Here is a 144,179-nt window from a genome sequence, read left to right as displayed (position 1 = left end):
ATCTCTCAAGGGACATGGTTTGAGGGTCATGCTAGGGCAATCTTTCCAAATAGGCAAGATTGGATCGAGGCGAAAATCTGCACCGATGCTTAGAATAGGGATTCGGAGCAGGGGTTTTCTCTAAATCAGCCAATTTATAAATCCCCTTTAAACTGCCGAATACTTTTAGTGTTTTTCAAGCAGAAGTCTTCGCGATCCTGCAGGCATGCGAAATGCTTAGGGAACGCGGGAGCGAGGGAGATATTAACATTTTCTCTGATAATCAAGCCGCGATCAAGGCTCTAACGACACCATGGTGCAGAACGAAATTACATAGTAAACTCTGTAAGGAGTAGATCAAATATTTTGGGTGTGCAGGTAATTTTTCTGATCTGGGTTCCAAGACATAGAAACATAGAGGGAAATGAAATTGCTGATGAGCTTGCCAGGAAAGGTTTACCGGTCACTGGACGATCCCAATTGCAGAAGCTGGGAGGAGACTGTTGAGCACTTTCTCTCTAAATGTCCGGGTTTGGCAGCTAGACGATTAGGTTCACTGGGTGATCCTTTCTTCGACAGCTTGGGGCAGTGCGCCAACCTAAATCCCATCAATCTTATTCATTATATCAACAGCTCTGGCTGGCTGAAGATATCTGCCTGGTGGAGGTCTCATAATGGTATCAAAACGGCGCTTTAGTGCTACTTGTGGAGTGCCAGACTGGTACTTCAACCATTTCACCTACCTACCTACCTTTCGGTAGTGCTCTTGTTCAAAATTCGCTGTAACTGCGAATCACCAATTTTTTTTTCTAATAGCAGTCGCCCTCCAGCAGACAATGACAAACCTCCGATTGTATTTCTGCCATGTCAAACCTCTTCAATAAAACAAAAATCGTCTGCCATTAGAAAGCGGCGTAAAACTGTAGGTTCCTTCATTTGTGGTGCAACATTAAGTCGCAAATATGTGGGCGATTATTGAGAAAGTGGTGCGCCACTCCTCTTCAAACGACAACCTTCACCCTCGAGCTAGACTTCTTGCCTTGGACTTGGGACCCCCAGCCAGTAAGTTGTAGTCACCGGTCGTCATCGTCTTTCTCATCTAAGGGTAAGCCCAAAAAATATGTCGTTTCGCTGAGTTGAACTCAAAGGGAGACATGGGTTAGGTAACTGGTTTTACAGGGGCGGAGTATCACCATACGCCTGACATTAGTTGAATATGTGGGGGTCAATTCTAGATAGGTAGATATTTAGTGCCAATTGTGCCAAGATAAGGCGGGTTTTATGGGGCAGCTGAAGCCCTTCGCCATCGTTCGATGGGTGGTGTTTGGGCTCCGGCGACGGCATTCGGGAGTTTAAGAAGGTGGTCACAGAATTCCGATGAATGGGTTATAAGGCAAGATTGCCGCCTTGCCATTACTTGGTTGGTCGAAAATGGCACCCATTCCGAGGGAAAAGCGTCTGCTCTGCCGGCAAGTTTTGTTATTTACAAGTAATACCGACCTTAAAATCGATATGGACCGTGCCGTCCTAAATTATTCTAATTATTAGTAAACCTGAGTATAATTAAAAATATGTTCTAATAATAATAATAATATTGTAATAATAATAATTTTCTAAAAAAATTCTAAAAAGTTTTCTAACTTTTTCTTTTTATTCAAAATTTTTGGAACAAAAATTTTTCTTTTTAACTTTTTTATATATTACATTTTTGCGTAATTTTTTAATACAAAATATACTTCTCTTTTCCAAAATTTTGGAAAAAAACATTTTTTTATAGAAATTTGTATTAAAAAATGTTTATAAAAAAATGTTTATTAAAAAAAAATTTTTTTTTTTTTTAATTTTTTTTTTTTTATAAAATTTTTTTTATAAATTTTTGGAAAAAAAAATTCTTTTTAACATTTTTATAAATTTTTTTGTAATTTTTCAATACAAAATATACTTTTTGTTTTTTTATAAATTTTTGGAAAAAAAATTTTTCTGGAACATTTTTATACATTTTTTTGTAATTTTTTAATACAAAATATACTTTTTGTTTTTCAAAAATTTTACAATTTTTTTATAAATTTTTTTTAATAAATTTTTTTATAATTTTTTTGTAATTTTTCAATACAAAATATACTTTTGAAAAAAAATTCTAAAAAATTTTTTTTTCCAAAATTTAAAAAAAAAAAAACCTATCTCAATTTTCTTATATTTTTTCATTAATGTCTGTGACTATTCTCAGTAATTTCTGCAAATTTTACAACGAGATCCCCAGAAGTTTTCGAGTTATATAATATTCAAATACGTGACCTAAATCGGTTTAAAATACCGCTGATGCGAAGCGTTAGCTCCCGATGTTATAATTTCAGTCTTTTCAGAGATGCAGACATATACCAGAGGAATGTATTATTAAGAGAAAAGTGTGGTTAGATAAGATGCGTGGCTTATGTTACACACTTAGGCAGTTAAGCAGAAAGTATGGTATGGCAATCCAAAAAGTTTCTCAGGAGTGTGGGAAGTGAGAACCTCCTTCTTCTTATTTGGCGCGATAACCACTTACGCGATTTTGAACGAGTTGAACAAAGCGCGGCAGTCGTTTCTTTCTCGTGCTGATCGGCAACAGTTGGACACACCAAGCGAAGCCAAGTTCTTCTTCGCCTGATCTTTCTAAAGCAGAGGAGGGATTCCTCTTCCTCTGCTACCGCCTGCTGATACCGCATCGAATACTTTTAGAGCTGGAGCATTTGTGACCATTCGGACGACATGACCCAGCCAATGTAGCCGCTGGATCTTTATTCGCTGCGCTATGTCCATGTCGCCGCAAAGCTCATACAGCTCATTGTTTCATCGCCCACGATACTCGCCGTCTCCAACGGAAAGTGAGAACCAGGATATAGAAATCTTAGCTTGTCAAAAACAAGGCAGCTCAGAAGAAGGCGAGGTGATGCTTAAGCACTTGCAGCTATCAATATAACCGCATAGTTTTTCTAAGAGACAGTATCTGGGACCTTAACTGGGTGGTGTCCCTCTTAATGATAAGTGCTGATTTGTTAGCTCCAGATGCTCCCTCGAGCTCTACCGATACACCAGTGACCTGAAGAACTTTGCAACTCCTCAAGTCAGCCAGTTAATTAAAGAAACTCCCATCCTGTCTTTGCATGAAGCGAACACCTCAAGGGTGCCCCGTCAAACGTATTTGTCAGTCTTGCAGTTTACTGCAAAAGCCCCTGGGATCGGGAACTTATTTTAATTTAATATTTAAATGCGCCTCAAAGGAAAATTTTTAGTTTACCAATTACAATTGGGTTCGAATCTCCGTAGATGAAACACCAAAATGATGTTTATGTTTTTTCTAATAGCGGTTTCCCCAAGGCAGGCAATGGCAATAGGCCGAGTGCATTTCTATCATGAAAGAGCTTCTCATAAAAAGTTTCTTATAAGCTATTTGCCATTCGGAGTCGTCTGAAAACTGTAGCTCGCTCCATTTGTGGGACAACATCAAGACGCACGCCACAAATAGGAGGAGGAGCTCAGCCAAACTCTTTACAGAAGTGCGTGCCTCAATTATTTATTGTTTATTATAACTTGGCTATCAGCAGAAATACTTACGAATTTTCAGAATATTACACTAGTCTACAGCCAATCTACTGCCTATTCGATGACAACCACGTGAGAAGTGCGACTCCTTTAAATAATATTTTCCATATGATTATGCGAAATGAAAATACCCTTTAATATGATGATGATCCCAAGGCTTTTCGGTAAATCTTCCTGCTGCCTTGCCGCCTAGCCACGATATTTCTCTTTTCGTAAACGCGTTTGATCATTCTTGTCGAATCTGCCACATCATCAATGCCAGCGTCAAAATGACTTTGCATAAACGTCATTCTTCGGCGGCAATGACATTGATGTCAATTTAAGAAACTTCCGCCATATTTTAATATATCATAAAATATTTGTCATGTGACATGGCAAAACATGCGAAACACCTACACCAAAGGGGCTTTCCCACAGCCAGCAAATATGATTACCACAAGAATTTTCAGCCACTGCCAATAGAACTTAGTGGCAGTCAGGGAGGCAGGCAGCCGTGAACCGACTCAGTCAGCAGCAGTCAGTGTGCCATTGCACTGCATTGAATGCTTGGGGAGGGGAGAGGTATTGTTGTCAACTCTTTATCTTGTAAATACTCACTTACGCGGGCTTGCATACATACATACATACATACATACATACACACATATAAATCTAAGCAATGTGATAAGCGAATGACGAACACCGAGGGTTCGTAGAATTGCAGGCGCGCCGCATATCATCAACGTAGCCATCAATTGCAGTGACAACGCCAACTTGAACAGCGATGATGATGATGCTGACGCTGATGGCAAGCGCAACAAACTATTCGATTTTCCTTAATAACATTAACAGCAACAACAACAACAACAACTACAATCACAATAACATTCACCTTGGTGCACTTACCAGAACTCTGCTGATTTCACTTCGACTTCTTCCGACTGGCTGCTGGCAGAAGGCATTCGCGAAGCAAGTGGCATCAACAAAAACTCCTCCAAATATGCACGCACACATACACATTCCCATTTATCTCTTCATAGTTCATAACCGCATTTGCTTGGGAGTTTGCTTCGGAGGGATCCCTTGGGAGCAACTAAGACTGATGAGGTGCTTATTGCTGGTGCTGATGAGGTGGCTGGGGATGATGGCTCTGGTGGATGAGGTGATTGTGCACCTCGTGGCATTTGCCAATGACAAGCGCGAACTTTATAGATACATGCACACATACATACATACATATCTTCAAAAAGGAATTCAGAAAGGAGGCTGCTGGTGATGTTCATGATGATTTGGTAGATTTTGTTGATTTGTTTGGCACACTCACACTGCACTACAACGCCATGCGGCTGTTTCTCTAGTATTTCGAATTCCTACTTTAGCGTTAATTGAGAGGGTGAAATGTGCGTTGTGTAGTCGGCTGTGGAAAGTGAAAATGAAAGCTTTAACTTATTTCACAATTACTTGCGCTTATGCAAATGCGTATGGGAGTTGTTTAAATTGACGACAGTTGTCGGGTAGTTAACACAACATTTGGTTAAATTTTATGACTTTAATAAACTGACAACAGAATTCGGTGGGAAGTTGACATATAACCAGTTGGATAGCTTATCAGAAACCGAAGAAAATTTTTTTAGTTTGTCGATTTGACCTTCTATTATTAGTTCATTTTTTTCTAATTGTTAGGGAATTAAATGGCCGTAGAAAAATGGATTTGAAAAACTTGAAGCAACTAATTTCTTTTTTAAGGCTAAGCTCCTTGGTGAATCTCGGTCGTTCGGAAGTGCCGAAACTCTGTTCGCCGTTCCAATGTTCGATATATAATTCCTAACCTATTTTGGCAAAGTTAGACTGATAATTTAAGGCCTGGTAACTTCCTCTTCTTCTTGATTGGCGCAATAACCGTTTACCCGATTTTGGCCGAGTTTAACAAAGCGCGCCAGTCGTTTCTGTCTCGCGCTAACCTCCGATAGTTGAAGCCAAGTCCCTCCCCACCTGATCTTTCCAACGCAGAAGAGGCCTTCCTCTTCCTCTGCTACCACCAGCTGGTACCGCATCGAATACTTTCAAAGCCGGAGCGTTTGTATACATTCGAAGGACATGACTTAGCGACCTAAGCCGTTGGGTCTTTATTCGCTGTGCGATGTCTATATCGTCATGAAGCTTATATAGCTCATTGTTACATCTCCTACATTGCTCTACATGAAACTCCAGTTTGCTGATAGAGAGATCTGAGAATTCAGAGAAATACGGTGTTCACTGCCCAAAAATACTGCCGTGTCCCTTAAGAGATTGCCTTCAGAGACTAACCTCCTTCAACCTGACTGCATTTTGAGCAGCTATGGAAATAACGTAAAAGTCGATGGAAAGTAAATGCAAAACGACATTCAGGGCAGCACTGGGACAAGTTTTACATGGTTCTGTTGGTGCCAATGCAAGCAGTCTTTTGCAGCTTCATCATTTTAGTGATATTTCAGCGCTTCCGAAGAATTGCCCACTAAACCAGGCATCCGCACGACCTGTGGCTTGAGTCCCCATGTCTTGCCGAACGTAGATGTGCAGGAGTAGAAAAGCTAAACTGGCCTTCTTTACCCGATTTTCAAAGTGTAGCTTCCAATGAAGTTTGGAGTCAAGTAGGACTCCATGATACCTAACTCCGATGAAAGCGGAAAAACGTGATTATTTACTCTGTTAAGTCTAAAGTGTGGAGGTTTATATTTTCTAGTAAATAGCAGCAGCTCCGTTTTGTCAGAGTTGCCTCTGAGGAGGCGTCTGAGAGCTCTGCGACTGAGTACAGTGACCTTTCCAAAATCTCGGTCCCGATGCCATTAGGACCACGTCAACTACCTTAACCCCACCCTTATTTAAAGATTATCAGAGCTTCGTGAATAGCAATTGAGCAAAGGGAGACGAAAGAACACCACTCTGCGGCATCTCCTCCTGCTTATCCCTACAGCTGCGGCAAAAGTCATCTCTTGAGGTATGTGAACCGCAGATATTTATCAAAAGTGGCCAAGCAAAAAATTTGTTAAAATATAATTTAAATTTTTTATTTTTCATACGGCACTTCTGTATCTACCAAGTAAAATATTAACCCGTTATTTATTATTATTTTTTTTTGTGTGTAAATTTCTGCAAAAAAGATTGGGTTTCTGCTATGCTAAGATGTTTTGCACGATTTAGAAGTTTTTCTTTGAGTTGTACTCACCCGCTTAACACCTGCAGCCTTACGATGTGATGAGTGTGAACTTGCAACATGCCGATGTTATGCTCAACACCTTTTGGCATTTATTTAGCGCATCATCCGGTAGCGCTCCGCCAGCCAAATAAAGCAACTTGCAACAAACGCTTGATGTAACATAAAAAACAAAAAAAAACATAAAAATCAAACAACAATTTGCCCACGCAGTCAAGCGCAAGAGGTATTACCATGTGCCCACAGATGTTGCAGCAACACTGTTGGCGCCGCTTACAATGCAAAAGAAGCCACATCAACTCCTCAAGTCCGGATTGGCGAAGCCTAACAAATGTGGCGCTAATGTGGCATATTCCAAGATTTTCCACCTAGTCGTATGCGATTTGTAGCACAGCTGGAAGCGCGTGCCGCATGCCACATATGCTTTTATGCATTTGTACAAAAGTTGCCACACATCCAACAAGCACATGTGTACGCCATACTTTAGTTGCAAGCGCTTGTGGCAAGTGTCTTGTTTGTATGAGTAGTGAAAATTGTGGCGTGTTAGACGCGCTTCTGCTTTGCCAACTTTTCTGCCTCGGGCGGTTGGCGCATTGAAGTAGCAACAAAGCCAAATAACAGCGTGTGGCAAGATGTCTTGTCCCTTAACTGCCTACCTAAGCATGCATATGTGTGTGGGTGCATGTGTTACGCTTGTCTTTTTGGCACTTCTAGTGCGTAGAAAGTTTGTCCGTGGCAAGTGGAAAACTTCAAACGCGGAAGCAGGAAAATGCGATTTGTCAGTCGGCGTGAAAGCCAAGATGCATGACACACGCCATATTCGATTATGTACCTACATAAGCGCACACAAATGTACGTACAAATTTTGTTTGCGTTGCTTATGCCTTTTGGCTTTTGTGGAGTGGCGGCGCGACTCTGTGGCAACATTGTAAAAAAGTGTTTAAAGAGCTACAGGAAAATTGATATTTGTTGACAAATGTGGCAACATTAACTATTATGAGTTCAAGGGTTGTCATTGCTGTGAAACTTTTGGCAAATATACATGCATTTGTGTGTGTGTTGTGTGTGATGCGGTACATATGTTTGTTGACATTTGAGACATTTAAAAATTGTAAAATATTACAAAGTCAATACGGCGTGTGATGCTGTGCAGCTGTTCTGCCGCGTTGGCCTTCTTGCAGTCATTGCTTAGCTGATGGGTATATTTTTTATACCCAGCGTGCGCGGTTGGTGTGCGGGCGTATTATTGCCTTGTTCACAGAAAGCTTGCTTTTAATAGATTTGCCCAAATGTGTTATATTAAAAGATCGAGTAACTTGGCATACTTGCAGAGAGTTGAGCTCTTTGATGGTAATCTGTAAAAAATGAGCGATAATTAATTGATTTTCAAAACCAAAGCAATTAAATATTAACCAAAATTAGGGTAGCTCAGGATTAATTCTTTCCCGAAACTGTACACTTTTCTCATTTCGTGGTGTAAAATCTCTTAAATTTTAAACCGATATTGCCCCACTAGAACCCCTACAGTGGATGGATTAGGTTAGATTAGATTTGTGTGGGGTTGGACAAATCCAAGCACTCAGCCAGGAAGACCATTGCACTACACCCGGATGGATTACAGTAGAAAAAATAGAGAGACAGGAAGATACAATATAGATGGCAAGGCTGATCTTAAAGATTCATGGATGAATCTTAAGAGGTCCTGAAGAGAAGGAGTATGAACCTTACCCACACTCAGTACATCGCAACTCAACAGTCTACTTGGTCATAGCGGGAAACTGCGAATCGGACGAGCTGGCCAGATAAGGTACCTGTGATGTAGTTTCCCCGCGAAAGGAGAGGATTGGGATCTCTTGATATCCTGCGCTCTACTCTTGCAATGATGGGATTTGCGTCAACTCAGCGTGTGCTGGGCAAGCACACAAACTTATAAGGCCGCGAAATTCTACTGGCCACGTGTGAATCGAAGACGTTAGAGGGATATTCTGAGGATGACAAAACATCAGCTCTCAAACCTCGTGGGTGTCTTCACGAGGCAATATCCGTGCGGTATGCATGCCGTGAGACATTGAACTACTTCGAGTCCGTTTTTGCATCAGCTATATGAAGGATGAAGTGAACTTATTTCAGCACCTTCTTCTTAGCTGTCCTGCCTTCGCGGGACTAAAATTTAAACATCGTGGTTCTCACTTCTTTCTTACGCCTGCAGATTGCAGGCCTTGATATCAAAAATCTGATGAACTTCAACTGCAGCATAAAGCGGTTAACATAACTGCAAATCTGTTACATTTCGTAATTCATAAATTCTCAAGTTTCTCCTCTTCCTTGCCCACCCGCTCTTCTCTCTCCTTTCGTCCTATCCGTTTCCTCCACCTCCTTCCCTTTCCAATGGTATCACAATAGATGAACTTGAATTCTTGGTCAAAGTGGGCTCATTTTCTGGGCAACTATTATAACCTAACCTAACTCAAGAGCCTAAGCCTGATTCTAGAAAACGCCGGACAGCTAAAGAGAAAATGCTCTGCAGTGTCCTGATTCTCACTATAGAATAGGCATATTGGGTCGTTGGTCCCCTTGGCCAATATGCTGACCACAGGCATTGTGACCTATGAAAGCACCCACCAGTACTCTCAGATCCTTCCTACTAAGTTTTAGGAAAAACGTCGCTAAATTCCTGCTTAGTTCTTTCTCAAAGCACTTGACTACTCTGCAGGAGTCCAACTCAGGTCAACGCCTTCTATGGGTAGACCTCTTTAAGTCGTCAATCCATAGTTGAATCGATGCATAATTGACACCTAGAAAGGGTTCAGTGCTTAGTGGCATGCTTACAGAGCCTTCATTAGCCAGTTTATTTGCAGGAAGCGAGCAAAACCGCAGTGTCGAGGCACACAAATAAGGCAAACTTTGTTGTGTATTGCAACACTGTTCAGTTTTGTCTTACATTCACCGACTAGGATCGAAGAGCAACGTGGGCTAACAAGGGCTTTTAATGCAGCTTGACTATCACTAAAAATTCCAATACTGTTGCCCCGCCATTTTTTCTCAATTAGCCAGTATGCCACGTTCAAGATGGCAAAGACTTCCGTTAAGAAACTGTAGCCAATTATCCTGTAGTGAATGAGTACTTAGTATCTTCGTCTAAGTACCATCCAGATCCGCTACCATTACTGGTTTTAGATCCATCGGTGTAGAAAGTGTGCTAAAATATTGTTAATGAGTTCCCCATTGATATCTATCTGGGGTGGAACTTGTGAGTCAGTGTGTCCCATTCAGTCATCATTTGACCAGAAGCTCTTCGAAACATATCGACATATATCGCTGTGGGTAGGTTACTGAGCTGATCTGAAGCTCATCTGTCTTGCCACCAGAAACACCCCAACCAGGTCCTTCTTTTGAAAAGCACTTTGAAGGCACATTTCCGCCACTCTTTAACACAAACCGACCGAACAATGCGAATTTTGCTTTCTTCAGTTCCATTACTGAATATTCGCTTCTTAACTTTCTGATCCTGTAAAGGTATTGGTTAAGAACTTTACACAAATCCAAATCTTTACTTCCATGACGTAAATTCATTTACTTTCATTATGTAAATTTTCATAATGTGGATTGAAAACTTCCTAACCGCGGAAAATTGCCTGATTTGGCAATCCTTTGGCCGAACTTCGTTTCATCTGTTAATAAATTAATTATTTATCTCAGCATGAACGATCGAAAGGCCATCATCCCTTCGAGGCATCCCTAATAATGCAATCTTACAGAATCAATTGGAGGAAAGATGTAAAAAGGCTTTGATCAAAATTCTAATTGCATACAAATCTGAACAAAACCTGATGCGCATACTACCCATGGCAAGTGTATACGGCAGGTTGGGCAGATTTAGTAAAGTTCACTCGTTCTAATTTTGAAGAGTACACAACTAGAAGGGGCTTGAAACTACCAGTAGTGGATGCCATTAATAGTGGCCGATAGATGTGTTAGCCTAGCTGATAGCCGGCCTTCGCTCGGCACTCATGGAAATATCAAAAGCTGAAGAGCAAAGGGAAACTAAGATTTGGAGGAATGTTGAAGAACATGGAATTAGGATTTGGACATTCATCAAAAGATGCTCAGCATATTTTCCGCCCATGGATGCACAGCATCTTCACTTACCTCTTTAAAACCAGCTCATCTAACAACCTTTCACCATTGGTGTAACCCTTTCAAAACAACTTTCTGGTAACTGAGCCTATCCAACATAGAAAACAACCAGATTAAGCAAGGTTTTGGTGTGCTGCTACAACAACAAATCATTTTACTGCTTTACATAAAGTTTTGTAGCAACGTAAAACACTGCTCACTAATTTTTAACATAATAAAGGGTGATAAATTTAGAGGTATCAGATTTTAAATTGAAATAAAACAACGGAAATTCAAATTGATTGGGCAATCATTATTATTTTTAGGTAGAACCATACATGGCCTTTGGTTTTTTAAAGATAATCCCAAGTGCTGGCCGCAACTGCGCCGTAATTTGGTCATCCTTAAACATCAAATTTGAATGACTCGCCGGAGGAATGTAGGACTTCGGTCGGTATCTCGTGAATAACTTTAGTAATGTTGGCTTTCAATATCTCGATTGAAGCTGGTTTATCCACAAGCATTTAGACTTTACGTACTCCCCCAAACAAAAATCGAAAGGTTTGATATCTAACGCGATCTTGGTGGTCAATCCACTGGTCCACAAGAGATAAATTGCTTACCGAAACGACGACGTAGTATGGTATTTGATGGAGCCAAATGTTGCTAAAAGTCAACGAAGTTTATCGTGGCGCGTTAGCATTCACCATTCCCTGTTACTCTGGTGCCAGCCATGTTTTTGAAGAAATATGGGTCGATGATTCCTCCAGCCCATAGGTCGCATCAAACGTTTGTTTTCAATGGATGTTATCTCTTTTCTTGAATGGCTTCGAGTTGCGAGTTTCAGCCCTAATATGGCAATTGACGTTCCCATCAAGCCAAAAAAGGGCCTCTTCGCTGAGCCCTATAAGTTGGCCTGTGCGCGTGATGAATAATTTTCACAAAGCTTCGATTTTCGTAATGCAATTGTATTGATTTGTAAACATTGTTGAGACGTAAGTCTTCCCATGATGAAATGTTAATGAATACAGAAAAAAAATTATGTATTTAGTTTGGCGGTAATCATGCGAGGTCTGTCAAAAAAAGCCTATTGGAAAAAGTACCTTCAATTCCTTTACTACTGGGGTAGGAGTTCTTGACCGGATATAGTCATAAATCTGTGTTGTTCCAGTAAAATTTAGAGCAACCGACTGTTATGTGACTGTTCTATATTCAAAGAACAGCAAGGCTATGTATAAGTGGAGCTCTTAGAACCACTCCCACAGAAACACTAAACTTATTGCCAATTAACTTACGAATAATATATGGTAAGCAACTAGCTGCCAAGTCAGCACTGAGGCTCAGGGAACTCGGCCTCGTAAAAACATTCAATAAAGGTCATGGGACTATACTAGAAAAGATTTTCAACTACTACAAATTCTTTACCACAATATTCCCTTCTAAAGAGGGCTGAGACAGTGATACGGTAGATGATCTAAGTGGAGGGATCTAAGCTTGATGAACAGGTAGGTGGAGGAGTTTACTTTGAAAGCCTGGGCATCATTGCAACATTTCGGGTGCTTGATAATGTATTAATACTGATTCCCTTAGCTGCATGCAAATTATTAATAGATAGACACTATAGCAATGCCCGTTGCTAATGTCCATTGGAGACAATCACCTTTTTGCCAAATAAGCAGGCAAACCTGACTAAAATGGAACCTCGACCGCACAAAATAGCGAATGAATCTTAGGATATGAGAAATACGATAGGGGCGCTAACAGGGCAGGAGTATCACATAATGATTTTTGTTGAAGCTGTCAAGATATTGAAGAAGAGAAAACCGTGGAACACCTCCTGCGCACATGCATTGCTCTATACAGAAAAAGGCTTTCCATGACCGGGATTCGCTTTTCTTGACACCATTGAAGAGGTCTCTCAAATAGAGTTGCTAAAATCAACAATAAATTCATTAAACCCACAGTTTGGTTCACAGAATACCCAAGAGTATAAAGGGGAGTTCCAGTGGTATCATAATGGGACTATTCAGACCTAAGTGTGTCTTTTTTTAATTTTTTTGGTGGCTGAGGTAGGGTTCGAAATGCCTTCATACTTACTGCGACCGTCGAATGGTGTAGCCATTCCTCTTCTGGGGTGACTCCCTTCGCGGAACTACCTTGCATTACTTCGAGGAGGCCCAGAACGGTGTTCATTAAATGGACCAATACTATTCACCCACATTTGGGTCCAGCATATTTATAGCCAGCTTCATTCTATAGGCTCGTCTTCTAATGTCTCTGTGCCGCGTCATACTAGTAGTATGTGTGGCATGCTCCCAGGTTCCTCTCACATGAGCGTATGGATGTTATACGCTATCGAGGTTTCTTTGCATCTGTAGCAGAGAAGATGTTGCGATGTGATTAGTCGTCAGTTCGTAGACAGTCCATCTCATATCGAGGGCTGATTTGTTTTTCTCTGCGTTTTGCGCTGCCACTCTGCGCGTTGCAGATGCAGCTTTACCTTCTTTGAAAAACTTTTAGCTGCGTTCCAAGAGTAATTTGATGCACACATGTTATTGATTAAGCTGTCTGGGCTCAGCTGTTCACCCAAGACTAACTCAAGCATTCGGCGTTCTTCGTTGAAACGATCACAGAAGAAAAAAACGAGCTCCGCGATTTCTATTGCATTGTTGCAACTTGGACAGAACGTAGTGTCCTCCATGTGAAAACGATGGAGGTATTCCAAGAAACATCCGTGACAGCTCCATATTTGTGTTAAATAGTGATCTACGTCCCCGTGTCTTCTGGTCACCCATTGGCTACTTTTGGGGAGAGGTCTATAGGTCCAACGTCTATTAACAGACGAGTCCTATCTGCTTTGCCACTTTTCCAATGAATGCCGACGTTCTGTAGCTTTCACTTCAGTTGTAGGCCTTACTCCTTGTCTCTCATAAAGTTGTCCCATTTTCTGCACAAGTATATCCATTGGGAGCTTTCCAGCGATAACGCAAACCGCGTCGTCTGATACGGTCCTGTATGCGCACGCGACTCTTAGTGCATTCCGTCGGTGCACATGAGCTATGGGTCTAACATTCGATGGGTTAGCTGGAGGAGCATATAAAATAACTGAATCCACCCCCCTTGCCAGGAGGTGCCCTCCGGCGCCTTGCACTCCGCCTATGCTTGGAAGAATTCTTGTAAGCGCACCGTTGAATGTCGCTGCTTTGGAAACCACTGTTGCTAAGTGCTGCTTAAAGCAGAGCCGTGCGTCATTACGCCTAAATACTTTAGCGCTCTTGCGACAGTATTTCATGGCCACCTATTCGCAATTTCATGCACTGTTTTTTTCTTCGCGCAGTTACGAGGATCCCTTCGGTTTTTATACTGCCAACTTAAGCCCCTCCGCTGCAGAGAGCCATAAGTGGACTCTAGCTGCTGCATCATTACACTTCTCCTGCAGGTGGCCGAGCTTCTTGTCCGTGACCACGAGCGCGATGACATCGGCTTAACCTACTAGTGTTGCTTTATCGGGAAATTTTGAGCTAAGTACTCCGTTGTACATGGCATTCCATAGTGAGTGCCAAGACCTAAGTGTGTCGGATAACAGCCACTCAACCTAACCTATGTGACTGCTCTCTTTGCTCGTTGGATATTCGACTCGAGTTTTTATATTTGTATTATTTTTTTTTTTTCATTTTTCATTTGGTTTGCTGGCATCACTTGCCTCTACTCGTTCCTTGGATATTCAAAGTGCTATTTTTTATTTTTTTATTTACTCCTTAATTTACTTAACTTGCCTCTGCTTCGATATTTATTTAATTTTTCTCCTTTTTTTGGCAACAAAGCACTTTAAAATTTTATTTACACAAGCGTTACTATTTGCGCTGGCTCATGTTGCAAGTTTGCTATACAATGAAGTTGAGGGTTGCTGCAAACGACCTTCCACTTAGCGGCTGTGTTTCGAATTTTTAAAGAGTTTCAAATTTTCAAACCCACTAACGCATTTGATGCCCAAACTCCTCGGTTTGGCATTCCTTGAAGTTTTCTATATTTCGCTTTGTTTTATTTGATTTTTATTTTTTATTTATTATTTTAATTTCTTTTTGTTGCCTTGAAGTGTTGCAATTCCTTCACGCTCAACGCGCGCGCTATGAGCACTCTTGTAGCCTTTCACTCTCTCTCTCTCTCTTTCGCTCTCCCTCTCTCTTTTTTCATTATATTTTGATAGAGTGAGGCAAACAATTTCAGTATTTTTATATGTGTTTTTTCTAATGTTGCAAAGTAACTTTTCGCCACTCGCACCTCGTCACTGAAGTCTGTGTCCCGCCGAGCCTGCACCTCCCACACACACGCCGCTTTAACGCCTTCATCAACGCCAACATCGCCATGCGCTGCATATGCGCTGAGGCGTATGTGTCTTGAGTGTCCTTCAGTCCTTCAAAAATTGTTCAGCATTCACGCTCACTAGCTTGGCACACTCTTTCCGGCTACCAGCTGCGCTTTATTACAAATTCAACTCGCTCGCGACCATACAAAAAAAGCTCACCGCGCAACATATCCACTTCAGCGCCCAACATCTCGGCGTTAATTTACAGCAATCGCACCGAAATCGAAATCATAGCTCAAAATCCAACTCAACTCAACTTAGCTCTGCTGAGTTTGAGTTAGGCGACAGCGGCAAATAAGAAGAGTTTTCATGGCCTCTTGAATGTTTGGTTACGAAGCGAGGACGTTTTAATTGCGTGCCTCATGCCACTCCGGCCAACCAACCAACCAACCAACCAACTCAACCAACTGTACCAAGGGGCACTCTAGATCACGCGCGCCCGCGAAAGACGGACCACCTACAGTTGCAACGTGTGGCCGCCGCCGCGGCGTCACTTGTCGAGCGAGCGCGACACTTCTGCGGCCAGTGTGGCGTGGCGAGAAAAGTGGATCCTTGTGACGCGCTTGCATGTGTGTGAGGCGGTGTACGCTTTTTTTTTGTGTAATTTGCACCAAGTAGTCAACCAGCCTTTCCCAAATTCAGAGCACGGACGAACGCGTCGTATGTATAGAGGCGCTTTGTGACAGCAAAAGAAGAAAAATGGAAATTTGTATATATTTTTCTTAGTGTTAAGTAATTTTATTTATTTTGCGATTTAGGTTTTCGAAGCAGTGGAAGGGGACTTGTGAGTTGCCTGAAAGCCTGGACGGCCAACAGCGGCAGTTTCTTCAGCATAGCGCACTTGTAGTGTGCCGTTAAGTGCCTAGCACCTAATTTAATTTTTACTGCTGCTGCTTCTTCTTTTTTACTTTCATATCTCAAAGTGTACCTCTGTGTGAACCCTTTTAGTGCGCACCACATACAAAGTAGCTTTAAGTGTTGCACCTTTATAAGCAATGCTTCTAGCAGCTCCCCAACAGCGAATGATTTTTTTTTTTTAATTTTTTATATGAGTATTTGCGCTCGTGTTTGTGCGTGTGTGTGTGTGATGCTAATGCACGTTAATGGCCTTAATAAAATGTTACATTTATTTTATTTTAATTCAATTTAATTTAATTTACATTGCACGCCACTCGAGCAACTCCATTAGGCAGAAACGTGTCCATGGACATGTCAGCCAACGAAGGTAGGCAGCATCAGCATCAGCCACTCACTCACTACCTTTCTCGGCTTGTAGCATCCTTAGTCAAGCGTCACAGCAGCGTGTCACACGTTTTTCAAATCAAATTACCGACCATCACCCCGCCTTCTTGCCCACCACTCCTCTTGACTTGACGCGCGCGCACGTAAGTGTTGCAAGCTAAAACGCGTCTTGTCTCAATTGCCTTGCATGCATGCGTGCCGCACTGATTCTATTTATATTTGCAAAAGTTCTATTCGATAACTTCATTCAATCATGTGCGTGTGTGTGTTTGTGCCACAACACTGTTGTCACAACACTTCGTCAAATCGTTAAACAAAGCCCGCCACAAAGTGTCAAAAAAGTTCGAGCAGTCATAGTGTCGAAAAGTGTAGAAATATTTTTGTATGTTTGTATGTATATTTTTATGGAGCGCATGGCGTGGGTTACTTGTCGACTGGTGGTTGCTGGGGGCGTTCAATTTGCCTCACCTCTACTATGCATCCTGCATCTATGCCACTCCACTCCACTCCACTCCACTCCCACCTTACGCTGTGCAAATCAATTTGATTAGATTTAAATTTAAAGTGGGTTGATCGTACGAGATTTCCATGTGGCGGTCACGTGCCGCCCTCATCGAACGTATGCTAGCGCGTACGTAAGGTTGCACGCGTCTCTGTGCCACAGCGTGTGACCACTGCATTGCGACGCGCTGTACGTTTATGTATTTGTAAGTAGACTACCGTGTTTTTGCGCGACCTCTGCGTTGTGGGTTCTGCGCTCTGGGGTCTATCATCGCCAAGTCCCGTTAACAGTTGGAGGTTGTGGCAGCCTGTTTCAACTATTTGCCTTACTTATTAAGTTGTCCACAGCAGACGGCCGGAGAGAGTTTATAGTGTTTAGGGCAGCTTCGACACGATGTAAGTGGTAATGTGGCGATAACGGAAATAATGTTTGTAGCTGTCAACACAGATTGGAAGCAAAGCAAAGAGCGCGGCGAATCGAAAGGGGTGTCTTTAATGCGAATTGATGGGTTTTTTACGAGGCGAGTTCGAGAATTTCGCGGTGCAGAGGGGTTGGAGAGTTGAGGGGGTACATTTTTTTTTTAACACAACTTAGCACCTTAGGGCAACTATAAATACCTAGGTTTGATAAGATCTGTTCATTAATCTTTGAAATATCACCGTTTAAATAAGTCATCCAAGAAAAGTTGGATTCCGAAGAAAATTATGTTTCGCGCCGTGTTTCAGTTCCTCACAAGCAACAAGAAACATCACCAATAATTTTAAAGAGATACGAACTTCAACAATAAAGGGTACAAAACAATAGGATATGGGGATGACATTTCTGTAACAATATAAGGGAACGACGAAAGGACCATTAAGGACTTAAGACGCGTTAATTTTTTTTCATTGTTCACTCCTCTCGGGAGCATAGGGCCTCGACAAGACTCTTCCATCGTACACGGTTCTGTGCTGTTGTTTTCGCACCGTCCCATGAGATGTCGGCATCTGCTAGTTCGCGCAGCGCTGACCTTCTCCAAGTGTTTTTGGTCGCCCGCGACTTCTGCTCCCTTGCGGGTTCCAGTGGAGTGCCATTCTCGTGATCCTATCCGGTAGTTTTCTCAACGTGTGACCTATCCATCGCCACTTTCTACATTTGATTTGCCTACGGATGGGTTCCTCATTCCGTAATCTCCGCAGTGCGTCGTTACTGATGGTGTTTGGCCAGAATATTCTGCAGATGATGCGGAGGCATTTGTTAAAGAAAGATTGTAGCCTCTGTGTAATGGTGTTAGAGATCAGCCATGTTTCCATACGGACGTGCAACAATACGGACTTTACGCATGAGGCGAATATTCGTAGTTTAGTGCGCCTGGAGATTTGTGAACACCCCCATACTGTATGCATTCGCCCGAATACCACCCTTGCTTTGTTTAGCCTGCAGTTGGCATCTTCATCTGCTCCACCATCTGCCATGATGATGGAGCCGAGGTAGCAGAAGCTTTCGACGAATTCGATTGGACAACCGTCAACAAATATCTGCCTTGCGGTATTGTGATTAACTCTCATAGCCTTCGTCTTGGCGATGTTGACCTCCAGTCCGACTGTGCGTGCCAGCGCGACTAGTCTGTCCGCGTTCGCTTGCATGTCAGAGAGTTTGTGAGAGATGAGGCGGATGTCTGGTGAAACTCGAAACGATGCCTTTTTTGTGCAGGGTCAGTTGGCTCGTGACGCCATCAAGGACTTTGGCGAAGAGAAGGGGTGACAGGCGACAACCTTGCCTTATGCCTCCGTTGGTAGTGAATGGATCGCTGATATCGCCTTTGTGAAGCACTGCCAGTTCGGAGTTCTCGTAGCGGGCTTTGATGAGGCGGATATATCTAGGGAGTTCCCCCTTTCTACCCAGTGCCAGCCATATTGCGACTCGTTTGATAGTGTCGAACGTAGAGCGGAGAGCACTGATTGTTCTACTATAATCCGAAGTATGTTGGCTTGGTCAACACAGCTTCGGTGGGGCCGAAAATCAGCGCGCTCGTCTCTCAAGGAGCGTTCGATATCTTTGAGCCTGCTTTGTATGATGACGGCTACAATTTTGTAGATGCTGTTAAGTAAGGTTATTCCTCGCCAGTAGCCGTAGTCACGCAGGTCACCTTTCTTGAGCAGCTTCTCGATGATGCCTTTTGTCCAGGACAGAAGCTGCTTTTCATTGCTTCAGACGGCGGTGATGTGGGGATGAAGAATTTCCGCTGATATTTGCGGGTCGGTCATTAGTTCAGGCTGTATGCCATCTTCGCTCGCAGCTTTGTTGTGATTCAGCTTCTTAAATACAACATGAGAATTTGGTAGGAAAGAGAGACTATCAACAAACCCTTTAAAAACCACTATTGTCCCCTTTACCAGGAAAGGGGTTTTAAATATTCCCGCCCTGAAAATAAATGAAATAGGGAGAAGTTAAATATCTAGGAATTATTGTGGATAAAGAACTGACTTAGGAGGCCCACCTCAACTAAGTAATAAAAAAGAAGGGTAGGAGCAGAATTGATGGGGCCTAGTGCACACAAATCTTTAGCACTGAGTACAGATACCATAATTTTCCATAAGGAGCTTTTAGCCATTATGGAAATAGTGGAAATCGTATCCAAAGAAGGTTCGAAAAAGTAAAAAATTAAAATGCTTTCGGACAGTCAATCAGTCCTCAAGCCCTTAAATAGCTTTACGATTAATTCAAAAGTCCTTATAGAGTGCAACAATGCACTCAATAAACTGGCGGCTCTAATTTGGATACCAGGACATGAGGGACACGAAAGAAACGGGAAGGCAGGCTTTTATGCCAAAAAAGAGGCGGAAGAGCCTTTTATTGGACCAACGCCATTTTTTGGCTTTAACAAATCCAACCTAAAAGAGGAAACTAAAAAATGGATCCAAACTAAAATCAGGGAACACTGGAACGGCTCAAATGGCCTTCATCACTCCAAAAAGTTCCTGTACTTTAATAACAACAGAGCAAAATCTGCGCTAACAAAAAGGCCCTCAGATTACCCTGTGCAGCACTTACAGCCCACTTTTCCTGCAGTAAACATTTCAATACAATAGGCCTCTCTAGCACTATTTTATGCAAGTGCTGCTGTGCTGAAGAGGAGTCCATGGAACACCTAATAACCAACTGTGAAGCATAAGGTCACAGGAGACACAACATCCTGCGCTCATGCCTACTACAGGATGAAGACTTGCAAATTCTCTCTCCTAAGGAACTGGTTCGATCACTCACAATACTAAATAATTAAAATTAAACACTTAGGGGCGCACAACAGAGCAGTCTGGCTGCAGTGCATACAGGCCTTAGCCTAACCCATGAAATCATTAACACCACCAAGGGATACGATGCATTGAAGAGAGAAGCTTATGCAGAGAAAACCTTGAAAAAAAGTTTTTATAATCTATTCATATAAATTACAGAGTCCACTGGACACAATTAGAGCTCTGAGCAACCAATTGAGTTCCCATTCGCAGCCATTAATGGAAAAAAAATCAAAACATTTTTTTTGCAGTATTTGATTTGAATGGCTCAAAAAATATTTTAGTTCAGTTTAATTTAATTTTAATTAATTATTTAATTTTATTTGCCTTTTTTATTTAAATTTATTTTAGTTAAAACCAATTAATGAGACAGATATCGCACCCTAAATACAAAAGGGTCACAACTCAAAATTTTACACACTCGAGCTTGACTTGTTTACAGTAGCACAGAAAACAAACTATGTGACATATCACGCTGAAATTTGCCATGTAAGCTTATAACAGTTCTACCAAAAAACAAAAAATTTATTTTTGCCATATGTCATCCGCGGACCGTTTTATTGATAACGTCTCGTTCATATTTGAGCAGAAGGTACATTTTGAGTTGTGACCCTTTTGTATTTAGGGTGCGATATCTGTAAAATTTCGAAAAAATTTTTTTTTGTTTTTTCATAAAATGTTAATATAATCCTTTAAGAATATGTCACAAAAATTTTAGAACGTAAATTTGAGTATTTCTTATATTATAGATGGTCAACCCTGACGACTCTATTCTTTGCATTCGAGCGCTGGGAGAGGTATAGTTACGTTGTATTCAAACTTTAGACGCGTTTTTCTCAAAACTATATATCTCGAGTTGGCGTACACGATAACTCGAAAAGTTATTGACCGATCTCCTTGAAATTTTGCACATATCTTGCTTATGATATTGCTTTCTATGTGAATTTACAATTTCGAAAATTTTGCAAAATAATAATTTTTTCGAAGCAAAAATAGTACGAAAACTAGCCCCAAAATTAATTTTTTATTAAGCATTTTATTCCGCGAATTTTTTTTTTCATTTTTTTTAATTCATATTAAAATTACGACATTAATAAACAAAACAATTTTTGGTTTTTTGTACTCAGGTCACTGACGCCGATGCTACAATCCCCGTCAATTGAGAAGCCCCGCTGCGAACTTCCTGGAAGAATTGAGTGTACATCCGCCATTTTAAATGATTAAAATGAAAAAAATTTATATTATTTTAATGTATAAATAAACTGTATGCCAATTTTTAAAAAAAATTGTTGACTTCTTCATTTTAAATAATTTTAATGAAAGTCAGAGAAAATATGGCCGTTTACAGGTATCTGCCCACTTAATTCGATTATATATATATACTATACTTCGTTTTTATGATATTTTATTTTATTGATATGTATTGTTTTTTTTTTTTGTATTCATATATTTTTATTTTTTATTATTAACTAACCAAAACCTAAAATAAATTTAAGAAAAATAACTTAAAAAAAAATCAGTACACAAATATTTAATTTATTCTAAACCATTTTAATGATTTTGTTTATTTCGAAAAAATTGTGACATTACAAAGTTTAATTTCAATTCGATGTTCATTGAAGTGCTGTGGGATACACAATATTTCTTGCTTTTCCATTTGGTGCGTAGACGAATAAATCAGAAGGTTTTCCGACTCGTGAGCAAGCCACATAGAGCTGTCCATGTGAAAAGCATGGATTCTCCAAATTTAATCCACACACTTGTAACGATTGTCCTTGTGCTTTGTAGTCATTGCGAAAGCGAGTCGCACCCGGAACTGTAAACGTTTGAATTCGAATGGCATATCTGTCGGGATCATTGGGATACGTGGCAAGAGTACGTCTTCAATTTTGAATTTTCCAATCAAAATTGTTGCCTCGTTAACATTGTTCATCATTTTCTTGACTGAAAGTCTGGTTCCGTTGCAAAGTCGAGGTGGATTTATGTTTCGAAGAAGAATGATGGGTACGCCAATTTTCAATGTAAGAACGTGCGGCGGCATGCCTGGCAAATCAAGCGATTTCAAGAATTCAGTTGGATAGTTGACAACCTCGTCTTGATTCTCCACAGTATCGATGGACTTATATGTTGTCGTTTCACTGGGTATTCCATGCTAAATGGTGAAGTTGATGGTATTGACATCGATGTTTTTGGCTGCTAACATAGCACGCGTACTGAACCACTTATGGTTTTTGTAGTTTTGTGCAATGTTTGGGAAAACTTTTTGCACCAATTCGTCGATGGTTTCTGTGTTCTTACAGAAGTTTGCTGGCAGTTTAGTTAGTTTTCAAAGACAATTTCTGTAAATGACGCCATAGTACTGATGATTTAAGACATGTATTAAGTTCATCAGTGGGTGTTGAACGTGGTATAATGGCCAGTGTTGTCGAAAATGACCAGACACTAAAATGAGTGCGCCACGAAGATCCGTCTGTTTTCTCTCACGTCTCGCAGTGTACGATCAAGCGCTTCCAATGCTTTCTTGTGAGACATTGTTCATTCGTCTCATATGATAATTTGACTCGTTTGGAGTACTTTTTCCATTCCAGAGTTTTTGATGATGTTGCAAGTTGGTGCCTCAGTGTTTTGCAAATTCACCGGCAGTTTCAATGCTGAATGCGCTGTTCGGCCGCCATCCAAAAGAGTTACCGCAACTATGAACATGTCATATTCGTTTTCTCTGTGTAAAAATACATGGTCATACTAATTTTTATGACAATCGGTTGGACGGGGCAGAAGTTGCTACTCTGCAGCGCCACCTGGTGGCGAGTGGGATCAATGAGCATATTCTACAAACCCTTTCCAGGGGAAAAAACATATATTTACCAATTTTTATAATGGCATACAGACAAACATTCATTTTTATAAAGGGTGGTTAAGTTTCAAGGGCCGGTGTTGATTTTGAATAAAATACAATTTTTTTAGGAAATTATTATCATTTCTCTTTAATATGATAATATTGGTATGGCTCAATTACGCAGAAAACAAAATTCGGGTTACATAGCCGCCGCGGCCTCGGCGGAACACCTCCATCCGATGGTCCAAATTTTCGATGACGCTGAGGCATAATTGAGGTTCTATGCCGTTAATGTGCCAAATTATCTCATCCTTTAGCTCTTGAATTGTTGCTGGTTTATCAATGTACACCTTTTCTTTCAAATAACCCCAAAGAAAGAAGTCCAACGGTGTCAAATCACATGATCTTGGCGGCCAATTGACATCGCCGCGACGTGAGATTATTCGGCCATCAAATTTTTCGCGCAAAAGAGCCATTGTTTCGTTAGTTGTTTCACAAGTGGCACCGTCCTGTTGAAACCACATATCGTCCACATCCATATCTTCCAATTCGAGCCATAAAAAGTTCCTTATCATCTCACGATAGAGAACACCAATCACAGTAACTGCCTGATCGGCCTCATTTTGGAAAAAATACGGCCCAATGATGCCGCCGGCCCATAAACCGCACCAAACAGTCACTCTTTGTGGCTGCATTGGTTTTTCGGCAATCACTCTTGAATTATCATTCGCCCAAATGCGGCAAACGGCAATTCTGCTTATTGACGAGTCCACTGAGGTGAAAATGTGCCTCATGACTGAAGATGATTTTCTTTGATATGCATTTTGATTTTAACGCCCGTTTTCATAATAAGCCTGAACAACTTTAACGCATTGCTGGGTTTTGTATATTTCCAGAGTACAAATTGAGTTAGTTTGAAGTTGAAAAATATTACATGAAATGCAGAAAAAAGCTTGACGTTTAGGTGTGGTTTATATGCAACATCGGCCCTTAAAATTGAACCATCCTTTATATAAAGAAGATTTTAGATTTTTTTTTGTATTTGTTCATTCGTTTTTTTTTTAATTCATTTAATTTAACTGAATACAATTTTTAATTTTGTTTTATCTATTACTCTCTATTGAATTTTATTTCATTTGATTTAAATTATTTTAGTTAAATTTAATTTAATTTAAAATATTTATGTAACCATTAAATTAAGCCATTTATATTTTGTTTTACCTTGTTTAATTTTAGTGGCATGCATTTTTTTGTATATTTTAATTGTCCATATATTTTGTTTATTCTATTTTTGTTTTTTTTTGTATACATTTATTTAAGTTTTTATTACAAATATTATTTTTAATATCAGTTGAGTTATTTTAATTTTACTTAAATTTTTTCTGTATTAAATTTTATTTAAATTATTTCAGCTCTATTTAATTTAGGTTAATTTAGTGATTTAAAATCATTCAACCTTTTTTCCATTTAATTTAATTATATTTAGTCATATTTCATTTAATTTTTTTATTTGTATATATTTTCTTATAAATACATGTTTCTTTTATTTTTTTATTTTACCTCATTTTATTTTATTTCACTTTATGTAATTTAATTAAATTTTTTTTCTTTTTCTCGTTTTTTATTTAAATTCATTTAATTTTTTTTTAGTTAAAATTATTTTAATTACTTATTTTTATATTCTTTCATCTTATTTTTTTAATTTTCTTTCACTTCATTTAATATAATTTAAACTTTTTCTGTTTCCGTTTTTATTTCATTTGATTTAATTTATTTAATTTTTATTATTAATTTTACTTAATTTTTTATTTTAAGTTTTTAATTTAATCATATTTTTATTAATTTTTGTTTCTGATTATTCCCATCTATTATTTCCCGAACCTTTCCCCCATTTAAATGTCTAAAAAATTGTATTACTATTTTTTTCTTTCATTTTCAGCAAGCCCAATTAGTGGCATGTTCGTGCGTGAAATGACCATCCATGCAACCACCATCCCCAACCTCTGCGATCCTTGACTGTTTGCTCTTCAGGTATTCACTCCTAAACGCTGCTTAGACTTAACAACTCAGGTTTTCTGCTTCGATGCCAACTTAGCCAACAGCACTTCCAGCTATTAACCGGCAGGTCAGTCCAACGGTCACTTTGGCAAATGTGGTCAGCACAATATCAAATTAAGAACATGAAAGTGAAATCCTCAAGTGCCGAACTTCATTCTTTTGCACCACACCAAGCGCTTCTCGCTTGCCATTATTACTACTTGGTATTATTGCTGAAGAAGCTCGACGAACAAAACGCAAACAAAAGGCTCTAAAAGGGAGGCCAACAATCAAAAAAATACGCGAAGCTTTTAAGCAAAACCCCAGCACAAAGTAAGTACAAAGGCTGCGTGGTCAACGCGCCGTATAAGCAACTTCCACTGACCAGCGGCCAGCGAGTGGCGGCTCTTGCGCCTTTTGCATTCAAATTTCCATTGTAGCAAACATCAAAAATCTTTCCGCCACTGCAGCTGACTTAATGTAATTTATTGTTGTTTACTGCGGTTGTGCCGTGTGTTGAACGTGCAAGAAGTCGAAGGTGTGTGTGCGCCGGTTGTGTAGCCAAAAGTAGTCAGTTGGCAGACACCCTCAGCGCCAATGCGACCTCGGGTTATGACTTGTTGTTGTGTATCGTTAGGTTGCAAATTGAATTACTCAAGTATATTTATTTATGTATTTATGTTTGATTGTTGTTTGTTATGTAGCTGTTAGCAGCCTTTGCACGCACACCTCTCCAACCCTCCTGGTCTGCTGCCGCTGCTGCTGCTGCACTACTTTCCCGCACTGACGCTTGGGGGAGGAAATCAGTATCTGTTTTAAATTCTCTTGTGGTTTCGGCCGCTTGTTGTTGTTGTAATTGCATTACGCACAACTATGCCGAGGGTGCGTTGTCTGTGTGTGTTGTTGTTGTATTTTGTCTATTGCACGCATATGCTTCATGTCCAATTAAATTTTAAGCATCGCTGGTTTAATGCCTTCGCTCGCAGCTACTCCAAATCTTGTCTGTCCAACTGAACAGCTCGTCTGCATCTTAGCGCCCAAACACATTTTATTTGTTTATCTGTTAGGTTTGCGCGTTGATTTGATTTAAATTATGAAATTATGAAAAATCAGTGAAGTGCAGCACCGACGCCGTCAATTCTATTTTGGTCGCCCAGTGGTGATGAGCAGGAGTTTGTAAGAAGGATTTCGGTTGCATGGTGCGAAAAAGGATCGCACAATAAAAATATGGTTTGATTTGATTTAGAATTCGTGGTTTAGCCTGCACTCTAAGCGCACATACATACACACATACATTCAAGGGATGGTTGGTTGATTCCTATTCAAGGGGAAAATATATAAAATAAGTTTATGAGGTGTTAAATGTTTGGGCCACACAGCTCAGGGAATGCCGATTTATGAGCCGATGGTGTAGAGAGGGGTAAACTGTTGAAGCAAACTACAAGAACAACTACAAAAATAGTTCGGGAAGTGCAAAAGTACTGTTTTTTTACAGAGTTTAATGAAGAAAGAATAAAATTCAAATACTGAGGAAAGGAAAAGTGAAACAAAAATTGGATCTGAGTGGTCCGTCCAAAATCTGACGGTGCTGCTGGTATTGGGTAGTGTCATTTTGCATAGCCATATTAGTTTTGAGGGGATACCAAATTCAGACATCGCGGCATACAGGCAACTCCTTTTTGTGCTCTTGAACGCAGCTTTGATGTCGATAGAAAGATGGTGAGCGTCGGTTTTCTTTTCAAGGGTATTTTTCAAGACTTGTGAATATCCGGTCGATTGTGGATTTGCCAGGTCTAAAGCCACTCAACAGAGTAGTAAAGTACACTCTACAAGGCTCTCATCATGCCCGTCCTAACGTATGGCGCAGTGGCGTGGACGATGACAACATCCGATGAAGCGACGCTGGGAGTGTTTGAGAGAAAGATTCTGCGCAAGATTTTTGGACCTTTGCACGTTGGCAGCGGCGAATATAGCAGGCGATGGAACGATGAGCTGTATGAGCTTTACGACGACATAGACATAGCGCAGAGAATGAAGATCCAGCGGCTACGTTGGCTGGGTCAGGTCGTCCGAATGGATAAAAATGCTCCAGATCTGAAAGTATTCGATGCGATACCAGCTGGTGGTAGCAGAGGAAGAGGAAGATCTCCTCTGCGTTGGAAAGATCAGGACTTGGTATGTCCAACTGGCGCCGGTTAGCATGAGAAAGAATCGACTGGCGCGCTTTGTTAAGCTGCGCCAAAATCGAATCGCGTAAGCCGTTATCGCGCCAATTAAGAAGAAGAAGAAAGCCACACCAATGAGAGCCTATCAGTTGGTTGATGGGGGGCTTCCGCCTTTCACCCAATACGCCCGCTAAAACCTTATAGGTGATATTTAGAAGACTAATCTCGCGATAATTGGCACAGATTGCAGGATCACCCTTCTTATGGATTGGGCAGAGCACACTTAAACTCCCATCGGCAGGCATGCATTCATCCGACCATATTTTGCGTAGAAGCTGATGCATGCACCTTACCAGCTCCTCGCCGCCATCTTTGAATAGCTTAGCCGGCAGTCCGTCGGCTCCCATGGTTTTTTTGTTCTTCAGCCGCGTTATCGCTAATGCTCACCTCGTCGTGTGGAACGACAGTCCCGTCGTCAACAAATGGACTATCGGGATCTTCACATTCTCTGTAAGACGCGCAGCTAGCACTATTTAACAGGTTCGAGAAGTGTTCCCTCCATAATTTATGATTGCTCTGGATGTCAGTCACCAGATCGCCGTCTTTGTTCTCACAGGAAAACGCCCTGGTCTTGAAACTTTCTGTAAGCCGCCGAACTTTCTCGTAGAATTTTCGGGCGTTGTTCCTATTGGCCAGCATCTCAAGCTCCTCGAACTCACGTATTTCGGTCTCTCGTTTCTTCTTTCGGATAATACGTCTCTCTTCCTTTGTTAGCTCTCTGCAGCGATCCCACATAGCTGGCGTTGCAACCGGTGCACTGTGGCACTATAGGCAGCACCTTTTCTTTCTGCAGTAGCATGACATTCCTCGTTGTACCAACTGTTTTTTCGGGTTCTCCGAAATCTGATTTCTTCTTCGGCGGCGGTACGTAGAGAACGAGAAATGTTGCTCCATTGCTCGTACATGCCGGTTTGTTGGGCAGCACTCTCCGAGAGCAGGAGTAAGAGTCGAGTGGCATGGATTTCTGTTGTGATTGCAGCTTTTCGATGTCGAACATTCTTTGCGTAGGTAGATGCACGTTTTTTGCTGCACAGAGGCGTGTGCTTATTTTGGCTGCAACAAGGTAATAATCCGAGTCGATGTTGAGACCTCGGATCGTACGTACCTCTAAATCACTAGAAGCGAGTCCTAAATCTATTACAACATCGATCGATCTGGTTTCGCGTGTTTCGATCAGGAGACAGCCAGGTGGCTTGGTGAATCTTCCTATGCTGGAAACTAGTGCTGCAGACTACCATGTTTCGAGCCCTGTCGAAGTCGATCAGCCCCTATTCGTTGCCGGATGTTTCGTTGTGCAGACTGAATTTTTCGACTGTGAGACCAAACATTTTTTTATGTCTTGGCGGGGACAGCGCTCATAGGAACGTTTCGGGCGCCCATAGAAGAAATCGTTGGTCGCATCATTCTTCTCTTCCGTCGCGCGTGGGCAAGAGCAAGAGCCAATGCCCTTCTGGCAAAGGGTAAATCGGGGGCGCTTGAAGGAACTTCTAAGGCTAACAAAGCCGCAACTCTCGCATTTGGTAGGTGTCCTTATAGAGCATTGTCCTTTAGGTGTCCATGCGGTGAGACTTGCGATTGCTTCAAGTTCTTTCTGTAGAAGCTGTCTGGAGGTTGAAGTGGAATCATCTCAGCATTTTCTTCTCAACTGCCCTACTCCCGTCGGGCAAAATTTCAGGCATCTGGGCGCTCACTATTTTGCTACACCTGCGGATATTTCAGGCTTAAATATCACGCACCTGGTAAATTTTATCAGCTGCTGTTATTGTTGTAGCAGCATAAATATGCCCCATATACATATGTACAGGGAATGCTGCTGAAGTGACAGTCCTTGACCGGAAATAAATCCAGGTCGTTCCGGTAACGTAGAACCGACTGTCGTAGGAATGTATTTCGTAATTTCATCAGTAGCTTGAAGCGGTTAATACGAACGATTGGTCGTCAACCCTCCAATCCAAAACTCCTTCTCCCTTTTCCAACAGTTTGATGCTTTCCCCATTGTTTTCCTCTGTTTGGATAAATTTTGATTCTTTGTCCAACTGGGCCCCTTGCGTGGGTAGCCATTTATCCTAACCTAACTTACCCACACGGCATAAAAGAGCTATTTGGTGATGATTTTTTAAGAGTTTTAAAATTTATTTATTAGGATAGTTGTCATTTTTCCAAAAACCATTAAAATTGTAGGTAATTTAATGTAGTTTTGAAAAAAAAAACAGGTTTCAAATCGACTTATATTAAATTTAAGTAAAGCCATGACGTCTGTCACACATACTTTAAAGTTTATTGAGATTCCTAGTGGCCTCAGGGCCTCACAAACACATTATAATTTGAATTATTTGAAACTAGAAATTTTATTTGTCTCCATGAATAGCCTGCTTTCTGCATCCACCTGTCGCCTGCAGGGGTTCGCTGTCCTCCCGCGTCTGCGATTCCTTGGGGATTCCAATTCAACGCAACTCTTTGAACATTTCTGCCTTAATTTACCCCATTACTAGAACCTCTTTTTTATATACATATAGTTATAACCAGGGGATTTGATTTGATGATGACACACTGTAGTACACAAATAAAAAAATTAACTGTGGAACTGAGAAAATTAAAAAGCAATCCCGCAAGTATCACCATTTCCACGTTAATTGCCATTAAGGAAATTTACGACACTTCACGCTTGTTCTCCTCACATTATAGCCCACATACCCCTTCCTCTCTCTACCCCTCTCACAGCTTTTAAGTCAATGCCTCCTCAATCCAGCAAGAGTTGTTGGTTGAGCAATTCACAACTGTAATTAAGAAATTGCAAAAATGACAATGAAATCGTCGAAGAGGAAATGCAACCACTTATCGAAACAAGTGCAATTTCACACTTACCATACATACACACTCATACAGTTATAAATGTATGTATGTATGCACGTAATATTCTCACATTCACACACTACCGCACATCAGCCCACCAGAGCAGTCTCTCAAGTGAGATACCGCTTTGTGCGCGTTCAAAACCACTGAGAATGCGCTGTCACACCGCCATTTTTATTTGCGCACATTTTTATTGTTTTGTTGATGGAAATTTCTGTACAAATTGTTAAGTTAAAAAATGTGCTAAATATCATAGGTGCGTCTCGGTAGAATCGCTGCAGCAACCAATGCACATCTTTATGCGCAATCAACCAACTGTGTGCAGGCAATCCCTTTTGGCGCCGCTTAATCTAGCCAAATTAGCCTTTCCGCGTATTCTCCAATGATAGCGATGCGCATGGACTGGTTGGTGGGAAGTGGTTGGGCAAAAAGCCAACCAACTAACGCTCACTCACCAACTAATTTAGCTAATAGCAGTGCCGTCTGGGAATGCTTGTGAAATTGTACATTTTTACACTTCGGTTGCAAATGAAAGTATGCGTCCTTCCAGTGGGATAAGTTCAAAGAAATTATTTGTTAAAATTTTGACAAGTAAAATAAATGTAGGAATAAATGCCTATAGTTTTGAGTGCACTGTACACACCGCTGTATTTCGTGTGCCTACCCCTCAAACAGTTTGAGTGCTCCGTTTATTGACGCGTTTGCGTCTCTGCACGGTTATTTGCTTGGCTGGTTTTCCACGCAGTGACATCTGAAGGTGGAATAGAAAATGATTGGGAGCCAATATGAAGGGTTGCCGTATATGGAAAAATAACAACAGATAAATAACATAAATCGACTGGGTACATTTGTGTGTAAAAAAATTAAATGAATGGAGGAGCTTCATATGATCATATTTTATTGCTTAGTATTTGTAATTTCCCTAAAACCTATTAGCATATTGAGCCAAATAATATTTTTATTTAATTACTACTGTAGCAGTAATAAATATTACATTTATACAAGGTGAAGTCCAAAATAAACAAGATTGAGCTAAAATAGAAACAACAGGATCTTTGTTCTGATAACTTCGAGTTTATTCAAGGTAGTCTCCTATGGCCTCGATACACTGTTTTGCGCGATCTAAAAGCTTTTCGAAAGAGTGTTTCAGGTCATTGAACGGAATGTCCTTAAGGATGTCGGTAAAAGCCTTTTGAATGGCCTCTACGGACGCAAAACGTTTTCGTTTCATGGCCAAATGTAATTTTTCGAATAGACAGAAGTCATAGGAAACCATATCAGGCGAATACGGTGAGTGATTAATGGTTAAAATGCAATTTCTCGTCAAAAAATCAGTCACATGAGTGGATCGATGAGATGGTGCATTATCATGCAATAAGCGTCAGTTTCCTTCTTCGCAGTATTTAGCACCAATTCTACGAATGTAATGCAACAAACGCTTCAGAACGTCAAGACAGAAAATTTCACTGACTGTTTGACCCGTTGGCACGAACTCCTTGTGGACAATTCCCTTAGAATCTTAAAAACAAATGAGCATCGACTTGATTTTTGATTTCTTCATACGCGATTTTTTGGGTGGTGGCTCGTCTGGGGCCTTCCATGCGGCACTTTGACGCTTTGTTTCAGGTTCATGTTGGAAACACCACGCTTCATCACCAGTTACATTGTTGTAAAAGAAGTTTTCGGCTTTTCTCGCCTCTTTAATGAGGTCTTTCGAGTGTTGAATTCTGAGCAATTTTTGGTCCTCAATTAACTTGTGTGGAATGAAACGTGCACAGACCTTCCGTAAGCCCAAATGATCAGTTAAAATGAGATAAATCGATATTTTGGAGATATTGAACTCCGATTCCATGAATTTCAACGATGGTTTCGGTTCATTTTTGATAAATTTACGAACAATTTCGATGGAGTTTTCGGTGATTACTGATTTTAGGCTGGGCGTATGTTCATTGTAATTTTTGTTCTCACAACCATCTCTGAAATGTGTAAACCAATCATGAATAGACAATAATTGGCATAAACTTTTTCCTTAATGCAAATGTTTCGGTAAAAGTTTTACCGATTTTAAAACAAAATTTGGCATTAGTTTTTGTTCGAAACTCATTTTTGTACCGATGTCACAAACATACTGACACTTTAGACGCAATAACGTTGCTTCTACTGAACCGAATGTCACCAAGCATTCACTGGAAGTTAGCTAGGAATGTAATTTCCAATGCACTAACTAACAAAAATGATGGCGACATCAAAAACGTTTTTATGACGCCAGACTTGTTTATTTTAGACTTCACCTTGTATAAAAATTATGGTAAGCATGCGGGTATATTTTAGTCAAAAACACCTCTACCTACCGTGAGCAAATTGCAAGTTAGTTATACCATATTTATGAATTTTTAATATTTATATCTTCTTCCAAATCTATATCATCACTATCAAAGTATACCTCATCTGCGAGACTGAACATGCAATAATTTTTTTTCCAATTCTCGAAACAGTAATGAAATTCGGCAACCACAACGGCCTTCAATTCTAGCTGCGATTCATGTTAAATATCTTCTAAGAACTTGGAGTTGGGATTTCAGTTTATTGAATAGTCTGAAACCACTAAATCAGAATATGGACCCTGTTTTTGCTCATTTAGGAATGATCAATGAATACAATGTGACATGACTCATTTCGAGGTGCAGAAATTAAAAATGCTTTCTAGCCACAAGTTTTGTCCTTTTTGTAAAAATAGCTTCACGCAATCGACGCACAACAACTAAAAAATATTCCTTGTTGACCGGGTGCAAGTAATTCATGATCGGCAACACCACAGCAAATTAGGAAATCCGTTAAAATTTTTTTTTGATTTTTATGCAATTTTGGCAGGATTTCATTTTCACCTTTGTTCAATTGTTTGAGGGCCCTATGCATAGTCCAAACTCTCAAATACAGTTGAAATGCATTTTGTCGTCATCTCGTAGTCTGGAATTATTTGTTTCCTATTTTGGCACTTTTTCCAAAAAATGTGAGGGCTTTTAGAAGCAAAAGAGATAAAAAGTGTATGGTATCCAAATAGTTTTCCAATATTGTTTGAATCGATCCATTTTACGCCAAATATGAAGTTAAAAAGGCCACCAGTGAACAATCGCTGACTTTACAGTTCTAAATTTTAGATTTTATTGACCTGTTATCCATAAATTGAGGTATTTGACCTATTGGAAACCAAATATTCCTCATCGTCCCTATGCCCTATCAAAATTGTTAGTACATTTTCTTCGGAAAAGATGTCTGCAATATCTTCAACTATTCTGAAGTGATAGTTTCATGCTTTCAATTAAAATGGAATGCGTATTATTTGCTGAATTATTATTACTTATTCCTTGGAACATCTTGAAAGCATACAAACAGTAAAAATTCAAAAATTCATGTATAAAGATGCCCTCCTTAATTGGGGTATAGGGCTGAATACTTTTTCTAAAAATCATAAAAATCCACTTTCAGTTTTCCATAAAGCATTCGTAACATAAAATTGGGCATAAATGTTAGTGATAGTATTCTTCTTCTTGATTGTCACGATAATCGTTTAAGCGCTTTTTACCGAGTTTTCTAAAGGGCGAGAGTTGGATACAATGAATGAAGCCAAGTCGTTCTCCACCTGCTCTTTTCAACGCAGAGGAGGCCTTCCTCTTTCTATGCTACCACCTGTTCGTACCGCATCGAATACTTTCACAGCCGGGGCGTTTATATCTATGAATTCGGACGACATGACCCAGTCAACGAAGCCGATCTATTAGAAAATTATTAAATTAAATTATTAAAAATTATTTTCAGAATCGATATAGCCAGGATATAATCATAGAAACATAGATTACTCTTCTCAATTGGCGTTTTGATCGTCAGCACCAACAATTTCCGTCGTAAATATCATGTGCGCTTAATCATCACCATTTTTATGCGGCCTATTTCCTTATCGAATTTTGAAATAGCATAGATGACGTCATCAAATATCTCATACATGATATTATCTGAGTGACTCAGTTCTATAGCTTAAATTATCTTCCTTTAAATAAGATAAGAAGTATCACAATAAGGATCACTCTTTCGAAAACGAAGATATAAATAAAAGATTAGAAGTCAGTATAGGCATAGTTATCTTTTCTTTGTTTTTGTTCTCCCAGGAAAATGTTAAAGTGAAAACAGGGGAACGAATTACTGTGAAATTTCAAATGAAATTTGTAAAAAGTGCTATAGAAACTTATGATTTATCGAAAGAAATTATCTCCATGGCTTGTTTATCCAAAATTCTTGCATATTTTTTTCTCATTCTGTGATGCAGTTCGACAAAGGTTTGAAGGTGCATAACTTTCAGTACACAAATATGTAGTACCAACTTCTTTATTCCTTTCATTCGTTTTTGACGCGACAGGGGAAGATGTCATATTGAAACGATGAAGGAATATAATTATGATCTTATGAATGCAATTTTTAAAATCAGTTTAATACTTCCTTAAGTGAAGTTAAGAAATCTGGTTACTTCGGAAAAAGTATTCTTTACTACTCTTTTTTTTTTTTTTTGGCGGTGAGGTTGGGTTAAAAATGCCTTCGCACCATATAGTAACCATCGCTACTACGTGTGTGGTGATTCCACTAAAAATATCCCTCCTCTTCTCTTGGATTTTTCCCTCCACCCCGGGACTGCTTCCGCATTGCTTCGAGGTGGAGGGCCAAGATGGCGTCCTAAGAAGGAAAACTACTTACTCACCCTGTGTCCAGGGTCGCCTGTTTTGAGAAACCTATGCTCAATGCTCTTCAGCATAACTTTCCATTTCGCGCTTCTTTTTTATAATAATATCCTCTACAAAATTTGTGACGGCATTCCATTTTTCTTCGTCTATCAACATTTTGTCGATAATTTCTTCAGGTGTAAATACACCAATAGCTCGTTGCAGACCTGTTCTCTCTACGTTCTACCTCTCGCATTTAAAGAAGGTGTGCTCCGCATCATCATACTCAGTATCTCCATATATGCAGTTTGGTTGGCTCACTTTACCCATTCACCACAAATACTTGCGAAAGGACTCATGTCCGAAAAAAAACTGTCTGAGGTAATAGTTAACCTCACCGTGCTTTCTTTCTACCCACTTTTTTAGATCGGGTATTAGTCTCGCTGACCATCTACCATAACGTGAGCGTTTGAACTCTAATATCGGAGAAACGTGGTACTAGGATTCCAGTGTTTTTTGACTCCCATCTCCGTTTGCGCTCTTGTGCTAGAATATCTATACGGATGGTTCCGCTGATAACTAACACCGCTGCTTCAGAAACTGTTCTATATGACGTTACTACATTTAAGGGGTTAGGGGTAGTCAGAGGTCCGAAAAAAGTATGATTTTCAATAATTTTTTTTGCTAGTCAAATGTTTTTCAAAAGCGGTATACATTTTTTTGAAATCTACCAAGCGGTTTTTAAGTAACAGTGATCACCAGTTCAAAAAACGTAGTTTTGAGAAAAACGCAGTTTTGCTATCGGCTCCGGAGCGCCCGAGAGCTCTTTGTTAATTGTTGAATAACTCAAAAAGTATTTGTCGGATTCACTTCAAATTTTCACACAATGTGTCTAAGATGTTTTACTTTGAGAAAATGCAAAAACAACAAAAATCTATTTTTTTGAAAATTCTGACTACCCCTGACCCCTTAAGGTATAATATTAGTTTAGGGGAAAAGGAAATCCATTACTTGTACGTACAATTTTTGTGCAAATGGTTTAAAACTGCTTTATGGTCGATCTTTAGCTCGTGGGCTATGCCGCGACTACTAACAAGCCGGTCAACTTCAATTATTTCTGTGATTTTAACGACGTTTTCAACACTTTCTTTGATATCAAAACTGCCTGAGCGGCTATTAGCTATTCCAGTATCGCCACCATAAACGCCATTCACAATTTCAGCGGCCTGGCTGGCATTTCCACCTTTTTTTCAAAAAAAAAAAAGAACTGTAAAATATGCCCAATTTTAATTTTCTCTTTGCTGACATCCAATATTAACACTCTGTATCTCACAATTCAATGATACAAACAAAAAACAGCAAAATTATGTTTTTAGTGCGAATGAGGTTAACAACGAGGATAAACTTTAAATGTTTCGATCGATACTTTACGAGATATTTATCACTGCAGCCATCTATCTAGAAAATAATCAATTTCTTTTTACCCAGACTATTATGTAGTAATACCAATTTAGATTTCATTAGTCTATTGTTGTGAAAATATGCTAGATTTCAAAAATATAAAAATAAATAAAATATCTTATAATTTTTTAACGATATTGCTCCTTCGTGGCATTCCTAACGCCGTTCAATTTATATATCTGTGCAGCGCCATACTCTTATTTATTCTCGCAGCGCACTCTTCTGGCAACTTCGTCAATTCATTTTTGCTTTCGCTTTTTCGTCGTCGCTGAACAATTTGTCAACGTTTTTTTTTGTTCTCGTATTCTGGTTATCCGTCAATAGAAAAATATTTCCGTAAAAACTGCGTCAGCAAAACCACCATGAAATGATTTACTATTTACATATTCCGTAATATAATTGTTTAATTGTCATAGAAATTTGTAATTCTTTAAAGTGAAATTCGGATAGTGATCTCTCGTTATGTGCTGAACACAACGTTGTGTGAATTCTGTGTGAGAGTGTGTGCGTGTGCGCTGGTGTGTCCGCGTCTGTTGGTTCAATCGGTGTGTCTATTGTCGTTGTCGTCGTCGTAGTCGTTGTCGGTGCCGTCGCACAACCCTCATCATCGTTCCAGGTGCGATGAATCATACCGTTCGGAGCGAGTAATTGTAAAAATACTAAAGCAATAGCAACAGAAATAACTCTGGCGGTCGTTACACAAACAACAATAGAGCAACCAATTAGTGCAAACCAGGAAAAGAAAATGCATTCACATCCATTTACACAAGGTAAACTGTGAATAGAATGTTCAACATCCACAGCAATTGTAGATGTAGCATTAACGCCCGTTGTAACAAGTGCATTTGTGTGAAGCTGAAGTGACAACGGCGAAGCAAAGTGCAACAAACCACATTTACAAATATTAGCAGCCGTGTGAAAGTTTGCTATAGTACAAAGAGAGAGAGAGAGCAGTCAACTTAAAAGACCAACATAAATAGTGGGCAGCAAATTTGCTTTCTTGCCACGAGGAAACATGAAGATGGTCAAATTGTTCTTCAGGTAAGTGAACTTCACTTTGATTAGCATTTTCAAAACTCTATTTGGTTACGTTTATCGCTCCTCATTTGCTTCAGCTGTGAAGAAATCGTTAAATTTGTTATGAATGAAAACTACCGCTGCGTTGTAGCTGCGTAAAAATAACCGCAAACAGCGCTGAAAAATAAAATATGTAGAACAATTTGGCTTTGGAAACTAACAACAACGTCGAACATGCGCGCTTTCCATACTCATAATGCCGTAGCTGGTAACTGCTTTCCGCCTATACCATACCGGTGCTGAAGCATTACTCTCTGTTTTTTGTTCTCCTCGAGTCTTCACCGTGCTGCGTTGTGCTGTGGTTGTGCGTGCCTGCGCGCTACTCCGTGCGATGGTTTATTTTTGTGAATGACGTAATGCCGTTGTCAGCTAGCAGCGAGCCAAGCAGTCGAACAACAAGCAAGCAAACAGCCAACCAGCAAGTCAACTTAACAGACCCAACAGCAGCAGCAACAACCAACAAACTGGCGCACTGAGCAGCCAACTAGCAAGCAAATCCATATACTTACATATATTTTGAATATAAATGTTATAAATGTACACAAAGAATACAAAAACAACAAAGACAACAAGAAAAGCAACACGCGCAAGAGGCTAAAAAGCGGTCGTCGTCGTTTGACGCTGGACGCTTGGCGTTTGTATGATTTTGTTTATTGTATCGAAGCTGGTTTCTTGCTTTGTTGCGTTCATTCCTTTTGTTGTTTTTGGTTTTTTTTTTTCCTACATCATAGCGGAGGCGCTGCAACGGTTGTTGGCTGTGTGGGTTGTCCATAATTTTTGGCTTTGCTCTTTCCCAACAACGTTTTTCTTACTTTTATTTTTACGACTCTTGTTGCAAGTTTCTTTCAAGCTAGCTAGTGGCAGTAGAAAATCACTTCAACGTTGTCTGATGTCTGAAATTTGGTCAATGACCGACCACGCTGGCACTTCCTGACGTGTTATGATGATGCTTATTTTTACGACGATGACGTCGCCAATGCACCGACATTCATATTTACATAGTTATTGATTAGCGGTGTTGTTGGTAAATCGGTTACGGTGCGTTGTAATTTAGGATTTCACAATTTAATAGCCCCAAATTTTTTTTTATTATTATTTATGTGAAGTAGGATCCAATTATCAGCCGACACTCGTGATGGTAATTCATTTACTGATTAGTGGCAATATTGTCAACTGCAATTAATGGTGAGCCATTGCGATCATGGTTTAAAAATAAATGCTTACTGATTTGGTTCTTAAAGAACAGTTCGAAAAGACTTTCTACATCGCAAAATTGGCAGTATGCATATAAACTTCTTGTAATGCGGTGGGACAGAATAGTTTCTAGCGGCTACCTCATGTGATTGGTACATTGACAAGAAGTATGCAAGAGTGCGAGTTAAGTGTACCAAGTAATTTTGCGGTTTTGTGCTTAAACATTTGAAAGTTAAATACGCTACGGGTTGCTCCAGTGTTCAGAGTCTCAACAGGACATTGATTGATTTAACGCTGGGTTAGTTGATTTCTTTTTGAAGACTTTTCACTGTTCATTTTTATATTTCCTTGATGTCGTGTTTTAATTTAAGGGGTTAGGGGTAGTCAGAGGCCCAAAAACTGATGATTTTCAATAGTTTATTTGCGAGTCAATTGCTTACTTTTACAAAAATAAAAACATAGTATTAATGCATCATGTTTCGGCTAGACTTAAGCAAAATTTCAAAAACGTTTATAATTGACGAAGTTATTCCGTTTGTGTGAAGTCCGTTCCTCCGGAAGTCACTTGAGGCGATCATCTCAAGTCCTTGGAGATTCATCTAAAATCAATCGGACAAGAGAAATTAGTTTTATTAACAGATAATCTTGTGCCTGAACGAAGTTTTTTTTTTTTTCAAAATTAAAAATATGGCGGCCTCAGTAAATATTTTTCAGATTTTCGAGAAAAAAACCGGCAATTTATTATTTAAAAAATTCGAAATTTTTGAAAAAAAATTCTTTCGATCAGGCACAAGTTTTTTATGTTTTTCAAAAGCAGTATACATTTTATTGAAATCTACCAAACGGTTTTTAAGTTACAGTGATCACCAATTCAAAAAATATAGTTTTGAGAAAAACGCATATAAAGTTTGTGAACGCTCCGGAGCGCCTGAGCGCCCTTTAAAACTTTCAGGTTTTATTGTTATATATTTCAACAGTTTTCTCAAATTTTTTCATTAAAATATATGTCATGTTATGCCTGGTACAAGCATTTTGCCGAGGCGTCTCGATTGTGCATGTGTCGTGCGGCAGGTCGCAATTTTCATCTGAAACCAAAAACCCAAAAAAAATTTTATTTTAGTATATTTTAGCTTCTAGTTAAACCAAGAAAATTAAACAAAAAGTGAGAAATTCAACAACTTTCGCTAATTAAAAAAAAATTCATTTTTTTGCAAAAACAAATTCATTGTTTTAAAGTTGATTGTTTAAAAAGTGGGTTAATCATAACTTTCTTGAGGTTTTTTAGGTTCAACTAGAAGATAATTTAATTCCAAATACAATCAATGTTATCTCGTTTCGATAGGACGTTTAACTTTTCCCTATCTTTTCCGCCAATTAGGAAAAATCGTAAAAATAAAATACCGAGAAATCGCACTTCGAGCGATCCGGCCGCTCGTATACCTGCTCGACGCTTGCTCACAATTTCTTCTGTAACTCCGAAAATATTTGAATTTGCTTCTGAAATTTCGAGGACACATTCTTGGATAGTTTGGGAAGACATTTATGCAAAAAAAAAAAATCGATTTTTTTAAGCCTCTAAAGCAGGCTCCCCCCTTAAGAATTGCGTGTTTAGCAATTGCAGCTTATTTTCTATCAAGGAGAATAAAATGAAACTAATGGGTGAGTGCGTCAAGGTACGTATTCTTGCTTTATCCAGAGCACTGGATAATTTGGTTAGTCCCGATTTACACACAAAGTCATCTGGAAGGGACACTGAACATTCTTTTTTGCTGTTTCATTTGGGGTCACACGCACAAAATGTTTCCTTGTGTAAATCGGGACTTATTTCATAAACTTTCGTCGACGTTGGCAGGCTTAGCAGAGTAGCAGCTTCAATCAGGTCTGTCTGAAATGTAATTCGTGTTGCATATTTTCGCTTGAGGGTGCAAGTGAAGCGATTTTTAAGGTAGTTTAAGGACTGAAAACGCGCCACTTTCTGTGGGCGAAGCACATGGAAAGGTTGGTCATCTTAGACAGTACTCTGCTTAATATGTGAAGCGGAGGATGAGACGGTGGACCACTTTCTGTGCGTCTGCCCCGCCTTCGCTCGAATCAGGTTTGAGGTCTTTGGCACTGATGTGTTAAGAAGCGACCATCTTGGCTCCTTGGCACCACAAGATCTACTCAGATTTCTTCGGGGATCGGGTAGATTTAAAGAAAATTAAAAGGGAATCCAAGTGTAGTACAATGGACTTAATTAATGTCTGAGTGCTGTACTTGCTAGTTGTCCCGACAAAAAAAAAAAAAAAAAAAAAAAGCAAAGGTAGTTACGGGTTCCTTCATTAGAGGGTTTTATATTAATTATGCCAATTTTTGGCAGGTATGAAATTTAATATGCAGACTGTAGTTGTGCTATTGTTACCTTGGCCTTCACTTAGTCTCTGCATCTTCAATACGGAGAGCCTGGTGCCAAAAAGCTTCACTATGTAGTTGAATCTCTTCGTATGTATCCTACGATATGGACTGCAGCCAATAAGATTCGAGGTTTTCACATCCAAAGACAGTTTTTTCAGGAAACTAAATTAATTCACATCGGTGAACGCCATTTTTTTGTTGTTGTTGTCTACTTACACCTAATACATAGTACAAACAAAATCCTTGACTCCCAGTACTTAGCACTGGTAACACAATGGACCCTTGAGGTCTAAGTGAAGTCTTTTTACAGACCAGCCAGCACTACCTAACGTAACCTATAGCATAGTTGCTCCGCAATATAATCTTCAAGGCCGAACCTTAAATTTATTTCTGCTGCGTATGAAAAAAACCTGTATTTGAGTTCTACTTTAAGCGCATCGGGCGTCGGCAACACGGTTTGTGGAGCAGTGCAGGTGTCAGCGGCATTTCTAGTCTCATACATAATGAGTAAATTACTTGCCCTGTAGACTCGGCTTACTTAAATATGTAGAAAAGCTACTATCAACATATTGTACTATAGAAATTCGTCTTAGAGACCCCACTGATCATAACTCCGTTGTCCATCAAATAAGTTCAACCCTGCGTTGGATATCTTTTTTAAAACCTTCGGTTGGGCACCTGGGTTTGGTCTTTATTCGCCCTGTTCGAGGATCCTTTTTAAAAGGTTACATCAATAAATCGAAAGAAAATAAAAATTTAGGAAGCTCAGGTCGTTAGCTGTAATGGAAATGTGTTAAATTCACTTCAAAAGTGAAAAAGTCTGGCCAGGCCCGGCTGCACAACGGAGTGTTAAAGTTGGAATAGAATTTAGGCAAGTCGCTCTTTGTGCTTCTGCTGCCTATTCTGCAAGGAGCATTCGTTGGACGCTTTTCTCCCCAAAGACCAATAACTGTGATAGAAAAATTAAAAAAAAAAAAATAAAAAAAAAATAAAAATAAAAAAATTAAAAAAAAAATTAAAATAAAAAAAAAAAAAAACACGCTTATTTTTTTATTTTTATTTTTTATTATTATTTTTTTATTATTATTAAAATACCTATGCTGTTAATTTATGAACGTTTATTGTATCCGAAAGTTGGGTAATCCACCGATAGGTGTATATCGCCATAAAAGCAGCAACTAAGACTTGACTGGCGTTTCTTGCCCAACTCAGCCACAATCGTCTACTATCGCCATTACTGCGATAATTAAAAAGAAGAAAAAAGCTTGTCGAAGATAACAGCAAACCAACAAAAAAATAATGTGTTCAATTTTCTTTTGCAGCAGAGCCCATTATCCGAATGACGTCAGGTTCCACAAAAATGTCAATGTTTATAAAACCTCATAATCAATTTAGATAAGCGAAACATTGTTGCTGTTTTTATAAGTGCTTTTCAGATTTTCTGTTGTACTTTGTGTCTGCTATCTTAATATGCCCACTTGGTATGTTATCGCATGCAAGAAATGCAGGAACAGCCATCCAATATTTGCCTTTGCCAATACATCGTGGGAGATAAAGTTGTCAAGCAACAAATAGCATCTTGCAGTGGTTTAATAAATATTTAAATGTTTTTTTTTTGTTATCTGCTCCCTTTTTATTCTTTGAATTTGCGAGTTGCTTGTCAGAGGAAATACTTCGAAGAAAAATTCAGTTCTTTTTTATCTCTTCCGCTTTCGCCAGTGTCAGGGGAGGAGCGCGAATTTTTTTTAATGGGAGTGTAAAAAGCTGGTTGGTGCCATGCTGAATTTCTCTACATTCAGAGCTTCCAATAAGGATGAGCCGATGTTTAAATGGACAAAAACAAGTTCTGAGTGAGGTATAATTTCGTTTTTTTTTTTTTTTATTTGAAAGGCCCAAGTATACCATTATGTATGGAATATGATGTCGCTCAAGTGTCTGCTGCAGCTTCGCACGGATGCGAGCTGTAAAATTTCCAACGACTGCTGCATAGATCCCGCTGAATTGGGTGTCGGCCGATTGGAGGTTATGGGCATAGAGACCCACGTTCACCAATCCACCTACTTACTAAGTATAAAAAACTCTATAAGAAAAAGGGCCTTCGGACCAAATAGTACGATTATGGTGGCCAATTCACGTCACCTCCTGGAACCATAACCAAATCCTCAAATCGTTCGTGCAGAATGCTATGGTAACAATCGCTTTACGGCTCCTAATGCTGTCCTGATGAAACTGTTTTCTCACAAGATCTGGCTTTCTTTGAAGCATATTGTTTACCGAACCGGACGGGCCAGTGCTTCAACCGATCGACAGACATCGCCAAAAAAAATTATTTTGTAATTTCTACATATCGTTTAATTGCGGGACGAATGTCATAACTAAAAAAAAACTTATTTAACAAAAGAAAAAAATTAAAAAACAAAAAAAAATTATTTAACAGAAAAAAAAATTATTTAACAAAAAACAAAAATTATTTAACTAAAAAAAATTATTTAACAGAAAAAAATTATTTAACAGATAAAAAAATTATTTAACAAAAAAAAAATTATTTAACAAAAAAAAAAATTATAAAACAAAAAAAAAATATTTAAAACCGAAAAAAATTATAAAACAAAAATAAATTATTTAACAGAAAAAAAAATTATTTATCAAAAGAAAAAAATTATGAAACAAAAAAATAAATTATTTAACAGAAGAAAATTATTTAACAAAAGAAACAAATTAAAAAACAAAAAAAAATTTATTTAACAGAAAAAAATTATTTAACAGAAAACAAAAATTATTTAACAGAAAAAAAAATTATTTTACAGAAAAAAAAATTATTTAACAAAAGAAATAAATTATAAAACACAAAAAAAATTATTTAACAGAAAAAAAATATTTAACAAAAGAAAAAAATTATAAAACAAAAATAAATTATCTAACAGAAAAAAAATTATTTAACCAAAGAAAAGAATTATAAAACAAAAAAAATTATTTAACAGAAAAAAAATTATTTAACAAAAGGAAAAAATATGAAACCCAAAATAATTATTTAACAGAAAAAGAAATTATTTAACAAAAGAAAAAAATTATAAAACCAAAATAAATTATTTAACAGAAAAAAAAAAATTATTTAACAGAAGAAAAAAATTATAAAACAGAAAAAAAATTATTTAACTGAAAAAAAATTTAACAAAATAAAAAAATTATAAAAAAAATAAATTATTTAACAGAAAAAAATAAATTATTTAACAAAAGAAAAAAATTATAAAACAAAAAAAATATTTAACAGAAAAAAAAAATTTAACAAAAGAAAAAATATAAAACAAAAAAAAATTATAGCAAAAAAATTTGTAATTTCTATAATTTCAACCGTCATAACTCAAAAAATCAAAAATTCGAGAAAAATTTTTCAAAATTTTCTGAGGCATCTTCAAAATTCACTATGGCTCCTTTATTAACAAACAAAAAAAATTATTAAACAAACAAATATATTTTGCAGCTTAAAAATATCGCTTAATTGCTGGACGAGCGCCATAACTAAAAAAAAACAAAAATTCGAAAAAAAATTCTTCAAAATTTTCAATTTGTTATGCCCTTCTTATTAACAACAAAAAAATATATTTAACTAAAAAAAATTATTTTGTAATTTCTCCATCGGGACGAATGCCATAACTAAAAAAAAAAATATTTAACAGAAAAAAAAATTTAACAAAAAAAAAAATTAAAGAAATAAAAAAATTTATTTGAACAAAAAAAAATATTTAACGAAAAAGAAAAAAATTTTAATTTCTAAATATCGCTTAATTGCTGGACGAGCATCATAACTCAAAAAATCAAAAATTCGAGAAAAATTCTTCAAAATTTGAAATTTACTCTGCCTCCCTTATTAAGAATAAAAAATTATTTAACAATAAAAAATTATTTAACAATAAAAAATTATTTAACAAAAAAAAAAACAAAATTGTAATTTAAATTTGTAAATTTTTAAATGTAAATTTCCCATATCGCTTATTGCTCGACGAACGTCATAACTCAAAAAATCAAAAATTATCTACACAACTATCAATTGTCATAAAAATATTTGCGATGCACATTCATTGCCCAAAAATGTGAAATTTTTTTGTTTTTCTGTTATTTTCGTTGCTTCGCTGAAAGTAGATTTTAACTGCTCTGTTCACCTGTTGCCTGCAAATACACAGTAATTAACGCTTCAATGAAAATATTTCCATAAACAATGACTTAATCCTCAAAAATAATTAAAATTCGCTGAATCCCACCAACGAACAACTGACTACTACTATTCCACCATACTTTTGTAGGATAATTAAAATGATTCATAAATATTTCGATGCAAATCAGTGCGAGAGATTCGTTGGAACACACCGCTAATACACCGCTGCCTAAATTACGCCAATAATTCCAGTGTCACCAACTTCGAGTGAAAGGGGTTAAATCGTGCAAATTATGCTAATCAATATTGTGCGATAATAAATCGATATTTATCAATTGGCTGCTTTGATTTACTGGACCGTTAATTAATATGACTTCTGTTGCTATCTGAGTGGCATATTCTTTGTTTACATACATACATACATACATCCGTCCGTATTTATCTCAGCATGCTAGTGCATTGTTCTGTGGATTGCACAATGGCTGACTCAGCCAACGCCGGGACACTCATGCTTGTCGACTGTTCAATAAACGCATGGACAGTTGATTAGTCGCTCGTACGGCCGTTCGGTCGCCAACATCATTCGGACATGTAAACTGCGCTAATTGTTGTTTAGCAAGTTCGCAGGTGATTCTGGAAGCGTACCGACATTCCAGCGTTCCTACTCACCACTCGAAGCGGCGCCATTCCGACAGCCAAAACAATCAAGCATAGATATCGACACTAGTGGTGTTTGGCGGCGTCTGCTGTATTGGCATATACATACATACATATGTACACACACATATACATACATATGTATATTTACTTTGTATTTGCCATGTGGCGCTCTTCCTAATCAGTTTTATTAGCTGTGTGTGGTTGCGTTTTGTTTACGTTAAGCTTCAAAATTTTATGACGCGCAGCTACCGGGAAATATAAATTACGCACATACACCCATATGTATGCATGCACGTATGTATGTATTTGTGTATGTAGCTTACAATGAGACTTGAGCACACTTTAGTGCTCAGGTCCTGCCCACTTTTTTAATTTCTATAAATTTTTTTAATAATCGTAATTAAAATGCTGCCACTTGACTGAGGTTGGGTAGGTTGAGGTTTCTTTTTTATGGAAATAAAAATTTTAATGTGGTTTCGTTTGTGTAAGTCCCTAAGCAAGCAAATTAGTTTGTATGCAAATAATGATAAGCAAAATTTTAAATCGACTATTTAACCAATTTGAACGGAAATAAAAGTTCGCAGTGGAAATATTAAAATATATTTATTACTAAATTGAACATAAAATTTATTTAAATGAAGACAAAAAAGAAGATTACTTTATTACATTTCATTACAAAAAATGTATGGGCTGCAAAACAATCTTCTTCGGGGCGCAATATAATTAATTTGATAGTATTTCAATATATTCTTGAAGAAGAGCTTTAGGGGGTACCTGTGGTCTAGAGCTCCAAAATTTAGGGTATTTTCAGGAATTTTTTTTACAATAAAAAAAAAAATGAAAAACGATATTTAAAATTTTTGGGCTTTTTATTTAACTTCTTTTACATACAAAAATGAAAAAAACTAATTTTAATAATTTTAAAAATGGCGCTGAAATTGACGCTCTCGAAAATTTGGACCTGGACGATGTTGTCCATTTTGGCTCTTCTATTTATTTGAAACACAAAAGCAGAAAAAATTAGTAATCAGTATGACTGTAGCTATGCCCCGTACTAGAATACAAAAAAGAAAAAAATTCGACAAAATGGCACGGTTTTGCATTTGACACTCTAAAAGTCGGGTTTTCAGTTTTTTAATAAAAAAAAATACGAAATAATTAAAATAATAGTATGATTGTAGTACGGGCGATAGCCATTGATGTTGTGAACAACATATTGAAATTTCAGACGATTCGGTTGAATAGTTTTTTTGTTTTTTTTTTACTACACCAGGCCGAAGATGGTCCTTTCGAGATAAACGAGTTTAAGCGGTTAGGGGTAGTCAAAATTAAAAAAAAAAAATTAATTTGTTTTTTGCATTTTCTACTGACTAGCAAAAAAAATTATTGAAAATCATCACTGACTACCCCTAACCCATTAAAGTTTGAGGAACAGGAGCGCGCGGATCGCTCTCTACCTAGATAATGGGCTGTATAAGCTATAATATTGGGAATTCCCGCATGGAAATTTCACAGTATATTATTAAGATACTATACTTTCGAAATATCGAAAAAAAAACAAAAAATCGAAATTTTGATATTTCTAGACCACCGGGTCCCCATAAGGCCATTGCTGCATATTCTTTATTTAGTTGTTGAAAAATCTGTAAGCAAATAATGAAAATATTCTGAACTTTAAATATAAATGAAGAACTAATCTATTTTATTCATGAGTTTCATAGTTTCATGTAAGATAATAAGCACAAAATGCAAGTTAAAGAAATATTTTTGGTTATTGTTTTTTCTCTGGAGCATCAGTCGCCCTTCGTCAAAGAAAAATTGCCGCGCATTCTTAATTGCAAGTTCTCTCGTGTTTTTATGTTGTTGTTGTTGTAGCATAAACATTCCCCATACATATTCGGGGAATGCTGCTGACAGCCCTGGCCGAATATAAATCCGGGTCGTTCCGGTTACTTAGAACCAACTGCCGTCTTTTCATCGTTAGCTTTACTCTGACCTTCAAGTTACCACTTTGATGAAAAAGTTCCTGTAATATATTCATCAAATACAAAATACAAGTTTATTTCTTAAAAGTAGTACTGTATTAACACCTTTAGAATATTCGCCATCAACTGCCACGCACTTATGCCAGTGCTTAATCCAGCTCCCGAAAAATTTCTGGAGCTCTATTTCTGGTGTAGCCATCAAAGGCGTATTCCATTTTTCCATTACTTTCTTTCAGCTGTTGCGGCTGTTAAAACGCGTTCCCCGTAGTGTTTTTTTTTTTACTAGATTAAACAGAAAAAAATCGCCCAGGTGTAAATATTTATAAAAAATTATGAGTACTTTTATAAGTACTCACGTTTGGGCACAGTGTGCGCTGATCGGTAAAACTTAGCTGAATTGAATTGTAGGAGTGCCAAACATTTATAAAATTTGAAGGTGACAAATCGGTTTAAAAGAAATATAATTTTATGAAGCACTTATTTTATATTTTCACACCTGCGGAAGTAAGCATTCAGGTGCCAAAAATCGCAATTATTAATTACTCCCTTCTCTGTTTAATAGCTATAACTTATTAAAATCGTTGGCTTGAAATAATATTCTCTATTTTTTAGTTGGCGAAAAGAAGACTTCCAGAACTTCTTTTTGACAAAACAAAGATTTCCGTACATACTATTTTCCTCATTAGCCCGTTTCAGAAACCTACTGATGCAGTGAGTTTAGATGGAACAGGTCTTTGAGGCATCTGTGAATCACTTTGTTGTGCACTGTATTTGTTTTGAAAGTTGTTCTTTAAAGTCATAACTTTGATACTACTGAAATCCATCCTAGCGAGCTGAACAATTATCTGCTACGTCTCCATGCTCTCCATATATTTCTAATGAGAATGTCTTATAAATTTTATTATACTACAAAGTGTTCACTTATTGCGTTTTTAAAGCAATCGGAGCTCCCCAATGTTAAACTAGTTTTTAATTAGAAAAAGCGCAATATCGAACTTTCTTATGATTCTAGAAAATCCTAAGTAGTTTTCCCATGAAACCTAATAAATCAAATGAAACTACAGAAAATACACGAAACAAATGCAAACAGAATTCTTTCTTTCGGTAAATCCAAAACTCTTATCAATACCAGGAAATTACTTTCAATTCGTTTTTACTATTTTTTAATTAAAATATTATACAAAAATGTGCATATTGAAGAGCTTACACAAATTCGAGGGAAACAAAGTAACTTTGAACGCAAAAAATAAAAGCAAACATTCATTCACACATACAAAAACATCCTTTGTTCCTAATATGACAGCCAGCTAAAGCGATTGCTTCCAGCCAGCACAGTTTGAGATACACTGGCATTCGAAAGATGCGCTTCCGCATTGCCAAATATGTACATACATACATATCCACTCAATATTTCTTGCTCTTTGCGATCGTGCATGTGTGTGTGTGTTTTGTTTTACGCTCACAAGCAAAGTAAACAGAAAAATTGTGCTGTCTGCGCGCCGAGATTGATAATATAATTTGCCTCGATTAACGTTGAGTGGCAATACAATTGAAAATATTGAATGCGAGCAATTGCCTTTAACGCGCCTGATTCCGTACAACGCTTCGTATGCGTAATGCAAGCAGTTATGTGGTTTGTGTGTTTGTCAACGCGATTGACCTTCACAGGAATTTTGCGTATACACAACGGAAGTTATTCAATGGAAATGCGAAGATAAATTTTAAAGTAAGGAAGGAATAAAAATTTACGTATGGAAAGAAAAAATTAAAATAAAAACGAAAAAAAAAATTTCAAAATTGGTTGTTGAAAAAAATGAAATTAAAAACGATGGATCAAGAAATGAATAATTATGAAAAACAAATAAATATGAATAATAATAATATTGAATAAGAATAGCGAATAAAATATATTTAATTAAAAAAAGTTTAAATTAATTAAACGAAATAAAGACAAAAGTAAAGATAAAATAAAATAAAAAATTAAAGAAAAATAAATAAAAAATTAAAGAAAAAATAAATAAAAAATTAAAGAAAAAAAAAATTTTTTTCAATGAAGGAAAAAAAAATTCTATCAAAAAGAAAGTCAACAAAAAGTTTTAAAAGTCAAGTAAACTAAAAAGTCCAATTTAAAAAATATAAATAAAAAGCCAATAAAAGAAAATTTTAATAAGCACTTATACAATTAAGTAAATACAAAATTATGCAAGAAATATCTACAATTATAAAACGAAAACAAAAAAATAAAAAAAAAATAAATAAATAATTTTGTTAAAAATATTAAAGACAAATAAAACGAAATAATCAAAATTAATATGAAATGTAATAAAATAAAATAAATGACGGACATTAAAAAAAAACTAAATATATAATAAAATTTAGTAGAAGAACTAATTGGAAAAAACAAAGTAAAAAAAATTAAAAAAAAGTAAAAAAAACTATATATAAAAAGAATATAAAAAAATAAAAAAAATAACCCTTTGCACTCGGATACCATTTTCACATTTCCTTCCAACAACTCGATAATGATATATATATTTTATCATCAAAAAAGTTGTTGTTGTTGTTGTGTGTTATCATCAAATGCGTTTTTAGTTAAAAAAATAAAACATTAAAATATATAATTTTTACATGAATTTATTGAGAAAATTTATAAAATTTCACATCTTATACAATAGTTTTCTAGAGTCTGCATTTCGAATTACCGAAATAAATGCTCACGCCAGCAGTGCTGGCATTCCGAGTGCAAAGAGTTAAAAAAAAACATTAAAAAATTAAAGAAAAATTAAAAAAAAATTTAAATAAACAAAAAAAAAATTCAAAAAAAAAATTTAAGAATAAAACTAAAACAAAATTAAAAAAAAATTAAAAAAGAATTAAAAAAAATTACAAAAAAAAAAAAAAATAAAAATAAAAAAATTAAAAACAAAAAATAAAAAAAAAAAATTTTTAAAACATGTAACTAGAAACTAAAAATAAATTATTGTAAATAATAATAAAAAACAAAAATAACCATAAAAAAATATTGAAAAAAGAATCGAAAAAAATAAAAAAGTGTGCAAAAGAGTAACCAACATTCGAAAAAATTACAAAAAAATTTTCAAAAATATGTTGTATAAAATTACATAAAAATATAAAAATATATACACAGAAACAGTGCAAAAAAGTACAAAAAACAAAAAATGATGAAAACTATTGGAACCAAAAAAAAGTAATAATAAAAAACAAAAAAAAAATAAAAAAATTGCAAAAAAAATAAAGAATGAAAAACACAGATAAGAAGAAAAATTAAAAAAATAAATAAATAGATAGAAAAGAAAAAAAAAATAAAAACAACGAGAATTAAAAAATACGAAAATACAATAAATGAGAAGAAATTATTATTTTACACAAAACTAAAGCAATTTAAAAAAATGTTAAAATTACTCAGAAAATTTTCTAAATAGTTAATGAAAATCAAGCAAACATGAAAGAAAACATGGAAAAATAAAACAAAATAAATTTAACTAAAGTAAAATAATATGTAATTAAATGAAGTAATTGGGAAAAAACGAAAAAATAGAAATAAAACAAGTTTCAATAAATCATAAAAGATGAATTTAATAATTAAAACGAATTTAATTTAATAATTAAAACAAATTGAATGAATGAAAACCCCAAAAAAATATATAATTTCGATATTTAAATAAAAAAGCAAGCAATAAACTAAGGGAGAAATAAAAAAAATCGTTATTGGCAAATTTAAGTAATTAAATGTATGACTTGGAAAATAAAATAAATGACAAATAAAATAAAATAAAATTAATAAAAAACTTTTTTTTTTTCTTAAACAAGGAAAGTAAAAAATAATGTAATGAAAAATTAAAATCAATTAAAAAATATGTAATAAATTAAAAACTGAAAAAATGAGAAAAATCGGCAATAAAAACTGAACAAATGTCAAAAGTAAAAAAACCTTGAAGAAATGTGAAATTTAATTTAATAAAAAATTAAGGAGCCTCAAAAATAAAAAACTGAAAAAATTTATATTAATAAAATGTAATAAATAATAAATAATAAATTTTGGAAAATCAAATTAATGGGGAAATCAGAAATAAAAAACGAGCAAATTTAAAAAGTATCAGGAATGGAAGAAATGCAAAAAATAAATCAATGAGAAATTAAAAAGTTTCAAAAATAAAAAAACTGAAAAAATGTCGTAAAATGGAGTAAATGAAAACATTTTGAAAATAAAATGAATGGGAAAAATCGGAAATAAAAAACGAGCAAATTTAAAAGTAAAAGCAATGGAAGAAATCCAAAAATTAAATCAATGAGAAATTAAAGAATATCAAAAATAAAATAAATAATTATAATTAAATTGAGAAAATAAATTTGAAATGAATGCAATGCAAAATTTCAATAAAAATAACAAAATTTCAATGAATAAAATTCCAACTAAGATAAATAAAGAATTTCCATAATAAAGTAAACAAACGATTTCAATGATCAAATAAATGAATGATTTGAAAAACAAAATATGTAAAAATTTTGAATAAATGAAAAAAGTATTGATAAAAGAAAAGTTTACGTATTATTTTCGCAAAAAAAACACAAAAAAACGTAAATATGTATTCGCTTCTACACTTCAATAAATTTGCGCAATTTTCACTGTATATACAATACTTTTTTTACTTTTATTTTTTTAGTTTGTTTACGATTGAGTTCCGTAGGAGCGGAGAAGAGAAAGAGAGCTAGTGTGGGTAAAAGTGAGAGTATGTGAGTGGGGCCAGAGAGTGTTGTTGCACTTTGCTCTGTAGAATGAGCATTTAGCAGGCGCTTATAGGACTCGTATGGTATAGTTGGTAGGCAAGGTGATAAAGGAGGGCAAAAGGGGCAGTAGGTCTGGGTGAAACGCGCGCAAAAAAGCTATGCGCTATATGGCTGGCAAGAGTTCTTGGAAAGCTTTTGCTTGCCGCTGGCAGCCAGTACTTTGCGAATCTGACTGCAGCGCGCACACGCTTTTTCCCTTCGTATGAGAAGCGGCGCGTGAAGAACTAAAAAACTAAAAAAAGAAAACTAGTAGCGTTTGAATATGAAAAAGGTTGAAAAAAGTTGGCGAAAGCCAGAATTGAAATAGAAATTTTTGTGAAATAGTGCAGAGAAATTACAGTAATTTATAGAAAGTGGCAAACAACTGCAAACAAGCAAACGCAAATGTTTATAACAAACTGAGTGAAAATTGTGAATGAAGTGAACTGGAATTTTTTTTTAAATCTCATTTCTGCACAAGAAAAGAAAGATAAACAATAAAGAATTCACAGTGCTAGCATTTTTTTACATAAACATTGTGTTGTTGTGTTGGAATTAATAAAAAATAAATCTCACTTGCAGCCGCAGCAGCGCCTTTGGCATAGTGTTTATGCGCTTTCTGTGTATGTAAGCAAATTTTTTTCTGTTAATAATTTTATTGTTATCTAAATAAGCTATAAGTAGGCATATAAACTTATTTAATAAACATTTGCATTGTCGTCGAATGATACTGCAAATGGAGCAGATAAATCAAAAGAACAAATTAAAAAAAAAAAATTATAATAAATACGCGCATGTGTGTGTCCGGAAAAAGGGGTACAAGAAAAGCGGAAATCGAAATCGCAAAGCAAATATATTTAGTTAGATTTATGTGCAATTGTTGGTATTCTGCAGCTGCTGTGGGCATTAACTCGCATATCTGTGCTTCGTTATTGTGTTAGAAGACTCAAAACCATTCAAAAAAGGGGACAAATATATGGTGGAGGAGAGTGGAGCGGAGTGGGGGCTGAGCATACCTTAAACGTTCAAAGGCGCACACGTTTTTTTTGTTTTGTTATTTGTACAGTTGGTTGCCTTTACTTGTACACGCACACACACAAGTGCGTACGACACACTTGTGAAGGCACTAACTAATACGCAACCACATTTGTTAGCGGGCTGATCATACTAATTTAAGTGTATAAACATACATCTGGCCATACATATATCTGTTTACTGATCAAATCCCACTAGTAGTTAGCTTTTTGCGTGATATTTTTTTTTCGTCAAATTTCATTGATTTCAAACACGATTTGTAGGCTAGATAACGGATCGCAAGCGAGTGGATGTGTGCTGCATTATTTAATTTATCCAGCTCGCAATAATCGAGACACACGCGCTAAACGCTCACCTGTATGCATAATACATACTTACATATAGAATATGTATGAGAGTGTGTCTTTAGATACTGGAATGCTTCTGTCAGCTGTCTGGGGAAATTTGTCATCTGTCAAAGTTTGAAAAATTTGATTTACTTAACTGAAGTTTGAGAAACTATGAACTAAAGTAGTGTTCTCGTATGCGATAGTTCGTATTAATTTGTACTAACTGTCACGTTTTGCTGTTCTTGTACCCAAAAAACACCTTATAAGAAGGGGAAATTGAGAGTGCAAAGTGATAGTTCAGTTTGAGGGGAAGTTTGTTTTGCTAGTTTTTACTTGATAAATTTGTACTTGTGAGGATTAGCCAGTAAGAAAAATAGTTCTTCACAAGCATATCTATGCCCATACAAGAAATATGCCACACGAATTGCCACGAAAGCTGAATTTTGAAAATTTGCAGTGAAAAAGCTTAAATCGGAAGAAGTTAACATTAGAAAAGTTTTCCGTTTTCGCAATTTTCCGTTTTTTTTTTAATCTTTTTGAATTGCGCGCCAAGAAAACTTGTTTGGTCTCACAAGTTTGCGTTCTTGTAATTTTTCTGATATTTGCCGCTCTCAGGCTGAATGTTGGTAAATCTTCAGTTGAATATTGACAGAGAAGCAAGATAAAATGGGAATGGAAAGAGAAGGACAGAGAGGAAGTAAATAATTACAAGTCATTGTACAAAAGTACAAGTAAAACTCTCTTTTTATTACTATTTTTTGACAGGCACCCTTTGTGTGAGTTTGACAGGCAGTCAAGTGTGTGATGGTGTGAGTCTTGGTCTGTTTGCTTGAGCGTATTGGCGGGGTTGCTATGCCAAATTAGAATTTTTACGGTAACATTAGAAATAATAGAATATCTCACAAAAAAAAAAAAAAAAATACTAAATAATATCTTTGACTTGGAAAATGTAAAATAACAAATATTTTAAATGTATTTATTAGCTATAATAATACTTTTCATTGAGAAATATCTGAATTTTTACGTAATTTTTTAGACTTTTTGTTACGATTTTTTATGTAATTCAATCATTTTTATGCAATCATGTTAAAAAAAAGAGCCTTTTGGCATCAAGCGATCTCAGTTGAGGGCATTTTTTGACAACCAGTTGATAGTGCTTTTACTTAAGGGTTTGTGCAATGCTACAAGCAGATAATAGCGTGAGAAATATAGAGATGAGAGGAAAAGAATATACTTATATTCTCACGCAAGCAGAATTTATTGATCTCAAAGTCAAACCCCTAAAATCACATAAGTTGTTTGTTAAGGGGGAACGCCACTGTGGGGGTAAAAAAATAGTCGATTTTTGGCAATTTTTTTTTGTAAGTAGGAATGATTATTCTAGGATCGGACAAAAGGCAATTTATGATTAAAAAAAAACGACGTCATCTGGTGGCAGCGATACAGCAATGAATAATCGACTGAAAACAAAAAAACCAAACATTTTGTAAATTTTTTTGACAAAATGGTGGTCATTTGAATTTCGATGTGTGTTTTTCACCATTTTCTTTTTATTTTCAACAGGCCCAAAATAATAGTTATTTTCGAAATTTTAAAAATCGGCTACGTACAACGATAGCCAATGCGATAACAAAAATTTTGAAAAAAAGATAATTAAAATCGGTTCATTATTCTTCGAGAAATCGTTGCCACCGTATCAAAAAAGTCGTTTCGAGAAAAAACGCGTTTGAAATAACGCATCGTATTGCAAGCGCTGCGGGGCCGAACCGACGGGCGCTCACTTAAGTACACATAGAATCGGAAATAAAATGAATTTCGCTTTAAAATTTTTACCACATTTTCTTGAGTAGTTATACTAACAATTTATGCAAAAAAAATCGATTTTTTTGAACTTTCACTGTGGCGTTCCCCCTTAAAAGTTTACAGTTACTTATTTAAGATTGTTTTTTTTTACTTTTTTATTTTTATTTATTTTTTTTAATATTTTATTTTTTATTTATTTTTTTTAATATTTTATTTTTTATTTATTTTTATTTGTTTTTTATTTGTTTTTATTTTTTTATTTTTATATATTTCTTATTTTTCTTTTTATTTATTTATATTTTTTTAAGTATTTTTATATTTTTTATTGTTTTTTATTTTTTATTATATTTTTAATTTTATTTGTTTTCTAGTTTTTTATTTTTATATATTTCTTATGTTTTTAATTTTGTTTTTATTTTAAATATTTTATCTGTTTTTTATTATATATTTTTTAATTTTTTGTTACTTTTTTGTAATTTTCGTTATTTTTTTATATTTTTTATTTTAAATTTTTCTGTATTATAGTTAAAATGTTTGTTTTTATTCTATTTTTAATTGTTTTTGGTTTTTTTAATTTTTTTTTGGTTTTTTAAATTTTTTTTGGTTTTTTTAATTTTTTTTTGTTTTTTTTTTTATGTAATAGTCATCATTATATTCAGTAATAAAATAGCCATCAGCTGCATTTAAAAATCAAATCAATATATTTTTTGATCCCAAACCCGCTTTTTTAATCTCACTCTTCTTTATATACTCCATCCCCAGCCCAAAGTTGGGTTAATTTTCCGCTACTTCGTGTTATTGTAACCGCCACTGTACATATTTTTTTGTTATTAGACGGTTACCCTCGTAAAAATAAAATGCTCACATGTCACTCAACGTGTTAAACGACTTATAATCTTGCATTCAAAAATCAACAGCTCTTTTGTTTCACCCTACTCTGTAAACTGTATGAATTTCTAATGAAGACTTACATCAACAATTAGCATTTATTATTTTGTTATTGTTGCAATCGCATGCAGCACGCAAACATCTTCCGGAATCGAGCGAGAAAATCGCGTCGTTGTGCTCTCGAAGCGCTCTCGCACGCTTTCGCACTTTTGCAATGAGATAACAGCAAATGTTTATGCGTGCAATAATCACACTAAGTTTTCACAAGATTGTCGTCACCCAACCTTATCTTAACACAAATAATACACTCAATAACAATAACATTTGTAGAACAATAAATGAGTATGAGATAATCAGGAAAAAAATTAAACGCTAATCAAAGCAACAGCAGCAGCAGCTCGAACAAGTGTCAGTTCTGCCTGATTTGAGCAAGTAGATATGTGCGTATGTATGTAGTATGTAAAAATTTATGCACACCTGCATGAGAGCATAATTCCATACATACATACATACATGCATACCTACACACTTCTTTCGAATTCTATGTTTTGTTCATTTCAACTGTGTGATTTCGTCACCACACCACAAAGTTGTTCGCAATTCGCTATTGACACTTTTGTTCGAAAATTTGCAACTCCATTTTTGTATAGTTGCCCATTAGCAGTTAGAATGCTACAATTGCTCATGAGCCTTTGTGTGTCTGTGTACCTATGCATGTGTGCATGTGTGTACATATGTGCAAAAAATTTCCTATGGCCCCACGCTTATTTTGTGTTTCGTATTTTATTTTATTTGATTTATTTTTGTAGCGGAGAATGTGTGAAGAAATATTACCTCATCGCTCGTTCGATCGCACGCTTTGCCCGCCGCCCAGTCACACACAATTGGATTACAATCGGATTACGTGTTGGGGGTTAATAGTTTACACATTAGCGGTAACTAGGCGCAATAATAAATTTGAAATGAATTGAAAAATGGCTTGTAGTCAAAGCGAGAAATTACAGAAATAGTTGAGTTGAGAGTTGAATGAAAAAGTTTTGTATGTACGTAGATCAGTAAGTAAAGCGTGACAAGAAAAAAACTAAAAAGCGGGCGCGTGGAATAAATTAAAATCAGCAAAAAATTGTTTTCTTAATTCTATAAAAACGTGCGTCTTTTGTGAGAATTAGAATGACGCGTTTTGTCAATCTTCGTTTTAATTTCTCTAAAAAACTGGCATCAATTAGAAATATCAAGTGAAGTCAAATTTCTCTCTGGGTTATGGCGGCGCCGGTGTTGTGATGTACTATAGCACGTACACACATAGACGATCAGCAAGGGCGCTTAGAGAGCGGTATGCTTCACTGATTTACTGTACGTATCTAAGTACCACAGGTACGAACTCCACCAAGTTGGCTAGTATGTCCATTCCACTCTACCATTTCGCACCGTAAATGTTTTATGGTTTTGGGGCGCTGATCAGTGCAATAATTTGACGCGCTGTGCTTTTGAGCACCGCGGGGTAAGGTCGATGTCGGCATGCATCCACGTAAATCATACCGGAGACTGTACGTATTTAAATGTTTCCCAAAAAGTTATGGAAATCCCATTATGAAATTTACAGAAATTACAGAGTATAGCCTAGGGCAGTATTGAAGAAAATAAGACAATTATTTGAGGGTTTTACTAAAAAAACAATCCAGGAATTTTGAATAAATTATGTAAAAATTTTATCAAGTATTATTTAAAAAGTATATTGCCCTCAATTTTTTTTTTTTTATTTCGAAAGGAATTAAGAAATTTTAATTTACAAATGCCTATCTATACTATATTCAATAATTTAATAAAAAAAAAAAAATCTGGTGTTTTTCAGAAATAAGCAAACAGAAATTTTTTCTCCAGAAATTTTGAACAAATCAGATAAAATTTTTACTAATAACTTATTTGTAAACAATATTTTTCCCCGAAAGCTATTTGTCTTCTTAAATTTTGAAAAGAACCTAAGAGTTTCGCTTCAAAAATATCTATACCATAGTTTTCAATAAAAAATAAATCGATACAGAAATTGTAAAAGGTTGTTTTTAAAAAAATGACAAAACAAAAAGAAAAGGTTTTTTTTTTGGTTTTTGTTTTTTAATTAAATTAAGAAAGAAACAACCTCAAATATTTTGATTTCAAAAATAGATTTTTTCTTGAAATATAATTTTTTTGTTTTGAAAAAAAAAAAACTCAGAATTTGCTGCGAAAAATATATAGTAAGTGTACCATAATTTTTAATAGAAAATAAATAAAAAAAGATCTCTGAGAAACATTTTTCAAAAATGACAACAAATTTTTTTGAGCAAATTAAATAAAATTGTTTCTCTGTTGTTTTTTTTTATAAAAACAGATACTTTCTTCAAAGACTACTCTTACTACTTTTAAATAAATATTTTTCTCAAATATTGTATTATATAAGAAATATACTTTTCCTGAAAAAATGTCTAAAAGTTACTTGGTGTTTTTCAAAAACGACAAAAAAAAAAATTTTTTAACAAATCAAATAAAATTGTTTTTCTTATATTTTTATTTCAAAAATAGATATTTTCTTGTGAAAGACTGTTTTTAGTTGCTGTGTGTATGTATACCATAACTTTAAATAAAAAATAAAAAGAGTTCTGCGGGGTTTTTATAAAAATGGCAAAAAAAAAATTCGAAAAATTTTGAATAAAAAAAATAATTTTTTTAATTAAAAACATTTTTTTTCCATTAAATTATAAAAAAGAATCTAAGTTTTCAATTGAAAAATGTTTTTGTTTCAAAATTTTTTTTATATAAAAATTGAATAAAAAAATAATAAAAAATAAATAAAATTGTTTCAGAAATATTTTTATTTAAAAATTATGTTTTTGCTGGGAAAAAAAGAAAAGATTGATGCCAAAAAAAAAAAATTATTTGTAAAAGTACCTAAGAGGTTTCCCTTAAATGTCTTCATACATAAATTTAAAAAAAAAAAATTAAAAAAAGATCTTGGGGGTGTTTATCAAAAATGGCAAAAAAATTTCCAAAAATTTTAATTAAATTTTTTTTTTATTTAAAAATCATGTTCTTACCGTGAAAAATTAGAGCTCTTAAATTATAAAATGGGCTTAAGAGATTTCAATTCAAAACTATCTGTGCACATCACAACTTCCCATCAAACTTAGAAGAAGAAAATCTAAGGGAGTGTTTTTCAAAAATTACAAAAAATTCCAAACAAATGTTTGCACACATTTTTTTAATAAATAAATAAAATTGTTTCAGAAATATATGTCTTTTTAATTGGTTTTGGGAAAAAATTAAAAAATATTTATGTTTTATAAATTTTATTTTATTTATTTAAATTTTATTTTATTTATTTAAATTTTATTTTATTTATTTAAATTTTATTTATTTCTTTATTACTTTGAATAATTGCATTACATTTCATTACGACACTCACTGATAGCTAAGACTAACGACTATTGAGAAGAAACTAGGAGATATCTCTTAATGCATTAATTTTAAATTTTGGTGAAATCTAAAAATTAATAATATTTATAAAATTCTTTTAAATTTCAGTAGTAAGGCAACTAACATCTGGGGCTATCGGCCTTGAAAGATTTTATATATTTCGCATAACTTCGCCTTTGGTATCACCACAAAAATTATATCGCATTATAAATTAGATATTTATTATGCCTTATCATGAATTCTATTTGAACAAATAATTCCTGTATATTCCAATGCGAAATAAAAGCGGATTGTGGGAGAATTCCAACTTTTATTATTTTTTTTTTTTGCACTGGAATTTATGGTAATGATTTGCTTACACATGGAATTTACGGTAAGTTTGATTCCATAAAAAGTTGTACTAATATTTTATTGAGCCTCATTTGGTTTTAACAGAATTTTGTATGTGTCGCAGTATACATTTTCAACAAATTTTGCAGTATTTCTTCCGCAATCCCTTTAAATCAAAGTTCGTCAAGTTTCTCATTCGATTCAGTAGGTTAGCGGTGTCTGTTGCCATAAAAGATGAATTCTTTTGATAAAGAATATATTTTTGGGCATTTCAGACATTATTACTTCATTATCTAAAATATTACTTTGTATATTTCGCCTTTTCAAATGGCAGCTCTTAACAGCGTAAGGCTCTATGACTGTCTAGCCCTACTCTTTCAACGCAATTCCTGCTTGACAGCAAATCCTGTTTTTTTTACCGCACCATTAACCAGCCAGGCTTGACGGATCACATTAAGGTGTACTGAGTATACCAAATTTATATTTTCCATGGAAATTTTTGCCATAGCAAATATATATTTGTATATATTTATGTGTAATAAATCGTCTATAGAACTTTTTATTTTCGCTCCCTGAAAATTCATATTATAACATCATCCCACGTGCTTGGTAAAATATGTGAGTGTACATTTGTACATACATAAATGAGTATAATACATTTTTTTTTTTGTCATTTTAAGTTCCTTAGCAAACTTCGCAGAAGCACTTTTTTAAAGCGATTATCAGTGTCCACGCGAGTTTGTTGCTAAAATTTATTAGCATCATATTTTTTTGTGTTCGCGATTTTTTTTTTTTTTGTTTTTGTTTTTTGAGAATTTATGTATGGACGTACGTATTTTTTTAATTAAAAGTTCGATTGTTTGGCATAACATTTTTTTCAGTTTTATTTACCCTTCTTTTTAACAGGTGTTGTCATGCGAAATTATCATTTTACAGTAAATTATGTTGAATTATCCAGTTGAGTTGGAGATATTTTTTATGTATTAGGAGGCACAAAACTAATCATCCAGATTTGCTTTGAAATTTTTTTTCACTAAATACAAAAAAATTATTGTTCTGAGTGAAGGAGAAAATAAAATAAAAAAATGTTTTTAAAAGAACAATAAAAAACACAAAAGTAAAAAAAATTAAATAAAAAAATAACATAAAAATAAAAAATTAAAACTAGAAAAAATTAGAATAAAAAAAGATTAAAATAAAAAAAAAATAAAAAAAAAAAATTTTAAATTAAAAAATATATTAAAAAAAAAATTAACAAAAAATATTTTAAAAAAATTAAAAAAAAATTAAACAAAAATATTAAAAAAATGTAAAAAACAAATAAAAAAAAAAATAAAATACAATTATTCCAGTGTTACTTAAAAAAATGTTTAACAAAATAGTTTAATAAAAAAATTTCTTTTCATTTTGGTTTCCCAAGGGCTTTTAATAGTAATCAAATAAAATAATAAAAACTAAATAAAAAAAAAAATATAACAGAAAGAAAACAACTGAAAAAAGTAAAAGAAAAAAAAAAGTATAAAATAAAAACAAAAATTTAAAACTAAAAACTAAAATTAAAAAATAAAATTAAACAGTAAACAATAAAATTAAAAATTAGAATCTAAAAAACAAATCTAAAAATTAAAAAATAAAATTAAAAATAATAAATAAAATTAAAAATAAATTAAAAATAAGATAATACAAATAAAAACCATAAATAAAAAACTATATAAAAATTTAAAAAGAAAGAATTAAAAAAAAATAAATAAATAAAAATAAAAAATTAAAAAAGAAAATTAAAAAAAAAAATAAAACAAAAAATAAAAATAAAAACAAATTATTTTATTGTTACTTAAAAAATGTTTAACATAGTTTGATAAAAAATTTTGTTTTCATTTTGGTTTCTTATTGGTTTTTAGTAGTAATCAAATAAAATAATAAAAAATAAATAAAAAAAAATTTAACAAAAAGAAAACAACCAAAAACATCTACAAAAAACAAAAAATAAAATAAAAACAAAAATTAAAAAATAAAATTAAGAATTAAAAAAATAAAATTAAAATTTAAAATTAAATTAAAAATAAGATAAAAAAATAAAACCAATAAATAAAAACAGAATATAAAAAAATAAAAAAAAAAATTAAAGAAAAAGCAAAATTTAAAATATAATAAAAAAATTAAAAAAAAAATTAGTAAAATAAAATAATAACTTTTACTTAAAACTTTTTTTTATTCCCTTTGGCTTTTAATAGTCATTTTTTAAATTTACTGAGAAAAGTACAAATTTGTATCGCCAGCGTTAAAAGCAAAATCCGCCTTCCGCAGTTTAAATATTCTTAAATATTTGGCTTCTTAGATCACCGTCTAGATATCCGTCTGATACATATGTGTGTGTGTGTGTGTATACCATTCTATCCACTTTTACAAATAATCGTTAAAATTAATATCATTTAAATATACAAAATTCTTCCAACGAATTATATTAACTAAGTTTTGTAATGAATTTTAATATAATTGCTTTGGTACAGTTTTTTTAAATATATTTAAAAAACTAAAAAATTACCTCAACCCTATCTTTCAACTTAAAAAACAAGTTTTTAATCCCAAGAACATTGCACTATTCACCTAAAAAACCACATTCGACTTCCTAATTCACCTACGGTCTAAGTGTTTAAACCTTGGAGTTGAACTTGACCCAAAGCTTGTTAGCCACTTGTTTTCGTAAGCTTTTGTTTACCTAATTGGATATTAGAATTAATTGAACATAATCCCTTCCACTAAGCCTGATAAATATGTTATTAGCCGTTACTAATACATATTATTTTAATAAATAAAAACGCAACAACAAGTAACCCTCTTCTGACCGAGTCAATAGCAGCAAATTGACAACGAAAACAATTCCGGCTGAGCTGAGCACACGCTGTGCCTTAGAATGTTGATTGATTACAGTCAATTAGCCAGCACCAGCACCAACACACGTAAGCTTAGTGAATGTGTTGGAAAATATACCCAATTGGAAGTGTTATTCCGTAGTCAATTTATCTATAAAGACTTGCAGATGCCTTTTTTTGTTTTGTTATTCGTACGCTTTTGTTTTATTGGTTGTTGGTAGCTAATATGTAATTTCTCTTCGGTGATAAACCACATGACCTGTAAACAGGAATACCTTTATAGACGTGTGTATGTACACAAGTATATCCCTTTTGAATCTCCACACGGATCAACACATAGTAACGGCATATTTCATGTATTGAATCCTGTATGACGGATAGCTATTGTGTGACCTAAAATATACACCACACGACGAGGTAGCACATTAATATTTTGGACAGGGCTGGCTACTTCTCTTTCGTTTCATAATATTAATTACATTTTTTATAAATTATAATTTTTTATAAATTATAATTTTTTATAAATTATAATTTTTTATAAATTATAATTTTTTATAAATTATAATTTTTTTATAAATTATAATTTTTTATAAATTATATTTGCTTTAAATTTTTTATAAATTATAATTTTTATAATTTTTTATAAATTTTATTTGTTTTACATTTTTTTATAAATTATGATTTTTATAATTTTTTATAAATTATATTTGCTCTAAATTTTTTATAAATTATAATTTTTATAATTTTTTATAAATTCTATTTGTTTTAAATTTTTTATAAACTATAATTTTTATAATTTTTTATAAATTATATTTGTTTTAAATTTTTTTATTAATTATGATTTTTATAATGTTTTATAAAATATATTTGTTTTAAATTTTTTTATTATTTATGATTTTTATAAAATCTGATTGTTGTAATTTTTTATAAATTATATTTGTTTTAAATTTTTTTATAAATTATGGTTTTATAATATAATTTATATTTGTTTTCAATTTTTTATAAATTATAATTTTTATAATTTTTTGTAAATTATATTTGTTATAAAATATAATTTTTTAAATTTTAATTCTCTTTAATTTTTTATAAAAATATAGTTAATTCTAAAACAAATATTATATAAATCAAAGTTTCAGACTTTGTACAAAATTTATGCAAATACGAGTTTTTATCAAATTTATCAACATTTTTAGAAAAAATTTTTATATGCAGTTTTATAGCCCATTAAGTTTTAGTATAATAAAGTGCAAGTTTGAAGTGGCTCAAAACTCTCGTTGATTTTTTATCATTTTTATCCTTGACGCTGTTGCGTATTTTCCTATATAACTAGGAAAAATGAAGAAATGAAGAAAATAGGCAACACCGTAATTTTCAGCAACTTTCAACTTGCACAAAATTTATTAAGCTTTACAATTGCATACCAAAACTTCAAGTTATAATTTTATTTAAATGTTTAAAATTTAATTTAAAATTCGATTTAAAAACTGTAATTTGGATAGAAAGTTTGTGCGTATTTCTGATTTTTTAAATTTTTTAAGTTGTTTTTATTTATGTAAAATGTACTGTTTGTTATTCTAAAAATTGATTTTGAGTGATGGAAATCTTCTTGTATAGTTTACAAGTGTCAAATAAGTTTGACGTGTGACACCATTTGCAAAAATTATGAGTCTTCTTATAGGATGATTAATTTTGCGCCATCTTGTATTCGGCTTTTTATTAGTTCTAAGAAGTTTTTAGTATACAATTTTTAGCTTCGATCTGTCATCCTGTATCCTTCATCCAATACCCTTCATAACTCCATATTCAACATGTGAGGACTCTAAATTTCCTACTGGGACTGGTACTGCATAAGCAAATACATAGATATAAAAAATAATATTTATTTATGTATTAATAAAATACAATAAAAAATTTAAGTTTGAAAATTATAGAAAGACCAGCAAAAAATATCAGCAAAATAAATGACAAATAGCCAAACGGCGAAACAGAAAAACAACATCAGCTAGCGTGCAATCAGTCGAGCGCGTAGTGGAGAAAGCGCGTTGTTTTTATTTTCGCTCCAATACGTCGCGCAACTCGCAAAACAAATCTAATTTGATTTACATACATCTGCACATACAAATACTAGATGATGAAGATGACACTTTACACGAAAACATCATAAACGGGGCAAAACAAAAACAACAGCACAACAACATCGGCTCTTACTCACTCGCCTGTATAGTCTAAAGCTAGAAAGCTCTCTTTTTCGCCGTGTTGCCTTTTTTGTTGCGTCAACAAAACCAGCAATAAACAGGAAACTAATAACAACAACTAAGCATTTGCTTACAACATAACCACAAAAAAAAACGAAATAAAAAAAATTAAAAAAAAAAAAAAACGCAGAGGTAGAAGAAGACGACATTTATTTGCTGTTTGGATTGCTTCTTAATCAAAACATTGTGGTTATTTTTTGTTGTTGCTGCTGCCTCTGGCCATTGTCAGTTTATTGTCATTTAGTAAGCCATTTAAAAAAAGTATAGCTGACGACTCTACAAACGCTCAGAGTTGTGGTCATCAAGCGCAGATTTAATAGATAGAAGCAACCATCCTCTAGCCAACCAATCAACCAACCAACCAACCAACCAACCAACCAACCACCAACCGGTCCGCTGTCAATCACTTGCAGCCGATAAACGCTTAGCTCGGGGAGCAAAAACATACATACAATTGGTTTTTAATTCGTGCCGGCTCGCTGGCTGGTTGTCTGTCTGTCTGGTGGCTATACTTTTGCGCTTGGTACTCTCCCTAGCGCAAATCATTCGCTCATCAGACTTCGCCGGCTACGCGCGTATAAAAATCATAACGCGCATCGCAGATATATTTATTTCATCGTCAGTCAATCTTTGTGCTTCTTCTTCTTCTGCTTCTGCATCTTGAAACGTTTCCTTTTGTTTGGTATTATCGTTTAATTCGATTCGATTTTGCTGTTTTGTGCGCGCGCAGTGCAAAAATTGCTCATTTCGTTGTTGTTGCTGTTGTTTTTGTGATTGGTGTCGGTGCGCTACTGCTTTGGTTGACTTGAATTTGTTTGCATTGTGTCTTCGTTGTAGTTGTTATTGTTGTTGTTGTCGAAGGAGGACGCGCGCGTTTTCTTGTAGTGTATCATTTCTATATTTAACAGCCAACCAGTCGTCGTTTGTTGTTGTTTTTATTGCTGGTTGCTATACCTCTGCAATAGCAGAAAAAAGTGGCTGTTGCTCAAGTGTTTGGTAGTGGTGGTGTGCAGCTTGTACTTCTTCTTCTTCTTCGTAGCAGCTTGCAGCGAAAGGCGAAAAAACGCCTTAAAAATGTGAGATTTTTTAAAAGTGTAAATTTTTTTTTATAAAATTTTTTAATTAAAAAATTAATTGGTTTTTTATTTTTACTTTATAAAAGTGTTCATAGTTTGGTTTTTGTTTTCTATGGTCCATTTTGTTTTAAACTTTTTTTTACTTGTTTTAAATTTTTTTATTTGTTTTTAATTTTTTATATGTTAAAAAAAAATAATTTAAACCATAACTTTTTAATTTTAAAAATTGTGTAAAACGGTGGTGCTTTTGACTACAAAGTTTTAAATATGTTCTTTTTCCATTTTTAAGATATGCCAATTTTAAGTTCTGAAATTTTGATGTTTTGAACAGCCGCTATTTTTTTAATTTTGTGTATTGTATCTTAAAATTTGTAAGATTTTTTTATTTGAAATTGAACAACCAAGTTTTTATTTTTTATTTAATATATATACATATCTTTAAATTAAAAAAAAAGTTTAGTCGCATTTTTATTGATTTTTTAAAACTACTCTAAAATTTTGCGTTTTGAACTATAAATTCTTCTTAGTTTTTAGTTTTTAAAATACATTAGTATTTTAAGTTTTTATAATTCTTTCTTGTTGTCGCCGCGCATTGTACCTTTCAGAGCCTGGCGCATTTAATTGTACATGTGGGTTGAATTTTTTACATGTTTGGTTGTTTGCAACGTCAGAAAATTTGACCCTTATTAGGCGATTGTGTTTTTTTTTCTTTTTTTCCTTGCTCTCAATTTTTAAAAAAATTTTAACATATTTCGATCATTAAAGTACACTTACTTCAGAATTGTTCGGCGTTCCAATGGCTATGTTTTTATATGTGAAAATGAGGTGTGCTGAGTTGAGAATTTTTTTTATGAATTGAAATTTGATTAAGTGCTGTTTAAGAGGAGAAGTATTACAAAAAAAATATATATTGTAGATTTTTTCTTTCGTTACAAGAAGTGAAATTTTGTTTAAGAGCTTAATTTTGTTTTAACTCATACAATTTTTTTTTTGAAATTTTCACACGTACTTTAGCCATGGATCTGAAAGGGAGAAGTTTGTACTGTTTTTACGTATATTTAAATTTTTTAAAATTTTAATTTTAATACTTTTTTTAAGTCCAATTTAATTTCTGTTTTTATTTTTAATGAATGTTTTTTTTGTAATTTTAATTTAACTTTTTGAATATAAATTTTTATTTTTTTTTTTTAATTTCACTTTAATGTTTTTTAATCTCAAATTATTATTTTCTGTTTTTATTTTTGTTTTTGTTGTTATTGTTTTTTTAATTATAAGTTATATTTTTTTTTTTTAAGTACCAAGCCTTCATTTTTTTTATAATTTTTAAATGTATGCTGTTGAATTTCAAGTTCTTAAATTTATTGCCTTTTAAATTTTCGTTTTTTTTTTTAATATGAACATGTATTTGAATTTTTTTAAGTTTGTTTAATTTTAGTAATTGTTTTTTACTTTTTATTTATTTTTATTTTTATTTAAGTTAAATGTTCTTAAGTTTTAGTAAATTTTTTTTTTAATTTCAATTTAATTTTTCTATATTTTAATTAAAATTATTTTTCTTGTTTTCAATTGAATTTATTGTTTCAAATTTAATATTCTTTTTTTACTTTTTAAGTTTATCTAATTTTTTTTAATTTTAGTTTAGTTTTTTTAACTTTAAAATTTCTAAATTTTAATATATTGTTTTAATTTTAATTAGTTTTTGTATTTTTATTTTGCTTTATTAATTTAATTAATTTTTTTTTAATTTTAAATAATTTTCTTTTTTAATTTTAATCATTTTTTTTTTTTAGTTTTAATAACATTTTTGTTTACTTTCCAATTTTTTCTTGATTTAAACTATTTTTTTTTTAATTTCGGTTTAATTTTTTTAAATTTAATTTAGTTGTTTTGAGTTCATTTTTAATTTTTATTTCTTAAATTCTATTTAATTTTTTTGTTTTAATTTTAATAATTAATTTTTTATTTTAAATAATTTTATTTTTTTTTAATTTAAAATTACTCGGTTTTAAAAAATGTTCAGGGCTTAATTCGTATCTATAATTACTTTTTATGAATTTTAGTATATTTCTTGAAGTTTTTGTCTCTTAAAATTTAATAATATTTATTTATTATACACGGGTGTTTATTTTTCTTCAGAATATTTGTTAAACTTACGAAACCCAACTATCTTTATTAGATATTTTTATTAGCACCAGTTAAAGTACCATACCATTTTTTGTTTATGCTTTAATTTGATAATTTTATTTACAATAATATTTTTTAATTTTTTTTTTTGAATAATTTGTTTAAATTTTATTCGATCATTGTTTGGTTATGTTACCATATTCACATTCCGACAGTAAGCCAAACACACTTGTTAACGCTAAGAAGGCTGTATTCAAAATGCGATATAAGGAATTATGGAAATTATGCCAATAGAATTGGGTTGCCATATTCTTACAATCATAAACATTTTCTTATTATCTATGTATGTATGTATTTTTTTTTTTTTTTTGATTTCTCTAATATACTTTTTTCTATTGACTGGGTTTCGCATTTTCTCCATATAACGAATTCGCGAAATTTTCATATAGGGGACACGCGCAGGAACTTGAAACTTGCAATTTTTGATGCTAAAAATTAATAAACTATAAAACTGCATACCAAGAATCTATCCAGAAACTCTAATGTAATGAATTGTTTTTAGGATTTTTCTACAGTTTTATGAAATAATAACGAATATTAAAAAAAGAAGAAATATAGTCAAAACTGCTCAAAATGTTGATGTGTTACCGTTTTGATGCGCGATGTACGTACATACGAATATATCATTTTTATCTTTATTTAGTTATTTATTTCTTAAATTTGTTTTTTGAACTCATAGCTTAAAACATTTTAGTTTAATTTGAATTATTTGTTTGTGTAAATCGCGTTTTTTTATTTCAATTATCCACAAACAAACTTTTATTTATTTTTATCACGATTTTTTTTTTTATTTTCACTCTAAAGGCATAATTTTCGTCAATTTTTATAATTTGTTCAGCTTATTTAAGGGAGGGGTCTAGGGTTTGACTTTCAAAAAATCGATTTTTTGGAAATAGCTTTTTCTTATAGTAAATCATCTCAAAAATATTGCCCCAAAATTTCAGCTCAATCGGAGCAAAACTTTTGGAGTTATAGATGTTTTTGTCCCCACTCCTCTGCGACAGCTGCGAGCGTTTGGAGCGGAGCGTTTTTTTCAAACGCGTTTTTCTCGAAACCACTTTTTCAAAGTCCGTGACTATTAGAACTTCAACAATATTTAACCGATCCTTTTCAAATTTGGTATACAACTTCTATATATAAAATACCTCCCCCCCACTGAGAGATTTTTCACTTTTTTGTTTTACATTAAGGGCGGTTTCCACTTATACAGCGAAAAAATCAGTGAAAATCGCACTTTTTGCTTTAAAAACGCGCTGGCAACGTAAAAATGAAAAAAAAAAAATCGGAGCCAGTGGGGGGGAGGTTTTGGTGATAATTTAACCAAATAATTCTGTTTTTTTTATTTCAGGTGATTCTACAACTAGATACGATAGTCACCGCAAATCACCTTTTGGAAAAGGCGTTTTCGGAAAAGTTACCTCACCGGCTTATTTCCCGATATTTTCTTACAAAAATTTAGTACAATATTGTTGAAATGATGCTTTATAATGTACAAAAAGTTTAAATACATTTTTACTATTCATATCTCTAAAGCAAAGTCTCAAAAATTCATTAAAAAAAATGCTCAAACCCTAGACCCCTCCCTTAAATAAAATCAATAATTAATAATTCATTTTAATACAATTAAATTTATATAAATAAAAGTATAAATATAACAAATATAAATACCAAACTCATATACAGCAAAAGCCCCCATAGCCGGTCGGTCACCCATGGTTTGAATGCTTTTGTCGTGTTCAAAAAAATGTCCGTTGACGGGCGCTGTTCGCATGAGGAGCTGATTTTATATTCTTATATTTGCTTGAGTTTTTCAAATTCTTTGTTAAATATTTTTTTATAAAATTTATTTATAAATTTACAAATTTTTTTATGTCATATTTTCTTGTGTGATTATAAAAAGTGGCACTTTTTATGCGCCTAGAGTAGGCGTCAATTTGTATTAGCATTTCTTCAGATTAATGATTTGTTTTTGACACTTTTTTGTGTTTCTTAAAATTATTTTTATGTCAACGTATACATATTCATATATGCAGCTAAATTTTTATTTTAATCTTTTTTTCGTTTTTTTTATTTTATTTTATTTTAATTTATTTTATTTCTTCAATCTATAAAATGCAATTTTTTTTATTTCTGTCACTTTGTGTTGTATTTTTCTTAAAACTTATACTTTTTTTTGGCGTTTCGCAGACACCAATAGACTGAAGTGTTTGTGTCTTCGTGTGTGCATAAAAACGTGCTGCCATAAAATCAAATGTTGATGGCAAGAAATCTCATGTGATCAAAACAAAGTTCATTTAAAACACATAGTGATAAGAATAGGACTCTTAAAAACAAAAATGTGCAATTAAAAAAATTTGCGTTGATTGCAAGAATATAAGAATAATAACCAACCCTCCCCCGACCACTATTTTGAAGCGATTTGCGCCCAAGAGACTGTTCGTAAAAAAAAAAACAACATAGGTATGCCGCTAACAGCATTTAAGCTGCTAAATAAATGTTCATAAATTTAGGACCTTATCATCAACAATGGCTGTTTATAAGTACATTTCTATAAAATCGTTTTCGATTAATTTTCGAACAAATTTATCTACTTAGATTTTAGAATAGTCACAATTGGTTTATCTCTTTTATTCTATTCGCTAAGTAGCAGGCCATGCGTAGCTGACGGCGTACCAGTGTAGCTTTTCTCGTACAACTAAGACAAGTGACCCAAATGAGGTGTAGTTTATTGAACCATCTACTGTTGCGATCAGTTGTGCTCTTATTCCAGTCTGGTTACAGTTTAAATAGAAAACATACTTACATTATATCCCAAATGCCTAAAAGCAGCGGTGAAGAGAGGAATCTCTCTGGAATAAGATTCAGGCATTCGTCAGTAATATTTTCAGATAAAATCTCAAAACAAGGAGTTTAAAAGCAAGGAATCCCGCAGGGTGGTGTCCTTTTACTCGTGCTTTTCCACTTCCACATCTCGAAGCTTCCTCAACCAACAAAGGGATTTCTATGATCTCATATGCTGACGATGGCACGACAATGTCGTCCGGCAATGCCATCGGTGGCTTGTGTTCTTCACTGCGAGGAATCTCAAACTTTCCCGCACTAAATCCATCGCAAGCCTATTCTCCAACCGAGCAAAGGAGTTCAAAGTACGGCTAAAGGTTAAAGCGGATGGCACACCAATACCTCAACCTTCTCAACGCATTCAACCGCAATAGCCACTAAAATCGAAAACCGCAACAAAGTCCTCAAATCACCAACCCCAGTACAATTGGGGACAATACCAGGAAATGTTGCTGGCTACATTCAAAGGAATTAGACAGCTGATTCTGAATTATGTCGCACCTAGTACAAGTAATCGCAGTGAAGGAGCCTCCACACTTGCTGGATACTGCCAAGAGAACAGAGCGGGATGCCTCCTGATGTTTGCCTTACAGCATCTGCACAGCGAGGCGACTATGCCCATTTCTTTCATTGGAGTCCAACTACGAAGAGGTTCAGTTGTATTTTGTGTTATCTCGGCACATTTGCCTTCAGGATGTTGTAGTAGGTTAGACTTCTACCAAATAAGAATTAATCCAGACATATTAAACATACGTCCGGCATGGAAAGGTATCTCGCATGACACTAAGTACTTATTCACAGGCCGCTTTAAATCCACTCACCTAACTATTCTCTCTCTCTCTCTTTCAACCCAACCCGACGATGAGATACTGTTAGATGGTCTATCTCATTACGACCGGGTCCTACATCGTCCTTGCAACAAAAAGTTAGGCTTTGTGAGAAAATACAGTCATAATTCTATGAATCATCGCTTCCGTGCCTGCTGAAAATTCTGATTGCAAAACTTTGGACGAGAAAAAGATCGAAAAATAAAATTATGCGCTCCTCGGAAGAAAGCTGAATATTTATGGTGTTTTGAATTCACTTAATATAGCCTCTGATCCTTATGGGCCTTCTTGATGTCTTTTCTCATTTTTCTTCTCTTCAAAAAGAGATTTTGTTATTATTGATCTAACAGCGTTAAACATCCCCCAGTGCTATTTTGAGCATAACTGATGGAATGACAGGTTTTAGTCGGGTATTCCAGGGTATTCTGGTAACGTGGACGCGTAAGTCGTGGTGGAAGAGTCAATTGAGATGCTATCACTTTCTACCGTTGGTGTGGCGTCTTGCACAGACTAAGGTCGCGAAACGTCTACTCAATGTGATGTGAATTCTCCCAGCAGTCTTATTATGGATACTTGTCGATACTTCTAAAAAAACAGAGCCTCGTTTAGGGCTTTGTGTAACAGAGCTTTTGCCAAAAAAAAAAAACGAATTCAGTACATGAGATTCGCTCAACCATTGCCAATCGGTGTGGCATCACGAATAACGCAGTACTTTCATCAATACACATGAAAAACGAACAAATTGTGCTTAAAATCACACAACTTTTACATTAAAATATTTAATTATCTCAGCCATCGAAAATAAATCATAATTAAAAATATCACAACAAAAATATTTATATTCTTTTTTTGTCATTGGCGTCACTGGTTGATTGCCGGTTATAGGCATTTCAACGAGGAATGTCGCAAATTCCCAGCTGGCCAAATGTCGGCGGCCCCGCCCACAATAGCGACGCGTTCACTGTTGTCGTTGCTCGTTGCTCCAACTTAAGTCGAAATTGTTTTTTGACGCTTAATTCTTATTTATTCTTTCCTCCACCAACACACATTTTTACGCTTTTATGTAGCTGAGGCTAGAAATAGACAAATATGCATTAAGGTGTCTCGCAAAAATACTGGCTGTGTTTCCAAGCGAATCATCAAATTTAATAGGTTTTTGTACTGCAACCAAAATATTTTGGCTCATTACAGTGCCATTTGTGAGCGAATCCGTTTAAAAATTAAGTTTGAATGCAATTTTTTTGATTTTTTAAGAATTTTTAATGCAAATCACTGCAGTTAACATTTTTCTATGTTGCGCCAAAATGTTTTCGTGAAAGACCTTTCTTTAAGCCGAAAGCCTACTGAGGCTTCTCTTCAAATAATTGCTTTATAATTGCTTTATAATTGCATTATTATTTTTCTCTTAATAAAACTAAATAAATAATTGGCGCGTACACTCCTATTGGGTGTTTGTCCGAGCTCGTCCTACTATTTGTCGCATGCGTCTTGATTTTGTTCCATAAATGGAGAGACCGAGGGATCTACAGTTTCAAGCGCGCTCCGAACGGCTTTGGTTTTTCTATGAGGAGCTTCTTCATGGCAGAAATACGCATGGAGGTTTGCCATTGCTTGCTATATCTATCATTTTGCTGCTTGCATGCACGGAGATTCGAACCTACGCACTCCCGATTGGTAGTTACGTACCAAACCATTTGGCTAGAGGGCCGAACTTATAATAATAATAATACTAAATTTGTTTGTATGGAGAGGCAGCTCACATGCCTACAGTAGTGTGAAAAACATTTGCAATTGTAAGTGAAACTGCTATTTTGGACGTTTTACTGACAGGAAACTAATTTTATTTAATTATTTTTGAATAAATTTTGTAGATCTAGTATTTTAAATCCTAGAGAAATTAAAAATTGGTTCTATTTTTTGCCGTAACTAGTATTAATTCGTACCCCTACTATTTCTTCTCATATATACCCAGTTGTAAATTGTAAAAACACCACAGTTTTTTTTTGTAAAAATATGGTTCCTACTACAACTAAAGCCATCTAACACAAAATTTCAAAATTTACACACAATTTTCAAAAGTTTTGATACTTTAACTTTTTAACTAGAATTTTTAGAATTTCTTTGGATATGCAGTTTTATTGCCCATAGATTTCTAGTATAACAAAGTGCTAGTTTTAAGTGACTGCAAATTACCGTTGATTTTTGACAATTTTTTTTTGTGCTGGTGAAAATAATTCGTCTTTCTGCGAATTTCATAGAATCAGTTGAGGGGCTGACGTCACTTGAGGTGTGTTTATAAAAAAAAATAAAATTGTTATACAATTATACACAATTTTCAGAAATTTCTTTCAAAATATTAACCAGAATTTTTAGCATTTTTCTAGATATGCAGTTTTACAGCCCCTTCAATTCTAGTATAACAAAGGGCAAGTTTTAAGTGACTACAAAATACTGTAGATTTTCTTCCATATAAGAATGCTACACCCTGTTTCAGTGCATAGTGAAAAGGTGTTTAGAGGTGTGCTTTTTAGCAGACCGTTATTCGGCACTCAGCGAATTTGGCAGAATCAGCAGAAAGGCTGACGTCACTAAGGGTGTGTTTACAAAAAAACTGAGATTGTGTTGGTATACGAAGAGAATCAACCAATGACACTTCGTTGCCGTCTGAACAACGAGTGATTGGACGAGTGTGTGAATGTATGTGAATATGTGTGAATGAATCGTGCGGAATTCGGCTACCGAATGTCCAAGTGACGTGGTAGCCAAAGTTCCCCTCACAATTTTCTTTTTCACCATACTTAATGAGCAAACCTGATAAATCTATCATTTGGTTTAAGTGTTGCGTCGTTAGAGAGAGAAAGAGAGAGAGAGAGGGAGAGAGATAGAGAGGGAAAGAGATAGAGAGAGAAAGAGAGAGAGAGGGAGAGAGATAGAGAGGGAAAGAGATAGAGAGAGAAAGAGAGAGAGAGATAGAGAGGGAAAGAGATAGAGAGAAAAAGAGAGATAGAGCGAGATAAATGTTTGGTTATCGCCCATTGACGGCATTCAAAAAATAAGTAAAAATTTATTACGAAAAAGACTAATTAAAATAATGTTACATATATTTTGCACAATACTGTAAATTTAGCACATTGAAATTTATAAAACATATTTATATCCTACGTGAGCTCTTTTATATTATTTTCTTTTGTATGCGTTTTACTTTTGAAAATTTGCCAAGAATTTTTGTTTTTATTACAATATGTCTGTATGTATGTATTTGTACAAATTTTAATTTTATATCTTTTGTGTTTTTTATTTCTTTTCTTTTTCTATGCTTCTTTTGTCGTCGTCCATCCTTCACCTTGGCATAAACAAAAATAAACTCCAACAACCCACTTACCTATACAATGAAAACAACACAAAAAAAAAAAATGTAAACAACACTGTTTCCGTTTCACACATGCTCAATTTGCCAACAACAAAAACATCCTGCACCCCAAACCTCCACAATTAAATTTCGATTTACGCAGCTCACAAAAGCAATGCAAGAAAAATGTCAACGGCAACATAGTTAAGTGAATTGAGCAGCGCCTGCAACATAAAATAACGGTATAAAGTGACGCCAGTGAGAGAGCGAGAGAGTGCAAGCCAGCGAGCGGCTGCAACACGCCTAACAAGTGACAATAAATCAGCAACACTGCTCTACTGTCCATCGACAAGCGACTGCGAGACAAAACGATGGCTTTACATGCCACCAAATCATGCAACAGCAGCAGCTGCACCGCCGCAATGACCGCAAATAAACCGTTAGCACCAACAAAAACCACAGTTAAGCTGTTAAATGGCATTAGTGGGGAGGGTAGTGGTGGCGCTTCTCCTAGCAAGAGCTTTGTGGGCAGCTCTAAAAGTTGCCATAATTCAAGCAACAATGTTGAGCAGCTTTTCAATTCGGCCTTGAAGGCATTACATTTGCCGCAATGTGTTGGTGGTGGTGGCGGCAAGAAAGTGGCTGCCAAAGTGAAAACAAATGGTGAATTGACGTTGGTTAGTAAGCAGCGTGCGAAAAATATTAGCGCCGATGAGGCGGATGACATTGAGGATGGCCACGACGAGAAGGCGGTAGAGGACGCAGATGAGCAGACGGTGCAGCTGCGTTGCGCCTGTCCGGCAGCATGTAACAATGAGAAAGGCAATAAGGCAAATAATAAAAATACAACCATGACCGTTACAACCACCTTCCGCAGCAGCAGCACCTCGGCGCTCATGCCAGCCGGTCACTTGCGCCCACAAACGCTGAATGTGCACCATTTGCGCGAGACGCCATCGGATCAAACGCAGCTATTCTTTCGGTATGTTTACGATTGAATCGATTATTGTTTTATAGAAAATATTTTGATTATACTATTGACTGTTATTATTTCTTCCTTCTGATTTTGCAATGAGTGACAAGTTTATATTTTCGAAAATCAGTTCCCTACAAAGTTTAACCCGGCAGATTTAAGCATAGTTAATTTGAGAGTAGGGAATTAATGTACTTATATCATACTTAAATTAATGTCATATCTTCATTCGTTTTGCGACACTTGATCTATTTGTTTGACTACAACTTTCTCTACAATTCTCATCAGAATTAAAAAAATGTATGCCCGAAATACATTAAATACACAGAAGTGAGATATATATTTTTTTAAACCAGGTTTAATAGTGAAATGAAATTGATATTTTCGAAAGGTATGGAAAAGTTACTTGAAAAAAAGAGTTTTAAATATAGAATTTTTTTGTAATTTTTTCCCCGAAATTCCACAAAAAAGAAAACGACACTTTAATGTATGAAATTAGTATTACAAAATTATTAAAGAAAGTGAAAAAAGTTTAAATCAAAATTAAAAAAAAATTAAAGTCAAAATTAAAAGAAAAGGTAAAAAAAAATTAAAATCAAAATTAAACAAAAAGGTTAAAAAAAATTAAAATCAAAATTAAAAAAAAAGTAAAATCAAAATTAAAAAAAAGTAAAATCAAAATTAAAAAAAAAGTAAAATCAAAATTAAAAAAAAAAAATCAAAATTAAAAAAATAAAAAAAAAAGTTTAAATAAAAAATTAAAATCAAAATTAAAAAAAAATAGTGTAAAAGAAAAATATAAAAAAATTAAATATTAATATTGAAAAAAGTTTAAAAAATATTTATTAATAAAACATAACCAAAATTAAAACAAAAAATTGAAATTAAAAACTAAACAAGAAAACATTTTGAAATCAAAATTAAAAAAAAAAATAAATAAAATAAAATCAAAATTAAAAAAAAAAAACTAAAATCAAAATTAAAAAAAAAAAATTAAAATCAAAATTAAAAAAAAGTAAAACCAAAATTAAAAAATAAAATCAAAATTAAAAAAAAAGAAAAGTAAAATCAAAATTTAAAAAAAAAACCAAAATAAAAAAAAAATCAAAATTAAAAAATAAAGTTTAATCAAAAATTAAAATCAAAATTAAAAAAAAGTATAAAAAAAATATAAAAAAATTAAATACAAAGATTAAAAACAGTTTTGAAAAATTTTATTAATAAAACATAATAAAAATTAAAACAAAAATTGAATTCAAACTATTTGAATTTGAAATCAAAATTAAAAATCAAATCAAAATTAAAAACAAAAATAAAATCAAAATAAAAAAAATAAAATTAAAAAATTAAATGCAAGGATTAAAAAAAAAATGAAACAAACAAATCAGATTTAAGTTTTTAAATTTCTTTTAGTAATTTTTAAAATTTCTTCTCAATAAGAAAATTTACAAAAGAAGAGAATGAAATAACAAATTGTTCAAAGAGAATACAAAAAATAATTAAATAAAATGAAAGTTAAAATAAAAAAAAAATTGATTTAAAAAATTAAACTTTTTAAATAAAAAGCTTGAATTTTGAAAAAAATTATATTATTTGTTTGTTTCTGTTTTTGCAAAAAATGGCGTGGGAATATTAATTTTAATATCTGTTCGACTTAAAAAAAAAAAGAAATAAAAGAAAAATCATAAAAAAAATTTATTAATGAAAAAATAAACATCATAAATAAAGCTTTGAAAAAATATCTCCAAGACCGAATCAGGTTTAGTTTTGAAAACAAAAAGAAAAAAATTATATTTATATTAAACTTTGGTTTTTGTTAGGAAAACAGGTACGGATAGATTAGAAACAAATAATTTTTAAATTAAATTTAAAAACAATTTCGGAATTTTTTATTTTCCGTTCAATTCAAAATTTCACATCAAAACATAATGGAATGGAATGTAAATTTATATTTTTTTTAATTTAAAACAAAAGTTTAACGAAATTTAGACAAAAACAATAAACAAAAGGCAAATAAAGTTCTAAAATGTAAGCAGTTCCGAAATCGCTTAATTGTGGAAAAAATTATATTACTTTTTTTTTGTCTTTGACGAAAAAAGTACGGAAAGGTGAAAAAGTTGGATGTAAATTCTTAAAAAAAAAAATTATTTATTAACAAAAAAATTTATAATAATGAATAATAATAATGAATAATAATAATAAAAAGAACTATATTTTTGACAATAAAGGTTCAGAGAGATTAGAACAAAGGAATTTTAAATTCGTAGGTAAAAAAAATTTACACAATTAAGTCCGAAAGTGCTGAATAAATGAAATTTAGATTCATATTTTATTTCTATTTTTTTCTAAATATGAATTTAAATTTCATTTATTTTTTTCTAAATAAAGTATGAATTTAATTTTTTAATAACAAATAAAATCTGAATCTAAATTGCATTTTATTTTTTTCTAAATAAAATAAAATATGAATTTAATTCTATTTTAAAATTTAAAAATTCATGTATTAATTTATTTACAAAAAATTAAATAAATACAAAATATAAAGAATCTTCTAAAAATCATGCAATTAGCAATCTATTAATTCATTGAAGCCGGTTTAAATACAAATATAAATAATTTTTCACTAAAAAGCGCCAGCCAGTCACTCTTCTGGTTGCTGTGTTTATCAGTAAAATTTTTTTCTCCTGTTGGTTGGCTCCCCTTATCAGTACTTAAAGTTTAATTGGCTCATTTACTGCTCGTCATTCAGCTCCAACCACTCCACTTCCTTACTGCGCTAAGTGCTCGTACACTTCATATCTTACGCTTTCATTGTTCACTTTTTAAGCCTCACTTTGTTATTCATAAAAACTACACAGCGGCTCAGTAACAAAAAGAAAACAAAAATGTAACTTGAGCAAAAATGCCGTTTTTTTTGCGCATTTTGTGTTTTGCTAAATTTTTGTATTTCTACACTTTGTATAAAAAATCGTATTTTGTTTGCATTGTCGGCAACAACAAAACAGCCAGATCAGCAACAGTAGTGCGCTGCTGAATTTTGTCATCGTTATTTTAAATTTACCATAATTCACTTTTCTTGTTGCTGTTTTTAATATATTTTTCGCATACTGCTCATCTTTTCTGTTTTGGTTGTTGAATTATTTTTCTGTTTTTAAATAAGTTTGCATTATTTTAATTTTTTGCCTGGTTTCTCGATGTCTCACACGAGTGTGCATAAATAGCAATTATTTGCTGTTTTTTTGTTTTTAATTTTTGGTTTTTTTTTCGCTTTTTGTACTTGTCTCTGCCTGCTGCGGCTGCAGCTACGTCTGCATTTCATTGAACTTGATCTTTAAATCGCACGCGTACGCGTTTTGCGCTTACATGCATGCATACATACATACATACATAACTAGCTGCCACATACGCGCCTCGCATACAAAATAATTAATAAATAATAGTCAGTCAGTCAGTTGGTTTAATTTATTTCGCCGTGCGATGCTATGCGTTGATGCGGCGTCGAATGTAGATGATTGTGGTGATATTTATGAAATGATATTATTGTTAATGATGTGGACGATGATGATGAGGCAGGCGGACACATATCAATATTCTAGCCGCGTTTGTTGGCTGACAGCAGCAACCGACATCGACACCAATACCGCCGCCACCGGCAGCAACACTCAGTAGTCAGCTAATCGACGAATGGTGGTGACAGCGACACAAAAGTTGTATAGATCTTCCGTTTTGGCGGTCGGTTGAGCTTTCATCGTTGTTACTGCGCTTGTTGTTGTTGTACAAGTACATATGTAGCTTCTGTGAAAATAGTTGCAGGCATTGTTTTACGATTTCCTTTAAAGGTAAAGATTGTTTCGTTTCGTTTCGATTGTAACACCATTTTGATTGTGCTCTTACGCTCTCGGTTGTGAACTTTGGAATCGATCGTTATTGTTGCTATTATTTATTTAGTCGACGAATATAGTAGCTGCTAATTAGTTTCATTGTCACGTTTCTCGTAGCAGTTGTAACAGTTGTTTTGTGCTCAAAATAGGACGAGGCATTTTGCGTATCATTTTGCTTATTAGAATGATTTGTCAGAAGTTCTTCAAATGGAGTCTGAGAATAATTTTACAAAACTTTTTTCTTTTTAAGACTAAAAGAAGGTTTTCTAAAAATTAAAAAAACAAAAAAAAAAAAAAAAAAAGTTTATCTCTGTTCTTGTTGTAACAGCAGAAACATTCCTCATAACATGTACGGGGAATGCTGATGTGGAGTGACAGTTCTTAGATGAATATAAATCTGGGTCGTTTCGGTAACTTAGAACCGACTGCGTACTGTCGAGTTCCGATATTCTTTATCTTCTGTTGTTGTTTTGGCTTTTTGTTGTATTTTTTTCGTGTTTCTGTTGCATATTTTGCGTTTTTTATTGTATTTTTTCGTGTTTTTGTTGCATATTTTACGTTTCTTGTTGTATTTTTTTCGTGCTTTTATTGCATATTTTGCGGTTTTTGTTGTATTTTTTTCGTCTTTTTGTTGCATATTTTGCGTTTTTTGTTGAATTTTTCCGTTTTTTTTTTTGTATTTGTGTTGCTCTATTTTATTTGCCCTTTCTTTTGGGTTGTTTTGTTTTGCATTTTTTGTCTGTTGTTTTGCATTTTTTTGCCTGTTGTTTTGTATTTTTTGTTGTTTTGTATCCTTCTTCTTTTTTGTGTTTTTCTTTTGTTTTTTTTTTTGCTTATTTTTTGTGTTTATTTTATTTTTTGTTTATGTGTTTTTTATTTTTGTTCTTTTTTTTTTTGTTATTTTTCTTCGTTTTTTTATTAGTACTTGTTTTGGTTTGTTTTGTTTTTGTATTTTTTGTTTTGTTCGTTGTTTTGTATATTTTTTTGTTTTGTTCACTTCTTCTTTTTTGAGGTTTTCTTTTTTTGTGCTTATTTTTTGTGTTTGTTTTCCTTTTTATGTTTTTTAATTTTTTTTTTTATTTTTGTTCGCTTTTTTTGTGTTTTTTGTTTTTATTTTTCTTCGCTTTTTTGTTGTTTTGGTTTATGTATTTTTTGTTGTTGTTTTGTTTTGATTTCTTTTTAAGACACAAATTTTGTTTTTGTGTCTTAATTTTGTTTTTGCGCTTTGTGTTTTTTTATTTATTTTTTGTTTTTATTTCTGTTTTGTTTTTTACTTCTTTTTTGTTTATGTGTTTTTTTTTATTTTTGCGCAAATTTAATTTTTTAAACTTTGCTCGTTTTTTTTTGCTTGCAAAAATTGCAGTTTTTTTTTGCTGAATCGTGTTATACCAGTGCCAAATTATAATTAGATACCGTTAGTCCGAAAAAATTTTAAATTCTTCTATAATTGGCAACTGTAGCATTAATAACCATTTCATTGTTCGTCTTTGTGGGTTTGCTAGATTAGCGATTCCATTTTGCGAGCCTTTCGGTTTTAGGTTTTCTCTGGCAACTCTCTGCTAAGTCACCACAGCACGTCTTACTCAAAGCCAATTATATGCACGCCGATGACGGGCTTAAATAACGAATGTGTAAGGAGTTCAAAGATCAAAGTGTTTGCATAGGCTGGGCCAACGACTGCTTTCTTTTAATTTTTTTTTAAATCCGGGTCGTTCCGGTTACGTAGAACCGACTGTCGTGGGAACGTATTCCCAGCTTATCATTTCATTCACTTAGTATCTGACTAAGCTTCTCGATATGAGCCTCTTTTAGTTGTGAACTAGTATTGTGGACAGCAGAGAGGGTCTATCTTTCTACTCGCCACTCGCTTCCTGATGATGTTAAGCAGACTCGAAAATTTTGTCTACATTATCTCTGTCAAGCCTATGGAAGAGCTTAAACCAAAATATTATATTTGAGCCACCAGGTGGTTTGGGCAATTAAATATTTCTATTTTGTGATCTACCAAGCACCGTACGCACCTGACATGGCTCGGTTTGACTTGTATCCGAAGTGATTTTTACTTACACTCATAAAGGATTGCACTCCAACTGCCATCGCTAGCAATCAACTGGTCCATAAGTGGCTTCATATCACCCAGTTAGCCTAGTGTGTATAACACCCTAAACGAAAATTCGCCGTAGGAGTTAGCCATGTATATATGGAAGATTGCGTCAACCGTTGGCGGCATACATTGTTGTTTGGCATATATTTTGAAAGCAGCCAAAGGAAATATGGTAATAAATATGTATTTCCTGCATTCGAGGGTTAAACACCTTGTATGTGTTTATAACTTTCCATTTGCCAAATTTCGCGCTTTGTTTACCTCATTTGACCTCGTCATTCGCCACAACTTGACACAAATTCGAAATTTTTTGCTTGGCATTTTGGCAATATATATATTGAGAAAATCTTATTTCGCTTTGTTGAACATTTTTGAACAAATTTTTTGCCACAATATTTTTGCTGTTAGACTCCCACGCTGTATATTAATTGTTAAGCGCAGAATGTCATATATGCACACACACACACACACATGCAAACAAAGTGAAATACAATGTGTGTATATATGTGTTTATGGATGTATGTGTGCAGATGAATATCCGCAATTGGTTGCCTCTGAATTTGTACATATTCGTAAATATTACTTGTGCGTGTGTGTGTGTGTAGGCGTGCGCGTGTGTGACGTAGTACCACGTGCAGCCCTAATAGAAAAATCCGAACTTAGCTCACTTCTTCACAAGCGACGCGCACAAACGAATAACTAAATAATAAATCACATTAAGTTGCCGACTCTTAGCTTTTTTGTAGCGTCTCAATGTCTAATTTTATTGACGAATTGTGCTGGAAAAACGTAACTACTCATTTATTTTATTGCAATTGCGAATTTCTGTTAATTTATTTGTCTACTTAGTTTGCAAATAATGGTGCGAGATTTGATTGAAATATCAAACGCTGCCGCACCACAGCTCCCATTGTATTTCAATCACTTCGAAGCGAGTACGCGTCTGTATGTATGCCTTTATTCGCATATTTTGCTGCTCGTGCACACATTTTTTAAAACACTTTGAATTGTTGCGCATTTTTTGTTGAACAAATCATCGACGAGGGCGCGCGCGATTAAACAACAATAACAATAACTACTACAATATAACAAAAAAAAAAAAAAGAAAATGTGCTGGTGCTGCGGTTAGTTACTTTGATAGCGTCATATCCAAAAGCGGCTAGTAACAGTAGGGTATAATTTAGTTGTAGAGGGGCGCGCCGTCGCGTTTGTAGTAGACTAAACTACCAACAATAATAATAACAACAACAAGAGGAACACTCATTCACCGAGCCATTCCTCATTCACTCCATACACTCGTTATTCAATCAGTCATGTGTCGCACCACATTTGGCATTTTAATTTAAATGAATATTTTTTTCTTGTTGTTGCTCTTGTTGTGTTGCTCTTTGTGAACAATAATTATATCGTAATATAGTCGTGCGTACATATTTGTATATATTTCTTGTAAATCAGTTTGTAATGGGTACTTCATATTCGCTTATGAACATTTCCTGGTCAGTGTCAAGCAAGAACAAAAAAAAATTATGTTTTGTCTAGACAAAGTTTATTGCTGCTAGCGATTGCCGTATTTTTAAACCCAGATATTAAACTAATTTGTTTATTACAACTCCGATATGAGCGCTCTTCTAGTGCTCTTTATCATATTTTTCAAACATTTCTCAATTTTTATTGATTTTCCCACGTCAATCAGTTCTACGTAACCAGAACGATCCGGATTTATATCCGTCCAAGTAGTGTCACTTCTGCAGCATTCCCCGTATATGTATGGGGCAAGTTTATGCTGCTACAATAAGAACAACTACTTTCGAGAAATTTTGCATAATTCTTCAATGAAATGGCGAAATGCATGGCGAAATGATTACAGTGAAATTCCTTATAACCGGACACTCACCGTCGCAGTGTTTTTGTCCGGCTATGGGAGATGTCCGCTTATAAGGGATGAAGTCACAAAATATATACCACACATATGAATTGTATTGTACATAGTTTATTTAAGAAATTTTTGGAAGTAAAGAATATTTGCATTCTTTGGTATTACATATAAAAACATATATGTACATATAGCGATTAAGTACAATACATTGTACAAGTCTTTACATTTCAATACTAGTTTGATTGAAAAAATTAGGTAATGCTTGATTGCTTTAATTTAAAATGTTCATTTTCAAAGTGACTCTCGATATTTTTAATGTGCTGAAAAGCTACATAGTCATTTTTTGCATATTGTTTCAAGCCCGCAACAAGTTTTAAAGCCTCATCGTATGATGTTATAGGCTCACTTATTTCTTCTGAAAATTCATCTTCTGAATCACTTATGTCCATAGTATCATCTTGTTGGTCAAATTAAACTTCTATATTGTTGTCCTCAGTGAAAACATTTTGATCCATTTGGAGAAAACCTTTGAACGCAACCATTCGCATGCAACTAACTTAACAAACTGAATGGAAAACTACTCTTAATTTAAAACACAGGACTTGAATGAGTGTATACATGTTAAAAGGGGAATCACCTGTTTCATTTTTATAATGAACAACAAAGCTTGCTTGTGATATTTTTGAATTTTGTCCGTTTATGAGAAATTTTTTTATGAAAATGGTTTGAAATACCTTGTCCGCGTCCGGTTATTAGAGTGTCCGTTTATTAGGATGATATTTGTATGAAAAAATGAATGAAAAACCTGTGTGCCCAAAATTTGTCCGGTTATTGGAGCTGTCTGGTTATAAGGACTGTCCGTAATGGGGAATTTCACTGTATTTAGTTCTCCGAACGTACAGCGCAAGCATTTGAATAAAAGTCTAAAATGTAATTTTATTATTAAGTCTTAACGTGTAAATTACTTGTCAAAATCTTAATGCAAAAGCTAGTTTTTATGATGGTAAAATATCTTCAAACGGCACGTCCCCATCATACGAAACTGGGAAAATGTTGCTCATACGCCATGTGGTAGTGGCGGCGGAAATTTCTCACTCCATTAAGCGATGCTTCTATCAGCTGCGGTAGCAATGGCTTGGCGAACGCGACAGAAAGGGTCGGTTATCTGTGCATAGGTGTAAAACATGAAAGCACAGCTTACAAAATAAAAAATAAAAATTATGAAAAAGGCGAACAAGGAGTTTGAAAGCAAAATCGAAATGTCGCACTTGGACAGATTCTAATTTCAATGTAAATTGTATTTTCTGATATATTTTGTTTTTTTGTTTTTACATTTTTTTGAGTTTTCAATTTTATTATGGTTTAAATTTTTCCAATATTAAAATCCCTATTTTAAATTTTTTCAATTTTTCCATTCTTTAATTTTTGAATTTTTCCAAGCTTTAACTCTTATTTTAAATCTTAGTTTCTTTAAATTTGTTTTTTTTTGTTTTTGTTTTTTAACTTTATTCTTTTTTATTCTTTTTTTTTTATTTTTAATTTTAAATTGTATTTTTAATTCTAAATTGTATTTTTAATTTTAATTTTTTTTAACTTATATTTGTTTAAATTTTAATTTGAAACAATTTTTTTCTATATAAATTTGGTTTTTATTGCTCCTTTTATAATTTCTATTTACACTTTTTTAATTGTTATTAATTTTGTTTTTAATATTTATTAATTTTTTTAATTCATTTTTCTTCAAAGTTTTTCGTTGTTTAATTTTAGTTTATTATTTAGGCTTTAATTTTAATTTAAAACAATTGTTTTATATAAATTTGGTTTTTATTGCTCCTTTTATAATTTCTATTTATTCTTTTTTAATTATTATTAATTTTGTTTTTCATATTTATTATTTTTTTAATTAATTTTTCTTTAAAGTTTTTTGTTGTTTAATTTTAGTTTATTATTTAGGTTTTAATTTTAATTTAAAACATTTAGGTTTTAATTTTAATTTAAAACAATTTTTTAAATTTAAATTTGTTTATTTCTTTACTCTCTTTTAAGTATTTATTTATTTAATTTTTTTTATTATTTTTATTTAATTTTTGTTTAATTTTAATTTTTGTTCAATTTGAATTTATTTTTAAAATTTTTTTTTTTAATATTTTTCATTTTAATATAAAACAATTTTTTTATTTATGGTATAATTTTATTTCATTTCTTTTTATATTTAATCGTTTTAAAATATTAATTTTTCTTATTTAAATTTTTTTTTATTGTTTTTTTTTATTTTAGTTTATTTTTGCAGTTTAAATTTTTAATGTTTGCCCCATCTAAATATATTTACTGTATATGTATGCATAATATACAAGGTGGCGCAAAATCATCCAATTGTAGTAAATAAAAAAATAAGAAAATATTTCAAAAAATAATAAATTTTTTTGGGCCTCCAGCGCTCCGTTGCTGGTCTGTTTGTTATCTACTACCCAGTTCGCAATGTCCAATGTGATTGACATTCGACGCCATTTGCAAAATTTACAACACCTTCCGATAGGGTGGTTAATTTTGCGCCACCTGTAAATCCTATTATTATTTAATTCCTATTTTTATCCATTCAGGAAGAAGTTTTTCTTACTTTAAATCAGTTTCTAATTTCGTCAGATGTTTTTCTTTCCAACCCTTATTCTTTTCATTTTTCCCACTTTCTTTATACGAAATGTTAGTTTCGCTCTTTAAATTTTTTTTGTTTTTAATCTAAAGAAATCTTTTTTATTTTGTAATTTTTTAAATGTAAATTTGTTTTAAGTTTACTCCTGTTTTTTATTTTTATTGTATATTTTTTCTGAAATAATTTTCCCAAGTTCCTGTTTTCACATTTTTAATTCTTTTAGCAGTCTCAATGTGGTAGTATATTTATATTTGATTACATTTTTTGTGCCTCTTTTGATATTTATGATAAGATTTGTTTATTAAATTTTGAATATAATATTTTTTGTTGTTGTATTTCTTTTTTTTTTCGTACTTTTATATTTTTTTAAATTTTTGTATTTTTTTGAATTTTTTTGGATTTATTGTGGTATTTTAATTTTTTATTTTTTATGTAATCTTTTTATTTTTTGTATTTTTCCTTTTGTATTTTTATTTTTTTTTGTATTTTTATTTTTTTTTTGTATTTTTTTTTTTTTGTATATTTTTACACATATCTGCATATTTTATCGTTGCGGCTAACCACCAAAGCGTCCATTTGTTTGCCCTCTAAAAATTCAAGGTTTCACTTCAGCTCATTGGTTTTGCGGTTATTCGCTTGCTCTTAGCAATGTTGTTTATATTTATATTTACACACATATTTATGCGTATTTTGATTTTATTCTACCTTTACTTTTTGCCTTCACACTTTGCTTGTTTGCTTTTAAAAATAGCAAAAATTGCGAACAAAAAAATATTGCACTTTCATTTTAACCTTTTGATATATTTTGGAAGAGAGCGCTGCGTATTTTTTTTTCATTTTTATAATTTATTGTTATTGCTTTTTTTGTGGTAAAAAGTAAAAAAATGTGTCATTATAATATTTTTTTCTTTTTTTAAATTTATTTATTTGTGGTATTTTAGAACTCAACATTGAGTTTACCACTTCAATAAGCAAAATTTGATTATTTTTTTTAGAAGAAGGTTCGACAATGTCGTGCAGTAACAGTTTTCTGGCATTTGCAGATTTTTGCATTGTTTTCTATTTTGTCTTTTTTTTCTTTTTTTTTTTTTTTTTTTTTTTCTTTTGTTTTTGTTTTTTCTTTTTTTCTGTTTTTTTTTTTCTTTGTTGGTGTTGCATTGAACTGTTCATTCATTCAACCTTTTCATTTATTCAATCATTTTCACTTACTTCACATCCACACATACACACCTACATACGTGTGTTCTTATATTTTTATTTCTATATTTGTTTTTGTTATATAAACATTTTAAGGCATTTCAATGCCTCGAGTGCATTCTCACTTTCAATGATTTGTGTTAATTATTACCAAAAATGTTTACTTTGCGTGCAAACAACAACATCGAAGCATCTACTTTAGTTCGAGCGCAAGTTTTGGCTGGATGCTGGCGCTATTTCGTACTCTGATTTATGATTTGTTTAACTTTTTTTAATACTGCAATCTTTGTTTTTACTTTTCATTTACTCCTACTTGCGAATAACCTGTTGCTGCCTCGAGTCTCCTTTCTTCTCCCCTCCAATTAGGCATTTGTTTATACTTTACGGTTATTATTTATGTCAAACAGTTTCGTTTTCGCTCTATATTTGTTTGAACACATTATTGTGATATTTTGTTGTTCTTGTTGTTTTTTTTTTCATTGTTTGTGTTTGCTCTCATGCTTTGAGGCCACCTGTGAATGATTTTTCTAGAATTTTTATTGCTTTTTCAGTTTGTATTTTCCTTGCAGATCAGTTGACGTAAGTTAATTTTTATTTGATAATAATTTATGCATTTAAGTGTAGGAAATATTTTGTGGGTAGAGGAATTATTTTTCCATTTATTTTCTTTACTTTGTAAGTTATTACTGTATGGACGTTCTTTCTTACTTCATTTGAGTCTAATTTATACTTCTGCGCCTCCTCATTTGTTAGTATTTCCATAATTTGGTTCTAGCTAGCCTCCCTTAGCCTTAGCTCTTCACTCCTAAGCTTCTTCTTGATGGTGTGTTGTTTGCCTGGGTCCTATTGATAACGAGACCGCAGCTGTTTTAGCCCATGCGTCCGCTACTTCATTCCAGTTATACTCTGTGCTCTGAGACCCAAATGAGTTGGATGTGATTGTGCATTCCTAACAAACTCAGTTTCTTGATACATTCATGGACCAGTGATGACTTAAGCACATAGGATGACAATACATTGAGTAGCCACCTAGCTGTCGCTCCGAATGTCAATGCGATCATTCCGTAGATTTCTGTCTAAATTGCTCCCTGCACATAGACAGGAAGACGCTCTGAAAACTACCCATCGTCACAGCACGCATTGTTTTCAGGCATATGTACATATATTCCGGCGCCTATGCCTTCGGGTGTTTTCGAGCCATCTGTACACCAGTTCAAGGTACACTCTTAGAGTTTCCTTTCAAGTGCATGGCCACTCCAGTTTACTTTATCGTCTAGTCCAATTTAATGATTTTAGTGATATCATCTCTGGGTAGCTGGACAAGTAGGAGCTGCAAACTTAGCGTTTCCATGTTCTTGGATGACATCACTTTTACTTTACTTTTTGTTTTGTTTAAGGTTAGATTGACTGATTGCTGAATAACTATGTGAAGCTGTAGGGCAGGTTCACATCGCAGCTGAAGCTTCGTTTGCATTGCCATCGCAGAAGCTGAGATCCTACATTTTCTTTATACCACAAACATTTTGATATAAGCCCGATCCGCAAAGATATTCCTTATGATTTCATTTGCCACTGCTTATGTCTCCAACTCTCATGCAGGGCTTGTGAAATGCATAGCTTAGCTGGCTTATTGTGTGGCTATCATCCAAATGACCTCATTGTTGGGGTCGTTAAGTATCCCGTAACAAAAAGTTATTCCACTTACACTCCACTCTCTCTTCTCGCCACCTCGGCATCTCACTCTCCATAAGGTAGTCACTCAGCTAAAAGGTATGTATTCCACATACACTCCACTCTCTCTCATTGCAATGTTAGCGAGCCGATGTTTGGAGGCATACCATATAATATGTATGCACATTTGCCTCACATTTCGTATCCAAGGGAGTTAATCTCTCTCTCTCTCTACCTCTTAAACGCAGATTTTTATAGCGGTAAATCAACGAAAAAAATGGGATTCATTCAGGCACTGGTTTCTCAATTCAAACTTTCCAGTATTTATAACATAGCATGAAATCGACGTAGGGATAAGTGCACTGCTAGTCAAGCAGATTGAGGTGTGAAGAATGCGAATTGTAATTGAAATCATTTAGATTCGTGTTATTGCACTTAGACTCTGCTTATCTCTTTAACAAAGTACTCTCCAAGCGTTAACGGGCTTTTTTCGCGGCTATTGATGAGGCACAGCCTGTTTAACCAAATTGCCTTATACTTGCATATACCTACAATATATGTAAGTTCATACGTGCATTCATACGCATATGTATGGTATATCAAAATTTCATAAAGCTGACATTCATCAAGTTTGATAGATAGATAAATGTTATAAAATTGTAACTTATTGGATTTGTGGAATGTATACATATTTACAACTCAACAGCTGTGACCGAATTACACCCATGATAAACGTTTATTTTTAGATGATACCATATGCGTATATTGTAAAAAAATATGTATGTAGATTTGTATATATGTATGAATCCCTATTTACTCTCAAATACGTATTTACATATATTGACTGATATGTCGAACTGTAACACAGCTAAGCAAAAATGATAAGAAAAAACCACAGCATATAATTGGAAGCCACGAATATAGGGTGCTTCTTTAGTAATTGGAACTTGGGAACAGGAAAAATTAGAATTAAATTGGAAATAAATTTGAAAATATTAGTATTGATGCTCAAATAGCTTTAAGGGGACCCGGTGGTCTAGACCACAAAAATTTCACCTTTTTTGACGATTTTTTTTTTGCCATTCAAATATTAAAATATGATATTTCAACTTTTCGTGTTTATTACTACGTCTATTGAGCATTCAAAAAAAATTATTTTATTATATTTATTATTATGAAAATTTATTTATATTTATTATTATCAAAATGCCGGAAATGACCCTCTCGAAAAATCGGACCCGGACGCCGTAGGTGATTTTGATACTTCCACGCTTCTGAAACACAAAATTCAAGAAGATTCTTTATCAGAAATAGTGCAGTTATGGTCGGAACTAGAACTAGATGATCGTAAAATCGGGTATTTTTTCAGTAATTTTTTAGCGCAAAAAAAAAGGAAATTATTTTAATAAAATTATTGCACTAGTTCCGACGATGGTCATACATGTTGTGAACAACATATTAAGATTTCAAGTGATTTGGTTGAATAAATATATCTTTTCATCCCCGTCGTGCCGAAAAAAATCGTCTCGCGAGATATGAGTTTACGGTACCTATATACCTATGAAATGAGACTTTCAGCTATTAGTCCATAGATGTCGCTAGGAGTGCTTTTAAACCTTCGCAGATGTCTTATTTTTTTCGTCTGTCATCTGTCAACAATATTCAGTTCATTGTTTGTTACGTTTCATACAACAATGCATTTTTGTCGCTCTTAAAAATGTCGAATTTCGTGCCTTCAAACTACGATTTGCGGACATCGTTGATTTTCTGTTATCAATTGAAGAAAAACGCTTCTCAAGCTCATCAAATGCTTATAGAAGCTTATGGTGGACATACTCTAAGTAGATCACAATGCTTCAGGTGGTTTGAAAAATTCCGAAGTGGTGATTTTAGCGTGGAGAACGAGCCACGGCCTCGGACGGCCACCGAAAAGGTTTGAGGTCGCCGAATTGCAAGCATTCTTGGATGAAGATGATGGTCAAACGCAAGAAATGATGGCAGAGCAGTTAGGAGTGACCCAAAAACCATTTCCAAACATTTGAAAGACATGGGCATGATTTTAAAGGTCAGAAGATGGGTGGCGCATGATCTCACAAAGTGACAATGCACCGCCACATCGAACTAGAGCGACCCGGGAATTGGTGGAGGCGTACGATTGGGAATCGCTGGTGCATGCGGCTTACTCACCAGACTTGGCGCCTTCCGATTATCATTTTTTTTGCATCGATGGGCCAAGCACTTTCCGAGCAGTGCTGCAATTCTCACGAAGAAGCCAAAGAAATAGCTCGATGATTGGTTTGCGGCCAAAGGCGGCCAATTTTTTTGGCGCGGCATCCACAAATTGCCTGAGAGATGGAAAAAATGTGTCGTTAGCGATGGCTATTATTTTGAAGATTAAATTTGTAACCATTTTTTGTTAATAAAGGTTTTAAATTGGATAAAATAATGTTTAAAATTTCGTAGTATATTCTTAAGATACTTTACTTTCGAAATATCGAAAACAAAAATCAATTTTTTTTAACTTCTAAACCACCCGGGCCCCTTGAGGCATCTGATTTCCTGGCTGTTCCTGCAGTTAACAGTGAGTTGTATCATTTTTCTCTCTCTTATGAACCGATGACATTTAAAGTAGTTGGAAACTACTTCTAGTAAGCAATTTTTTTTGTTGCGATTATATTTGAGTGGCACTTATTATGTCAACCAAAAATTACTGAATTGAAGAGAAATTTACAAATTAAATATTGCGTAGAGTATTTTCATATGGAAAAACTAAGGTAATAATGAAAAAAAATGGCTACCCAACTGTGGCAGCTGACAGATACTTCTACAGCATATTTATATAGTTATGATGCTTCTACTGCCGGGCGGCACAGTACAGATAAGTTTTCATTTTAAAATGTACCTATCAATGCCTGTTATAGTTTCGAATTTGAAAATATGTTTGGAATGTAGCTTTAAGGGGGTATTCTGGTGTAGACGCGTTAATTTCAGATATTTCTAAAACTAAGATTAAAAAAAAAATTAAAAACATTTTTACTATCCATTTTTTATGGTTTTTATTAATATTGGAAAAGTATAAAAAAAAATTAATAAAAAGAAAAAAATAAAAAAATCGTGGTTTTACAGGCCGTCGGAGTGGGGGCTACATAAAAACGGTGCTCCATGGTTGACATGATTCCAACCCTTGTATAAACAAATTAAAAAAATTCTTCATTAGTTAAGATGTCGCTATCGGATTACGCCAAATTAAAAAAAATCATAAAATAGCGTCAACTGGAAATAAAAACAAATTTTTGTTACCCTCTTTTTTTACCTTTTCAAATTTTTTAAAAATACTTCAAACTTAAATTTTTCAAAATCCGAGGCAGGTGCGATAGACAGATGTATAATAAAAAATTCTTATCAAACTTCAAAGCGATCAGTCAAGTAGAACTTGAGATATCATGACGACCCTCTCAAAAAAAAAAAGTTGTTTTGAGAAAATCGCGTTTGAAGTTTGAGCAACAATTTCAATAGAATAACTTAGGCCATAGAACACTTATATATTATTGAAGTATAAAGTATATATACAATATATATATATGTATAGAATAAATAAAGGTTGTGTGGAATACAAACGATTTTCTGGAAAGAACGAGTCCTCAAGCCGTCCGGTAACATCTGCCGTTCATTGTGCGATTCGCTCCACTCGGCCAGCTTAGACGCCACGTCACAAAATCCGCTGTATCTCTAAAAATAATTCGAATTGTGCAAAGTCCGTTGAAGGGCATATTTTTGAAAGTCTAAACTTTGAAAATATGCAAAAAAATCGTTTTTTTTTTTTAATTTCTAGACCAGAATACCCCCTTAACTCAACGGTGTGCAATTCACTCGCTTTTAAGGTTTGGCTCGCTCACCCTGTCATCATGCACCTATACTGGCTTCCACTTATAAATATCGGCAAATATAAAAATGTCGTCAATTGTTGAAAGGGCGCCTCCGCCTACACAACAAGCCGATGCTTAATGAATGCTTAGATATCGACATTTTGGGGTGATGATGTCGCATGTGGGCCTAATTGGTACTTGATAAGGCCTGAAATGCTTTTAAAAACAAAAGATAAGAGCTTAGCAAATATTTGGATATGTTAAGTTAACCCAAAATGTAGCTGATTGAGAGTGGCGGTTATGTCATGTCATTGCCTTAAATTTTTTAGTGTCGATTATTTCGACATGGTGGATTTTTCACTCTAAATATTTGGGTTATTCAGCTAACATTTTTTTTTGACAATTTTCGATACTATTGAATTCTGCGATTTTATTGATTCTTTTTTAAAATGAATTTTTGGATTTTCGCAACATTTTTTCCGGGCATTTTTTACTTTTTTTTGTTTTTGCTGTTATTGATTTTTTGGAGTGTAATTGTGTTTTTTATATTTCACTAAACTTTTGTTTTAAGTCTTACAAGTTTGTTTTTTGTATTATAATTTTGGCTTTTCCTTCGTTACTATTTTGAATTTTTCGCCAACCTTTAGCTTTCGATTCATTTTTAGCTCTATTTATTATTTATTTCGAAAGTCGGAGGTTTATAGTTAACATATTTGAGAATCGAATCACAAAAATTAACTTGGCTTAGCTTAGAGAAGTTTAGCTTAAAATTAAAAAAAAATTATTAAAATTTAAATAAAACAATTAAACATTAAAAACAGTCACAGAATGGAATAGAGAGCGTGGTGCAAAATTAATCAGCCTGTCGGACGATTTATATAGTACATTTTGAAAATGTCATCATTTTTCACACTTGTGGGCTAGACAGCTGCAGTATACAAGCAGACGGGCAACGGAGCGCTTAAATATCAAAAATAAAGATTTCCTTCACTGAAATTAATTTTTTTATTGCATAAAAAAGTTATTCAAAAACGAAGCTAATTTTGCGCCACTTTGTACTAGGGGCGAGACAGAGGAAGAAGGGGAGCGAGTAGAAATAGGCTATTACATTTTTGGGATTTTATTGACTTTGTCGTATGCAGTTTTACCTATTCGCTGAAATATATGTAATATTTTTTTAATAAAAAAAAAAAATTTTGTAAAAAAAACTTTAAATAAAAAAATTTTTTTCTTTTAATATTTTTTTAAATTCTTTTTTTTTAATATAATTGTTTTTTTAATATTTTCATTAATTTTTTTATTTTTATTAAAGTTTTATGTTTAGATTTTTTCTATTTTTACGATATTTTTTAAATTTTTCAAATTTTCGTTTTAATTTTAGTCAATAAATTTCATTTTATTGAATTTTTCGATTTGATTGGTTTTTTTATACATTTTTAAATATTTCACTAAAAAAACTTTTTTGGCTAACATTTTGCAGATCTTTACAATTTTATTAATTTTTTGCTAAATATTAGGTTGGGTAAAGGGAAATTCCGTTTTTAAAAAAATTTTTTTTTTAATACTTTTGTTGTATATTTTTTTATTTTTTTTAATAAAGGGTGGTTAAGTTTCAAGGGCCGGTGTTGATTTTGAATAAAATACATTTTTTTAGGAAATTATTGTCATTTCTCTTTATTATTATCATGGTATGCTCAATTACGTATGGAACAAAATATCGGCCAAATGGCCGCCGCGGCCTCGGTGGTCCAAATTTTCGATGACGCTGAGGCATAATTGTGGCTCTATGCCGTTAATGTGCCGAATTATCTCATCCTTTAGCTCTTGAATTGTGGTTCACATTCAACATCGGCCCTTGAAATTTAACCACCCTTTATTTTTGTTGTATATTTTAATTTTTTTATTTTTGTTGAATATTTTTATTTTAGTTGTATATTTTTATTTTTGTTGTTGTATATTTTTAAGTTTTTTTTTATATTATTATATTTTTTTTGTTTTTTAATATTTTAATTTTTTTTTTATACTTTAATTTTTATTAAAATATTTTGCTTTTTAGATCTTTTCATCTTTACTGCTTTTTCGCTAAATATTTTCGTTTTTTACTATATTTTTTAGTATAACAGTTTTGAAAATTGTTGGGCTTTATATTAAAAAATTATTTATTATTTTTATGTTATTATTTTATTCGTATTTTTTGTGTGTTTTTATTTGTTTTTTTTTTTCGTTTTTTTTTTGTTTTTTTTTTGTTTTTGTTTTTTTTTTTTTTTGTTTTTCTTTTTATTTGATTAATTTTTCGTCTTAAAATTTTGGATTTGCATGGATGTTTGAGTTTTAGTTTCGTCTTTACTATATTTGTTTCCGCTAAAATTTTCGTTTTTGCTGATTTTCGCTATAAATTGGTGAATTATTTTGCGTTTAGATTTTATTTATACTTGATATTTTAATCACTTTTTGCTATACATTTCAAATTTTTTCTCCAATTAAATGTTTAAGGTTTTTCGGTTTTTTTTTGCTATACATTTTCGAAGTTTTCACCAATGTTTTTTGTAAGAGTTTTTCCTATAACTTTTTTAGTGAATTTTTTTTGATTTTATAAATTTTTTGAAATCATTTTTTTTTACAAATTAAGATTTTCCGTTTTTATTGAGATGTTGCTATAAATTTGCGAATTTTTCGCAAAGTTGTTTTTGTTGGATTTTTTACCATAACTGTTCCAGTGATTTTATAAATTTTTTCCATTGAATTTTATATTTATTTTGTTTTGGTAAAAATGTTTTTTTTTTGTTTTTTTTGTTTGCTCGAAATGTTTGTTGTTAAGATTTTTCCGATTTTATCGACAGTTTGTTATAAATTTTTGAATTTTGCACCATTTTTCTTGTTTTGGTTTGGTGGTTTTATAAATTTTTTCCAATGAATTTTATAACTTTTTTGCAAAGAACTTTATAAAATTTTTGAAATAAACTGTTTTTTTTGTAAAATTTTTTTTTGTTAAATTTTTTTCGGTAATATTGATTTTCAAATCGCCTTCTGCGTCATTGTTAGCCGGCTACGCACACGCACTTGCGCTCAACACGCGAAATTCTCATAAAAACGCAAAAAAATTTTGTTTTTGGTATGAAATGTTGAAACTTGAAATATCTTCATATGGCAAAAGATAAGTCATGACATCATGCAAAAGCAATCGAATGTACTAATTACTAATTTAGCAGCATTTGATGAAAAACAATATGATTATAGAAACGATTTAGCCACCGCGCGAGTGGCGAATGGAACGATTAACACATGGCAATGTGGCAAAAAAAAAAAAAAAACAATAAAAAAATGGCAGAAATGCCAGAAATGGGTAAATGGCGAGAGTTGTTATTAATTTTACGCTGTAATAGTTATAAATAATATATTTTATCATGTGAGAACACCGCCGCAGAAAAATAATGGAACATGAGATCGTGTTGCCAACACCAACAATAAAGAAAAAATGAAAACACAAAACCGAAGAAAAACAAAGGAAAAGCAATAGTGCTTACTGGTGTGTAATAAGTGAAATAGTAACTATCGTAACAACAACCACTACAACAACATGATTGGCAGTGTAAAAACCATAAACTAAAACAAAAACAAAAAAACTAAGCAATTACGCTTAGCTACTTATTATTTACAAATATCTAATTGCGATTGATGACTACCCCGCCGTGCTGATTGAAGTGAGAGTTGCCGCACACCAAGTACAAACACATACCACACACATACACACTCACGCACACTAGCTCATGCTCAAATGCACATTCACATGCAACAGTTTAATTTTAAATGTTACATGAGAAAATTGTGGTAAGTTTGCTGATGATTACATCGCTTCACTTAGGGGGTGTTTCAACGGCCACTGTGAAGCTTCTTGGAAATCGCCGGAAATCTCCAACGATCAGTTGCATTTGAACTTTTGCCACTGCGGGTCATTAGCTTCGCTCACGGCATGCAAAGTATCCGCGTTCGCGTAAACCCATACATACTTACTTACATAGCGCATACATACACACACACACACACAGTGATCGAATTGGAGGAAAAAACAACAACAAGCAAATAACTCAAGCCGGCAAGCATTTAAAAAGAGTCGTAATTGGCGTGAAATAAAATAAAATTAACGAAATACTCGTATGTACATATACGCGCTGTAAGCCATTAACCCCAACAGTGGAAATTTGAAACTGAAGCGTGTCAGCAGGCATTAAATACTTATACTGGCTTAAGACAAAAGCGCCTGAAATTTCGCAAAGTCACACTTTTTACATCATCGCCGAAAATTGAGACACTAGCACGTCGCCGTTCAGCGTTTGAAGCTTGACGTCTGACACCACCTAAACTACCAGTTTAAGGTTCATTAACTTTTTTTTCGGTTTGCTGATTTTTGCGCAACAGAAAAAATTAAGGAAGCGTGTAGAGCGTAGAAGCATAAAAGGTAATAAAAAATTCTGAAAATTATGTGAAAAAGTAAGATTTGGGCAGTGACCACAGGATTTCCTAAGGTGCTCAAGATTTCGTAAAGCATTCAGGGAATTAGCATTTGGTTAAGATTTTGAAAATAACCTTCGGCGAAATATTCTAATATATGCTTAGGGATTTCTGTACAAATCAAGCATTCATAGCAGTTTTAACGCTAAAAAATAGCAAAGAATATTTGTGCCCTCTCGTAGCAGTTAAATCTTTCACAAAATTATCGCTTCAGCAGCAACTCGATACCACCGGTGCAAACCTGATTTATATCCCTCCGTGAAATGTTGCACCAGTTACATTGGAAAATGGTTCATTTCATAGTTATTTGACACAAAGCGCAACAACAACAATTTCTAAAAACACTATAATCTCTGGAAATTTATTTTAGTGGAGATGAATTTAATGAGCTATGTTATAGTACCCCTTTTGTGTCACAGCTATTTCTCTACATAAAATTTCCCCAACTTCAGTAACATTTGAGAGCAGCGCTGTATCCATATAGAGATGCACTGAGAGGCAGGTTAGGTTAGACTTGATTGATAATGTAGAGCGCACATAGAGCAGAAATAGATCCATAGTGATACCAAGTGTTGGTGTGGATGTTTTCCATTTCAATTCAACCGGGCTATTCGGGACATGTTCTTGGATTTCGATGTAACTCAAATATGTTGCTCTCTGGTCAAAATAATGAGACACGTATTTTTTTGTTCGCCCGAAAAAAAAATTTTTCAAGAGTTATCGGCAATTTTGTTTTTCGGCTCAACATCGATTTTTTTAATTATATAAGTAAATTTTTTTTATTTTTAAATGCCCATAACTTAGTCAAAAATGAACCGATTTTAATAGTTCTGGGATCAAAATGATCGCCATTACTTACACGAGCGACCTAATGTAGAAACAATTGCAAAAAAGTAGTTGAAAGTTTTTTATTTAGCAAAAAAGAAAAAAAATGAAATTTTGTCGAAATTCAATATTTTAAAAAGTGTATTTTTTTTTTTTATAACTTTTTCCAAATCAAGAGGACACCTCAAACTTCAATTGAGCTGAATGCCCAGTAGCTAAAATGAGTTGTTTTTGAGTAATAAATTTTTTAGTAAAAAACCTGTTTCGCACTTTTTGTTTTTTGGAAAATAAAAAAATTTTCAACTTCTTTTTTGCAATTGTTTCTACATGAAATCGTTCGAGTAAGTAATGACAATCATTTTGAACTCAAAATTATTAAAATCGGTTCAATTTTGACCAGAGAGCAACATATTTGAGTCACATCGAAATCGAAGAGCATGACCCGAATAGCCCGGTTGAATTGAAATGGAAAGCATCTGTGGTGAGTTTAGTTTATATTTTAGCTTTAATACACAGTTTGGATAATTGAAGTAGGCTGCTAAGTTTTTGATCTGCTAAGTGCAAGACAGTGGCAGAGTAGGTATTCCAGAGTTCCTCTCTCGTTGACTTCGTTACATATTGTGCACATATCGTTCTGCTTTACATAGCTTCAGTTTGGCCGCGTACGATGGAGTGAGACAGTGTCCCGTCAGTATCGCCACTACAAGTTTACACTCTTTCCTGCGAGGAGATAAAATATGTTGTAGTTTGTAGACTTGACATTGTGCCTGCGTAGCAAGATTTTCGCAATCCTGCATGAACTGGTTTTTTCACATCTTGAATTCGCTTCTTAAATTATTGAACTGGAAAGTAATCAAAGAAAACTTCTTTTAAGTTGAACTGATTTATTGGGGGATACTAAATCTGAGAAACATTTAATAGTACCAGTGCAGAGTAACACCAATACAGCAACACTTTTTCAGCAGTATCGCTTACTTTTACTTCAGAGAGCAGTAAATTATACTGTAGTCGAAAAGATTTAGATTATTTAGAGGTTTGCACTTCGACTTCATGGTCTTTTGAGCCCTTTACGCAGCACAGTACGTCATCTAGATCCAGATCCCTCATTAAACTTAAGATAGAGCTGAGTTGGACTGAGCTTATGTGCCTTTTTTCCGGCTGAAATGGCCGAGACGTCTCAACTTTCTTCGCGCTATAGCGCTACATTCAAGGAGAAGGTGTATTGGAGTCTCCGGGGATTGTGCGCCAAAACGACAAGAGTCAGTGGACCATATCCCGATCATGTGCAGATGACTACGCAGTCTGCAATGGCGTGTGCAAATGCCCGTGATCATTCTCAGTTTATCCGTGGGGACAGTGATGAACGTCATACTCAGAGAGCACTCATTTATAGTATCAACTGAGTCAACTGTCACTGTCATTTGTTATTGTCATCAGTCACTTGTCACTGTCATCTGTCACTATCATGATGTGTTGTTGTTCTAGCAACATAAACATTTCTCATACATGTAAGGGAATACTGCTGTAGTGACAATCCTTGGCAGTAACGTAGAAGCGACTGTCGTGGCAACGTCACTATCCTGAATCATTGCCATTGGTCAATGTCATCTGTCATCACCATCTGTCTCTATCATCTGTCACTGTCATCTTCATATTAGGTGGTCAACTTCACGACCGCGTTAAGACTACACAGCACTGCGTTTGTTATGCACAGGACTATGCTTTCTATGCGCTTTAGATCTTCGTGACTTAGGCAGACATACGGGTGGGATCGTGAGGCGTTCCTTATACACCTGCAATGTGATTAATGTGACGCATTCTAAATTAATTAAGTTAGGCATTCTAGAAGAAAAACTTACTTGAGACCAACATGAAATGATTCATAACTAAATTTAATGGCTGACTCGACTCTGCTAAATGTGTAAAAGTAAGTTTTTCGAAAGTTGAACTGAATTATTCGCACAAGTAGGCGATGTCTATGCAAAGTGAAAGTACAGCAAGTGTTGCCCCTTGAACACCTGAGCACCTTCCGTGTCATTGTCCAGTGCGCTGGTGATCTTGGAACTGCGATTTTATTCTCAGTACAAGAAATTTGCAAGTACTTTTTGATGAAAATCACAACTCTCATTCGCTTGGCACCAATAGAGAAAAGTTCCGGGGTCTGTGTGGAATCATTATTGATTAGGAAAGTTTACCTGAGCTGGAGAAAACCAAAACTGCTGCTTCTTCCATCACTTTTCGCTTTGACCCACCGCATATTTCTGCGATATCTTCACAGGTTTAGGCATACTTTCGTAATCTTACTCAGTAAAAACTATTAAAAAGAGCACAAACGCAACTTCAGCAACACAAATAAATAGTTTTTGGGCGTCCACCACTACGTACATCGACACATCGACATGCAGTGCTAGAGGGAATTAATCATTCATCTAAGTGAGCGTCTGTTGTGTGGTGCTAACCATCTGCTTCGCTTGCTTAGAGACTGAAAAAAATCAACAATCAATGGTGTTTCCTTGCGATTAGATTAGGCAAGTTATTGTTGCGATAACATTGCTATTTACACACTACTAATAGGCTATGTTGTTGCTGTAGTAGTGTTTGTTTTTTGTTTTTACTAATGTTTGTTACACTTTGCACTGTGGTTTTTGAGTGCCATTCAAATTGCTGCCTTTTGTTTTCTCATAATTTTTTTTTTGCTCCCTCGATTGTCTCTACCGTTAACTAGCGATTTCGTTTATTAGTAGCCAAGTTGTGGAGTTAGCTGCTTGTGGACGATTCATTTGCGTGCGGACGTGCAAGCGAAGCGGACACAAAACTTTTCGCTACTCGAGATAAGACGTAAAAAAACTACAAAACAAAAAAAAGAAAGTGGCTTATATAAAAATTTTGTTTGTATGAAAAAAATCAAGTGCTTGAAAATCGGCTTAAAAATCGAAATTTTCATAAAAATAAAAAAAAAATAAATAAATAAATATTTGTGTGTGTGTGCGTGCGCATTTACGTCTCCAAGTATACTTGTGTGAATATATTTCTAAAAGTGCGTACGTGATGTCATCAGTAGCATTTTCTTGAAAGCCTTCACGAATACGCATTTCAAAACCAACACAAAAAAAAACATTTACTTTATGAGCAGTAACATTGACTGGCTAACCGAACCGACCGACTGACCGATCGGGTGTCTGTGTGATTGACAGCTTAGCAAAAGCAAGTGAAGCAAAACAAAGCAGATCAGAGCACAAATTTATTGCTGTTGTCCAGCACCAGCACACCAGCACAGTGCCATCATCCAGCAAGCAGTGTCATTAGTAAACTGCTACAACAACAACAACGACAGTATCATCTTCAACATATCAACATAATTAAGCTAAGCTGCCGTAACCCCGCCGTCGTCGTCGCCGTTGCCATTGCCATCGCAGTTGAAGGCGCAACACCAGCGCCCAGCCGTCATCATCATCGAAATCATCACCAAAATAAATGTTGATGTCACGGCGACGTGTTACTTGTCGGACGAGTGGCGACGACGTCGGCACGCGCAAACGCAAACGAAAGCGCTCCAAAGAGGCTACAAAGAGCCACGGGCGGCGGTGCAACGTAGAAAGGTTATAGGGCAACGACCAAAATTGACGACACCAGCAGTAGCAGCGGCAGTGGCAGCGAGTACGTGCGTAATGGCGTTGACCAGGAGGTGCAGTCTCAGCAGTATCAACAGCGACAATAGCAATATGACGTTCAACAGCGCCGCCACCTCAACCATTTGGGACAAAAGAAGTTGTGACGACATGTCGCGGTGAGTCTCCACGCGCTGAGTGTGCGTTTCGTTTAGGTAGGGGAGAGGCTCATCATTTATGTGGGCGTAGATTTTTATTTTCTATTTAAGGGCTATGCTTTCTTTGAAGGACAAATGTCTACGATACGCGCGCTCTGGGAGCAATAGCATTAGCCGATATTGCGTTTTGCGTTTTTAAAGCGGTGTCACACATACAGACATACTTGTACAAATACATACATAAGTACGTACGTACGCACGTACTAATATGGTCGGAAAATCGATGGGTGTGAAGAGTTGCACTGTGTGAGTGCTTGTGGTGCCATTGCTGGAAGTTATATGCATTATATGGTTGCCCTTCAACTAGTTACAGACTAGTCAGCTGCATAATATAATCATTTGGTGAAATATTGGGCTTGCATACATTTCTCCTGCTCCTGCAACTGTTTTATGGAACTAGTTACAGACTAGTCACATACGAGCCTAGTTGGAATATTGTGAAATATCAGGTTTATATATACTATTTTGGATCGTTTTTGTTAAGTAATTTTTGTACTGGTCACAAAGTTGAATCTGGGACCAGCTTATAACGTTCCCACGCTAGTTGGCTGGTTGGTTATACGTTACCGGAACGTTCCGGATTTATATATGTGCCGGTGACTGACACTACATCACTACTTTTATCTCTTTATTTTGCGCAAAGTAAATAAAATAAATAGAAATATTTATATTCTAAAATATCCTATTAAATAAAACCTGAAAACGAATTTTGTTTTTTTGAGATTTTACTAAAAACCCGTTGGCGTTCAAAGTGTTAAGTAATTTTTCTTCAACTAGTTACAAATGAGTTGTCTAGAAAACTATATTTCTCATATTTTTCCGATAAATTTTTCAGCAATTTTTTCTATAAGTAGTTACGAACTATATATATATATATATATATATGTATATAATTTGCCCTTTGTTTTGGGTGTTTGGCCGGGCTTCTCCTCTTATTTGTGGCGTGCGTCTTGATGTTGTTCCAAAAGGGAGGGACCTATTGTCTTAAGCCAACTCCGAACGGCAGATATTTTTATGAGCAGCCTTTTCATGGCAGAAATACACTCGGACGCTTGCCATTGCCTGCCGAGGCGCGACCGCTATTAGAAAAAACTTTTTCTTAATTTTGGTGTTTCGCCAAAATTCGAACCTATGTTCTCTTTGTGAATTCCGAATGGTTGTCTCGCACCAACCCATTCGGCTACGGCGGCCGCCTTTAAATCACTTATAGTATATTTTCCCGACAGTTTTTTCAACCACTTTTTCTGCAACTAGTTACGAACTAGTCACCTTTGAATTTGTTCGTATTAAGTTATAATATATTATATGTTTCCGACAGTTTTTATTAATTTATAATATTTTTCTCGACTAGTTAAAAAATACTCATCTCTGGAACAATACATGGGAAACTATCGTATATTTTTCATATTTTTGGGCAGTTTTTTTCATCCACTTTTTCTGCAACTAGTTGCGAATTAGTCGCCTTTGTTTTTGTACGTATTAAGTTTTGAATATATTTTCCGCACTGTGTTTTCATTAACATTTTCTGAAACTAGTTACGAACTAGTCGCCTATGAATTTTTACGTGTTAATTTTTCATATAATTTCCCGAAAGTTTTTTCAATCGCTGTTTCTTTGACATGTTTTTTTTCATCCACTTTTTCTGCAACTAGTTACATACTGGTCACCTACTGTTCTAGTATGTATATTGTGAAATAAAATGCACACATCGAGTTAATTGATTGCTTTTTTTAACCAGTTTATTTTGTAATTGTCACTTACCTATGGTTTCATAAGCTACATATTTTCTCTGCACAGAGTTCCCTCATTGGCGCCCTCAGATGCACACACTCCGTCTCTCTTAGAAACACATATGTATATGTAAATGTAATCATTTTAACACTCTCGTCAATCAATTACTCAAATCATCAATCAGTCAGCCGTTTTAATTGAGCAAACGTGCAATAATTCAATTGATAATTTTTATCAACTCGATTTGTTATTCAATCGTGCTTTTGTGTTCGTTGTTTTTTGTTTCTATTTGTGCTGTTTTTTGTTGTTATATTTACTAGTGTTTTTTTGCGTTCACTTTTGATTGCTTAATTTGGTACTGGCTTTTGGGCACAGTACTGTTAAGACACTCGAAATGTACTGTAGTGGATGGGGAAATTTGAACAAATGAGACAGAAATTTTATTGAGAGAGAGGGGAAATTCCACTATCGATTATGCACACATGCATTTTAAACCCAATTTTTTTATTTAATGCACGTGAATTCGCAGTGGTTTCTGAAAACTATTTAGTTTTCATTAAACTACTTTAGAGTATTTCATAGGTAAAAAATAAAAGAATTTCTTAATATATACTTTGATGAATTGTTTCACGTTCCATGTATTTGGCCTTTATGAAATTTTTGATGATATTTTTAATAATGATGGTCTATGCATAACTGCAAATCAACCAAGTAAACTTCATCTAACCTGGCGTAGTGCCGGCTAAATTTTGTTAATAGTTAACACTCTTCAGTTCAGGAATTATTTTTTGAGTCTTTAGTACATAACTTTTTCTGGCTAAAAAAGACCCAAAGCAGGAAATAATGCATAATATTAATTTTTTCCTTAACTATTAGACGATTTTTTTATATTCCTATACTTTTCTCAATTTATTTTCTTCCAAGTATCGGGTCTCTTCTAACCAATGAAGTTACCTTTACTGACCGAGCCTATAAAATATTCCGCCCAAAATTTTTTTATTTCCGTTTTCTCAACTTTCAGATAAAAATAATTCTAGTAATACCGAAAATATTTATTAAGCTGGTCATGCCGGAAAGCACACTCAGCTGTTTTTTGGGTATTAAAACCTAACTACAATTTTAAAAAGCTCATCAATTATCTTTTAAATAATCGACAGACATTATGAAATGAACCGTATTGTTAGAGGCTAATTGAGAGATCAGCTTTCTTCTGTCTTTCCTGAGCCTCATCAGTTTTTTGCCGGAGCTACAGAGCTTTATAAAATGAGTTCAACCAAGAAAGGGGCATAGCTGCTCATTCGTCACATTTTCCATAGTATTTTAATCCCCTTTTTCTCCATACCAATCGGTTCTGAAAAATCCGCATGCATTACCTACAATTTTTCATGTTCTCACATCAACATGCAAGATTACATCATTAATTCTCCGCTGCACTTCAAAGAGTAGTCTGCCGTCTGCCGTGCATACAAACAAACATTCACTATTCTTAGCAGTTGGTATTAACTTGCAAAATGTCTACAAATTATTCACCTAATTCTTCCTTCATTATTGACCAACAGAAAGCAATCTAATGAAGCAATACATTTGACCCAAATTGCTCGACATAAATTGTTCCGACACTAAATTCGTCTGGACAAACAAGTCACAAAACAAAGCAACAGCAAACTAATGAAGCAAATCTAGCCGCAAACAACAACAAACCATCAACCAAGCAAGCAACTGCAATGCTGTAGTAGTGAGCGCATCTAAGCAACAGCTGTTCATCGTCCCCCATTATGCCCGCAACTCCGACACTCTAGCAGCACAGTCGCAATATTTCCAACAACTCTGTAGAACTTTGAGCACCGAACCCCTCCACGTACGCTCCCTAGCATCAGTTTTGCCTTGCTCACTCGTGCTTATCAATCGGGAGTATAATTCTCTATCCAATTTCCACACGTCAATAACATTGTTTTTGTTGTGTTATAGGTCTATTTATAAGTTCGTGCGGTTTTACAACAGATGGCGTAACTTGATTATTATTCCATCGATCCACATTTCCAAACATTCATTGGAGAGCTACTGTCGTAAGGCACAAACGTCAGTATAAGTTTTTTATTTGAAGCGTAAACAACAATATTTTTACCACACTTGAAAATGTCGAATTTCGTGCCAAATAATGTGTTTTTGCGGGGAATTCTTCTTCATTATTTTAATATGAAGAAAAAAGCAGCCGAAAGTCATCGTATCTTGGTGGAAGTTTATGGTGAGCATGCTCTATCTGAGCGAACGTGCCAGAAGTGGTTTGCACGCTTTAAAAGTGGTGATTTTGGCTTGGAAGACGAAGAACGCGAGGGTGCGCCGCCAAAGTTCATGGATACCGAATTGGAGGAATTGCTCGATCAAGATCCGGCTCAAACGCAAGAAGAGGTTGCAAAAACTTTGGGAGTTGATCAATCAACCATTTCCAAACGTTTAAAAGCCATGGGAATGATCCGAAAGGTAGGCCATTGGGTGCCGTATGAATTGAAGCCAAGAGACGTTGAACGCCGTTTTATGGCATGCGAACAACTGCTTCAACGGCACAAAAGAAAGGGTTTTTTGCATCGAATTGTGACTGGCGATGAAAAGTGGGTCCATTACGACAATCCAAAACGTCGGGCAACGTATGGATACCCTGGCCATGCTTCAACATCGACGTCGGCGCAGAATATTCATGGCCTGAAGGTTATGCTGTGTATCTGGTGGGACCAGCTGGGTGTTGTGTATTATGAGCTACTGAAACCGAATGAAACGATTACGGGGGATGTCTACCGACGACAATTGATGCGTTTGAGCCGAGCACTGCGAGAAAAACGGCCGCAATACGCCGATAGACACGACAAAGTTATTTTGCAACATGACAATGCTCGGCCACATGTTGCACAAGTGGTCAAAACATACTTAGAAACGCTCAAATGGGATGTCCTACCCCACCCGCTGTATAGTCCAGACCTTGCGCCATCCGATTACTATCTCTTCCGATCGATGCAACATGGCCTGGCTGACCAGCACTTCCGTAATTACGATGAAGTCAAAAAATGGATCGATTCGTGGATTGCGGCAAAACCGACCGAATTTTTCACAAAGGGAATCCGTGAATTGCCAGAAAGATGGGAAAAAGTAGTAGTAAGCGATGGACAATATTTTGAATATTAAATTTGTAACCATTTTACGTCAATAAAGTTTCAAATTTCGAAAAAAACCGCACGAACTTATTCATAGTCCTATTAACTGTGTACTGCTGTGCATTGCCATTCACCTCCACCAACAACATAGATAGAGTAGAGAACAGTATTTTTTGTATTGTGCTGCTATATGCCCAATCTCTCCATCTGTAGCTCCGACACTGCTCCACTCCTCAAAAGTACTACCACTACTCGTTTTCAAAACACAAGCATTTTGCTTTTTTTAATTTTTTGTTGTATTTAATGTGGCTGCTGCTGCTTTTGTTGCTATTTGTAGTTGCAGTATTTCTGTTTTGTATTTTCCCCCCTCTCACGGTTGGTTGGTTGGTTGGCACACCGCGCACCGCTAGCTGCTTGACTGCTTTAGCTGGTTGGCTGGCTGGCTGCTTGTTGGGCACACCAGTATGGCAGCACGCTCGCGGGTTGCGGTGCGATTGTAGAATCATTTTTATTATTAGTTATGACCTCATCATCGATTATTTTGCGGTTGGTTCCGATTGAAATACACAGTCGGTCCCTCCGTCGTTGATTTTTTGTTTTGTTGTTGTTGCTTACACTTGGTTTCATGGGTTCGGCTATAAAAGAGGGGCGTAGAGCGGCCGTCTCTGTACGCTCACTCTCCACATTCATAGGTACTCGTATACTCTCACGCGGTGAAATATACAAGCACATACATACATGCACACATATCTATGTAAGCTTGCTACGAGCAGTACTTTGCCTTCGTGCCTTTTTACCCAACATTCTTGTAGGCGACCAATGCACAAGTCGTTGCGTCGTTGCAGTGATTGTCGCAACTGCCGCTGTAAGCAATTATAGCTGCCACTTGCACACCAGAGGAAAAACATTCAATGAGTTAGCGAGTTGGTCTTTTTTACGGTTGCCCGCTGTGAAGCTTTAGACTGTGATTGCAGTGCTTTGCAGGAAGTAAATGATACCAACAACAAACCTGTGGTCGCCGACGGTGCGGTTCATGCGAACCACATACGAAGATGTGGCGATACGGCCTTCCCATTGGTTGTTGGGTGAGTGGCGCGGTGATGCCAGATTTGTTTGCTCACTATATTGAGTTTGTATAAAGAGGGATTTTCGTTTGGAATTAGATTGTGGGAAAATATTGTTGCGTATGCTTAGTAAATAATTTGAGGTTTGCCAAATCCCTCAAACAAACATTAATTAACTTCTTCTGACTCGTTCAAGCTTTATTTTCATTAAATAATGAAGTTAGGCTAGTCGCAGTTTATATAAATTTAAAAAAACTTTGACGATTGCAACCTAATTTTTTTTTAAGCTATATAAAAAAAATATTCATTGACCTCGTTTTTCTATTTTCTATACAGAGGCTAAGTAATACACATTTGTTTATTCGTTTTTTTGTTGAAGTATTGGTATGAGCCCATGTGTTCTTCAGTCACAGTTTTGTGATACGGTGTCGCCTTTGCAAAGGATTGTGAAAAAATTACGTATTCGAATTAAATTGAACTAAAGTTTTATACTTTTTTCATGATTATTGGAAAACGTTCTGCGTTCAAGAACTTTCTAACACAATTGATCCTTTTCGCATTCTTTATTTATGACATCACCGTCAGCTCTCTGAACCAAGCTGTTTCGGGTTCGCTTAGAAGATGATTTTAAAGATTTCTGGAGAGTGAAATATAATAAATAATAACATCTGACGATTTGAGGTGTACCTTTTAAGCTTATTTACATAATTTTTGTTTATATATTCAAACCAAGACACCTCCTGATGTCCCCCTTGCCACACCTTCACAACGAGGCTTCCAGTTAAAAAATGCTCAGCAAGCAATTTCTGCTTGTGTGTTAACGTAGGAATCATTCCTGCAGACATTTGCTAGAACCTGAGCCATCTCTCAGGGGATCCCAGGAGGTATATTTTTAACTACACTGACATCCATGACAAAACGTAACTTAAAGTACTGGACGGTATATAGAACAGTATATAGAAGGACGCTAAAGGAAATTCGTCGGGAGACTCTCACCACCTACTCCCGATGCCCGTACGCCGTTATGGGAGACTAACCACCACCTATTGCAGTCGAAAAGTTTCAGCTGCCTCATCAGACGCGCGTAACTTTACGGTCTGGATATTTTAGTAGATTAAACTCCTGCAGAATAGGCCCTACATACTCAATACATGTCCGGCATATGAAGGCATCACACGATACTAACCACCTATGTTGAGTTTGACGACGATCAGTGTTACGATCTTGTTACGGTCTGGATATTTTAGTAGATTAAACTCCTGCAGAATAGGCCCTACATACTCAATACATGTCCGGCATATGAAGGCATCACACGATACTAACCACCTATGTTGAGTTTGACGACGATCAGTGAACACAAAGCGCTGACAGGGTCTAGTAAATTGCTACAACAACAACAAAAGCATTTCACACACTTTTTCTATTCATTTGTTCTCTAATTTGTCAAATTTTGTTTAAATTACTCTACACTGCTAATCTTTGTATATAGATTTTGATATTCTAGGGACCAAAAGCAAAAATAAGATGCATTGTTCTTATTTTTACTCTACTTCTAATAGCTGTACAATGCGTATTGATACTAACGTTTCTTTATTACTTTTAGTACAATGATTTTATGAATTTAATACGACTTTTAGAAATAATTTTTTTTTTTATTTCCAAAAAATATTTGATGATATGATATATTAATTACAAAATATGTATACTTTGTATTTTCCATAACAATATTTACTTCAAATTAAAATTCTCATACACTAAGCGAACTACAAACTCTTAAAACCCCTCTTAACAATCCATAGCCCCTCTTAACAATCCATAACCCCTCTTACAAGCCTCATATTTTCTCGCATTGGTTAATCAATTTTCCCCTTAGCAATCTTAAATTTAAAAACTTCCTTTATCAACTTAACATGAAAAAAAAATCCACACCACCCTCACTCATGTACACCGCTTAGCAAACGTTAAGTTTTATTTCACTTCACACCCTTCTAAATTTGGTATCCGTTACCTAAGTAAAGCGAGCGTAACGCCATAAAAAATTGAAGAGGCCAAAGCTATCGAAGCCCTTGGCTGTTTACCGTCATGCACACTCGCACACACATTCACATTGTTATTGTTCACATTCGTCTTTGCATTCGCCTTTGCCTACTCTCACCAACCACGAGACGCCCTCGCTCCAATTAGTAGGTGCTTGTAGGTATGCGTGGGTAAGTTTGTTTATGGCCCACATGCGCCTCAACATGTGTGCTATTGTTGTTGCTGCTGTTGTTGTAGCTGCTACTGTTGCTCTTATGCTTAGGATTTAAATTTGTTATAGTTTGGATTACTTTGGCTTTGTGTTGGCCGTTGAAAGTTGTTTCTGTTTTTGTTTTGGATCATTTTTTCTTGCAGAGCAACAAAGCTGAAAGGCACTAAAATTTCGCTATTTCATTGGCGCGTTCGTACGTTTGTTTGCTCACTTTGCGGCAATTACCTCAGCAGCAATCATTTAGCGGCCCACTCAAAACAAACAAAACAAAAAAAAAAGCATTTATATAAAAATAAATAAAACTCCAGAGCTGCCAAATTTAGCAACTTGCCACCAAGTGTGTTTTCCAGCGTTCAAACGAGCAGCAATGTTATTTTTATGCTTCTGCTGTTTGAACTTTTTGGATAAATTGTTGTTGCTGCTTTTGTTTAGCGTACGCTGTTTAGCTTTGCAGTAGGCACTGCTTGGTGCCCAATGCTGCAGATCATCTTGTTTTTAGCTCTGCTGCAGCAGCTGCAAGCTCGCGTAGGTGGTCAATGGCCAGCAGCTATGCCATCAACAGCACTCGAGAGCTTCGGTCTCAAGCACACTTTGCTCTGCGCACTTCATTGTAGATTTGCTGAAATTGTTGAAAATGCTGAAAATGTAATGAGTTTGGAATTTCAATCGATTTTACATTTGTTAAAAAAGTGTTTAAGTATTTGCGTACATATATGTGTGTGTGTGCGAGTGTGTACATAGATATACCCTGTGTTTGTGTTGGCATATGCAAACAACATTCTTTGCCATCAGCGGGCAGGCCGGGCCAAGCACATTTGGGTGCGCAGTGCGCACAATGCCACCATTCAATGACACCACCGCAAATACACAGCAACAATTTCTCTTCTCTTAGGCGAAACTATTTACAATCAGTGACATAATCATCGCGTTTATTTGCGTTATTTTTAGATTTGATATTTTAATTTGATTGGTTTGCTTGTTTGGCTTTGATTTTTGATTTTTACCATCACTGCTTCTTTAATTTTTTCATATTTACATTTTGTATTTTTTTATGTGCATTAATGCTTGGCTGTTTCTTCTGCTTCTACTTCAAGTGCCTTATTGCGGTATTTGCCCGCTCAGTTGGAAACTATTATTATCTGTTTCGTTGCATTCACTCTTTTAGAGCTACAACTTTTGTAATTTTTGTCCATATTTTTTTTTGTTCATAAAATTTGTTATTTGCTCATTTCCAGTTCCCATTCACGTGGACTTTATTAACAATTTGCATGCATGCAGTTTTACTTCCTTTTTTGTTATTTGCTTGTTTGTTGTTGTTTTGATGTTGTTGCGCTGTGTCGTTTTTTCTCCATTGCACTGCCGTCACTTGAACATATCTATTTATTTTGCCTTAAGCTGACTCTCGTCGTATGTACGTACGTACGTACATACATATGTGCCTGTGTGTGTTATCGTAGCAATGCCTCGGTATAAATATAATCTGTAAATGAATGACCTTTTCGTTGTATTTTAGTTCCCATTTAATTGCTGATAAGAATTATTTAAATAGTAGTATTGCGTATGCGGTATCGCGAGCTGTTGTTGATTTCCTTTTTACACTCGAAGAAAATCATTGCAAGATAAGAATGCAATTTTTTCATTCAAAACGATACTACGACTTTTATAGGAATTCTTATCCATTTATGTTTATTTTTATTTTTTAATTTTTTGAAAAGTTAATTCGATTAAAAATATTCATAATTTATTTATTGATTAAATTTGTAGTTAAGTTAAAATTCTAAAGAGTGCAGATTCTACTCATAATAATAATAATAATAATTTATCCTAGTAGGTGGTCCAATGACCGACACTGCGACCTAAAAGATCTTTTGTGTCAAGCTACCTAATTTAATATGGATGATCTTCTGATCATCCGCGAAAGTTACCCGACCACTACATCAGGTTCTAGTTTGCCTAGTTGTTCTCTGCCTTTGGAAAGGAGTTGGTTGAAAGCCATGTTCTTCCAACAATTTTTCTGCTATACGTATAAACCTTAGTATATCTGTAATAGGAGCTTTCTTTATTTCTTCCGGATCCAGTTGATCACGGTGGAAAATTTGCATTCTGGTTCTAGCCAGTGCAACGCACTCGCACAATAAGTGCTCCGTTGTTTCATCATCCTCAAAACAGAGTCTACACTCAGTGTCCCTGAGAAGTTGAATTCTGTTAAGATGATAGTTTAGATAGTAGTGGCCCGTAAGAAAGCCTACTATTTTCCTGATATCTACTTTCCGTAAGTTAATCAGTTCCTTTTTGTAGGTAAAAGGTCTAACCAACCTCTTGGCTTGACGAAGTTTCAGATTATCTTTCCAGTAAGCTATTCTGAGAGTATGTTCCCACTGGTCTACCCTAGATTTAGCTTCCGCCCAGTTGATACCACAATATGGTTCTGGTCCTATAAGGTCTGATGTCGATCCAGCCCTTGCCAGTTCATCAGCAATTTCGTTACCCTCGATTCCAGAGTGACCTGGAACCCAGCAAAGTACAACCGTATTTTTTGTACTTAATTCTTGAAGATTGTTTACACATTCTTCCACTAGTCTCGACTCCAAAGAATGAGACATTAGTGCTTTCAGTGCCGCTTGGCTGTCCGAATATATAGTTATGTGGGCCCCTTTGATACCCCTTTTTAGATTTGTCAGTGCACAGATCGAAATCGCTTGGATTTCGGCCTGGAAGACACTGGGCCATTTGCCCATGGGTTCTGAAATTTTTGTGTTGGGTCCAAAGATCCCGGCACCAACTCCAGTATTTGTTTTTGAACCATCAGTGAACCATTTCAGACTTTTTGGGTTAACCCAAGGTCCTCCAATTTCCCATTCATCACGGTCTGAGATAATTATCTCATAATTTCTATTGAAGACCCGTTTCGGAATCATGTAGTCTGTTACTGAACAGCTAATATCCCTATCCGGTATTTTTCTTAGAATACTCATATGACCAAAGTCACTGTATTCCTTATTTGACAAGATTTGCATTTTTAGTGCATTTCTAGCTGCACATTTCCATATGAATATATGCAGTGGGGATAATCCTACTATCGCTTCAATTGCAGTTGTAGGACAGCTTCGCATGGCACCTGTTATAGACAAACAGGCCTGCCTTTGAAGGCTTGCCAGTAATTTATTGGCTGTTTCTTGTGTGGTTTTGGGCCACCAAACAAGGGACGCATAGGTAATGATTGGTCGAATCATCATTGTATACATCCAATGAATCATTTTGGAGTCAATACCCCATGTTCTCCCCAGGAGACTGCGACATGCCCACATGGCTCTGGTGGCTTTATCTATCTCCGATTTAAGGTGAGAGTTCCAATTTAATCTTTTATCCAGAACAACTCCTAAATATTTGACCTCATTGGAATAGTTTATATTTGTTCCTTCGACAGTAATTGAACCAAGGTCCAACTTATATCTGTTTGTGAAAGGTACAATAATAGTCTTGCTGGGATTTATAGAAAGTCCTTCTGCACGACACCAGTTTAGAATGAAATTTAATGTTTGATTCATAATGCTGGATATTGTTCTGTCGAATTTGCCAGGAATGATCACTGCAATATCGTCAGCATAGCCAATTACCTCCAAGCCTAACTCACTTAGTTTGACTAGGAGGTCGTCAATAACCAAGGACCATAATAAAGGTGACAAAACACCACCTTGGGGGCATCCTTTTAATGCTGATTCTACTCATATTCGTAACACTTTCTAAACTTCTCATAAGATGGTATGAGAGCAGTCGGACAAGTGTTTTAACTCATCATCACCATCATCCGGCAGGCACTATAACTCGAAGCTAAAGCACGTTTTGTTGTTCTGCATGTTGGTTGTTATTGCATGTTGGTTGGTTATTTTTGAGCGCATATTCAGGCCTTTTATTTCATATCACTGATAGATTTAGGGTCACATCGCCTAGGTGAGTGAGTCGTTGTGTAGCCAATGCTGAACATTCTTAAGTTAGAGAAATGGTTCTTAAGAAAATCTATACAACAAGGCCCGCAAAGGTTGTCATCTGGGGGGGATTCGAGTAAACTCTTTGTGAATATGAATTCTCGTTACCACGACAGTCGGTTCTACGTAACCCGAACGACCCGAGTTTTTATACGGCCAAGGACTGTCACCTCTTCAGCATTCCTCGTATATGTATATTAGCTTAAGCTTAGTGAAACACAAAGCGAATGACGTCCGCACACCTGTCAAAATCTCTCAGATCCAAATAATGGTCTGCTCTAAAAATCTTTTCACCATGTGAATTCCTCTAACTCTCCAAAAATGAGCAAATATACTTCGCTCAGACCTCAGTCAAGGTTCTAGTCTAGTCTTTTGCCAAGGCGAATTGAGTACGGAAGGTGGGTGCCTTCGCAATACAAAGCAAATAGAAGTAAGAGAAATTGCATGTTTGTGAAAATTCAGTGAATCGCTTGGTAATATTGTATTTTGTGAGATTAAAACTAAACAAACTAATGCAAACGAAGTGCCACGTGTCAAATTGTTTAAGCACAAATGAATATAAAGCCTCCAAATGCAGTTTTTTTGCGTTTTTATGCGGAAGACGACGTGGCCAGAAAGTATGTGTGTGTGTGCGTATAATTTCTTGTGTTTGGTTGTTTCCATTGATTTCGCCTACTCTTCTTCTTCACAAACAAGTAGTTCCCCTCCCTGTTTGTTTATTGATGGACTCTTACGACACGGAGAATTCGGAAGGCGCTATATTCTTCTCTGGCATTCTTGATCGTTTGCCCTGTTATAAAGTTGTGAAGTAGCTCATGCAGCAGGCCTAACATAGTTTTAGAATTTCCCCATCATCAACTAAAAAGTACAGAGCACCATATCTCCACACCATCTTGTTTCTTGAAACGTTACCTATTTCGTCTAATTCAATAATTGTGCTTGTGTTATTGTTGAGAGAGATGACCGCCGATTGGAGCGTTGTACGTGTATGTATGTATGTAGATGCATGCATGCATGTATGTATATGTGTAGCAATCGGTAGGGGAACTAAAAGTGTCTCAAAAGTTGGAGTTGTATATGTTATAGTCTGCAGTGCGCTTCAAACTCGCAGATTTTCAACTGGAGCATTTGGAAGAGCCAACGCAAGTTTTCTTAAGGGAAGTTCTTTCTACTCTATTTTTCTATGACTTAAAATGAAAACAAATAATGAAAATTCCAATATTCTTTCATATTTCAAAAAATTAAAACAATGCAAAATTCAATATTCTTTAATATTTTAAAGAAATTTAATAAATTTTTAACAAAATTGCAGTCATTGTGACTACATTAGGCTCTTTCTCCCTCCTGACAAGTATGCATCACGCGCCTTTATTACAATTAATGATTCTTGTTTTCATGCTTTCAATTATAATTCCGTGTTTTTTATTTCACTACACTTCCTACTCTCACAAGCCATAAATTACCCATAAATGCATTAATGGCTGTCAACTTTCCCGGTGATGCATCGAGGTGAATCCTCATATATGTAGGTATGCATGTATGTATGTTTGTATGTATGTATCATACTTATGCATCATAGTTCGTGTGCGCATCACACGCGCATCCACAAAAGCGTCAAACGGTGATGCTACTGCTAAAAGAAAAGAAAAAAAAATACGCTGACGTTTTTGTCGCGGTTAAATGTCATTGTCACTTAGACGTTCTGTGGGATGAATGTACCACCCATTAAAATATGTTTTTTTTCGCAGTGTTCTCAAGGTGAACATGACTAAACGCAAAAGGCCAACACACTTCTATGGCATATGGGCGTACATATTCATATAAGAAATTTGCGAATTTTTTTTTGGTGATAAATTTAAATGTTTTTTCAAAAATAAGTCGCGTTAGCAAACACGAGTGGTAGCGATTTTCTAAAAAAGGCAGCGATTTTGAAATAAAATAAAATTCCGAGCGTATTTTAGCTTTCAAAACAAAAAATAAATAAAATACTGCTTAAAGTAGTTAATACTCGATTCTCAAAAGAATCAGAAGTACCAGATTCTAGACGACTAAGGTCACTGGGTAATGCTTACTTTGATAGCCTGGGGTAGTGCTCCAACTTAAATCCCACTAAACTTCTCCCCTACATCAACAGGTCTGGCCGGTTGTACATATACGCCTGTTTGAGGTCTCAAAGTGGTATCAAAACGGCACTTCAGTGCTGCTTGGGGAGTGCCACACTGGTACTTGAAATATTTCACTTACCTACTACCTACCAGATTTTTTAAATTATCAATCCAGGGAACTGAAAAGTACTCTTTAAGTACGCAGTACTAGCCATTAAATTGAAAATATTTAGTACTCAGTATGGATTCATAGCACTCGCACTTAGTGTAAAGTCCGGAATAGTAATTATACTTGCCCGCATTGCTGATTTAGAGTACTTAAAAGAAGTCAGTAATAGATGAGTCCTAAAACGAGATGAGTATATTTATTTGCTTTGCTACCCCCTATTGCTACTCTGTAATTCTCAATTGATTATTTTTTGAGTTGTTTTCTTTCCAAATTGAAGACTTTTCCGTACCGCGAAATTCACTCTAATCCTTTCGTCTTAAATTACTACTGTTTGTGTTTCGTTCCCACATTAGCCAAGTATTGTTACTCCAGCAGCATTCCCCGTAAATGCATGGGGAATGCTTATGCTGCTACATAAACAACAACTGGTTGTGTTTTGACAAGTCTGGCGAATAACAGCTATTCACCTATTGGCGAAAGCTAATGAGAGCGCAACCAAAGCATATACACAACATACAACAACAACTCACTTCAATTTGGGCGCACGCGAACGAAGTAGAGACCAAATTACATAGTGAAAAGTTGGTTAGTGGTGTGGCCAATATCAGACCCTTAGCTGGCTCTCAGCGAATTTGACAGACGCAGTGGTTGGGCTGACGTAGTAGAAGTTATGAATCCATTTGTTTACGAAACAACTAAGAATGTGTTAATGATATACAAAAAAAATTAACACAATGTCACTTATTTGCCGTCAGAACAACGGCAGATTTTACTAGTGTGTGAAATGATCATGCAGATTTCGGCTAGCGAATACTCTCGTGACGTGGCAGCCGATGTTCCCCTCACAATTTTGTTTTTCACATCCTTGCGATGTCGCACTCGAATTCATCATACTTAATGAGACTCCAATCCAAGCTCGTTATTATTCGTTTAGAAAGTTTTGCATAACCGCCAGTGCAGCTGAGAGCTGCAGTAACTCCATAAATAATAACTAAATAATACAAAAAAATTTGGAAAATGTTTAATTTTATTTATTTAAAAAAAAAAATCAAAAAATTACAAAGCAACAAAAACAAAAAATTACAAAAAAAATTTAGTTGAAGTGGTTCGTTCATTGACGTAATTTTGTATTTTACGAGCTTTTTACGGCCTTTCAAAATTTTAGTCTCTTCCTTTTTAACACCACAAAAATTCCGAAAATGTATAATTTTATTTATTTAAAAAAAAAAAAAAAAAAAAAAAAAAAAAAGAAAATACTTCTGATGAAGTGCTTTGCTAACGTCAATTTATATTTTACGAGCTTTTTACGGCCTTTCAAAATTTCAGGCTTTTCCTTAATTCCTAAATTTTTTCTGCGCAGTGCATTTTTGTTTATTTGTTTAATATTTATTTCCCTGTACATCGCTTTTTGAACTTTAATCTCTTTGCAAATAATTAAAAAAACGAGCCTTAATTACCGCAAAATATGGCGCATTTGTTGATTTGTGGAACAAAATATGAACAGCCGTCTAAGTCGAATAAAATAGCCAATAATTCTCTCAGCTACGCCTAGGAAAAAAATAATTATCAGAGTACTTTTAGTATATTCAATTTTTCCACATCCCCACAGTATAGCGCCAGCCACTTTAGCATTCGCGTGTAAATTTCATTTTTCGATTTTGCCGCTGACGTTCGCTTTAGCATTGGTTCAATGCCGCCTTCTAGCTAATCTCCCTCGGTTACATGCAAATTTGCTATATTTCTAATTTTGTAAATTTGCTTGTTTGTTTGTCCACCGTTATAAAACTGTTGGATGATTTCATTTTCAATTTTCATTCATCCGGCGCATACAGCGCAGTTAGGGGAAGGAGAACAACAAGAAAAAACAAGTTGCAAAGACGCTTAGCTAGCGCTTGGCTGGGCGGCTGAACCATCGAACCGGGTCTTTAGCGCCTTGTTGTCTTATTGCGCGTTGGTGTTATTTGCCTATGATGCAATCGGCGGCAGTGTGCAGTAGAAACAGCCAACTTCACGGCCAACGATTTTGGTTCTACTCAATATTAGTTTTGGGCTGCTTTTATGTTGGCGCCCCTTTTCTCGCCGCACCGACCTGCTGCAATGCATTTGTGCGCAATCGCCACGCGGGCAATGACTTGGAGGGCAATTCTTTCCTGTTGGCGGCTGACTCTTCTACACAGCAGCGACAAACTGAACCCAAAATTGTGAATTTGGGTGTTGTAAGCTGCTTTTTTATGTAAAGTTATTGAAAGTTGCTTTGCCATTCTTCAAAAAAATGTTTTGGTTTTTCGAAAAAAACTATTTATATGAAAAAAATATTAATATAAAAAAATTAAATGAAAAAAAAATATTTTTCTTCTAAAAAATAACACATTTTTTTAATAAAATTAAATTTTGTTTTTATTAAAATATTACTTTTTTACATTAAAATATTTTTTTATATCAAAAAATTTTTTTATATTCAAATATTACTGTTTTTATATTAACATTTGTTTTTTATTAAAATTTTACTTTTTTATATTAAAATGTATTTTTGGTATATTAGAACTATAATTTTTTGTATTAAAATACTCCTTTTTCAAACAATGCATTAATTCCCGTCTTTTCTTCTTCTTCTATTTACAGAGAAGTGCTAAATGCTTGGCGTGCCAAAGCGCGTTGCAATGTCGTGCCGGCGGAGCGTACACAGGAGCTCTTTCATGAGCTGAGTTTTCATCCGAGTGAGAAGCAAAGTGAGTGATAAGAAGATTTTCAAAAATATGTAATTATTTGTGCTTCAGTGTAACTCCGCAAGTTTCATTGTCAAAAGTTTTAAAATTCCAAGGATGATAGATTACCAGGTTTGCTACTTAGCTATGGTGAAAAGGAAAATTGAGAGGGGAACTTTCGGCAGCCGAATTCTGCACGATCATTTCACATGTATTCACACACTCGTCTAATCAGTCGTTGTTCAGACGGCAACGAAGTGCCATTGGTTGTTGTTTTTTCGTATATAACCAACACAATCTCATTTTTGTTGTAAACACATCTCAAGTGACAGCATTGGATTAGCTGATTCTGTCAAATTCGTTCAGAGCCGAATAACGGTCTGTTAAAGAGTTTACCTTTGAAATCTTTTCACCATGTTAAAATTCGTTCATATGGCGCCTTAACGTATGCTAGATCTAAGAGTGCATTGAGAAAAGGTTTCTCATTGGACATACATATATTTGTTTTACATTGCATCTTTTGGGATATTTTTTATTTGAGTGGCTTTGGAAACGATAGAATTTGAGATGTAAAAAAAAAAATAAATAAAAGAAAAAAAAAATGAAAATAAACAAAAATAAAAGAAACAAAAATGAAAATAAACAAAAATAAAAAAGAAAAGAAGTTAAAAAAAACTTAAAAAAAAATGTAAAAAATAAAATTGAAAAAAAAAAAATTTAAAAAAATGTTTAAAAAAAATTTAAAAAAAATTAAACAAAAAATGTAAGTAAAAATTAAAAAAAATTACAAAAAAAATTAAAATAAAAATTACAAAAAAAAAAAAAATAAAAAAAAAAAAATTACAAAAAAAAAAAATAAAAAAAAAATTAAAATAAAAATTAAAAAAAAATTACAAAAAAAAATTTAAATAAAAATTACAAAAAAATTGAGAAAGAAAAATAAAAAAGAAAAAAAATCGATTGTATAAAATAAAAAAAGAATACAATTAATTAAAAAAATAGTAATATAATTAGTTAAAAACAAAAAATAAAATTAATTAAAAAAATAAAAATAATAAATAAATACAAAAATAAAAAAAGAAATAAATAAAAAAATTAAAAAAAAAAAGAATTGTAAAATTTAGTTCTAAATAAAGTTCTAATTTAAGAGAATCTATCAATCCAAAAAAAAATTTTATTAATTTCAATCAACATAATTGTGGTCCGGACATGTCGCATAGTTTTTCCCCCCCTTTTAGATGACATTGTTTCCCCCCTGTTTACCCGTTTTAGACGACATGTTTAAGAGGAACTACTATATTTTATATTATTTAACAATTGAAAACTTTACCACATAAAACAAAATGATACTACGATCCTTGGTGAACTTTCTAAAAAAATTTGTTAGAATCTTTGTGCAAAAAAAAAACCAAAAAATATTTTTAATTTCAATAATTTCAACTTAAAATCTTTTTACAAACAAAAAAAAAAAATTTATTTTAATAATTTCTATTTCAAATTTTATTAACTCTGCGACAATTTCTGAACTATCAACAAAAAAAAAATCCAATAATTCTACGACACTTTGAATTACTTAAAAAAAAAATATTGAATCTTTACAAAAAAATATTTTTATTTTAATAATTTCAATTTCAAATATAATTCTGATACCTTTATAACTCCGTTTGAACTTCCTAAAAAATATTTTAGAATCTTTCACAAAAACAAAAACAAAATATCTTTAATTTTAATAATTTCGATTCAAAATCTTTTTACAAAAAAAAAAAAAAAAAAAAAACGGAAAAAATGTTTATTTTAATAATTTCTATTTCAAATTTTATTAACTCTGCGACAATTTCTGAACTACCAACAAAAAAAAATCCAATAATTCTACGACACTTTAAATAAATTAAAAAAAAAAAAAAAATTTAGAATCTCTACAAAAAAATATTTTTATTTTAATAATTTCAATTTCAAAAATAATTCTAATAACTCTGGAACACCGTTTGAACTTCCTATAAAAATGTTTTAGAATCTTTTAAAGCAATAAGAAAAAAAAAAACAAAAAAATTTTTTTTAATTTTAATAAGTACAATACATATTTTTTTAAATAATTTCAAATCTATTTTTAATAACTCTTTGAACTAACAAAAAACATGTCGAGTCTTTTTACAAAAAAAAAAAAAAAAAAAAAGCGAATATTTTAAATTTAATGAATCTGTTAGAAACAAAAAATACTAATTTCAGTTTCAATCAAATATTTTAAGCGCACACCACCTGATCCAGCGCAACGAATTACTAAGTTTTAATAATTTTTTTTTTATTTAATTTTTTTTTGCATGCTTTCATAAAAGTATAGTATAGTATAGTATTGTTGTAGTGTTAAATACAAAAAAAAAAAAAATTATTAAAACTCCCAATCCCAAATAACGCGAGGGTCCAAACTTCATAAAAAATTCACAAAAACTTAACAAATTCAAAAAAAAATTTTACAAATTTCAAAAAATTTTATAATAGTTGAAATATAATTAATATTTATTTCCATTCGCTTTTTCTTTCCAGTCACCGAAATGCTGCAGACTGCCAAATTGTTGGCCCGCAAAGGCAGCCGTCAGTCGAATGGTCTCACATTTGGTGAATTCTGTGTGCTGGCAGCTGATCTAAAACGCTTTCGGTAAGCTTACACATCCCCCAGTTCCATTTGAAGAGAGTAAAATAATTCAATTCCGATTTTGCACACAGCGCATCGACGTTCTCGCCATCGATCTGCGACAAGGTGAATCTATTGAGCTCTCTACAGTCAGAAAGTAATGACAATAGCCGTGCCGGTGGTGGTGGCCTCTTACCTTATGTCGAGGCCAATAATGGCAGCGCCTGCGCTGCATCGACATCAACGGGCACCGAACTGCGTAGTACAAAATCCTTAAGTAATGTCGGAGACTGCAAACGAAAATTGTCAAAGGGCGTTGCCAATGATACATCGGCACCAGTCGAGGTGTTCCTAGGCGGTTCGTGTAATCCCACCACCTGGCGTGCCGATGTGGCGATACCAGCGTTGAAAGAACTTGGTATTTCCTTCTATAATCCAGTGAGTATTTTGCGGTTCTTGCATGGATTTTGCTGAAAGTTTTATTAACTTACATTTTTCCACTTTCCCTCATAAATTTCAGCAAGTATCTGATTGGACGCCTGATCTCATTGAGCTGGAACATCGTGCCAAAGAAAAGGCGCGTGTTTTGTTCTTCGTTATGGACTCGGAGACGCGCGCATCTGCTGGTGCCATTGAGGCGGCACATATAGCGGGTCAAAACTGCAAGCAGCTGGTGTTGGTACTACATCCATATAAACGTAATCAATCGATTCTCAAAGAGCAAATATCCCAGCAGTAAGTTGTTATACGCACGCCAGCTATTAACAAATTTTCAATAATTTTGGTTTTGCTTCTACACAGAGAATACATTGACCTCCGGCGCAATCAGTTAATATTGAAGGAATTGGTCACACGTCGCGGCCTGCCAGTTATGGACGATATACCATCGGGTCTGCAGCGCACCAAAGATATTTTGGCTGGCATTAGAGACCCACCCTCGAATATAGCATCGATTTTAGTGTAAGTCAGATGGTTAAATAAAATTAGAAAAACAAATTATAATATTCATTCTCTTCTTTCCAACTTGCAGTGTAGTACGCGGCGCCTTCGACCGTGTGAATCCAGTGGATGGTGTAATCACTGTGGCACAGTGTCAACGCGCTCTCTTATACTTAGGTTACGCTCAGAGTCTAGTTAAATTAGACAATTTAAATAAGATAATAGCTTCACAGCGTGAAACGCTAGAAACGCTTGAAAAGCGCAGTACAAAATCGAGTGCTCAGCAGGAGACTATTAGCAGTAGCAGCAGCAGCAGCGGCGGCAATGCCAATGCCACCAAGAAAAGCTCATCCTCGTCGTCGACGTCATCGTGTAACTCGGACACACCGACCGCTTCGGTAACCGAATCGGCTGATGTCCATTTCGATTTGTTCTGCGTGATTTCCGCATATCTGTCGGTGTTGCAGCAAGAAATTCAAGAAAGTGGCTGCATCTCGCCCATAAAGGGCACAAATGTGCCACCACCGCCTGTCTATCTTACGAATATGCAGGGTAAGTGCAAGCTGAGTCGGAACCCAATGCCACAAACTCACTAACTATTTCATATTTTAGGTGACGAAAGCAACTTTGCCATCAGTTACTTTTCCAGCAAAAATATTTCGCGTACCTCGAGCCAAACTAGCGTGCCGGGCAGCGATGAACGCCACAGCAGCAACGATTTATTGAGTCGTAGTCGCGATAGTGGCACTTCCTCGCCACAACCGCTGGACCAGCCGCAAAAATCACGTTCGGGGGTACAGTTAGGTAAAGCAAAAACAAAAATTCTTGTCAACATCGAATCCATAGAAACAACCGAAATAACAACAACCATTCAAACTGCTCACACACCACCGACACCACCCACTACTTCTACTACGACCGCCACAGCTTATCCCAGTTTGAGTGCACACACAACAGCACATGCGCTTACGCAAAACAACGCTAATGCTACCGCCGCCGCCCAAATGCATTCCGCGCTCGTGGGCATGGATAGCAGCGTGGCAGCAGAAGAGGAGAGTGATTCGAATGACTCCGTATTCTCGTCGAGTAGCTCCATTAATTCGGTGAATTGTAATTATGGCGGCAACGAAACGCTTACCTTCTCGGGCGTAGATTTTCGTGACGTTTATTTGGGCGGAAGTTGCTTTTTGCGCACCAAATGGCGTCAAGACATCGCTATGCCGTACCTGAAGTCCAAAGGCATCACCTTCCACTTGCCGGCGCTGCACGAGAGCTTGCAATCATCGCAGCTGGACTTGCCAGACAAAGTATTCGAAGATGCGCGGCAGCTGGGCGCACAGGAGACATCGCTAAAACGTACGCGCCGGAAATATCGTGGCGCTGCGCTAGAAGAAGAAGAAGAGGAAGAGTTAACTGTGTCTGAAGAGACTTACAGCTGGGCGTTGCCACCGATGCGGGCGAGCCTTTACAACCCCGCGCTCTTGGATGCCAGTCGAGTGCTGCTGTTTGTCATCACGAATGAGACACGTTCGCTGGCGCCCATGACGCTGGCGGCGCATTGCATTGGACTGATGTACAATGTGGTTTTGGCAGTGCAAATGTTGCCCGAAGATTGTGTGATAAACAATGAAAAGGTGAGTGAGAGTGAGAGAGAGAGAGAAAAGAGAAAAGAGAAGAAGAACAAAAAGAAGAGTAGCAGTACTTTTTTTTTATACGAATTGTGTGAATTATTAGAGAATTTACATTTCATGTGTTCTTGTCTTGCAGCTCACTGCGGCCGCCATCAAAGACTACAATCGCGGCCGTTCGTATCTAATCGATTTGGCCAAACGTCAGGGTGTGCCGGTGTTCAACGATTTGAAGGCAGCTTTGGAATGTACTGTGGATAAGGCAAAAGCGTGTAACTCCAGAGGCAGCCGTTATGATTGAATGCGATCATCGACTACAAGTAATGCACGCACACACTCACACACACGCGCACTTGCATCATCTGTAAATACATAGAGAAATGCATAACTGGAGTATGTCAGCATTTTGTGCGCGCCGCTCTACCGCTCTATCGCTTTACCCACACACACACACCCACATACACACACATCCACACATCCGCACGTACATACGACGAGTACCTACTATATGGGCAGCAGATTTTAGCAGAATTTTCAACTACATTTACTATGCATATATCGATCAATATACATATATACATATAGTAACGCAAATTCCGCGCGAAATCAACCTTTACTTAACTACATTTGTAATAGTTTAATGTTTTTATTTAAATGATGAAGCTCCAATTCTATGCAACATAGTTACTTAGCTATTAAATGAAGATTTAACGCCTATGCGTACATTTTGTGCGCGTCAGATGACGTAACTGCGTCAAGCGTCAAGCGCCAAGCTACTAATTCGTACTGTCTAAGCCTTTGAATAATTTAATTTAATTTAATTACTTGTGTTATACATATAAACACACACACACATATATATATATATGTATAATGATAATCGTCTTAAACATGCCTGTATATACAATGCAAACACAAACAAAAACAAAACGCTAAATCAATTTTAAACTTACGACAATTTTACATACAAATAGCATATAACATATTAATATAAATATAAATATAAATATATAATTAAAATATGAATAATAAATGCCTAATGTCTAAACTAAATAAATATATATACATACATACATACATAAATATACCTTAAATTACATTATACAATTACCTATTATACTAGCCTAGTAATTTTAAGCGTGATGATGTTTGCTAATAATAAAAAAATGTAAATGTATGAGTTAACACAGAAAACAATACTCATTTCAATTAAAACAACAACAAAAAAACCAAAGCAAGCCTAAGTAAATGCTCGCGAGTTTTCGAAAGTAGCGTTTCAATACGTGTTTAGCGCTTGCTTGAAGCTGGAGCTATTGCCCAAACAGCGAAGGGCAATAATTATGGAAATGGTGAGCGGAGATGTGCGAATTTTGTTGTAGCCGCATAATTTTTTGCTAAAAATTCAATGATTCTTTGGGAGAAAAACTGAGATAGGGAAGTAGTGAATGTACAGTTCTGAAACGATTGCGAGAAATGTGAAGAGCGTAGTGAAATTTTTTTGTCGTATCTGAATAACTAAAAGATACAGGGTTTGATTGAAAAGTAATGAGCCTTCCTGCGCGGATCGTCTGCAAAGCGATCAACCGAATCGGCTGGTGGGGGAAAATGATCGTTGGACCTTCCCCTTAGAAACCGGTCCCAGTTCGGTGGCAACAGCGTTGCAGTCAACCTCGCTCCGCGCGTAAAAGCTGTTTTAAAAGTGTGTTAGGATTTTGCCATGCTGATCATCTTTTTCGACTCTCGAGGCATCGTCCACAAGGAGTTTGTACCTCCAGGAAGCACTGTAAACGCGGCATTTTACAAAGAATTGCTCCTTCGGCTGAAAAACCGCGTCGCCCGAGTTCGGCCCGACCTCGTCAACAATTGGACCCTTCATCACGACAATGCGCCGGCGCACACCGCCTTCCTCTGCATTTCCGGTGCATTGGGTTCCGGTGCTTCCCCACCCTCTCTACAGCCCAAACCTGTCCCCTCCGGACTTCTTCTTGTTCCCGCGCCTGAAAAGAAAGCTGAAGGGGAGGCGTTTCGACTCCATCGAGGCGATCCAAAAAACTGTGACAGCCGAATTGAACGCGATTCCGGCGGATGAGTTTTAAAAATGTTTCCTGCAGTGGAAGGACCGCTACCACCGGTGTATTGACGCTTAAGGGTCCTATTTTGAAGAATATTTGTTGTATAAGCCAAAAGGTTTAATAAAACTGCTTAAAAAAAAATACGGCTCATTACTTTTCAATCAAATGACACTTGACACTTTTATAAAAAATAGTGCCGGAGATGTCGATGTTGGCGGCGCTAATAGTTTTCTCCATCATCAAATTGAAAAAATCGCATGATAAAGAATCGTCCTGTCTGAAACCCCACTTCGTTTCAAATGGCTTAGAAAGATGGGGTGGTGGGTGTCCATATGCTTCTCTTGAGTCTTGTCCAGAATTTGGCATAATGTGAATATCTGATCAATGGTGGACTTATCAGGCCTGAAACCACGCTGATGAGGCCCAATCAGTTTGTTGACGAAGGGCTTCAGCCTTTCAATCTCTACGCGCTCACGCTTCTTGTGCTTGAGAAGTCTCGCAAATAATGCTGTCTAAATTTTTTAGATATAGAAATATTATACAGTGCATTATTTCTTCTCTTCAAAATACAAAATGTCAATACTTTAATTTATTCATTCACATAAATTTAGACTTCGAAAATACAGGTTTCTTCCAGAGGACGTATAGGCTCAGAAAAATTCAAAGATCGCGAAGCAAATTTAAGAAATACCATCTGAACAGGGTCGATACGATGAAACTTGATGAACAAATAATGCCAAGATCTCTTGTTTCATCAACAGTTTCTGACAAAGTGTTAGATTTTTTTGTACCAAGTCAACAAAATCTGTCAATTTTGGCAAAACTGATTTTGAAACATTTCTTAATATTCGAGGAAAAGTGCTTCTTAGTACATCCGAGATCCAAGTCATCAATATCAGATTGAAGTTTATGCATGTCATTAATATATTTTATGAAAGAAAAAAATTTAAGATTTATAATTAAATTTTTACCTGGATAAAGTAAAAAATTGGCATAAGTAACCAACTTCCTAAGAGCCTTTGTTAATAAACAAAATAAAAAAAACAGTAAAGGGCTTAAAATACTTCCCTGAGGAGCCGCGAAAGATGCCAAGAAAGGTTTAGAAGGCGTAATATCAATGGTGACAACACATCGCCTGTTAGAGAGATTGGATTTAACTCATTGAAGGAAAACCGAATGAAATCCAAGGGAAGCTAATTTTCTAATTGAGTTAAAATGAGATACCGTATGAAAAGCTTTTCAAAAATCTGTATATATAAGGTGGGCCATAATAAAATTTGCTTTTTGAATCAGCTATAAAAAAAAAACTAATCAATATTTTTTCAAACTTTTTTTTTATTTTGAAGACTGAAATTGTCATTTATGAATAAAAAATAATATCGTTCAAATGACTGCCACGACTGGCTTTACAGTAGGCCATTCCATCAACCCAATTTTTAAGCACATTTTCGATTGTTTGGGCTCCAATTTCATGAATGGCAACTTCGATTTCGTATTTTAAAGCATCTATCGTCTCTGGATGCTTCGCATAGCATTTGTCCTTAACGGCTCCCCACAAAAAATAGTCCAACAGGCTTAAATCACAGCTCCGAGGCGGCCAATTGATATCGGAATTTCGGCTGATTATTCGGTTTTCAAAAACGGTAGCCAAAAGTTCGAGTGTAACTTTGGCAGTGTGACAAGTTGCACCGTCCTGTTGAAACCAAATGTCGTCCATGTTATCCTCTTCAGTTTTTGGAAACAATGTCACGGTAACGCTCGCCATTTCTGTAACCGCGGCTCCTCGCTCATTTTCGAAAAAAAAAAAAAATGGCCCGATGATCCCGAGAGACCAAAAACCGCACCAAACAGTGACCCGTTGTGATTGCATTTGCTTCTCTACAGTAACGTGTGGATTTTCTGAGCCCCAAATCCGGCAAATTTGCTTATTGACGTAGCCACCGTTGTGAAAATCAGAAAAGAAGAAGATTCACCACTTTGGAAATAGGTTTTCAATATTTCCCAATTTGTGTTACCATTCTCAAAAAAATAGGTGGTTCAAAAAGCAAACGCTATATGGACCACCCTGTGTAAAAAGCGTAAACTAATGTAGTTGCTGTTGCTCCTTTTAAAGAGAAAAAATCGGGCTGAGCGATACTAAAATATTGAACCTAAAAAAATTAATAAATTCACCAGTTATTTCTTCGAGTAGCACCAACGAAATTCAAATGCAAGAGAATAAAACATTTCTCGCAAATTTGTAGGGAGACTAAATGAAGTTCACAGTTCTTAGTCTTAAATCCACTCACCTAACACCCCTCTTCCTTTGGGTCCAACCTGTCGAAAAAGCATGTTTCTGGACCTACCGCTATATGAGCTAGACAATGACGAACTGATGAAATATTGCGTGAAAATTCACAGCAAGTAAAATCCCCAAAAAGCCTATTTTATTCGTTACGAATTTAATTTGTGTTTCCGTAGTTCATGGCAACGAATTTTGACTGTATTTGGTGTTGCAATTGATTAATGCCAGGTTGTATTTGTATGATGAACTTCTATTGGCTACCATTCACAATAGTGAAATGTCAAAACTTTAAAAGCCGTCCGAAAAGTCAAATGTCGATAAAGCAGTTGCGCTACCACTCTTATGGTTGATTGACACACACAACGTGAAGAGTAACTTATTTTATACCAGTAGCCGATTGAATTGACAATCTTTGGCTGAAATGCTATCAGTTGATGAACGTTTTTGAATTTATTTTTGATCTATTCGAAGCAGTTAATAAAAGCGGCAGTATTGCTAGACGCACATCACAAATAGTAGAAGGTGTTTGGCCGAGACACCCAATAAATGGTGTAGGCGTAGCACATTTAAACGTTTGCAACCCTGTTGCAAATACTAAGCTGATACTTTTCTGATGTTCGGCGGTTATTTCGCATGGATAGGGGAAGTAGAATACGTAGATAAAAATGAAGTAGCTTTCTATGAATATTTTCTTTGATAATTTTGATATTGATGGTAATTTACTATTGGAAATCGCAAGGAAAATAAAGAAGCAATCGTATAAGCAAAATTTTTATGATGCCGATTTAAAATACTTTGCGTCCCATCTTTAACAATTTACTTTACTTTTGGCAAAATTACCTAAATTTCACATCCAATGTGATACTTTATCGTACAAAAACCCAGCGATTGAGATTGCAACTGGAACAGGCTCTTCATTTTTTAGAAGGCTTTACTTTTGAGTTAAATTTTTCTGGTAATGAAATTATCCAATACATTAATAATAAAATATATTATTGGGTATGGGAATAAGTTTCCGCCCTCGTAAAAGAGTTGATACCATTTCTATGTTCGCTCTAGTAATATTTTGGGTATTTGAAGGTGTATATGTGAGGTCTCAATCGCAGTAGTTGACTTTCGTTTGAAGCATCTTCGTTGAAGATCCTTTTTTATCTGACGTCAAAAATGTCTACGTTAGTCGCGAAAAAACATCATTTGCGAGAAGTCATGTTTCATTACTACCTTCTAAAAATAAGTGCAGCTAAAACGTGATCAATATTTCCATCAAATACAACTTGCAAAGTGGCAATTTCGACGTGAGATTCGAAGATTCCTAACTACAACAATTATTGGGTGAAGACGCATGATATGTCTAAAGAGTTGGTTCTTGACAGATGAATCATCGGAAAACGTTTGCACGCGTTGGGAATGGTCCAGAAAGCAGGTAACTGGGTGCCACATCAATTGAAGGCGAGGGATATTGAGAGACGTTTGGTGACGTGTGAGATGCTTCGTGAACGGCAGAAAAAAAAAAGGTTTTCTGCATTGCATAGTCAATGAATCTACCATGATAACCCTAAGCGTCGAAAATGTTGGAGCCTGCCAGGTGAACCAGGTCCATCGACAGCGAAAAAAAAAAATTCATGCTGCAATGGTTATGTTGTGCATCTGGTGGGATCAGAAGCGTGTCATCTATTATGAACTCCTTAAACCATCTGAAACCATCAGTGGCGATCGTTACCGACTGCTGCTAATGCGTTTGAATCGAGCTCTCAAAAAAAAAAGCGGCCAGAAAGGGACGGTAGACATGACAAACGGATTTGCTGCATGACACCGTCAGGCCATACGTTGCTAAATCGGTCCAGAAATATTTAGACGGATTGTATTGGGAAATCTTGCCTCACCCACCGTATTCCCCAGATATTACACCTTCGGATTACCATCTGTTCTAATCAGGGCTGACTGCACTCTTATTGGAGAGCGGTTTACTTCTTACGAGAGCATCTCAAATTGGCTCAATGAATGGATCAAATCAAAAGAATTCGAATTTTTCATCAGAGGAGTCCGTACGCTGCCTGCCACGTACTTCGCATAATGTCTTGTATTATTTAATATAATAAATTAAATGATTCGTAACTTTGACGAAGAAAGGATGTTGAGTTTCTTCTCGAATTTGGTGTATGTGTTTTATTTTTTCTACACGTGAAAGTAATTCTTTGTAATTATATTAGGTAATATGAAAAACTTGAAAAAGGTCTACAAGTTGTTTATGGCAAGATTTGATCCGGTTTAAAATCAAAATTGATTACTCATGATTAAATTTGCGCCACTTTGTATTACATAATATTTTGTTTTTATTTTGTTGTATTTATTTTTATTTAAGTTTGTATAATTATTTGATTAAATAGTGTTCTAATTTATTTAAGTTAGGTTATTGAGATTTCTTTAAATTCATTATATTTCATTCATTTATTTATTTATTTTTTTTTATTCCGCTCAATTGTTGAGTTAAATTTGTTCTTTAATTTAATTTAATTTGTATTTTATTTCTTTATTATTTATGCAGGTTCCATCATCCGCATGGATGAACACCTCTGCTGGACTACAATCCTTTATGCTCAAGACCTCGTGGCAGAACAAAAACAACTTGGCTGCATAACGTTACTGAGGACCTAAAAAAACTAAACGTTAATAACTGGAAATCTCTAGCGCTGGGTCTTGTTGAATGAAGAAAAAATGCTGATGCAGCTGAAGCCCACCCCAGGCTCTAACGCTATTAGATGATGATGATTTCTTGATTTAAATTAAAATTTATTTTAATATATATTTTGTTTTATTTTATTTTATTTGATTTTGCAATTTTATTATTATTAAATTTTACTTCGGTTTCATTTATAATTGTTTTTATTTAGTTTAATTTTATTTAAATTTATTATTTTCGTTAATTAATAATAATTTAATATAGTTTTTTGTATAATTGTGTGTTTTTAGTAGATTTTTTAATTTGTTTATGTTATATAAGTTCAGCAGTTTTATTTTAATTCATTTTATTTTTTTCATTAATGTAAATCAATTTTGATTTAATATGTTTTATTTTATTAGATAATTTTTTTTTTTATTATTTTTCACTCTATTTCAACTTTGGCCATTGCTGAGTTTTTTGAAATATTACATGTTGGTTCTTCAATTTTTGGAAGATTTAACGGCAATTTTAATGCTGAATGAGCCGTACGGCATCCTTCTAATAATGTGGCTGCTATTCCAGAAGAAGCAACTGCAAGCGCAATGTTGGATCTCGCAAGAACAGTGGCTAAAATTACTGACAGGAGGAATGTCTTACCAGTTCCACCAGGGGCATCAACGAAATATAAACCACCATTTCCATCATCAATTGCCCTCATTAATCTATCGTAAACTTCTTTTTGTTCGCGATTCAACAGTAGTACATTCGTTTGAACTACTAAATCTAATTCCTGGTGATCATATTCACGTTCCCGTTCCAACTCTCGATTAAATGCGTCATTCATTTCACGATTTGGCGGTGGCATTCCTAACCTGACAAATAAAGTACCGCAATTTCAGTCTTCCACTAAGGCAGCACAATCCGGGCGTTTCTCCGGAAAACTTCAATGCGCCAAAATACTCGCAAACAACGTTCATTGGCCCAATGCAAACGCTAGGATGCAAGCAGTAATCAGTGTTGCAACCATATCGAAACGCTGCTCGATTGAAATCAGCACTTGATAATTCTCTTCTTGTGCGTCAAAAATGATCTACTTGTTGATCTCTGTTATTCGCTCGACGATTTCGCATTGCCAACCGAGCCGTTTCACGGGCTGCCTCGCTTTGCTCTAGTGATTGAGAAGCACGAAGTCGAGCCATACTAACGCGGCGCTCTTCTTTGTGCTTCTTCAGTCGATTCATTCGCAATGTTTCGTATCCTTCTGGCATTACGGCTTTGTCGGGAAAGATTCGATCGTCTTGGTCGCGGCATTGATAATGGTGATTCAAAGAGAATACAAATTACTGTGATTATATATTTCCGACAAAATTTATGGTATATTATGAAATTTGCTACTTAACCATAGACAAAATTACGTTTATCAGATGCCACATTTTATACATTTTATAGTGACTTTACGAAAACGTGTTCGAATGGGATAAAAAGTATCCTATGTTCGTCTCCTGGTTCTAAGCTACCTCTCCACCAATTTTCAGCCAAATCGGTTCAGTCGTTCCCGAGTTATAAATAGTGTAACTAACATGACTTTCTTTTATAAATATAGATTTTTTATACATAGATTTAAATTTTTTTTTTTTATTTAGTCTAATTCAGCTTTTTTCAAGTTTTTTTATTATCATATTTTTTTTTTTTAATTTTTCTGTTATATTTTGTTTAATTTAATTAATTTGATTATTTAATTTATTCTAAACTCGTTTTTAATTTATTTCATTGTATTTTATTTTATTAGTATTATTATTATTAATTATATTTTTCTATTTTTCAATTTAATTTCATTCCGTTTGCTTGATTATTTATTTTAATTAAAATTTATTTTGTTTTATTTCAGTTAAATTTTTTTTTTACTATTTTAATCTTGATTTATTTAATTTTTATGTTCATTATAATTATTTTTTATATTTTTATTATTTTATATAATTTGAGTTGTTTGATTATTTTGTTAAATTATACTTTTTTTAATTTTATTTGAATTTTCTTAAATTTTTTATTTTTGTTTTTATTTTTTATTTAATTTAATTATTTACATTAATTTAATATAAATTTATTTTGTTGTTTTTGAGTTGTGTGTTTTTTTTCTAATTTTATCTTATTTTGTTTATTTCATTTTATTATTATTTTTTATTTTTCTTTAATTTTTTATTTTTTAAAGCTCCTAGAAGTATGCCTCACAACTTCTCGCTACCCTAAACCACACTACAAAATCTTTACCCTCAGCCAATCTACGATCAACAACAAAACCTTAATGTTACAAAGTCTCTTGTAGTTTTTTTTAATACAACTTTTTCCACCGTTCAACCGTAAGTTTGACCAGCAGAACAGGCTCAGCATACATTTTATGACTTTTATCCTTTATGGTATTCACCATTTCATTTCAGCACTGGCACATTCATAAAGCGAATAAATTTCGCCAGCGGCTGCATAAAATATTCATACACTGCAGCTTCATTTCATTTGCCTTTTGTCTGACGGTAATGCATATTTCAGCGTGTCCTACTGACTTTATTGTAATGATTAAGCGGTGCAAGTAAATATCCATACACTGATTCACCGAAGTTATAGTTGAATGTCCTATTTGCCGCTGAATGCCGCCACTGCTGGCGTGGTTGATTTGCGCCTGCAGCCATTTGTGTTCCCTAACTAACTACAACTATGGTCTACTGCCACTATTTTGTAAGCAGCCACACTTTGTTCAACAACGGCATACACTGCGTATGAGTTACGGGAGGCGTGTATGCGTCATAGAGTCGTAATGTAGCAATATGTAGTTAGAAGTGTCTGTTATCATCGCTGAATGCCGCAAGGCAGTATCACCCCACAACAGCCGTGGCAGCAGCCCTCGCAAAGCTTGTCGCTGAAAAAGGTAAGTAAAAGTGAAACTCAAAGATAAAAGTATAAACATGCGGGGCGGCATCTGAGTTGTCTACATGACGCGTTCCACTTTGTGGGGAGTAAAGCAGCGGTTTGTTTCTCCCCCTCTCTCACTGCTATATGCGTACAGCATCGTAAACGTGGTTTCTAGTATTAAAAAAAAAAATCGAAAGTACTTTTGTTTTGTGATTGACTTGATGCTGGCGCATTTAATCGATTGCAATTAGTTGCACGAAATGTACGATGCGAGCACCAAAGTACAATGTAAAAGCGAAATAAGAGGGTTATTGTAATGTCTGTATTTACGTATGTGTGTGTGCGCACATTTAAATTGAAACGCATTCTGATGCGATTGGATTCGTTTCGTTAATCGTTCGCTTTGAAGCACAGATTGCATTTCGATTAACCCATTTACAGGCTATTTACTGGCAACACAAACGTGGCAATACGCATTTTATGTCAATAATACTTATTAAACATTTTCATTAAGGATTAACAGTGGAATAAAAGAGAAGTATAAATTTTGCTCTTAGAGAGATGGGCCCACACACATTCATAGATATATACATAAACAAATTTTTATTTATAAAAATGCTGGATATTTCTGCAAAGGAGCATCACTCAGCAACTACGGGGCCGATTTTAATATTTTTTCATACATGGTTTGTGAGTAATGCGTTTTTTATGGGTGTTTGACCGAGCTCCTCCTCCTATTTGTGACGTGCGTCTTGATGTTGTTCCACAAATGGAGGGGCCTACAGTTTCAAGCCGACTCCGAACGGCAGATATTTTTACGAGGAGCTTTTTCATGGCAGAAATACACTCGGAGGTTTGCCATTACCTGCCGAGGGGCGACCGCTTTGAGAAAAAACGTTTTTATTTCGGTGGTCCATGCACGGAAATTTGGTGTTTCACCAAGATTCGAACCTACATTCTCCCTGTGAATTCCGAATGGTAGTCACGCACCAATCCATTCGGCTACGGCGGCTGTTAAAGGGCAGAAATAAATATTATGTCATGTTTATCGAGAACTTTAATCGAAAAATATACATTTTGATAGAGTTGCCACTTAATTTTAATATGACCTTATACCAAAATGTAATTTAATTTAAAGATGTAGATAGGTATTAGAAGAAAGATATTAAACAACTTAAATAAAAAAAATTTAAGTGGCGTTACCACCTAATTCCAAGTAGAAAAGTTCAAATTAATTACAAGACTGAATTAAGTATTAGAAGATGGCCCCAAGCGAAGGCTGTTTAAAGAAGATTTAAACCAAAAAAAAAATTGGGTGTTGCCACCTGATATTTAATGAAAATATGGCATAATAACTACAAAAATTATATTAAATTACAAATGTGAGGCATAGCAGACACGTATGGACTATTATCTTTCGGTTATTGCCAGTTCGCAAGTCTGCCAATGATGCTACACCATCTGGGAGCCCATATTTGCAGCATTATTGCCGATATATGGTCCCTGCAGACCGAGAAGTCTTCTAAAATACTTCTCATTTAAACCAGCAGTGGTGGCGCTCATAAAAATTAAATTTCATGAGGAGCTGTTTCATAGCAGAAATACACTCGCAGGTTTGCCATTGCCTGAGGGACAGCTGCTATTTGAAAAAACAAATTTGTTTCATCATTTCATCAACCACGGAGAAATATTACTAAAGATTGCCGTCTTTTCAACTAGTTAAATAAAGAGTTCTAATGATCAACAAAACTCTCAAGTCGCTAAGTAAGTTTGTTGTTAGTTAGTTAGTAAGTCAAATGTATGTTACGTATGTTACATACAAAACTTATTTTGTTAAATGTTATATTTAGTTTGTAAGATTGTCATTATAAATGCTACTAGCCTACGAACAGACTTTTAATAGCCTCTGTAGGACTTACAGTTTATTGTAAATTATAATGTATTATTATACTAGTAATAAATAAATTCAAATTCAAATTCTTGTTTGATTATACGAATGATTTTGTTACAGTTAGAGCTGAGGCATTCGAGAGATGGATTCAGAAACCGCTGATGTAGTCGTAGTAGATTGGGTTGTTAGGATGAGCTGCTGATCTCACTGTGAGTAGCAGAACAATGCAATGTAATAGAATACGGAAGAGTTTGTTTGGGATTCCTAAGCTCAAAACGCAGTTTTAAAATTTTTTTCAAACTCTGGGTGCGAACCATAAAAATTCTTCAAAGATTTTAAAATTTCTGCTTATACATTTATTTTCTACACACAATATGAGATTTAATGCGATATACACATTGTGTTGGACTAGAAAAATGAAATTTTTTTATGGCATATTCTAAAAGTACATCATCTTAAAAATATAAGTTCAAAAAATCATAGAGATCGGAGCACTAGAACGAAAGTTACAGACCGTGGAAGCGCGCGACCTCTCTTGGAACGAGAAGTGCACGCAAAACTTTTCACGCGATTATCTCGAAGTCGTGTATTTTGAAAATTACCGTCGCGGTGATCATTATTTATCAAAAACTATTTGCCCGATTTGCATAAACTTTTTTTTTAATTCTTCGAAGTTACAATCTCGTGAATCTGAACGGTTGACTTTTTATAAATATTTGCATAGTTCGGTGGAATTAATTTTTTTTTAATTTTTCAACTCCTCAAAAATCGTGTTTTGGTGCAAAGCGGTTTTCATATCGAGTAACATTTTTTTAGGGTAAATAAACCGTTCAGATTGAGCTGCTCATGCGCTACCGTGATCACCGTAAGCCTTTTCTGAAAAACGGCGTTTCGGGAGGGGCGATATCAACAATAAATAATCACATTTTTTAAAATAAAAACACCAAAATGCATTCTTCGAGAGTTACCCTTCAGTATGATATATGCCTTATTTGAATAAAAGTTCTAAAACATATTTAAAAAATATGATAATCGTTCGTTTTTTCGGGCTCACAAGGTATATAACCCCTAAGTTGATATGGCAGATGCCACGACTCCTTTTCAATACCTAATGTTTTTCGCCTCAAATACGGCAATCGTAAATTTCAGTAGCTTAGCATAAGCAGTGGAGAAGAATATGAAGGTTTCAGTTCATATGGGAGGCACCACGGCTTCTTTTCCAATACTTGCCACTTTCCCTCATAATTACGGTATATATAATTTATGCATTCGTCCCAAGTTTCAATTTGCTAACTTACTAGGTTTTAAAGAAATATTGGATTTTTGGCTCATACATATGTCAGATGCCATGCCCTCTATATATCGGGGTTAACATTTTTGCACTAAAGTAATTTATTTCCTTCCAATCTATAGATGTTTCAGTAAAATTGAGTTTAAGTTAAAGCCTTGTTTAAGTTGGGCTTTGTTTTATGCCCATATCCTTAGCCTAATTTTGTTATTAATTTAATACTTCCTTTGAAATTAGGTGGCAACTCTATTTAAAAATAGAATTGAATGAAAGATATCTTAGCCTTTACATTGATGTGTGTACTAATACATATATTTATTGCAATTAATATATAAACAATTTCTTATTTTTCAAAAAAAAGGTGGCAACTCCGGCAAAATATAATTTTTTATTAAAGCTTGTTTAGACACCTTTCACTTAATAGAAGCATTTTAATCTTAAAATTCAACTGTATTGTGTGATAAAATGTTATTTTTGTAATACAATTTAGGTGGCAATGCTGTCAAAAAAAAAATTATTTTGGAATAGAGTTTTCTTCAAAATATTTTGCTTGATAGTTAGGGTGTTATACTTACATATATATTTTATAAATTCATTTTTTTTAATACAAACAGGTGGCAACACCCAGCTAAACTGAGTGTTACAAATATGTAAAATATCTCGAAATCGGGGCAGTGGTTTTTGAGTGATGCTTCATCGAAGAAATTTTACACGTTTGCATATACATACATACATATATACATATACAAGGTGGCGCAAAATTAATGACCTACTCTTGTTTCTGAGTAACTTTTTAATTAAATAAAAAATTAATTTTGAGTGACGGAAATCTTTATTTTGATATTTCCGCTTTCGACATACGACGCCATTTACAACAACTATACATTTTCTGAAAAAAATCTTAATTTTGTGCCACCTTGTACAAATATATCTATATTTAGAAATAATTGAGATGTACAGTCTGTGTCAGAAGAAAAGAACCGGTTTTTATCTTGTAACTTCAAGATATATTTCGTTCTGCTTTTGGCTGTGCAATAGTCCCACTTAAGGGCTACGAAACCAGAGCTAACTCAGGTTAGTGTAGTTCAAAACTTTCCCGTAAACGCAGCCAAACCAAAATGACTGGAGAAGTACGCAAAACTTTCCGAGGCGGTATTTTTATGCACGTATTCGAAAGGGCCGAAATTATCTTACGCCGCGGTTGCAAAAGTGTTTTCAAAAAAGTACAAAAATGTTAATGACTTTTCCGAGCGCGGCTTGACCCGAGTCACGACAAAAAGGCAGGATAAAGTGATCGTCCAACCTTTTAAGCGGGACCCTTCTTTGTGACTAAGCCAAGCACGATCAGTTCTTGCTAAAGAGGGAATAGATGTGAATATCAACGTCATCGAACGTTGACTGAAGGAGGCGAACATACCGTCCCAAATCATCAAAACCACTGCTCTCAGAAAAACACATTGAGAAACAACAAAACAGACGCTAACCTCATTGAAAATATATAGGGAACTATGAAAACGCATCTTGCCAGAAGGCCAGTCCATGATTTAAAGCAACTTTTGCGTCGGCTTCGCAAAATCTAGTCCTGTTTGTTGACGAGCTACGCAGACAAGCTGGTTCAAAGCATGAAGAAGATGCCAGGCTATACTCGACAACGATGAAGACTACACGGCTTTGTACCTACTTTCATGTAAAAAATTAAATATACATATATGTATCTTTAATACTTCATGAATAATCGCGGTTTCTTTTTTCTGACCAGTCTGGGTAAATCTTTTGTTCTTAAGGGGGGAGCCTGGTTTATGAGTTCTAAAAATTGCATCTCTTTGCGATTTTTTTTAAGGCAAAAACTAATTTAGCACTGCAAAGTTTTTTCTATCTTTTAATGAACATTTAAAAAGTATAAAAAATTTTTGAACCGGTTAAAATAAGTTGAAAAAAATGTTTAACATAGAAATTAGTAGAGTGATGCAACGCTGAGCTTCCAACTGGTGTACAAGATACAGCTCGTAATTATTATCTAAGCAAAAAATTCAAATAGATTTCTAATTATCATGATTTTTTATTCTAGATGAACTAAAAAACTGAGAGAAATTCCAAAATTTCAACATTTTGGAGGTTTTAAAGAAAAAAATGCCTTTCTATAAAAAAAATTCACTTCAACTTGGTATAAAAATCAAGCTATGATTCATTTCAAAAGGTTCATTAGCTTTTTTTTTTCATTCATGTACGCCAATTCAAAGAAATCATAAAAATGAAAAGTCGAGAAAAGAAGATGAAGTTTGTACTATAGCTGTCCGGTCACAGCGTAACTACCTAACGCTCGCCTACCTTTGGTTTTGTATCTACGGAAATATTGAGAATTAGGCTCTGTAACTTTGTGTGAAATATTCTGAAATATATTATATTAGGAATCGCTTAAAACGAAAAAAAAAAATCGATTTTTTTGACCTTATGAACCAGGCTCCCCCCTTAAGCATCTCTTCCAATATATAGTCGCGTTTTGATGTTCTTATAGAAGATGTGCCGCAGTTCTTTGCAGATTTCTCGCGGCAGATACTTTTTTATGGAGAGCCTTTTGCATGGCAGAAATACACTTTCATTTTCAGTGGGTCCAATGCGAGCCATCCGACTAGTAGTCACCCATTGAAATCTATGCGCCATCGGAATGTTTGATCTTTCTAATAAAGCGGAAATTCATACCAGACATTTAATAGCATTTTAAAGCATTATACAATACCCGAGGAGTCACCCCGTATATGTCTGTGTATGGAAAAACTTATCCCACTTTAGTATGCCAAGCTTTGAGTTCAATAGACAATCGTCTTTTAAAGTAAAACCTAATATTTTTATTAAAATTTTATTCTTATAGATTCATCCTTTAGAAAAAGCGCTCAAAAAACGGCATGATACCTCCGCAGATTTCTGCATTTGCGCAGGAATGATGCTGTCAGGACCAGGTGACTTGAAGGGTCCAAAGGAGTCAATGGCCAAGCGGCGTTTATCTAGCAACTAGTCCCGGCCCCAGATGCTGGTTGAAATACTTTCCAAGCCGGTGCTGCTGGGAAATTGGGCGTCGAGAAGTAACTTCAGTGATTCTTCGCCGCTTATCGCCCAACGTCCCAATTTGTCTCTTAAGTACCAAAAGAGAGCGGAACTCCTCGTGAGTACTCGTCTAAATCTGGAAGACTCATGGCAGTCCTCTACGCTCCAAAAGTCCCTCTTAGGCTTCCTAATTTCGGACTTTTACATTCTTAGCACTACTTTATACAGTTCCCATTCCGAGGGAGACTTTATTGGTTGGTTAGTTGGTTTAGGTGGTGATTCGCCAGGATTCCAATTAGTGCTTCTGCATCATCTTGTTGCCACATCCTCGCTACCGACAAGTTATACGGTTATGCCTTCATGACTAAATCCAGTCAGTGCGATTGAGAAACCTTCTAAGGCTGCTTACGTCTTTGCCGGCCAGCTCTTCGAGGATTTCAAAAAGCGGCTTCCCAAGGGTTAACATCCTCGCTCCATAGGGCAGGGCATTTCCAGAGAAAGTGAAATTAGTATTGTAATAGTTTAAATAAATAAATAGTTAATAAGTGGAATCGGCCAAGTCGGCAAAAGTTGTATTGCCAAAACCACATAGACGGACATAAATGTAAGTTCATTATAAATTTAATTTTGTTTGCTTTGAACTAAATTTGGCTTGTGATTTTTCTACGTTCTTGCTTTGAGAACATCATTCACTTTACTCTATCATTTTAGTGCATTGCACCTTTTTTTTTGCTTTAATTTTGTTGTTTTTATTCATCCCCGATCGCCTTTGAGTAGCAACACCTACCTCTGCATACGTCACTTTATACGATTCCCGCTTTGATTTATTGAAAAAAAAAAAAAATTCGATATTCTTCAGCTATACACAAATCCATATTTGAAGTGCAATCGTAAGCTACAAACGCAAAAAGGAAGCGAAGCAAAAGAAGAAGAGAATTGTAAAAAGTAGAGAATGCGGCTTGGATAGAAAAATCTAAAGCGTTTATTGTTTTCCACATTCAACTGTCACTTGTGGCATACATTGTTGGCTACCTGCTGCATCGTGCATCTGCATCCAATGTATACCTACAACAACTGCACTTGAACGCAATACCCATTATTGTTGTTTGCTGCCACTACTTTTGAAATGTGCGGTCTGCAACTGCAGAGAGAAACAAAGGTGTAGCATATTTTTTGGGGCAAAGCGCCTTGTCGGCAGTGGGATTAAGGGGCTTGAACAAAACTTTTGCATATTGCATTTTTTCGCTTAAATATTTCTATATCTGATTTTTCTACACTTTCAAGCTTCTGGCAAAGCCTTTATTTGGGTTGTGAGCGTCTTTTGTTGCAACTTGAATTGTGGCAGAGATAATGTGTGTGTGTGTGTGCATGTATTTGGTTTTGTTTGCCATCTCTCTATGCGGAATCTCGGTTTAAGGGTCAAGATGAAATTAAAAAGAGACGGAAAAGGCAAGAAATTTGTGAAAATGATTTCTGGAAATAGTTTGAAAGAATTTGAAAAATATTTGAAAGATTTTTTTTCATATATATTTTTTTAATATTTCTTATTTTATATTATTTGGAATGCGCAATAATTGAATATTTGAGTCAACTTTCTTGCGTCTCCATGCGACTAGGCGCCTGTACCAACTTTTCGTTAGTCACTTTGTGCCAAAAACTGACTATTTAGTGCATTCCCATTGGTGACAGCGCCAACCCAAATCCCATTTACGACGCTTTGTGCAAACAGATTATCCACCAGACTACTAAAGCCAACCAATAAACTAAACATGTCCGAATTGTTGAAACATCAAATTTTCTCTTTCTCCCACGGTAACTCTCTCTACCTTCCTTCTCTCTCTCCCTTTGCTGGCACCATTCTTTTAATGTGGCACCATTAAGCTATCCACTTCATCCATAAATTGCCATAAACAAAGTGCTACAAAAAGCTGTAAGATTCAGTTTATTGAGGCGTTGACCGCCCTCCTTGAACCCGCGGGCAGCAAACTGCACCGGATGAGGGTAGAAAAAACAACAAATTGTTAAAATATTATAGTAAAAAGAGAGAAAAAATTAAACAAATTGTGATTGAGATCATTTCGCCATTGGCGCCACACGAACACTTGGCAGACATTGCCATCACAGCGTTTTGCTTCAAACACTTATCAGCAAACATTTGTGTGCACAGTCCCAGTAGAGAAATTCACTGGTTCTAAATATGTAGTTGTTGTTGTTGTAGCAGGATAAACATTCGGATATAAGTCTAGTGTTCCGGTTGGTTCTAAACAGATGCGCTTTTCCCGTAAAAAAAGCTATAAAATAAAACTATACGAATCGTTCTTCTTTTTAAAATTTTGTGCAAAAATTATGAAAATCTTTAATTTACCAAATTTTTAAACTTTTTTAGTCAGAATTGAATTGAATTATCTACTATTGAATTATCAACTAAATTTAAACGCAGGTTGTACCTACAAAATACTTTT

General features: G+C 34.6%; 1 protein-coding gene and 1 long non-coding RNA gene across 8 annotated transcripts; one reads left to right on the top strand and one right to left on the bottom strand.

The window, feature by feature from the left end:
• Nucleotides 1-29,705: 29,705 nt before the first annotated feature.
• On the bottom strand, nucleotides 29,706-30,749 carry LOC128865243 (uncharacterized). The gene is made up of 3 exons (XR_008454775.1): nucleotides 30,198-30,749; nucleotides 29,952-30,109; nucleotides 29,706-29,882 (listed from the first exon to the last, which is right to left on the bottom strand). It is a non-coding gene; the product is annotated as an uncharacterized LOC128865243 (long non-coding RNA).
• Nucleotides 30,750-36,604: 5,855 nt separating this feature from the next.
• Nucleotides 36,605-126,504, top strand: LOC128864120 (uncharacterized). Of its 7 annotated transcripts, none has more exons than XM_054103629.1 (10): nucleotides 36,605-37,396; nucleotides 76,010-76,828; nucleotides 120,296-120,402; nucleotides 122,920-123,031; nucleotides 123,100-123,445; nucleotides 123,528-123,742; nucleotides 123,809-123,967; nucleotides 124,038-124,498; nucleotides 124,559-125,580; nucleotides 125,714-126,504. In XM_054103629.1, exons 2-10 carry the CDS (start codon nucleotides 76,218-76,220, stop codon nucleotides 125,873-125,875), a joined length of 3,195 nt encoding a protein of 1,064 aa, XP_053959604.1. In that variant the 5' UTR covers nucleotides 36,605-37,396; nucleotides 76,010-76,217; the 3' UTR covers nucleotides 125,876-126,504. The 7 variants fall into 7 exon arrangements, with proteins under 7 accessions (XP_053959604.1, XP_053959610.1, XP_053959606.1 ...); XM_054103631.1 differs by lacking the exon at nucleotides 36,605-37,396 and adding an exon at nucleotides 52,399-53,229; XM_054103632.1 differs by lacking the exon at nucleotides 36,605-37,396 and adding an exon at nucleotides 52,399-53,233.
• Nucleotides 126,505-144,179: the final 17,675 nt, after the last annotated feature.

The sequence above is a fragment of the Anastrepha ludens genome, chromosome 5, assembly GCF_028408465.1.
Source record: "Anastrepha ludens isolate Willacy chromosome 5, idAnaLude1.1, whole genome shotgun sequence".
Taxonomy (NCBI): domain Eukaryota; kingdom Metazoa; phylum Arthropoda; class Insecta; order Diptera; family Tephritidae; genus Anastrepha; species Anastrepha ludens.
This window is presented reverse-complemented; position numbering and strand designations above follow the sequence as displayed.

Bases quoted from the DNA above. Each gene is read 5' to 3' on its own strand.
- LOC128864120 (XM_054103629.1), top strand. From the start codon at position 76,218: ATGGCTTTACATGCCACCAAATCATGCAACAGCAGCAGCTGCACCGCC. The intron at 76,829-120,295 runs GTATGTTTACGA...TTCTATTTACAG, and splicing joins CAAACGCAGCTATTCTTTCG to AGAAGTGCTAAATGCTTGGC. The intron at 125,581-125,713 runs GTGAGTGAGAGT...CTTGTCTTGCAG, and splicing joins GTGTGATAAACAATGAAAAG to CTCACTGCGGCCGCCATCAA.